Source organism: Mytilus edulis, chromosome 1 (assembly GCF_963676685.1).
Source record: "Mytilus edulis chromosome 1, xbMytEdul2.2, whole genome shotgun sequence".
In the NCBI taxonomy this organism is placed as follows: Eukaryota; Metazoa; Mollusca; class Bivalvia; order Mytilida; family Mytilidae; genus Mytilus; species Mytilus edulis.
The window spans coordinates 65,406,686-65,531,771 of NC_092344.1; the positions used below are offsets into that span (position 1 = coordinate 65,406,686).

Sequence of the window (125,086 nt, forward strand, 5' to 3'; positions counted from 1 at the left end):
TTTGAAGATGTCAAGATCAGATCTTTTAAATCAACAAATTAAACCTCTTGAAGTCTTTTGTTTCTAAGGCACTTTGTTTTCAATCGATCACTTCCTCCATCTTGAAAAGTAAAGATTAAACTATCCGAACAATAATTATTATAGATGTGGCTACCTTTCACGGTTAGCCTCTGTAGTGGCAAGCATATTTTGAACCTGCTTCCCAAATTATCGGTGATGTGTAGTATCATAGTGATTTACTTGTTCAAATTAATGGGAATCCTTAGTATTTGCACTGCATATACTAGGTTTATTTTAGTTGTGTTTTAGTTTTACAGCGTATGATGTTTATTGGTAAAGGGCAAGTAAGTGAATACCTAATGCTGATTTAATATCTTGTGCCTGTACTAAACCATGCCTAATAAACTGGACTACATGTTTTTGTTATTGTTTATCTTTGATTGGACATTGGTGGTTAATTTGGTTTGTTGTGGTGACCTCAGTGTCCAGTCAGTGTATTTTTGTGCATTCATATTTTTCTCTTAATGTATCAAATTATAAAAAAGTGAGCAACAAACAATCCATAAGCCGCAAGTTAAGCCGGTCCAGACCGTCTTGTTATTTCTTTTATTTTCTATTAGTTTTACCGACCTATTTTCATATTTTCAACCTTGAAAATGTGATCAAATGTGACCTATTTCAGCGGCACGTCCTATCTACAGGGCGGGCAAGGGGGAGGGTCAGTCACATTCACTTGACTCAGACCCCCCCCCCCCTATATAACTTAATATTAAGGTAATAGGAAAAAAATTGAACGTCTTCGGCCATTTTTATTCTCGTTTTCCCGTGTTTGGTTCGACGTACGTGCCTCGTGTTCTCCTTTATTTATTTTCCGTGTTTCGAGTCGGTACTCTTAATTTCTCGTGCTTGTCCAACATTTGAATTAAACATAGACCGTTTATGAAGGCATAAAACTTTGCTCAGTGCTCGGAGCACAAAAATCATGCTCGGCGAAACATGAAATCCAGCAGTTTGATTGGTTGATTTTCGAGTCTGAGTACAAAAATCATGCTCGAAAGTTTTATGACCGTGAGGCCCGGGACTAAATTCCACAAAGTTAGTCCGGAGATTGTTTAAATTATGACTGACTTTTTTTGTGTTTAAAATTGCTATCAAATTAATTATTATGAATAATATTTTTCTTTCAAATCAGTTGCAACTAGCGGACGCTAAAAGTCGACTGTAGGGTCATGTGTCCATTATATAATGACTACATGATCTCCAAGAACGGCTGATTAATAACTTATATAAAACCCACCTATATACCTTTATATAACCCAAGGTACCTAACTCTATGTTTTTGAGAGAAAGTACACTCGATCGCATATATTTTACTTTGTACATTAATATTTACGATTTTATTTCTCGTGCTTCGTTTTTTTCTGATTTTTATTTTCCGTGCAACGTTTTCGCGATTTTTATTTCACGTGTTTCCGTGTTCAGGGCCCCCCTTTACCACCCTCATATATGAATGTGGATCCCCCGATGTCGTTCCAAGGCACGATGGGGCTTCAAGTTGAATTCATTTTTTTTAATTCAAAATGGTTACTTGAGACAAATTAAAGAAATTAAAACATTCCTTCCTAGACACCCCAAAAAAAGGAAATGGTCAGTCTCTAAACTTATCAAATATCAATTTTGTAAAAAAAGAAATCGCAAAAATTGTGATTCATATTATTCCCGCCAGAAAAGATTTCCAGATTTGCCACGTGGTATGTGTGATATTTTTAGTAGTTTATCACGTGATTAGAGAATGCCAAAATGTCGGAGGACATGGAAAACGGAGGAAGAAGTGATTCTGCGGGTATTCTGGCAGTAAAGCCAAACCCTGGATTAAAATTTGAGAAAAAATTATCGGAGACTGAAAGATCTACAAGGGTATTTACATTTAAAAACATTTGTTCTTTTTTTAAACCATTTAAAGTGGGAATCCCCTAAAAACTGCAGCTGAATGTCAAAAATCAAAGTGCATGTGCAAATTCAGTCAAAGTGCAATATGAATTAGGCAAAACAGTCGCAGGTATTATTTCTCAGTGCAATGTATGCACATTATTTATACAAGAGTCATTTAATCGAGTTATTCACCTGTCAACTTATCAAAATATCTCTGAACATAGGGATTTTTTTGCACTTGTATTAAGTTGCAAGGGCAAGGGTACTAACTATTTATAATTGTGTCTGTAACAGTAGTAACATATGTCATACATGTAAGTGTCTATAATCTAATTTACCTTAAATGAGAACATCATGTTCTTAAATATTATTAAACTTTTAGCATGCCTGTTTTAGTTATTTAGTTCATATCATTTTCATGGGATATTTTGAGATTTGGATCAATGCCTTTCAAGAGCTTATTATGGGCCAGCACTAAGCCAGTCCTTTATATGATATGAGTTTGAGATTTCAAATGATTATCTGCAGATCTATATTACTTTATGTATATATATATGCATGATATACATCACTGTCTGTACATGTATGCAAAATTAAAGATTTAGGTAATCATGGTAATTGAAATAAAATTATTTATAAATACATTTTTATTATAAACTTTATTGCAAAAAGTGAAACCCTGACGGGTTAATATGCAAACACAGTATACACAAGTGACAAGAAACTTAATTCATGATAATTTGATCATAAATATTTATAACAAGTAAAGTTGATATTAATAATATATATATAGAGAGAAGCTGAAGGACGCCTCTGGGTGCAGGAATTTCTTGCTGCATTGAAGACCTACATGTACATGTACATGTATAGGTGACCTTCTGCTGTTGTCTGTTCTGTGGTCGGGTTATTGTCTCTTTGACACATTCCCCATTTCCATTCTCAATTTTAGATCATGTATATCATGTATATATTATAAGTATATAATTGACCAATATGGACCTTATTTTATAAGTCTTTATAAAAAAAGATGCCAAAAATGCCTAAATATATTTATAACAATGAATGTTCATTGTTTTTTTATGCACAACTCATATTTTCATAAAATTCCCAAATTGGGTTATTTTAAGAAATGTAAACAAGGTACCAATTGTTCTTACAATATCCCGTCGTTGGAAACAACGAAATGATTTATACAATGTACATGTAGTTTGTGGTTTTTTTTTTTAAATAGTTATTTTAAATTCTATTAGGACTATTATAATATACAGTCTTCATCACTAGGAAAAACAAGCATATTAAAGATATCTTTACTTTCAACGTAATAAATAGTAGTTCACATGTACAGGTTTGAAATTCTGGTTCTTTTTATTTCTATCTGCGAGGGGAGATTTTGCATTTTTTTTTTTAAACATATGTCTTTGAAAAAAAATACCATCTTTCATCATGTTCAAGTTGATGATCAGAAATATGTATATTATAAACTATTTTTATAGAGGTAACGGGTACATTGTTTTGTATGGTGTAAAAATGAAGATGCCAGAAAGGAGTTTTTTATTTCATTTTGTTTACAAGTTCTAGATCTTTAGGAATTTACCTTTTTCATGCTACATGAATAAAAAACAGTATATTAGAACATATTTTTCTTCTCTTTTAATTGAATAATATGTATGTAGCATTTTGTCCCAAGTAAAAATGTAAGGAACTTCTGGCCTTTGTTAGTCTTGTATGATTTTTAATTAAAGTTTCTTGTGTAAAATTTGGAGTTTGGTATGATGTCCATTATCACTGAACTTGTAACATACATGTATTTGTTTAGGGGCCAGCTGAAGGACTCCTCCTGCTGCGGGAGTTTCTCTCTGCATTGAAGACCCATTGATGGCCTTCGGCTGTTGTCATCTCTATGGTTGGGTTGTTGTCTCTTTGACATATTCCCCATTTCCATTCTCAATTTTAGTATTGTTTATGTACAATGCACAAGTTTCATGAACTTTGTTAATATGATATTTTGTTAACCATGTTTACTAAAAAAAAACCAGTTTTTTTCATGCATGCACATGTAAACAAGTCATGAACATTGTGTATTTTGAAGGTTGATTGTACTATATGTATGAGGAAGATGTTCTGTTTACTAAAAAGAATGTGCTTTATTCGAATTTTTAAAACAAATTAAAGGCAGTTTACATTTACAACTACATTTACAATATTCAGTCATGATATATATGTATGATTTTTAATTAAAGTTTCTTGTGTAAAATTTGGAGTTTGGTATGATGTCCATTATCACTGAACTTGTAACATACATGTATTTGTTTAGGGGCCAGCTGAAGGACTCCTCCTGCTGCGGGAGTTTCTCTCTGCATTGAAGACCCATTGATGGCCTTCGGCTGTTGTCATCTCTATGGTTGGGTTGTTGTCTCTTTGACATATTCCCCATTTCCATTCTCAATTTTAGTATTGTTTATGTACAATGCACAAGTTTCATGAACTTTGTTAATATGATATTTTGTTAACCATGTTTACTAAAAAAAAACCCAGTTTTTTTCATGCATGCACATGTAAACAAGTCATGAACATTGTGTATTTTGAAGGTTGATTGTACTATATGTATGAGGAAGAGGTTCTGTTTACTAAAAAGAATGTGCTTTATTCGAATTTTTAAAACAAATTAAAGGCAGTTTACATTTACAACTACATTTACAATATTCAGTCATGACAAAATAATGGTATGAAGCATACTTTTTTTACATGTATGTTTTTAAAACCTGACTGGTAGAGTCAAAAATGATTATGAACAAATCATACATTTTTATGTAAAATTTACACAAGAGGAAATGTGCTGGAAATATCAACAATGAAAGTTTTGACATGTTTATTATTGTCATTATTGATTTGTAAAAGTAGAAGTATAAAATAAAGAAGTGTAATAAAGATATTTAAACTAATTTATTAAGAAGCATGTATAGTCTCAATATAAGTTAACAATTATATAGGGACATGTATTTACATGTATACATGTACATTGATCTGAATTACAAGAATCCCAACTGTTTAAGTATTTTTAGAATATATTATTTTTGTGTACAAGAATTAAATTGAGAATGGAAATGGGGAATATGTCAGAGACAACAAAGACCATACATATACGTCATGTAGCACCTACCTGTTATTTGTACATTACCAAAGAGTCTAAAAATAGCCAAAAATTGGTTCAAATTAGCTGTGCATGGAATGTATCCACTTTAGTTTTTAGGTGCCATACATATATGATGATGTGGAGCAGGATTTGCTTACTCTTTCAGAGCACCTGTGACCTGAGATCCCCCTTGGTTTTTGGTCTTAGTGTTTTATCAAACAATTTAGCATGGGGTGATGTCATGCCCTTTTCAAGACCATCTTTAGGTTTCTATGTTGTGTTTTGTGTTACATGTACTGTTGTTGTCTTTTGTTCTTTATCTGCCTTGACATTTTCAGTTTATTTTCAACTTAGGAGTTTGAATTTAGCTTTGGTATCTTTGGCCTCTCTTTTGACAGAATCAGTACTACTATTTACTTTATCTGTTACGTCTTATTTTATTATTGATATGGTTGATATTTAAAGCAGATGCAGACCCACTGCTTATTTGCCCTATTATCATGATTATACATGGACATTACATGTACAAAAAAATGTACCTCCATTTTAACAAAGTTCTTGCATTCATGATTGGAAGCATTTTATTATCTTAGAGTTGTATCTTTCTGCGAATTGAAAGGCTAATTATGACCAGAGTTCTTGAAATCTTTTTATATCTGGTGGTCCCTGATAAAAAACTGCTCATCCTCACCACTATTTCTATTACAAAATTCTAAAATTTTGGTGGTCAAATCCCTCAAACCACCACTTTTGTTTCGTAACTCCATATCAATAAAAGGATAGGGTAGCAAAATGACAATTTCAGATTGGGGAAAATGGGGAAGGATTCAAAGATACATGTCAGAAGTAAAGAAGATTTAATAAGCACAGTGTATCTTAGTCCTATCAGGTTGAAATGACTGAGGAAAGTAGCATGTCACATATTTTTGTTAAAAAGATTTTGTTTGTGTGTTGTATCTTTTTTTAATTCACATTGAAAAAGTTCTTGTCAAAAAAAATGTTTTTTTGGAGCGAGTGTCCAAGATTTCAGAGACAAATAAAAAAAAAACTGAGGGTCTTTAACAAAGTTTTTCAAGATTGGTTTAAGTTTTGGTCTATTTTAATTTAATTATTCACTCAAATTTTGTACATACATAGTAGATGTCCTGTCTGTAAAAATGTGTCACTTGTCATTTTAACACCTTAAGTACAATTAATATCTGTTGTTTTACTTCAGGTAATCCTTTCATCTAATTACCATTTCCGCCATCTTTTCTTGTTCATTGACTTTACCTGATGTAAACGGCACAATTTTGTCCGTTCTTCAAGGTTTTAAGCTCACATTATACGACATCCTCTCTTTCTTAGTGAGGGATTTTGATTTTCTGTCACCATGACAACATCTCAGCCTTTGTTGAGTAGAACTAGGCGTCCGTCTGCTGCTGTTACTGAATTAGAAAATGAGCTCAAGGTCAGTCAAGAGTTTTTTAGAGTTGGTTGTTTTTTTTTAGGAAAAGCATCGAAAACACTTCTTAGTCAGTTTATTCTGTAAATCTTTTTAAATTACACTTTTTTTCAATATCTTAAATTCAGTGGTCAATATCTTAAGTATTTCTTTTATGACAGGATGTTTTTGTAAGTTTAACTTGATTTTGTGAGAAAAAAAATTCAAGATGCCAGTAGCATTTCAGGACTTAAAGTTTGTGTGAGATAAAATACCATATATATATTATTTTGATTATGGTCATTTTAACAATGATTCAATATCACTTTTCCTGTCAGCTTGATCTTTTTTAATTTGAATGTTCTGTTCAAGATGTGAACTTTTATACAGGTATCCAACTTCTTTGCTACATGTATCATCATTTACATGGCTATTCATACTATTGGGATGAAGCTTACCCAAACATGGGAGATGCATATTTAATTTCTAAAACTTATTCGGCCATGCAAATAGATAGTTGGTTTCCCTTAACCTTGGCAGGTCTTCTTTTACCCTTTAGGACATTTATTTTTAACAAATCCTAAAATAGTATAAAAAATTTTAAGACTATTATCATGCAATGATCACTACAAAGACCAAAATATAATGTTAAATTTTTTTTTCTGGTAGAATTACCTGTCAATGGTTAAATTCCCTGTAGAGAGGAACTGCTTGTGGCTCGTTTGATTTTTTGCCAAAAAGAATATATTATAGAAACAATAAATCTTGAATTAGGGGAAACCAACATTCATTTTTCAATGGCCTTAATGATTTGATATACAAGGACCTGTACATGTTGTATTGCAATTATAAAGATTATTATTAGATAATGATTTTTGTTTCAGCTATGTACAATATTAAATTGTTCAAAATATACATGCACACATCTGCAGGTCTACACCAAGTTGCATGTCAGATTTTATTGGAAATGTGAAAAAAAACAGCTGATTTTTTTTTACTACAATTGATTAGATGCCATTTATACTAGACTTTTATATGTTTAAGTAAAGCATTAGTTTTACTTAGATTATCTGTTTTTGCTCAATCTGACAGTGTTTTCTCTAGAGATGGTATGTTAAAGTTATAAAATGATAGCAAGATGTGGTATGATTGCTGCACTCTTCACAAGACACCAAATGACAGAAGTTATCAACTATAGGTCATCATATGGCCTTCAACAATGAACAAAACCTATGTTCACCTGTGCAATAATTTGTTCCCTGTCCTTAAACATTCAACCCTCTACTTATTTTCTAGACAAATTCCAACAAAATTCATGAAACCATTCTTTAGAACGTTTTTTTAACCACCTCTGCCCTATAAAAAATTTCTTTCCCTAGTGATCTTTCAAAGAATTTCTGGGAAAACTCAGTTAAATTCTAATTTAAAGCTGAATTTCCATTAATTTCATCTTGAAGCACCTGACTGCATGTCAAATCCATACTGAGTTTCAATTTATAACATTGATTAATTGTCTAATTCTACTAATATCTCATGATAAATCTTTATATACATTCTTAATAAATCACACGACTTATTAATGGATTGGAGACCTCAGATTATTGTAAAGATGACATTTCCAAGACACGTTTATTTGCCCTCCCTACAGACATTTCAAAACAATTTTACATACATTTATTTATATATATATATGAAATTTATGAATATTTTAATTATGTTAATAAATCATACAACTCATTAATGGATTGGAGACCTCAGATTATCGTAAAGATGACATTTTCAAGATATTTTTATTCACCTTCCCTACAGACATTTCAAAAACATTCTACTACATACATTTATATATGAAATTGATATTTTGAAAATGATATTAATGTGGGTTGATAAAACAATGGTAAACAGAAGAATTTATAAGGAATGATGACCTCAGATTATAGTAAAGATGACATTTCCAAGACATTTTAATTCACCTTCCCTATATATAGCTACACATAGTATTCTACTACGTGTACGTATATTTACATATAAATTTAATATTTTGAAAATTATATTTATGTGGTAGATATACAATGTTAAACAGAAGATGATTGACTTTGAAAATAGCGTAATGTCCTCTACATATCATTGTACAGATATGTTAAGGTCGATGTTGTCATAAAATAATTCATTTTATTGCCACAAGGTAAATAATGTCATAGTGCATGCATGACATCTGTATATAAATCTATGTATTGTAAAACTGAATGGTATTTTTGAATAATGATAGTATCATAATTAATTGGAGGGATGACCGAGAAAATAGAAATGAAGAGTTTAGGGTGTATGTACATGTATGTCAATGAAGTAGAATAGATATATAAGAAAAAGACAGAGAAATGAAAATTAAATATCAAGGTCAACTTTGTGACCTTTCTCATATATATTCAAATTTTTATCATTAAATTCCATACCTTTGGTACCTGTTGACATAGCCTGTGGGATTGAATTTCTGGGTCATTTATTTTTGGTAATTTAGTACCCATTTGGTCAAGTTTTGGGTGAAACATGAGTTTTCAACTATGTAAATTTTAAAGGAATGAATACATTATTTTGTTGATTTACAATTGATTTCAAACAATATGATTCTGCAAAAATAAGAGATATTGTATGAAGAAAAGGGATACATTGTATTTTGGAGGCAACAACCATCTAAATGTAAAAATAATGAGATGTGGTATGATTGCCAATGAGAGAAGTTACTTACCATCCACCAGAAATCGAAGGAAAAGGATATAAACAAGTAAAATTCACTGTTCAGCCTTCAACAGTCAAAATAAAAGCCATACTGTATATTTGTTATAAGCTGACAATATGAAACAATTCAAAAAGCCTGATTTTTGCTAAAAACAGTGAATCAATTTGAATAAGGAACCACAGCATAATATATAAATATCTTTGCCTTAAAACATAAGAAGATGTGGTATGGGTGCCAATGGGCACCTCTCCATCCATGTCTATAAAAACTTTTTAAAGCACCTCCAAAATACCAATCTAAAGCTTAAACCATTTCAATCAATGAACTACAATACATGATGTCAATCAGGTCAATGGACAAAATTTAATTAGAAGTAATTATAAATTGCCACAGGATGACATGTCCTATGTTAGGATATTTATAAGTAATTGGCAAGATCCAAAATTCACAGTGATTAAATCAGATAACTTTTCTTGGAACTTGACTTATGTGAGGTTTAAGGAATGCTTGCCATAGTTTTTAACCGGATTTTTGTGACAAAAATGTCGGTTATTGATTTGGGGATGTACGGCGGGCGGTCGGGCGGGCGGGCGGCAATCAAATGTTGTCCGTGCATTAACTCATGAACCGTTCAACCAAAGCTTTTAAAATTTTAATATGTTATTACTGACAACTATACGAAGGTCAAGTTCAATAATGGCGATTTTGACTTTTACCGTTCAGGAGTTATGGTTCTTGAAAGATTGAAAAAGGGAGTTTCCAGTCATGTTCGTGCATTTACGCATGAAGTGTTCTACCAAAGCTTCCCAAATTTTAATATGTTGTTACTGATGACAGAATGGAGGTCAAGTTTAGTAATGACGATTTTGAATTTTACCGTTCAGGAGTTATGGTTCTTGAAAGATTGAAAAATGGAGTTTCCAGTGGTGTCCGTGCATTTATGCATGAACTGTTTTACCAAAGCTTCCGAAATTTTAATATGCTGTTACTGATGACAAAATGGAGGTCAAGTTCAATAATGAGGATTTTGACTTTTACCGTTCAGGAGTTATGGTTCTTGAAAGATTAAAAAATGGTGTTTCCAGTCGTGTCCGTGCAAATTCTCATGAACCATTCAACCAAAGCTTTGAAAATTTAATATGTTGTTACTGATGACAAAATAGAGGTCAAGTTCAATAATGACGATTTTGACTTTTACCGTTCAGGAGTTATGGTTCTTGAAAGATCGTAAAATGGCGTTTCCATTCACGTTGTTGCATTTACTCATGAACCATTCAATCTAAGCTTTTCAAATTTTAATATGTTGATACTGATGACAAAATGGAGGACAAATTTGATATTGACGATTTTCACTTTCACCATTCATCAGTAATGGTTCTTGTGATATTGCCAGGACACAAATAAATGTTAATAAATCCGGTTTGCTGTCGTTGTGACAGCCTCTTGTTTTGTAGTTGAAATGGTTAATCTATTTTAAGCAAGGTTTGAAATTGACAATCCTTCTTCAGATCTAAATATCAGACACACAACTTGTTATCTAGAAATGTTTACCAAAAATACACTGCATTATGGATTTTACTTTCTGTCTACTCATAAATCAATCAGTCATTTTTTTTCCAATCATTTTCTATTGCTTTAAACTCAAAATTAACAAATGTTTTGTTTGCTTTATAAACATGTTTTCTGTGGCTGATTCAAACATTTCTTTCAGGGGGAGGGGGCATTGACTGCAGAAATAAAGGGGCCCCACTCCAATCATGCTTCAGTAATTTCCTATTTAATCAACCAAATTTTTCCCTTAAAAAAAGGGGGGGGGAAGTTTCCTCCCCTGGATCCACCTATGTTTATCCATATTTCTATATAAAGGTATAGACTGTATTTGAACCTTATTATGGTAAAAGGCAAAATAAACATTAATTTATTCAAGTCCATTATGTAGGCAGGTTGGGACAAGCTAGCCTACAGTGTACAACCTATACCTATCCTTTACCTGTCCCTCTCATATAAAATGGATTAAAAAGCAAAATCTACCATAGTTTTACTGTATAAACAATGTTTTTCCATTTCAATAGCAAAATTATGTCAAATTTAAAACTCAAAGAATAAAATTGTTTCTTCTTTAAGATTCCTTCTGGTAATTATATAAAGGGCCTTGTTTTTATTTCAACTTCAGAGAAAATAGAAAATTTAGAGTATTTTAATGATATCATCTCCTGTTTAGTTGATTTATGTAGGCGACTGCATATATCAATTAATGTTTTTGTTGTATTGATCAATTTAAGATTTCTGCTTTTGCCTTAACATTTGTTAGAACTGCACTTAAAAAGCAAAGATCAAATCTGTTTGTGTTGTCTGTTAAAAGTTGACTGCTGTCTTATATACTGGGGTGTGACAAGGGACTTATTTGGGTTATTTTTTTCACTCAAATTTGAAGATTCTATTAAAAGATTGCCATTTGTTACTTTTGTATCTCAAAAATCACAGTGATATTAAAAAAACATATATATCGATCAGGTTTGTGGGGGGGGGGGGGGGGGGGGGATGCAAAAGAATGAGCAGAGAAAGAAAACATTTATAGCTGATAGACAAAATGTTACCCGAGACTGGTATTTTCCTCAAAAATCCCTCTTGATCTTGATATCTGTTTAATTACACCAACATGACCAAAGATCAATAGAGCTGGTTAAGTTTTACATTCAAAATTGAAATCAATTAATCATTTACTCTTTAGACATTAGATATAACAGAGTGACACATTTGATAAAGTATACAAGTTATCTCCCCTGAAAGAGGGGCATAAAAGTTTAAACAGATAACTGGTCAGAGAGACTAAAAAAAATACTTACCCTGGAGGTGATGAAACATAAGTTAAAATCTTAAAATAAACATGAGAAATTTGTACCAGGTATCAGCCAATCAAAATCAAGGATGCTTATACACTGTAGTATACAGAATCAACAGAATTTTCTAGAAGTTACTGGTTGAAAATAGAACAGGTTAACATGATATCATGTACATTTTTGCATAAATTGATGAGTATCAGTGTATCATTGAACTGTTATATACATGTAGCACCCCTTCATTTATTCAAATATTGTATTTAATATAATTTTATTGCATGAATATGAATAGGAATACAACATTATATTAGATCCCGTGTAGAATATCAACTTGTACAAACTTTTATTGTATGGCAAAGTACATGTACTTTAGAAAAATAATAATATGATGTTCATTCTAGATGTATATTGTATTGAGGATCTGCATTATCCGTGGCAAAATTAGGCGCTAATACTAATTAAATAGACTTATTTTCACTTTGGGTATTTAGATAAAATTGTCTATGAATTTACCCTAGAAATTGCTCTGAATAACCATGATAACCTTCTAATGTCATTCAACAAATCTTTTTTATTTCAATGCATGGTGTCAGTTTTCTTAATTTGGGATGCAAAATTTGAATAATGGCACACGTTTAGTGTAAAAACATCTTGTCATGTTCTTTTAGTCAAGTATGAAAAAAAGAAAATGATATTGCCATACAATAAGCTCCCAATGTAGACGGTTTGTTATTGTTTCTGTAGCATGTGATTTTTTTTTATTTTTAGGATATCAAACTTATAAACGTTGGCAAGAAAAAGAAGGTACTGTTGTAGGCTAGAAAATACTTCCATGTGGATTCATTTATGCATGAACTATAAATGTATATCAGTTTTTGTCTCTCTTTGAGTGTTTTGATCCACTGTTTCAACACACTACTTATTTCTGTGCAATTATCTTGAAAATGCTTTTGGTTTTGTTGTCAGAGCGCATTTTCTTCCTGATGTTGTACTTCCTGTCGTTTTTATGGCTCGCTGGCGCTGCTAAGCTTACTGTGCGCTTTGATCGCTGTCTTTAAGAAGCTAGTGTGTTGGTATATATATACTGTAAATTCAGAAACTATTATGAGGCTTTTATTATTGTGTATAATAGGAATGGATAAGAATCACAATTAGATAAGAACTTGCATTCTGATATCTGACAGATATATCTGTAGCATTTTGCAACAATCAAAATGATAATATAAAAAAGAAGATGTGGTATGATTGCCAATGAGACAACTGTCCACAAGAGACCAAAATGACACAGACATTAACAAATATAGGTCACCGTACGACCTTCAACAATGAGCAAAGCCCATACTGCATAGTCAGCTATAAAAGGCCCCAATAAGACAATGTAAAATAATTCAAACAAGAAAACTAACGGCCTTATTTATATAAAAAAATGAACGAAAAACTAATATGAACACATAAACAAATGACAACCACTGAATTACAGGCTCCTGACTTGAGACAGGCACATGCTTAAATAATGTGGCTGGGTTAAACATGTTAGCAGGATCCCAACCCTCCCCCTAACCTGGGACAGTGGTATAACAGTACAACATAAGAACATAAGTATCGCACACAATTAATAATTTCTGAATTTACAGTACATTGTACATGTAATAATTAATAAAATTTATGAAAAACTGATATGTATCCACCAATGAAATGAATCCTCATCATATATATATATAGTATTACTTGTATTATGCAATCATAAATCATATGTCAGCTGGCTAGTTAGCTGTTAGTCCCACCTTCATCATGACATTGTTACCCTTTTACAAATATCAACAATTTTTTATTAAGAGAAAACTAGTTCCAATCATATATATGATAATACATGTATATGCATTTTATACAGTTTCTTCTTCCTTAAGGACAAAAAGACATAATATCATTGCAAAATTTCAAGTAGAAAAAATTCAGACATGTATCAACTATCAAGCACAAATATTGTGTCCATTTTTGCCTCAACTGTACCAGGTTGGACCTTTGTGATCGTATGGAGCTGCCCTTGGCGAAGCAATTGATTAAAATTTGTTATAAAGATGAAAACTTGTCGGGGTCTCATTTGAGGTTCCGATCACGGATCCTGCTTACTGTTTTGTCCAATTCCCATATCCTGCTTACACTATGTACGTAAGCAATTCTCATTTTTTATCATTTCCCGTTTTCCCGACACAATAATTTGACTTTCACGTGTCATGCTTACAAAAAATCGGCAATCCTGTGTCACGCTTAGACCCCAATGAGACCCACTTAATCATATTAAGAATACATGTATTATACTTCTTGTCATTAGCTTTGGTCAAATTTTGCTTCAACATCCAGCTGATGTAATAAACAATTTTTTTTATGAAAATAATTTTGTTGTAATCATTTTGTTGCGAAGGAGTAGAAATAAAAAGAAACGGTGTTTGGAGAGATAACTCTTTTGTAGAAAAGTATTTTTTTTAAACGGTGTCAGTTTCAAAACCATATCAACTGTTCTAATCATATACCAATTTCTGACAAATAAAATGTTGAGGATTATAATGAGAGATATATATTAAAGCAGAAATTACCAGAATTCAACTGTTTCAATTACTACATGCATGCTGTACACATGTTTGAATTTTACTTGATTTTGCTTGTTACAGAACACAAAACTGAGGCCATTAAATTTTATTCATGTCGATGATTGCATTTTAATGAATTCTGATAGTTGTGGAGGATTATCTCTTAAAATATTAGAATGTAAAATACTGTTGATTCATTTATTTTCCTTGGTACCAATTTTCGTGGATTTAGGAAAACTTACATGTTCATAGATATTTAATTTCGTCGTTTTGCTGACGTATGAATAAAAGCCTATAGAAAATTTGTTAGTCATTGAACATTTAATTTTATCCAACGAATAATAGTGAATCCACAGTTTATGATAGAAAAAGGATATATGTTATATGATTGGCAATGAGACAACTGTTCACAAAAGACTGTTTAGCCTGAAATATAAAAAACTTCAGGTCACAGCTACTTGAGTAAATAAAGTGCAGCCTTCAACAATGAACAAAAGACATAAAGTATAAAAAGTATATGCTTATTACAAAACTGAGGTATAAAGAAATATCTAAAAAGAAAACCACTGGCCTGATTGAAGCTTATACATCAAACAAAACACAATCATGGAAGACAGCAAAAAACAACGTACCACAGAGCCATGATGGACAGACAGACATTAACAGACAGTACTGCGCTTGTGGGAACTAGTTTTTACAATGTCAAGGTCATCTATGTTAACAATGCATTTTAAGAGAGTTTCATAGTACATGTACATCTAATTAAGTTTCAGGATTTAAAATCTGATATACAGCTGTATATCAGATTTTAAATATATCAGATTTTAAATCCTGAAACTTAATACTTAAAAGCTGGCATTTAAATCGAAGTTATTAAAAAACATAGTTATTTAAAACAATGCTTCTACCAAAACTATACTGTGACAGATCAAAAACACTTGCATAAGAGTTTATAAGGTCAACTTGTGTTTAATATCCATATGACTATTTAAAAAAAGTTTTAAAATAGCTATATATGTATTTGAGTTTTACTCCTATCATTCAATCACCTTGTACCACAGTGATTTAAATGAACACTCAAATTTTATTATATTTACTTATTTGTACATTAGAACTTTTAGTGCATGATATTTTATATATACTTTTTTTAAAATAGCATATATTGTCCGACCATCATATTATTATATCATCTGTATGATCAGAACATTTTTTTCGGGTTTATATTTGCTCTTATAGCTAGGTTTCTTATACTACTGCTTTTAATTAGTTTATACTTTTTATATCGAAAAAAAGCATATTTATTAGAATGGGAAATGGAACTAGGTGTATTTTTTATGCCCCATTTTACTTGATTTTGCTTGTTACAGAACACAAAACTGAGGCCATTAAATTTTATTCATGTCGATGATTGCATTTTAATGAATTCTGATAGTTGTGGAGGATTATCTCTTAAAATATTAGAATGTAAAATACTGTTGATTCATTTATTTTCCTTGGTACCAATTTTCGTGGATTTAGGAAAACTTACATGTTCATAGATATTTAATTTCGTCGTTTTGCTGACGTATGAATAAAAGCCTATAGAAAATTTGTTAGTCATTGAACATTTAATTTTATCCAACGAATAATAGTGAATCCACAGTTTATGATAGAAAAAGGATATATGTTATATGATTGGCAATGAGACAACTGTTCACAAAAGACTGTTTAGCCTGAAATATAAAAAACTTCAGGTCACAGCTACTTGAGTAAATAAAGTGCAGCCTTCAACAATGAACAAAAGACATAAAGTATAAAAAGTATATGCTTATTACAAAACTGAGGTATAAAGAAATATCTAAAAAGAAAACCACTGGCCTGATTGAAGCTTATACATCAAACAAAACACAATCATGGAAGACAGCAAAAAACAACGTACCACAGAGCCATGATGGACAGACAGACATTAACAGACAGTACTGCGCTTGTGGGAACTAGTTTTTACAATGTCAAGGTCATCTATGTTAACAATGCATTTTAAGAGAGTTTCATAGTACATGTACATCTAATTAAGTTTCAGGATTTAAAATCTGATATACAGCTGTATATCAGATTTTAAATATATCAGATTTTAAATCCTGAAACTTAATACTTAAAAGCTGGCATTTAAATCGAAGTTATTAAAAAACATAGTTATTTAAAACAATGCTTCTACCAAAACTATACTGTGACAGATCAAAAACACTTGCATAAGAGTTTATAAGGTCAACTTGTGTTTAATATCCATATGACTATTTAAAAAAAGTTTTAAAATAGCTATATATGTATTTGAGTTTTACTCCTATCATTCAATCACCTTGTACCACAGTGATTTAAATGAACACTCAAATTTTATTATATTTACTTATTTGTACATTAGAACTTTTAGTGCATGATATTTTATATATACTTTTTTTAAAATAGCATATATTGTCCGACCATCATATTATTATATCATCTGTATGATCAGAACATTTTTTTCGGGTTTATATTTGCTCTTATAGCTAGGTTTCTTATACTACTGCTTTTAATTAGTTTATACTTTTTATATCGAAAAAAAGCATATTTATTAGAATGGGAAATGGAACTAGGTGTATTTTTTATGCCCCATTTATGGTCATTATGTTTTCTGGTCTGTGCAGATTTATACATTGTATATCTTGTTCTGTGCAATTGATATTTCTTTAATGATAGGTTTCCATAATGACCATAGTGATAAAAAGTAAAGAAACCAGTTCCAACATTCTGGTTAAGCAGGGTAATATTATTGTATGTACAACTTACATTTTACAATAGGTCTGTGTATAAACTCGTTATTTGTCTTATCTGAAAAATAAAAGAGAAATAAAATAACCCAGTTGATGAATATTTTATATAATCATTGGGAAACTTTCACATCAGTGCCATTGCTTGATTTACAGTATATATACTTTTAATTGAAAACAAGCTATTATCAGGGTAATGGGGGATTAAAGAAATCAGAAGATGTCCTTCAGAGATTCAGATAATTTGTTTGTGAATCTTCATTTTTTTATATTTTATGCTCCAACTCATGGATAAGGTTGAAGTATATACAGGTTTACTGAAACGACCTTGTTCATCCTTCTCTTTCACTCACTCAGTTTATAAATGTATGACTATCCATACATTGATTTTTTTTTTTTTTCCAAACATATTTCTAACATATTGTACTATATGTATTATCTTCCTAGATTTTAAAAAAGCATTTGATCTGGTAGATCACGTTATCCTTCTTCAAAAACTGCAGTGCTACAAAATTTCAAATTTATCATGTAACTGGTTTAAATCATATCTATCTCATAGATTCCAACAAGTGGAAAATGGGACAATTAAGTCAAGGGCACTAGAAATAAAAACTGGAGTACCTCAGGGCTCCATATTAGGACCCCTTTTATTTTTATTGTTCATTAATGATTACTTTAATGGTTATATTCTCCCTATTTTGGATTACTGTTGTACAATTTGGGGAAACACCAGTGACCAAAATACAAATAGATTAGATAAACTTCAAAAACGAGCAGCTAGAATTATTCTTGAACTTCCTTATGATACCCCATCTAATACAATGTTTAAAAAGTTATCATGGCTTCGATTTACTGATCGTGTGATTTACCACAAGGCCTTATATGTTCATAGATGTTTATATGGATCTGTTCCAGAATATTTGTCTAACAAAATCTCCTATGTTTCAAATAAAAATGGAATGCAACTTAGATCAAATACTACCCAATTACTTAATATACCAAAGGCAAGAACAAACACATTTAGAAGATCTTTTTCATATTCTGGCCCAACTTTATGGAATAAACTACCAGAAGCACTAAGACACATGTCAAACATAAATACTTTTAAAACAAACTGCTTTAAGTTTTTACTTGAAAATCCAGGAAATATTTAAATGACTATGTATCAACTTTGATTTATGTTTTCTAATGTTTTTCTTTGTTATGAAGAAATTGTGTGAATTGCATTGTGAGTGGAGTGTGAGGGCCTCAAGGGAGAATAGTGTTTGTACTAATTGAGCATACCCTCTTGAAATAAAGATTATTATTATTATTATTATTATTATATATATAAGGAGAATTTTAATATTTTGGTCTGGATCTTTCATAATAATGGGTAATGTTCAGTTGTAAGGTTATCATATATCTTTTAAGATCTGCTGTGCAATCAATATGGCTGCATTATGATTCCTGTTCTATGATACATTGTACTTTGATTTTATATTATACCCTTGAGCCAAGAACTTTTAATCAATGTCAAACAACCAGTGGGGTATATTTTGTGCATCATTGTCTGCATCTTCATGCTGATTTTGCTATTGTGGTACAACGAATCAATAAAAAAAAGTGATCATTATAATTTTCTTGATGAGATTTTACAAAAAGAACAATTTTTTAGATCATTGGTAGAGAACATTAATCAAGCCTACACTTTGTCTTTAAATCATTAAATGCAAAAAAAAAAGACCTGGATGATCAGTATTATAGGAAAACACATGAATGATGTCATTTTCTTTCATTCTCAATCAAAGGGAAGAAAATTTTCAAACATCTTTCTAATCCAAATGAAATCTTGATCTTATTTAAAGGGGCACTAGCTGTCAAATTCATTGTAACCGATTTGACTCAAATTCTCATATTTGGTTTATAACAATGTAAAACATTTATCCAAACTATCAAAAGTCTAAAATAAAAAGTTTACAGAGCATGGGGTAGATAATATATAGGTTCGTTTCGTGTGTATTTTAGTCCAGACGCCATCTAATTAACTATCGATTTGACCTCAGATGACCATATAAGCGATGTAAACAAAAATAAAGATAAGAATAGATTAAACCAACACGTGCAATTGCATTTTTATAGGTCTGTTTGATTTTATTTTATAGATTAAAAATAGATGTTTCTCATTGTTTTTAACCATATAAGAATGATTTTATGTGCATCGAATTAGTAATCAAATGATTAACCGTAGTTTCACTTTCATTGTTGACATTCTTTTTCTTTAAATAACCAGTACACGTACAATGCATGCGTTGTCAATCTCTAGCTAGGGGTTAACTTGAAGTTCACATGAATACCGGTTAGAATGATGATGACGTTTTCACTTGCAAGTGAATCAGTCAAAAATTATGTTTAATCGCTTATTTCAACAAAATTAAAGGAAATTGATTGCTAAAAGCAAATTATTATTTCATTATTCCAATTTGATTAATGATTGATCTAAAAAAAATCATACTTTATTTTTTTATAAATATCGTAGCTAGTGCCTCTTTAAACTAATGATAAAATTTAATCATTTACCAAAAAAATGGGAATTTTGGATAAATAAGCCTTCTCACTATAAAGAGTCTCTTTTAAATTAAAAAAAAAAGGAACCATTCAACTTTGACCTCATCATAATATTTCTGCTTTTATTACAGGACGTGAAGTTTGTTTTGACTCCGACCAAGAAGCGACTTTTGAGTCGGTCAATTTCAGCTTCGTCATCGACAGATAGCTTTGATTCAAGTAAGTAGTGATTCATTTTGACTCATTTGACTGATTCATTATGATTTCAGGATATCAAGTATAATTTAACCCATGGTAGAAATAAGCTACGCAGTAGGTCCATTTCTCAATCCTCAACTGATAGTTACAGTTCAAGTAAGTCACTTCCTGTCATGTCATGTGATCACCATAGCTAACCGTGTGCATGATTCGGGGCCATTAGTATTCTGATGTACAGGAAGTACTTGGTGGGAAAAAACTTTGACTTGCCTTGCATGAATATGTATATAAACAGAAATTTGTTTTGTAATTTGCATTGATGAATACATGTATTAACATAATCTGCTGCTTAATTAGAACTAATGCACTAAAATCTGTTATCTATTCTTAAAAAAGATTGAGTGATATTTATCTGCAAATAGCTTTTTTTTCTAGTGTAACATGATCTATACCACTGTCTTTTCTTTTCTGCTTAAATCATCAAAGCATTTTCAGTTTTTGTATTAATTTCTTTAAAATCTACTCACAAGTTAAATGTACAATTTTGCTTTTTTTAGTCTAATTATTAATACATGTAACTAATTTGTATCTCTATTTTATTAATCAAAACTGAATCAATTTTTCAATGCATCTACTTGAAAATTAATTTTTATTTCGTCCATTTTTAAACTTCAATTAATGAGACTTATTTATACACATTGTTTAACACGCACACATTTACTATATACTTAATAATGTTATGCATGGAATTCAGCAATGCATTATTCATAATAACACATTTCATTTTAACATGGTAGCTGGTATGATTACTCCTGTTGGGCCATCAGAACCTAATTGTCACATGTCATGGCTTAAGCTTTTCTAATTTGGCATAGAGTTATCTCCCTTAGTTTTTGTATCAAATATTTTTTAGATTTGAACCTTGTAGTAATCATGTACATTTTTCTGTTCTTGTGTAGTGATCAGTTTGGTTTGATTTTTTGTCATTTGTGTGTGTTTTGATTGTATAAATTTTATGTTGATTTCTTTTTAGTAGATTCTATCAATACACCTAATATTTTTTTTAGTATGGAAGATGTACTTATTTTTTTGTGTACATTATGTGTGTTTACAGGTATGCAAAGACAAATTAGATACTTGCATGTATTTGAAAAAACACTCTTTCTAAAAAGTTAAAATAGACAGAAGTTGATACCTCATATTTATTTTAATCATTTTGTATTGCCTGATTTTTTTGGGTAGTCAACTTTCTTTTTAGCGATTCATATTTGTTTTTGTTTTTAAATGCCATGCTTTTAAAATAGTCTTGATCTTTTTCTGAGGACAACTCACTAATATGCATATCACACAGTGCAGTAAAGCACATTCCTCCCATATGGTGATTAAAAAATATTAAAGCAAACTGTATGTATATAGAAAGGTAGACAACTCAAATTATCTTATTGTATAGTTCACATAGTCAAAAAGAGTTGTCTATCTTTGTTCATTTCCTGTTTATATACAACATGTTGAAGAAAGATAGAAAGGAAACAATTGCACATAGTATTTGCTCCTTGACATACCCTTGTTTACTGTTGTTTAAATGTCATGACCCTTTGCCACTACCAAACATTTTGTTTGTTTCTGGAAATGAAATTAGTAATAGTTATGAAAATGGATGAATGAAAGAAATTTTAAAAAAGTAACCAAATAAAAAAAAAAATCTTATAAAGGTTAAAGCTTAATATTCTCTTTAATTTTTTTAGACCTCAATATTCTCTATAAAAAAATATTTTTGAGAAATGATTGTGTTGGAAGGAAGTCTTTTTATATTCTGCACTCTTGTCAAATTGATGGCAACAAATTAGTTCAGGAATGAATTATGAAGTAAATGTTCACATATTTACTGGAGTGATATTACTTTTAATTTGATCGTGTAAAATATAGAATTTAAAAAAAGAAAAAAATATAATCATATATATATATATATACAATGAACATACAAATGTAGCATCAAATCAAGGTATTAACAAGGCACATAAATCTATTTAAACTTCCACATTTGTTTTGAAATGACATATCCATATATAAGATGTAGATTCAATGGTGGGAAAAATCTGACCAACTTATACAAATATCATATTAGGCTGCTAGGTTTTTGTTTGAATTGTTTCACATTTTCAGGTTGGGCCATTTTATTATTGTCTTGGTTTTTTATTGTTGAAGGTTGTATAGTGACTGGGACATAATTGCCTATATCGTCATGAAACTCTTAAAATAAAGAACAAAGGAGTAAGATCGGTAAGTGCCATATTTGGCCCCAATTATAAAGTTCATGGTTACAAGACAATAAATGTTTTAAGTTGCCTTAAAGACATGTGAAAAAGTTAAACAGAGCTGTTTTTGTCAAAGTTTAATTCTAACACAACGATTTTTACATTCCAAAACGGTCAAGAGGTTAAGGGATTTTGGTGAAATTTGACAAAATCAGCGGGATTTCAACCAAATAAAGGACCAGGAAACATACAGCGCAGGCGTCGACAAGCTTAATATTCAAATAAGACCTGTTAAATGTCTTCACAAACATTATTTTAAAAGATCTTTGTTGTCGACGTATGCGCTCTATGTTTCCTGTCAAATAATCTTTGGAAATTTACCCATTTTCATTGATTTTTTCGTGAAAAATCAATATGAGTACAACTTGTGACGTCATAATGAAACGCAGAAACGTAAAATTTAAAACAAAATGGTTTATATCCTATTTAGTCAATGTATTAGCTATAATTTATCGTGATATTGGTCAATAAATCCGAATTTGAAATTTACGCTCAAAAAGTGGGCCATTTTAGGACCTTATCGAACATACTCCTTTAATGTGACTTTATTTAATCAAATAATATTCAATTCTAAAGGTAAAAATACTTATTAGTATGGCGTTCATTATCACTGGACTAGTATATAATTGTTTAGGGGCCAGCTGAGGGACGCCTCTGGGTGCGGGAATTTCTCGCTAAATTGAAGACCTGTTGGTGACCCTCTGCTGTTGTTTTTTATTTGGTCGGGTTGTTGTCTCTTTGACACATTCTCCATTTCCATTCTCAATTTTATTAGATTTGTAATCCTGTTATTTTGGTTTAAAGAGTTGTCATGGGGATTAAAACTCTTAAATCAAATTATATATAGGTCATTGAGGAAGATTTGTTTATAAGTAAAACTTACTTCAGTATCATTATTTTCACCATAATTGGCAAAATTTCTGATTTAAAGAGTCTCATGTTACTAATCAAAATCTTCTTTTCTGAAAAAAAAATCTAGATTAAAGTGACACATGTTCATTAAATATGTTTTTAGTACCAAAGATGAAGACAATATGCCATAAATAGATGTTTCAATACAAATATTATATATATATAGCAGGGTTTGTTTTTTTGCTCATCTTGATTCTTAGAGATTAGGGATGTCATTTTCAATGTTTATTTCGTTAGTTTTGTTTTTTCTTGCTTCCTGAAAGGAGTTCAGGTATAAAGTTTAATCATGATCTGCCACAGATAGTTGTTCATGGATGATAATTTTAGTGCTGAATCAGTGGATACTTTGAGCCTAGGTATGGACATTTAATTTGCCTTAAGCATGTTAAGGGTTTCAAAAATGCATGAATAGATTTTTACAATGCTGAATTATTGTTCATAAAAAACATACCATAGTTGGATATGTATAATCTCATTTTACATCCAAAATATATAGTTCGTACAGGGTATGCGTATCATACACAAATGAAGACAGTTTTCGATTTTTATTTTAATAAAAATTGTGCACTGTAAGGTCCCCCCAGGATGATAATTTTCCAGAAACTGAATACTGTGGATTCATTAATTTTTGTTGATTGAGGAAATTTGGCTTTTTGTGGATATTTTATTTCATTGATGTGCCAAAGGCTATTCATAAAAAACTGTGCTTTTAGGAATATTTAAAATAATGGGTTTCTTATTCCATGAATAATAATAAATCTACAATACATGGATCATGTATGAACTTGTAATCCTGTAAGAAGTTCAACACAATTATGTATTTATTCATGAATATTGCTACTGATATTGTTCATGTATATATATATTATACAATGTAAGTTTTTGCCAATGTGAGGTCAATGACAAGGATTTAAATATAATGATGTGATATGAATTTCATCATGATGAGCTATACAGCTTTCACGATTTGATTATAATTAGATGAAATCAATATTTATTAAGCACTGTGTGGGCATTTGGAAGTTTGTGTAGAACTGTAGAATCTTGGAGGTGTTAAAATGTCTCCAGTACATGATGGTTGACAGCTTCGTAATTGTGATAACAGACCTACAATTGACATATATATATACAGTTAAATGGATCTTTTCAGAATCTTTGTATGTTCTCTGAAACTTAAGATAATGTTCAGAGATGATGCCTCTTGAATTTGAATGATGGCTTCCCCTTTTGTTCTTTTAAAGTTCTTTGTAATGAATGAGCACTTAAATGCTCATGGAATCTTTGCAAATTTTCTAGGTCACATGATACCAATTTTGTTACCAATATTGAATGAAACATACATTTACCAACCTTTTTATACGACCGCAAAAATTGAAAAATGTTTGGTCGTATATTGGTATGACGTTGGCGTCGTTGTAGTTGTCATCGTCAGAAGACATTTGGTTTTCGCACTCTAACTTTAGTATAAGTGAATTGAAATCTATGAAATTTAAACACAAGGTTTATGACCATAAAAGGAAGGTTGGGATTGTTTTTTGGAGTTTTGGTCCCAACAGTTTAGGAATTACTCAATTAGGGGCCAAAAAAGGGCCCAAATAAGCATTTTTCTTGGTTTTCGCACAATAACTTAAGTATAAGTAAACAGAAATCTATGAAATTTTAAAAAAGGTTTATGACCACTAAAGGAAGGCTGGTATTGATTTTTAGAGTTTTGGTCCCAACAGTTTAGGAATTAGGGGCCAAAAAAGGTCCCAAATAAGCATTTTTCTTGGTTTTTGCACAATAACTTAAGTATAAGTAAACAGAAATCTATGAAATTTTAAAAAAGGTTTATGACCACTAAAGGAAGGCTGGTATTGATTTTTAGAGTTTTGGTCCCAACAGTTTAGGAATTAGGGGCCAAAAAAGGTCCCAAATGAGCATTTTTCTTGGTTTTTGCACAATAACTTTAGTATAAGTAAATAGAAATCTGTAAAATTTTAACACAAGGTTTAGGACCACAAAAAGAAGGTTTGGATTGATTTTGGGAGTTTTGGTCCCAACAGTTAAGGAATAAGGGGCCATTAAACGGGTCCAAAATTAAACTTTCTTTGATTTCATTAAAAATGAATTATTGGGGTTCTTTGATATGCCAAATCTAACCGTGTATTCAGATTCTTAATTTTTATGCCCCACCTATGATAGTAGAGGGGCATTATGTTTTCTGGTCTGTGGCTCCGTTTGTTCGTCGTCCGTCTGTCTGTGCGTCCGTCCCACTTCAGGTTAAAGTTTTTGGTCAAGGTAGTTTTTGATGAAGCTGAAGTCCAATCAACTTGAAACTTAGTACACATGTGCCTTATGATATGATCTTTCTAATTTTAAACTTTAAATTAAACTTTTGACCCCAATTTCACGGTCCACTGAACATAGAAGATGAAAGTGCGAGTTTCAGGTTAAAGTTTTTGGTCAAGGTAGTTTTTGATGAAATTGAAGTCCAATCAACTTGAAACTTAGTACACATGTTCCCTATAGTATAATCTTTCTAATTTTTAATGCTAAATTACATTTTTACCCAATTTTAGGTCCATGGAACATGAAAATGATAGTGCGAGTGGGGCATCCATGTACTTTGGACACATTCTTGTTGGTCCTGTTTTCAATAGGTCTACATTAAGGTCCAAAGGGTCCAAAATTAAACTTAGCTTGATTTTAACAAAAATTGAATGCTTGGGGTTCTTTCATATGCTGAATCTAAACATGTACTTAGATTTTTGATTATGGGCCCAGTTTTCAAGTTGGTCCAAATTGGGGTCCTAAATTATTATTTTAAGTATAGTGCAATTAGCAAGAAATTTTCAATCGCACAGTATTGCGCAATAGAAAGGAATCTTCAATTGCACAGTATTGTGCAATAGCAAGAAATTTTCAATTGCACAGTATTGCGCAATAGCAAGAAATCTTCAATTGCACAGTATTTTGCAATAGCAAGAAATCTTCAAGTGCACAGTATTGCGCAATAGCAAGAAATACCTAATTGCACAATATTGCACAATAGCAAGAAATTTTCAATTGCACAGTTTTGCGCAATAGCAAAAAATATTCAATTGCACAGTATTGTCTCATTTTCAAATTTGTCTACATTAAGGTCCAAAGGGTCAAAAATTAAACTTTGTTTGATTTCAACAAAAAATGAATATATGGGGTTCTTCAATATGCTGAATCTAACCATGTATTAAGATTTTTAATATTTGGGCCCGGTTATCAAATTGGTCCACATTGAGGTCTAATGGGTCTAAAATTGAACATTATTTGATTTCATCAAAAATTGAATTCTTAGGGTTCTATGATACATGTATGCTGAATGTAGCCATTATTTAGATTTTGGATATTGGACCATAGTAGGTAAATGTCCAATTTAAAATTTTGAAGTTTTTAAGTTTAAGTCCTAGACCACATTCATTCTGTGTCAGAAACCTATGTTGTTTCAACTATTTAATCACAATCCAAATTCAGTGCTGTATCAAGCTTAAATGTTGTGTCCATACTTGCCCCAACTGTTCAGGGTTCGACCTCTGCGGTCGTATAAAGCTGCACCCTGCGGAGCATCTGGTTCTTTATTATTTTGCTTTTGATTGTAGGCAGTTGCATTATACTCATTTTTCACCCTTTTGTGACCTGCTTGTGGTGCTAATTGTTGTTTAATACATGTATTATATGTTGTGATGTTGAGGTAACATAAAATGGATTTTTCATCAGGTAATTTCTGTGTTGTTTTGAACTTTAGTATTTTCATGAAATATTTTTACAGTTTTTAGGTTCTTTTGGTGCAGATCTAGATTTTTAAAAGGTAGGGGAAGACATTTCTAAAAATTAAATTGGTACTAAGAATTTTTGGCCAAGGATGTGATAAAAATAATTCTGCAAATTGGTTACAAACTATTTAATTCACTTTCAAACTGTATGACCAAACAAAAAGTATGTGAGTTTACTGTTCCATGCATATATGCTGAAAAATAGGGTACTTGTTCATGTTGGTAGGAGTGGAATTATAATTATTTTTAATAGACAAAAATTACATGCATTGAGTCTAGCTATGAAAGCAACATTTTAACTTGATCAGTGCTTTAATAAAAATTTAAAAAAAAAACTTTAGGGGTACAGTACACTTTCAGACTTTTTTGTTAGGTAAATAAAAAATATTTTTTAATGATACAATTTACATATTTACATGTATACAGCTACCAAAGTCTTGTCTAAACAGGTTTTAATATCAATTTCAAGAGTTTAAAGGTTAAAATAGAAGCAAAGTTCAAAACTATTAGAATCCAAGGAATCTTGAGCACATCTGCTTGAAACAGATAATTTTCATTATGAAACAGAACTGTATTACTGAGTATAAATGATCTCAATTAAACTTAAGCTGATATATCTGATGGATGTTTTAGTAAAGGATTTATTATTTCAATTAGCTCTCAAGGCTTTCAGGGGTGGATCCAGGATTTTGGAAAGGGGGGGGGGGGGCGAAGTTTTTTAATTTGCCGAAATTTTTGGGACCTTTTTTTGGCTAAAAAACATGAAATAAGTGTAATATGCACTTTTAAAACGATTCCTGGTGTGGTGCATGTATATTTTGTAGTTCCTGAAAGGTGTGAGGGTTGGACATTTTTGATGCTGTATTCTCCCTATTAATTGTCTATCATAAAATGATAGTACGGATTTCAAGCTATTTACTGATAAATTTGATGTGGGACTTTTCAGTAAAAAAAGACATGGAAAATTCTCGCTGGTTTGCTGTAAGTTAAGTTATCATAACCTCACAGATTTCTCGTTGTAAACAAGATATAAGTCGGGCTATTCAATAAAATTTACAATACGACGGACACAACTGAGTTAAAAAAGACAAACAAGCAATATTTATCCAAATGTTTGGTTGATATGTTTCGCCCAACTAAATTAACGGATGTGAGGGATTCCAAATCAACCAAAAGCTACGAATGAGTCTGAAATCATCAAACAACGAATATATGAATGACTGTAAAAAAATGTAGACATTAAGGCTACTTCCAGCAGCAGGTTATAGTATGGTCTTGAAAAAAAGTATTAAATATATATTAGTTCGGCGAAACAGACACTTCAGTCAGACATGCAAACCCAGGCCAAAAAAAATACGCCCCTTTTTATCTATGATGTTCATTTAATGCTTAATAATACTGTTGGATATTCTTTTCTAATAGCAAAAAAAATAATGGACAAGATTATTGTTTACAATCCAGATACGGCCAGAATTTTTGTTTCAGAATGCAAAAATTAGAGTCATTTTTTTATCTTTCAAATATCTCCGACTGCCTCCTCAAATCAAATGGTTCGTACCTTAGAATTCAAATCTATCTAGAGCTTATACTGACTGGGGATCATTATTCAGCTGTTATTTTAAAATAGGATGCCGATCATGGGGTGTTACGAGTTCAACATGTTTTTGTAGGTAGATATAATTGATGAGGAACTTTTTTTCATGAGAGTGTACTAATATAACTAGTATTACTGTTTTGTGGACTAATGAAATAGAAGTCAATATGTTCTTGCTCAATCCTGTGTCACCTTGAAGATTGTCATGCTCAGCCTAAGCAATTTGTGACAGTAATTTAAATTTCGAAATGACTGCATGAGTGACGTTTTTTCGACGCACTGGTCAACTCCACCATAGTGAATCACATGACTACGCCCCCCTCTGGATCCACCACTGGCTTTAAGAAAATTATTTATTGACAAAGATCAGTTCTGTTTGACATTGATCTTCTGATTCTTATGAATGTTTTGGCTCTTATCATACAGTGAGTTTACTGATTGCATAACATAGTTCTAGATTCTATAATATAACTGAATAATGATTGCATTATTTTAGACAGTAGCTTTGACTAATCAAAATATTTTGCATCTGTCATATCTGTGACTGACTAACATATCCCAATGTCTCCTTTGCTAAACAAAACAGTTGCAATTGGCTTAAGTAGTCTTTAACAAACCTTTCTCCATTTTTCTGTCTATAAATTTATAAGTTATAAAGAAACTAAAGTAAAGTTGACAGTGGATGTTACAATTTTGCTATTATTTTAATGTCCATTTTGGTTATATAGTTCTTCAACTGTTTAAGTTCTTCAACAGCCTTGCTTTAAAATATTTGTATTGGTGGCACCTGATAAATCTAGGAAAGTGCTTGGATGCAAGTAGTTTTTTTAAAGAGTTAAATTGTTTTCATTTTTTGACTGCCTCTTGGAAAGATAAAAAAAATCTATTCTGTAGCCTCCCAGGCCAAGGACAAAACTGATTCCATTCAGGTATAGAAAATTTCCCTTTACTTGAAAAAAAACCTACAAATACTTGTATGTGTGTCTAACTTGTTTTTCAATTTGATAGACATATATGTTGTGAACTACTCATCCTATGTTAACACACTTCCATTGGGATCTATCCATGCACCATACACAATTATGAAATCCTGTAGCTCCAAGGCAGTTGAAATTGAATAAAAAAAATATTTTTGGTGGGAATTATAAGGATAAAACACTTTTGTTTTAAGGATGATTGATGTGTAAAGTGGGCAACTTTCTAACACACTTAACTTCAAAGACTTTAGTACATCTTATTTGACTCTAAAACTTTACATGAAAGTTTTGAGTCAACCCTATAGATTCACAAACTTTGCATAAAAGTCCCAAGTATATTCTATTAGACTCGTAAACTTTACACAAAAGTCCTAAGTACACCCCATTTGACACAAACGATACGAGAAAGTCGTTAGTACATTCTATCTGACTGATCTAGACTCACCTTGGTAATAAAAGGAAATCTATGCCCTGTAGAAACAAATCTTTGTAACTGGTCTGAATTATGTCTACATCTGTTTATAGTTTAAAGTTTCTTGGACTGATCATTTAAGTCTGATACTCTCTTTTTCTTTGCAGTGGGAAAGCCTCTGTAAAAAAGTATTATGGTTTTGTAGAAAACAAACACAGTACAATGTAAAGCTGTTCTTATAATTCAAGATCTTGACATTTCTATTATGTAATCTTAACTAAAATATGATATTGTTCAAAACTGGTTGGAGATCTGAATGCAATGCCAGCATTCTGTCTAAAATTGCAGACAGCTAGCTGCCTTGTATTGCTACACAGTGCCATTAAGTGTAGTGTATCTATTGTGACTGTTCTCTTGTCAGTTCTTTGCAGGAACCTATTGTTGACAAATTGAATGTTAATTGGTATTTCATAGCTTTATATCCTGTAGTCATCAGTGAATATTGATTCCTTTTTATTAGTAAATTGTGTTCTATTAATGTCATATCATGTTATTCAGTTTATTCACTAGTGGTATCAAAAGATAATTGTGTTAGGTTTTGTCAGTTATGTTTGTGGTATAGACAGTGTTTCTATATAGAGTTGTAATCACTTTGTTTTTGTATTTAAAGATGAATACACTTTGTTATATAGTCGAGAAAGTTTGAATAGTACTGAATAAAATGCATTTAATCATATATATCATCATGAAAAGGCGACTTAATGGCAAAATTTATAAATTTGACTAAACAATTTCTGGTTTTCTTCATTTAGTTGATGAATTAGGAAATTATTAAGAAACTGTAAGGTTCCAAATCCCCTAGTAAACTTGGCTAGACCTATGTGACCTCTATCTAAGTTGTTAATTTCTGTGTCATTTGGTCTCTTGTGAAGAGTAATAAGTCTCATTGGCAATCACATCATTTTTTGTCAAGCCTGCGACTTTTGTTGCAGAAAGCTGGACTTAGAGATCGTGATCCGGCTGCTGCCGGCTAACTTCTTAAAAACTTTATATTTTAGAAGGTGGAAGACCTGGATGCTCCATACTTTGTATATGGATGCCTCATGATGCGAAGTTTCCGTCAGTCACATGTCCAATGTCCTTGATTACTTGATAAAAAAGTTAAGATTGTTTGTATGTCCTTGATTACTTGATAAAAAAGTTAAGATTGTTTGTAAGGTTAAATTCTCTCTTATTATAAGTAATAGGATAACTATATTTGGTATGTGCATACCTTGCAAGGTCCTCATGCCCTTCAGACAGTTTTCACTTGACCTCGACCTCATTTCATCGATCAGTGAACAAGGTTAAGTTTTGGTGGTCAAGTCCATATCTCAGATTCTATAAGCAATAGGTCTATATAAAAAAGATGTATTTGGTGTATGGAAGGACTGTAAGGTATACATGTCTAACTGGCAGGTGTCATGGTTCAGTGGTTCTAGTTAAGTTTTTGTGTTTTGGTCTGTTTTTCTTATACTGTTTGCAAAAGGTCTGCTATATTTGGTGTATGGAATGGTTGTAAGGTGTACATGTCTAGCTGGCAGGTGTCATCTGACCTTGTCCTCATTTTCATGGTTCACTGGTCAAAGTTATTAAGTTTTTGAGTTTTGGTCTTTTTTTCTTAAACTTTAGGCAATAGGTCAACTATAGGTCAACTATATCTGTTGTATGAAAGAATTGTTAGCTGTACATGCCTGCCTGGCATTATTCATCTGACCTTGACCTCATTTTCATGGTTCATTGGTCATGCAATGTTTAGTTTTCATGGTTAATGTGAATTTTATGTGACAGTTGTACAGTACAAAGCTTTATATTTAGGACTATCAACATAATATCAATGATTAGTAAAGAAGGGGAGACCTTTCACAGCGTGTGCACTCTTGTTTTTATATATTAGTTGAATATTTCTGTACTTTTCAAGGCATCATTGGGCCTTAACAGCTCTTCATGTTTTCTCTGGATACATTTTTCATCAAGTGATAGAAAACATAACTTTTGTAAATAATTGAATTTCCTGGTAAATTTTTTAAAAGTTTGCATATGTGCCAATACATTTTTTTTTACATTTGAAGGACAGGTTACGTTAAGGCCTGTTTTTGCCCCCCCCCCCCCCCCCCCCCCCTATTTTCTCATTTTTCAAATTCTGTTTTTGAAAACTACTTTTTGTGTTAAAATATTCCCCTAGGTTTGAAGTCTGTTTGGATGAACTTAAAAACCATTAAAAATTATAAAAAAACATGGCATAAATGAATTTTGTATTTACCAAGACTAGAATAATTATGTAATGAGTAGATGATTATGTAAAAGAATCATAGAACAGCTGGCTTTTAATGCTCTATTCATAATAAATGTTGATATTCCTATTGTGTCAACACACTGTATATTTTTCTCTGTTTCAAGTGTTTATGATCTAATGACCAAAAGCATGGTATGCAGATAATCATTTTGGGGTTATATGATGAAAATTATTACACAGACAAAAAATTACTATTTTAACAGTACATCAGGGCAGGTTCAAATTTGAAAGGTTCTAAGGTCCAGTTTTTATCTTGTTTTTTTAGAGAAATGAGAAAAGACAAGGTTCTCAAATTCTTTACACATTGCAGATACAGAACTTTTGATTTTAGGGGGGGGGGGGTGTTGCTGCTACAGTCATGCTTCACTGATTCCCTATATTGTCAACCAAATGTTATAAAAGTTGAAATCTTTAGAGGATCTACCACTTTTTTCCACAATTTCTTGCTGTCCTAATGCCACAGGTTAATATTGTGTGATTTGTGATCCTGGGGAACTAATAATTTATAAATATTTAAATTTTGCATTCAGTCAGGATGAAAAATTAAACAATCCTCCGGATTCTTATGCCAAATTTCCCCCATTTTTTTTTCACAAAAAAATATTGAGGCCATTTCTTTCATTTTGCTAGATATCTTACCTCATGAAAACTAATTCTGTCACCCTAAGCACTAGTTTAAAAGATAAATATTTATCTGGGAATATTTTATTAATAAGCCTCGCCACGATATAGCCTTTTTGTGCTAATGCGGCATAAAGCAACCAACAATCAATCAATCATTAATACATTTGAAAATCATTACCACAAAAAGTTGATGAAATTTGATTTGGTTATTTTTCATTTTATAAACTTTCTTTATCAACAAACCTGCTTAAATTGGAAATGTTAGTGCATTAACTTCAATATTTATTTGTGATTTGTAGAAGACATTTGTCTGGGACATTATTGAAATGTTCAGCTTGAATCAATAAAGATCATAGATATATATAGTGTTAGTAATAATGAAAGTACAATTGTATAATTGCATTGTATTTATTTTGTTTAGTATTCAGCACTGATAGTATTAAGATATTTAAAATGCAATTACTGGTACTAATGAATATGTGAATACATTTTTTGCTGTTAAAGATAGTTTAAATGTGTTCCAAGTCCATAAAATTAGTCTTTATTCATGGTGTAATGTATAACTAATTTAATTTTGAAAAGATTATTTTGAAATCTAAGGATCAATAAATATGTGGAAAACATGAATAAAATATTCAACTTACGTAATTTGGCTAAAGAAAAAGACTTTTCTTTCATGTTCATTTAATGTCAAGAACATTAGCGGTAAATTAAAAGCACAGATAAAAGAATTGCAAAAGATCTCTACTACAAGGTGTGCAAGAAATTTGATTTTGAAGTATTTATGCCTGTTCAATCAGTTTTAAAATGCTTTGAAAACATTTTTTCGACCTGAAGATGAAGAAATTATGCAGTAAAGATATAAGCATTTTGCAATATTTGGTGTCAGTATAAATACTTGTGATTAACTATAAAAGGAATCTTTGAAAATCTTCTATTAAAGCAGAAACGGTGATTATTTTCTGCATATTTGAATTTTTCTTGGGATACATTGTGGGATAAATCTGTAAGATTGCGATCATTAGATCTAGTTTCATTTTTCTCTAAACAACAGTAAGACATTTTTCATTTGCATGTTATTCTGCAGTTTCAAAGACATAAAAAAAAATGTGCTTAATTTTCTGAAACAAGGCTAATTAGGATTTTCTTTGAATGGTTGACAGAACTTTCAATCAGAGAATAGTTAAAGAAAAAAATAAATTTTGTCACTTTGTTTTTGCAGATGCAAAAATATTCAGTTATCTACTAGAATTCCTGAAAATGTTCAAGAGAACTTTTCTTAAAAATTATGTTTCAAAACATTTAAATAAGTTCTTGTTTAACCTTGAAATGAAATTTGAAATCAGCGTTTTTTAAAGTCTCAATTGAAAATAAAGATCCATATTTTCCCATTGAATTCTATATCAGGGCGTTATTCTGATGTAATTTTACAACAACAAATACAGCTTTTTTCAGACTATTCTTGTGGGAAGAGTTGTTAACTTATCATCCTTTATAACAAAATTTCAACACTTGATGAAATACCTGTTTTCTTTGATCTTTTGCATTGATTGGAAATCTTTAAAATTTACAAGTATTACGAAAGTGGACTTACCTTGTTTGAAAAATGAAATTGATCTCTTTCTTGATATATATTTCTTTCCATCAATCACACAGTAATTAATAGATTTCATCATTGGAGCTTTTATCACAGCGTTAGATGTATGTACGGATTTCTGTCACCGTTGGACTATATCAATAGCGGATACAGCCTCACAAACGTTCAACTTTTTTTCCATTAATTGCACTGCTAGTTACAATATTAGGTGGAGAGCTATGCGTATTGGTAATGAATTTCATAGGAAAGATCTCTGTTTTGATATCAAAGTATTCTATTAAGATGTAGTCCTGCCAAGACACAAATGAACAAGACATCAGTGGCTGTAGTGTTGTTGTTATTCTAAAAATAGTGCAGGCAAATTTCCAAAAAAGTGAAACCTCTGCTTATTATTATACATAGGAAGTTATCTAAGTAGATTTACACATACTTACATCAATACAAATTGTATACCTTGTTCTATTTTATTGTTTTGGATTTGTGGTATGTGATTTCTTGAATAAGATATATATATATATATCTGTGTCTACTTATAGATATATACATACAGTGGAGTTATTGTACTTTTAAAGAATTAAATTTATTAGGACATTTAAATTAAAAGATTGGGAAGAATGATCCTGTTTACAATGGTGCATTGAACTATAGAAATATAAATGAAAGATATTGCAAAATTATAGTTTGTTTTATGACCTGTCATTTTACATGCTGTGAGATATATGATTGTTTACTTTTGATGGCATTCTACTGATATATTGTGGTACATTTGTTTGGGCATAGTACGAATTACTTGTAATGTAAACATTCTGCAGAACTGATCAAGGAGCTTAAAGTACGGTGGTGCTTTTTCGATAAGGAGAATATATTGTATTTGTGACTATAAGGTATAAAATCATGAAGAAAATTGGAAGGAATCCGACAGATGCAAATATTCAGAATGAATTTGATATGTCGGAAAAACTAAGGAATTTGGAAGGGGACAATGCATACAAGTCTCGAGCTGGCCGTAAAAGACATAGCATACAGTACGACAGACGTTTGTCGCTTCAGCCGCTCAGTGATCGCAGATCAAGTAATGCTTCATCTACAGGAGAAAGTGTTGATTCACTGTGTAAGTTGAAGGTGACCCCCTGTAACAGTATGTATAGAAAGTTTAAACAATACATTGTTGATTGTAAGGTTTTAAAGGTCACACTTTCTGTATAAAAGGTCAAGTTTTTCAAGGTCACCTTTATGTTACCTACATATATTGTAAATTGATAGATTTTTCTGCATTTTAGGAATTATCAGGGTCTTAAAAATTGGGATATGGGATTTTTAATCTAATCTTTTTGAGAAGTTGCCTAAAATTGTTTCAGAAATTTGTTACTGTAACAAGTGATACAAAATGAGTTAATATCATTTATGTTGATTTTATCATCCAAGCTTTGATCTAAAAGACAAACTATTCCTGACAATTCTTAAAGATTTTTTTTTTTTTATCTTAGCCAATTTTCAAATAAATTGTGTATTCAACTCTTATGATAAAAGAAGCGTAACAATCATGAGTTGATAAGTTGTTTAATCTATAGGGTGGGCTCAAAGTGGCCCATCAAGGGTTATGACAACTTTGTGGCCCGAGTCTCCCTTAGTAATAATATCGTAGATTGGGACAATTACATGTAGCTTAATAGACAATGCAAGAAAAGTTAACCTAAGAATGTCTAATTTAGCTTGTGCTATAATAATTAAACTTATGCTTGTTTGTTACATTGTGCTTTGATCTGGTGAGAAAATTGGGTCATTAAAGTCTATATTTAGATAGTTCATATTTTGACTGTATAAGTGAAATTCTTGCAGGCCCTATGAGTTGGTTTCTTTTGCATTTTTTGTGTGTATTTTTTAAAAGCCTCTGCATCTTGTATGTTGTTAACATTCTTAACTGTGAAAAGTGAAGAAAAGTATAAAAACTTGGCCAAGGACTTAATTAATTTCATATGATATTGAAAGTCAATGTACCTGAGTATCATAATCGCAGTGTAAAACTTTTACCACTTCCTAAATAGAAATCTTAAGATGTAGTCTAGCTAAACAAAAAAGCAACTATAAACTGACTGTAAATATGTAGAAATTCATGGGATATTGGTTTTACTGTATAATGCATATTAGAAAATAAATGAATATTGGGTAACTTTTGAAATATTTAATTACGAATTAATGTAATTTATATTGGCAAAATAATGCATTGTCACTAATTGTAAATTTAAACAGCACATTACTTGAATGTATGATTACATTTAAATTGTAATAATTGTATATCATATATGATAATCTGGGTGACTGACATAATATAAAGTTGTTATTTCCATGCTTCATTTGATTGGTTTAAAGGCAGCTAGTTGTATTTAGAAAAATCACTTCCATATAAAAAAGTTATTTAAAATCAATTACAATTAATTTACAGAGAAAATTCAATTCAATTCAACTGTAGCAGGAAATTGTGTTATGATTTTGCAATTTTTTTTAAATTGATAAATCTGTTCTTTAATTAATTTTTCGGCTTATTATATATAATTGCTATGTTCGTGATATTCTACCAATTCTGTGTTCCACAAGTTATCTCTTGTGAAGCTGATTTTCATGAAAATTTCTTTAGTAAAAAGTGCCACAAGCAAACTGCAGTACTATTACTATATTAATTAAACTTGTTTAATAACATGTAAATAAGGAGATCCCAGATCTAATTAGCATAAGAATATCAGCATTCATTTTCAGATACTGTCAATCGTTATTTTATTTATTCAATGAATATATTATTATCAGTTTAAATGTTCTACAAAGTACTAACTTTCTATGTTTTTAAAAATGCTTGAATGCAGACAAATCATCAATATCAAATACCCATTTTCCTCAATCTATGAAATTTGGTATCTACGAAGATGAATAAATCCTCAGTATCAGCCCTGTAATAGTTTTGCAGAAATATTGCTTGAAATATGTATTTGTCAGCACAACCCATCAATTAATCCATCTATTCAGTTAAGCTAATGCTTTGGTATATATTTAAAGCATGACTCAAATGATTGCTATTTTACCGTAAATTTATAGTTGCAATTGCGTTAATGCTACAGTTACAACTTTTTTTTTGAATATTAAAGTACACCAATGAAAATGATCATCACTTAAAAGTTTTGATTATTGATTTTATATCGTTATATAAGTTAACTTACTTACACAAGCTTTTCATGCTTTTAGCATGGTGAGTTGTATAACAAGACATTAAGAGGCTCTGAAAAGTTTTATTTAAAATCAGACTAAAGTTAATACTACATCAGTTATTTATTAATGTGCAAAATGCACATCTTGGAAGCAAACAATTTAGGAAAATAAAAAATATGCTTTATAGTTGATAAATCCTGTCATAACTCATGTCCACTAACATAACATATGAAGGTAAACAGTATTAACAATATTCATTTTCCTATCGTTTGCCTATAAAGTACTGTTTTACTAGTTTATACTATATTTCTAATACTTTTTTAAACAGAAAATGTACAGAATCCTATCATATATAGAACAATTATTACAATCACATGACATGAAATCTAATTTTGTTGGTTGGTCAGTAAAGGTCATCTTAATATTTTTAAAAATTTAAAGCCACATGGTGCAAATAAACAAACATTAAAAGCACATGTATGTTGTTTTTGTTTTGGTTGGAAGGCCGTTACACTACTTGTATACTTACTCCATCAGGTAATCAACACTTCAAAAAATAAAATTATCATAGAGACCTAATGGAAAACTTTTTTAATTATTGAACAAAACTTATGAAATTGATAGTGAGAGTCTATCATATTATTAACATACATCGAGGAAAAAATATTAATCTATAAAAATGAATTTTTACGAATTTTTTCCTGCAAATATATAGAAGTCAAATGGACATTTATTATAAGATCAAAACTAAAGCAGATCATTTGCTTACCATGCTTACTATTTATATATAATTCTGAATCAATAAGATATATAATCTGCTTTGATTGTACTTAAGAAAAAAATACTCAAATGAACAAATTATAAACATTTTAGCTTTTTATCTATTATCTGCCAATATATTTATTTCATCAGTTATGGTATTTTTACTGAGGCTTAACTGTCATTCTCCCCTGCTTCATTATATAACATTGGTGATCATGCAGTATGATAAAACAGTCTGGGATTGTTGTGAAAAAAACAAATGAGAGATGAGATGAAAGCTGTTAAAATGTTAGGAATGATTGATAAGCCTTCAACAATGATTTCAATCTGAAACAGTTTATAAAAATATTAATAGTTTGTGGTTGTTCCAGCTCATTACAAAAGCAGCAAATGTAGCAATTTCGAATGATTAGTGTGGAGTTGCATTGATGATTAAATTTTTGGAAAATGAAAGCACATGGAAACTGATAAACAATTGTCATGATTGTTAAAAGATGCCATCATGCACAAACATAAAAATATGTACTCACTAACTTTCAGAAACCATGTTTTCTTAGATCAGATCTGATAAGCATGATAAGTCTTAATTGACTATTGAGTTTCACTGTTTGTTCAAAAGTGCTGTTTTACTATTGCATTTAGTAAAGGAAGAAAGGGGGTTTTCATGAGCCCTTAACATGTTTCATCCAACTGCAACATCTTTGATGTGTTTGTCCCTAACAAGAAGCATGTAGTTGAGAGGAGATAAATCCTTTACTTATTATTGATGACAGACGATGGTGAATTTCATTCGTAAAAGGTGATGTTTGTTTCTTAAGCACAGATCTGCAAGAAAGCAAAATATGTTTTATAAGGTCAATCATGTTTCATAACAGAAAATAAAGATCTAATTAAGTTCAGATTCTAGAGTTTATGGCCATTGCTCCTGGGCTTCTTCTTATAGTCTAATATTATTGGTACGTTTATTACCAATTAAGACTTTTATAAGTTGATTTTATTTCTAATTAAGGAAGCTAATTCATACCATCCTGGAGCTTTATTGCTGTTAATTTGATTGATGGGGAGAAAGTCTCATTATATAACTTTGATTGACAGTTCATACAATAAATGATCAAAATATGTGCAATTGTTAATCTTCTATTCATGGAATTGATTACATTGATTCAGTTTGATTATTATTTGTTTACTGCAAGAAATGTTTACCTGGTATTATGAAAGTGAATGAATATGTTACAAATCAACTTATGTATCAACTTCAAATGTGAATAATAGGAAACCACTTTACATCTGGTGGCAGTCCTTATTCAGACAGGGTGTACAAGGAAAAAAACTTAACAACTGGTGGCAGTCCTTATTCAGACAGGGTGTACAAGCTTAAGGACAAAAACTTTACAACTGGTGGCAGTCCTGGGTGTACAAGGAAACCACTTTACATCTGGTGGCAGCCCTGGGTGTACAAGGAAAAACACTTTACATCTGGTGGCAGTCCTGGGTGTACAAGGAAAAACTTTACATCTGGTGGCAGTCCTGGGTGTACAAGGAAAAAACTTTACATCTGGTGGCAGTCCTGGTTGTACAAGGAAAAAACTTTATAACTGGTGGCAGTCCTGGGTGTACAAGGAAACCACTTTACATCTGGTGGCAGTCCTGGGTGTACAAGGAAAAAACTTACAACTGGTGGCAGTCCTGGGTGTACAAGGAAACCACTTTACATCTGGTGGCAGCCCTGGGTGTACAAGGAAAAACACTTTACATCTGGTGGCAGTCCTGGGTGTACAAGGAAAAACTTTACATCTGGTGGCAGTCCTGGGTGTAAAAGGAAAAAAAACTTAACATCTGGTGGCAGTCCTGGGTGTACAAGGAAACCACTTTACATCTGGTGGCAGTCCTGGGTTTACAAGGAAAAACTTTACATCTGGTGGCAGCCCTGGGTGTAAAAGGAAAAAAAACTTTACATCTGGTGGCAGTCCTGGGTGTACAAGGAAACCACTTTACATCTGGTTGCAGTCCTGGGTTTACAAGGAAAAACTTTACATCTGGTGGCAGTCCTGGGTGTACAAGGAAAAAACTTTACATCTGGTGGCAGTCCTGGTTGTACAAGGAAAAAACTTTACAACTGGTGGCAGTCCTGGGTGTACAAGGAAACCACTTTACATCTGGTGGCAGTCCTGGGTGTACAAGGAAAAAACTTTACAACTGGTGGCAGTCCTGGGTGTACAAGGAAAAACTTTACATCTGATGGCAGTCCTGGGTGTACAAGGAAAAAATTTGCATTCCTGGGTGTACAAGGAAAAAACTCTACATCTGGTGGCAGTCCTCGGGGGGTTCCTTCTGATTTAGGTTATTTCAGAAACATGTGTTGTGAAATTAGAAAATATCAAATGTTTTTCTACTATTGCTTGGCTGCTGCAGATGCTGGCTAAGATAACCAGTCTTGTGATTGTACAACATTCTGCCTAGTTAAATCAACAAGTGCTTTGTACTGGCGTGATTAAAAAATAATTCATTCTGTAAATTTGCTAAATTTTGAAATAGACTGGTCTGAGCTGCAGATTTGGTCTGCCTTAAAATAAAGGTAGAATTTTTAATTAATCATCATTATGGAATAACTACTTTCAATTTTGGGTGATTGCTAAATAGATTTCTTTTAGAACTTACTCATTGAAAGGTTAAAAATTAAAAAAAAAAATGGTTTATACAAAATTAGTTGCAAGCTGTAAGCAAATTTTTGTGGTCTAGGAAGTACTTGTCAAATATTTGTGGTAACCAATGGTGTATATACATACATGTACCTAGATTACTATTTTACTTCCATACTCTGTAAAATAAATACCAAATTATAAGTATTCATGTATGTTTGACATATGGATTTCAATTGTTAAGTTAAACAATAAGTGCAAAAATTCAGATACATTATACAAAACTAGATTAAAATTTCTATCTCACACATATTGTGTTAGAGAATATGGTTTTAATTACAAATTTTCATTCTTTTTATGAACAACAAAACAGATGCACCAGTGAATTTTAAATGTATAAGCGAAAAAATTTTAACTGTCTTTTCTTATAATACTGGTCTTAAATGATTTAAGGTTTATAATTGCCCACATAATTTATATATATATCATCAAATTTTACTTCAAACATTTTCAAGTATGTTTTTGTGCTAAGATTCAACTCTTACTTTTGAAGTATGAATTTGCTGATATAAATCACTTAAATAGACAAATTATTGATTGGTTAACACAGTTTTTATATTTGATAAATAGAAATTTAGCATGCCATGTCATTTTAACAACTTTGATTGATGCATTATTCCTTATTCAATAGTGCATTAGATAAACACAATTTCTTTTTGAGGTTATTAAGATTTTTTTGTAACTTACAGCAAAGACTATTAAAATGATTGATTTTATGACAAGATGAGGTCTATTGTATTGTATTTCTCAGCCAAACTTTTTTGTTGTTGCTAAAATCAAAATTTCTGAAGTAAAAGATTTCTTTTCTTCTTATTTTCTAAATTTGTTATTGTAGCTTCATACACTGGAAGTTCTTCAGACGAAGATGATGTCAATCCTAGAGAAAAAGTACAGGTAATGTCTATTACTAGTTTAACAATACATTTCTGTAGACCAGAACATATCATTCAGTATGAAGATGATGAACAGCAAAACAAGTGTTGCTCTTTACATATATACATGTATTCATTAGGGCCCCGCCTTAAGGCGGGTCGCCCTATAGTGATCAGACTGTCTGTCCGTAACACTTTAACTTTGTGTCCGCTCCATATCTAGAGAACCATTATGATTTCATACTTTATACTTTACATGTTTATTAACCACCACCAGAGGGCGTGTCATGATGTATGTACAACTTCCTAGGTCAAAGGTCAAGGTAAAAAAAACTTTGGTTTCAGTTGACAACCCTGTGTCCTGTGGTGAAGATTGTGTCCGCTCTATATCTTGAGAACTGTTATGATTTCAAAGTTTATACTTGACATGTATATGAACCAACACCAGAGGGTGTGTCATAACTTATGAATGACTGCCTAGGGCAAAGTTCAAGGTCAAAAACTTTGGTTTCAGTTGACATTCCCATGTCCTATGGTAAAGATTGTGTCCACTCTATATCTTGAGAACCTTTATCATTTTAAAGTTTATACCTGAAATGTATATAAACCAATATCAGAGGGTATGTCATAATTTATGTACAACTTCCTAGGTCAAAGGTCAAGGTCAAAAACTTTGGTTTCAGTTGACAACCCCATGTCCTATGGTAAAGATCGTGTCCACTCTATATCTTGAGAACCGTTTTCATTTCAAAGTTTATACTTAACATGTATATAAACCAACACCAAAGGATGTGTCATAATTTATGTGCAACTTCCTAGGTCAAAGGTCAAGGTCAAAAACTTCGGTTTCAGTTGACAACCCCATGTCCTATGGTAAAGATCGTGTCCACTCTATATCTTGAGAACCTTTATCATTTCAAAGTTTATACTTGACATGTTTATAAACCAACACTAAAGGGTGTGTCATAATTTATTTACAACTTCCTAGGTCAAAGGTCAAGGTCAAAAACTTTGATTTCAGTTGACAAACCCATGTCCTATGGTAAAGATACAATTTTTGCATGCACATTATTCACAGTGAGGCCCACAGAGATGGCTCCAATCTCAATGATATCAAGTTAACATGGTTGTTTCTCAACATTGTTATGAGATTGTGACATGACATCCCTTTTTTATCCTTATCAATTTTTCTATCATGGATAACTCATAATTATAACTTATGCCCTAGAAGTTCAAATATTAATGGTTATAATTGGCCACTATTAAACATGATCCACTTCTGTATACTGTTGTGACCTTTTGAATGTAATGGAAGCCTCCAATTAATTTTTGTCTTTTAAGATTTGATACTGCCTATTTTTTTTAATCAAATCAAATTTGAATCTCCCAAGGCAAAGAAAATATGAATTTAATTCAATATAACAGGTTTAAAACTTCAGTTGACATTTCAAAGTCGATCATCAGGTTTAAAGCATTAACACTGTTCCCGGTTTTTATTTGACATTTTAACTCCTTGGAGAACAATCTGAAGCAATTTTAAATCATAACATTAAGAAAAAAAACCACTCAAATTCGATTAGAAATGAAATATACCTTGGTATAAGACATTTTCATTTGTTTTTGACAAACTTGCTATTTTAGTGGCTCTCTTGGGAACACCATTATATGAGCCCACACTTAAAAATATTTTGGTTTGCCCAAACCCTACCCAAAGGTTGAGACAGTGGGTAGGTAGGTAGGCATTTTCTTTTTTTTTTCAAAAAAAGAAATTGAAGTATCAGATGTTTATTAGTCTTCATACCTATTTGATTAAAAAAAACCTTCTTCAAATCAGGACAATAAAAGAATTTGAGTAGGCAGCTTTTTTCTGGGTAGGTAGTGTTTGGGCAAACAAACCTATTATTTTATTACGGCCTGAGAACTGAATTTTTTGTTGAAAATTCTCTATATGTATTTGTTCCATGGGGGATTGTTTTTATTTTTATCAGGAAAGTTTTGTAATGGTTCAAGTTTTAAAATGTCTCCAATGTAAATGATTATCACCAGTAAATCAAGACAATACTGTTTGAATGGTACTTGTAACACTTTTATCTTTTGCTATAAATTAAAGCATGATAAATATTTGAATTCAGGCTTTGTTGACACAGGAACATATATATATACTGTTCCCAGGTTGACAATATTCAGATTTATATGAAAAAATGCATACTCAGGCCTTTCTGTCTCCTCTAAGTTTATTTCTACAGATAAGAACAGAAGAATTATTTTTAAAATTTCAAAATCACTTAGAAATTAAGGTCTTAAGCAATGATTTTCTTAAAATTTCGATTTGGTATAGGGTACTCAAAATTTGTCTGACCCTTTTGAAATATGGACCAAGATAACCTGCTCCTAATTAAGCAAAACATTAAACCACCAGAGTCCAAGGGAGAGAACTTTAGCCCAAATACTTTGTAACAGAAATTCAGGTTTCAAAACCATTGACTGCTCTCTGCACATTTAACTGAATAAAAGCTCAAAGTATTACATAGATATGATGTAATACACTATCATTATTAGGCACTTTTAAACAAGTTGATTCTACAGTCAAATATCTGAAAATACATTGATAATTATCCATAAGAAAAACATCGGTGACCTTTTGGGAGAATATTTTCATTCTATGAGTTGAATCATAAGGAAGACAGTCTTATACAAGAAAATGTCAACAGTAGTTTCAATTAGCAAGCTGAGTAGCTAACAATGCTTGGTATTTCTATCAGTAATGTGTTCTATATGCAGGACTTCAAATCTGGAGTGCACTCAACTTAATTTTTAGTGAATCCCGCCCACTCAGGTGTTGTAGAATAATTGTTTTATTTCATCTCTCCAAAGGTGAGGAGAGAATAATAGGTTAAGAAACATGAGTTTTTTTCTAGTAGTGATTTTGTTCTTTTGCCAGAAATAAACATAAGATGATGCTTAAAACATGAAACAAACATACTATCCAGAATTTGAACAGTGATTAGAAATCCAGCACTTAATAGCCTGTATTTGATTACTATCTGTTTTGTTTTAATTTTTATTTTATTACCTGCAGATCACGGCAGTAGTTAATTGTAGTATTACATCTGCTTTGGCATTTCTGTATCTTAATAAAATATAATTACCAATGAGGCTAAATTACGTAGAAGTTAGCAACTATAGGTACTGTATGGCCTTAAACAGTGAGCAAAACCCATGTTAAAGATATAACCAACACTACACTTAAAAATGTAAAATAATTCAAACAGAAAACTTAAATGGCCTGAAATATGTACAAAATAATAAACAAAAACCAAATATGAAATACAGCAACAAACAACAACCACTGATTTATAGGCTCCTATAACTTGGGACAGACACATACAGAATAAACTGAAGCCTGTCACTAGTTGTCTTTCCAATCATTTATATGATGTATCTGAGGTAGGGTGACCAGTGTTCAGATGTTTAAGTGTAGATTTTATTGACCAAATAATTTTTCACATCTCCGCAGAGTAAACAATTCGATTTCAACCAACAATAACAGAAAGTTAGTTTAATGCAAACACAAAAAAATAGTGTATGTCTATTAGTTTAACCAAGCTACTCTAATAACATGTAAAAAGGAGAAAAGTGCATGGTGACCTTCTGCTGTTATCTGCTCTTTGGTCGGCTAGTAATCTCTATGACATATTCCCCATTTCCATTCTCAATTTTATTTACAAAATTTAGAGTTGGTCTATTTAATTTTAAGCTCCGGATAGCGCAAAATTAAACTGAATAAAGAGTCATCTGTTATATATTTTTATTCTTATTTAGTATTGAATAGCAGTTCTATGATAAGACTGTATTAATCTTTCCATTTTTTTATGAGTATTCCCAGGAGACCATTGCATGTAGCTCTTCTGTTATTGTTAAGTCTGACCACACATTATCTGCTGATTTTTATACGACCCAAAAAAAAATTTGGGATTGTATAATGGTATGATGTCGTCGTCTGTGTCGTCGTTGTCAGAAGACACATTGGTTTCCGGATAATAACTTTAGTTTTAGTGAATAGATCTTCATGAAATTTTTTCAGAAGGTTCAATACTACAAAAGGAAAGTTGGGATTGATTTTGGGGATGATGGTCCCAACCGATTAGGAATAAGGGGCCCAAAACAAGATTTTTCTAGTTTCAGGATAATAACTTATGTAGAAGTATTTCAATTGCTTTGAAATCATACTGCAATGTTTAAAACCACAAGTAGAAGGTTTGGATTCATTTTAGGGGTTATGGAGCCAAAGTTTAGGAATTAAGGGCCAAAATGGGGTCAAAACAAGCTTTTTTCTAGTTTCTAGACAATAACTTATGTGTAATTGTATGGATCTCTCTGAAATTATACCACAATGTACCATATAACAAAGGGGAGGCTGTTATTAAGTTTTGGGTTAATTGCCCAAAATATGTAGGAATTAGGGGCTAAAAAAGGGCCAAAAAGACACAAGCATGTTTCTAGTTTCCAAACAATCATGACAATTAAAACTTGTGTTTAAGTGTATGGATCTCTCTGAAATTGTACTACAAGGTTCAATACTGCAATGGAAAGCATGGGATTGAGTTTAGGGTTATTGCTCCGAGGGTGGTTCACAAAGTTTGGGGGGGGGGGGGATTTTTTGTTTACCATTTTTTGAAGGGCTTCCTGTTTTTCAAAGAAGTTCCAAGAAGAAATCTCAATTGCACAGTATTGTGCAATAGATTTGTTAGATCTTTGACCACATTAATTTTGTGACAAAAACCTATATTATGTCAAAAATTTGATCACAATCCAAATTCAGACAGAATCAAGCTTGAATATTGTGACCAAATTTGACCCAACTATTCAGGGTTCAACCACTGGGGTCGTATAAAGCTGCGCCCTACAGAGCACCTGGTTTCTGTTGTTGCAAGTTTTTTTAGCTCTGATTTTGTCTCTCAATTCCTTCTATAAGTTTTTCGCTGTGTTCTAATTTTCCTTATCTAGTACCAATTTGTGTCATTTTGTTTGATCGGAAAAAGTAGGCCTTATCATATTTACCAACCTTTTATGAAGTTTGTGGTTATCTAAGAAGATGCAAATTGTAGGAACATGAAACAATCAAGAGATACAGCTGGATAGAATAGATTACATCAGAGATGTCAGTGCCTGATTTGTCATATACTTCAAACTAACAAATTAATCATTGATTTTCTTACTGTATATTTATTATGCTATAGAAAATAAGTCAATTGTAGATGATATACATTTTGTGTGTATGTATCTTGTCTTTCAAGGCTACTAGAGCTGCAATATTATCTGAGTATTTATTTGACATAGGACTTTAAGTATAAGTGGACTATTTTTGTTTGAAATATCATGTTCATACAGGAAGGGCATAATTTTTAAGAGAAGGTTAAATTTCCTCAGAGCTCAGACACCAGGATTTTAGCCTTTTAAAGCTTATTAAACAGTTACAGTTTTGCTCTTTTTTAAAACAGTGACCTGTTATAACATAATTGTCTCTTTGTTTTAGTGGAAAGATGTCTCATTGGCGATCATACTAAACCGTCTTTAGTTTAATTTCATCTATGAAATAATTTTCACCTGTTCATTTTCATGTTTTCTGATATGACATTGAAAAGTTATTGAACTTTATTCTTTGAAAACGTGATGGGCCTATCAAGTGCTTAAGGTGGAGCTGTTATTATAATTAGATTTTAAGGTGTTCTCCGGAGACCATATATAATGCAACCTCTTTGTTTTCATTCAGTCTTTCCAGTCTTTACTTTTGTTGCACGTCTTCATATTCTTTCTGTTTTTTGACAGTTTTCTTTGTGTTCTGATTTTCTACAGCTGATCCCACTTTTCTTTTTTTAAGTTTTCTTTTTGTCATGATTTTTCTGATATGATACCAAGCCCATTACAAGATAAATCTATGACATTTTGTTTGGACAGAAACAAAAGCCTTATCATTTACCAACCATTCAAGATGTGTTATTTAAGCGGATGTAGCTTGTAGAAACATGACACAATGGAGAGATACAGCTGAAATCATAAAATAAGATAGCAGTGTCTAAATAAAGGTTTTGGTATGGAATAGATTACATCACAGATGTCAGTACTTGATTTATCTTCAAACTAACAAATAAATTATTGATTTTCCTACTATATATAAATATGATATAAGAGACATATAGTCATTTACTTTTCTACATTGGCTAGAGGTATAGGGGGAGGGTTGAGATCTCACAAACATGTTTAACCCCACCACATTTTTGCACCTGTCCCAAGTCAGGAGCCTCCGGTCTTTGTTAGTCTTGTGTTATTTTAATTTTAGTTTCTTGTGTATAATTTGTACTTGGAGAGAACCACCGGGCTGCTCGGCGGGAACAGACAAACCGAAGAGATATCAGCAGATTGATCTCCAGGTCAAAGTCGGGAGCAACTTTAACCAACTGAGGCCCCGATAGTACCCATTCTAGTTTAAACTCCGGTCTGGGTACCAGATATGTGTGTGAGAGGGTGAAAATCACCCTTCTGACGTACTGATATTTTTTAGAACCCTGAGTGAGGATCGAACTCGGGACCTTCAGCACTGTAGCCATCGGTCTTTACCACTAGATTACATGTGAGTTCTGAGTTCATATATTGGTCAGTATATTCCATTTAAGTTGATGTTTTTTGATAATAGTTAAAACATCATATTATACCCAAATTCAGGCAATTTTGAAATTGCAATAAAGATTTCTCTTTTTTCCAGTTATTCTGTTGTTATTATTGTATTATTGTCATTTTGTTTATTTTCTTTGGTTACATCTTCTGACATCAGACTCGGACTTCTCTTGAATTGAATTTTAAACGTGCATATTGTTATGCATTTACTTTTTTACATTGGCTAGAGGTATAGGGGAGGGTTGAGATCTAATAAACATGTTTAACCCCGCCGCATTTTTGCGCCTGCCCCAAGTCAGGAGCCTCTAGCCTTTGTTAGTCTTGTATTATTTTAATTTTAGTTTCTTGTGTACAATTTGGAAATTAGTATGGCGTTTATTATCACTGAATTAGTATATATATTTGTTTAGGGGCCAGCTGAAGGACGCCTCCAGGTGCGGGAATTTCTCCCTACATTGAAGACTTGTTGGTGACCTTCTGCTGTTGTTTTTTTCTATATGGTCGGGTTGTTGTCTCTTTGGCACATTCCCCATTTCCATTCTCAATTTTAATCATGATATATACTTTTGTCTCTATACAATAACAAATATATATGGTCTTTCAGTAGATCTGTAATATTTAACTCGGCATGCAACTGGGCATGTATTGGACAGAAAATTTAAGCAAACTATAGTTTTGAACAGATGTATTGTGTTCAAGAGGGATATTTTAGAAAAATACTTTCAAGAGAAGATAAAATTTCACCCCCTGCTAGATTTTAATCCTCTTATAATGCTTACTAATCAGTTTTCTCATTGTTATCAGTATGAGTTTTGTTATGTTATCAGTTACACTGAGTTTTGCTCATTGTTATCAGCATAGGTTTTGCTTATTGTTATCAGCATAGGTTTTGCTCATTGTCATCAGTATGGGTTTGCTCATTGTAATCGGTATGTTTTTTGCTCGTTGTTTTCTCTATGGGTTGTTGTTATCAAAATGAGTTTTTCATATTGATCATATTGATATCAGTATGAGTTTTTGCTCATTGATAATTGGATGACATACATTCACTTCCAGTTATTTACATCTTTTTCTTTCAAGACAAAATAGATGCTTGTCTCATTGGAAATCACACCAATTGTTATTATACGACAAGTTTTTGGTCGTATATTGGTATCACGTTGGCGTCGTCGGCGTCCGAAGACTTTTGGTTTTCGCACTACAACTTTAGTATAAAGGAATAGAAATCTATGAAATTTAAACACAAGGTTTATGACCATAAAAGGAAGGTTGGAATTGTTTTTGGAAGTTTTGGTCCCAACAGTTTGGGAATTAGGGGCCAAAAAAGGCCCAAATAAGCATTTTCTTGGTTTTCGCACTATAACTTTAGTTTAAGTAAATAGAAATCTATGAAATTTTGACACAAGGTTTATGACCACTAATGGAAGGTTGGGATTGATTTTGGGAATTTTGGTCCCAACAGTTTAGGAATTAGGGGCCAAAAAAGGGCCCAAATAAGCATTATTTTTGGTTTTCACACAATAACTTTAGTATAAATAAATAGAAATCAATGAAATTTAAACACAAGGTTTATGAACACAAAAGGAAGGTTGGGATTGATTTTGGGAGTTGAGGTCCCAAAGGGTCCAAAATTAAACTTTGTTTGAATTCATCAAAAATTGAATAATTTGGGTTCTTTGATATGCCGAATCTAACTGTGTATGTAGATTCTTAATTTTTGGTCACATTTTCAAATTGGTCTACATTAAGGTCCAAAGGGTCCAAAATTAAACTAAGTTTGATTTTAACAAAGATTGAATTCTTGATATGCTGAATCTAAACATGTACTTAGATTTTTTATTATGGGCCCAGTTTTCAAGTTAGTCCAAATCGTGGTCCAAAATAAAACTTTGTTTGATTTCAACAAAAATTAAATCCTTGGGGTTCTTTGATATGCTGAATCTAAACCTGTATTTAGATTTTTGATTATAGGCCAAGTTTTCAAGTTGGTCCAAATTGAAGTCCAAAATTAAACTTTGTTTGATTTCAACAAAAATTGAATATATGGGGTTCTTTGGTATATGCTTAATCTAACCATGTACTGTGGATTCATTATTATTCATTGGATACTAATTTTCGTGGATTTCATGGGTACAGAGGAACCAGGAATTTAAATATTCAACAAATTACAAATTTGGAAAAGAAATGTTCACAGACTTTGCCATAACAACGAAATTCAATATCCATGAAAATGCAAGTTTGCATCAATCAACGAAAGTTGGTACCCACGAAAATAAATGAATCCACAGTATTTAGATTTTTGATGTTTGGGCCCGGTTATCAGATTGGTCCACATTGAGGTCTAAAGGGTTCAAAATTGAACTTTATTTGATTTCATCAAAAGTTGAATTCTTGGGGTTCTTTGATATGCTGAATCTAACCATGTATTTAGAGTTTGGATATTGGACCATAATAGGTAATGTCCAATTTAAAATTTAAAGTTTTTAAGTTTTAGAGCTTAGACAACATTCATTATGTGTCAGATACCTGTGTTGTGTCAACTATTTAATCACAGTCCAAATTCAGAGCTGTATCAAGCTTGAATGTTGTGTCCATACTTGCCCCAATGTTCAGGGTTCGAACTCTGCCGTCGTATAAAGCTGCGTCCTGCGGAGCATCTGGTTTTTATATAAAATGGTTTTGTATGATATGACAATTTTTCCCAAGAGTTTATTGTGTTCTCAGGAGACCATATAAGAACTTTCTTTGTTAGGATTTAGTCTGATCATGAGTGTCTTTATTGCTAAATCCCATTTGCTAATTCTTTCTATTCTTTGTAAGTTTTCTCTGTGCTCTATTATTTCTTATCTAATACCTAGCCTAGCTGTAATGGAATAAATCTCTGACATTTTGTTTGATCAGAATCAGAGTCCTTATCATTTGATACCAACCTTTTAAGAAGTCTGTGAAGTTTAAACAGATGTAACTTGAAGAAACATGAAACAATCTAGAGATATGGCAACATGTAATATCATAAAATATGTAACATCGCTGAGATAGCAGTGTTTAGATATAGGTTTGGTTTAGAATAGATTGCATCACAGATGTCAGTGCTTGATGTATTATAAACTTTAAACACACAAATAAATCATTGATTTCTTTTACTAGATTCATATTATGCAAGAGACATTCAGTTACGTGTCTATGTATATGCAAATAGCTTTTTGTGCACCTCTATTTTCTAGATTTATTTTCATCAGAAAAAAATCAAACCAGTAACCTAAGCAATTAAAGGTGGCCTTTAACACACAAACAAACAAACAAACAAAATAATATGAAGACAAAGCAAACCTATGTCTAGTCACAATTCACACTCAGGCAAAACATTTCTATTAATAAATTTTGTACAATTTATGAAAAAAGTATCTGATATCCCAATTGTTTGCCTTTATTCAATGCTTATCTTTTTTTATGTACATTTAATCTAAATTCTCCGATCTTTCGTGATGGAAATACCTTTGACACTTAAGATGCTTTTTTCCAATTCTTAATTCAAATTATATCGAAATTGGAAAGGCAGTTAAAACAAATTATACTCAATTCATAGTTGCTCTAAAAATATATACAAGCCTTCAGCATTGCATTAATAAACGTTAGCATCTGAATGAAGAAAATTTAACTTTGCAATAAACAACATGTGCTGGATGTTTATTTTAAATGCCTTTTTTTTCTTATTCTTAACTGGAAATGTTTTAAAATGATCAAAAGAAATAGAAATGATTTTCATGGCATTTCTCACGGAAGAATTTACAATAAAGCAAGAATATTGTTCAAGCTATTTTATAGATTTATAAAAGCCTTATTCAGGAAGTTGGGGTTTATATTACCAGTAGGATTTCTTCATTTTTAATTGCAATCTCTTGTTTTTTGTTTTATTGTCTTACTTAATAGTCTATAAATAAAAGTTTTATATTCCTTACATTTGAAGAATGCTAATAGTCTTATCAATTTGAACTTAAAACTTGAGGAAGTCTCCTACTGATAATTGTTGAATTAACATTAGGACAAAACCGTTCCTGATTGCTGGCTATTTGTTTTTCATTGATGGCTATGTACATAAAATCAAAATATGGTTTTCTGGTTTGATATGTCTTACATTAGTTAACATTTTTTACTAGTTGTGGCCTTTTTATGCTCTTCAACTTTGTACTTGTTTGGCTTTATAAATATTTTGATATGAGCCTCACTGATGAGTCTTGTGTAGGCGTACTAAATTATAATCCTGGTACCTTTGATAACTATATAGAGTATTGGTTTTGCTCATTGTTGAAGACAAAACATCAAGTAATAGTTACTAACATCTATGTCAGTTGGTCTCTTAGAGGTGACGGTTGTCTCACTGACAATTAGTGTTAATCATTTCTTAATGGTAAAATTTTCATAGTAATTTTTCTTTGTACCACTCATATTTAGAGCAGTTTATCTGAGGTTGTGAGGGGCCGTGGTGGCCAAGTGGTCTCTTTAGTTCTACTGTTGTAATCACTAGCCTGAGTCAACATTAAGGTTATGAGTTTGAACCCCAGTAGTGCTGGTGCACTCAACTCCAATCTAAGTTGACTAGAATTGCCAGTATTCCTATTGAAGGTTGTAGTTTTTTCCCTTGCACTTCAGCTTCCTCCACCAATAAAAAAAGTGGCCACTACAAATGGTCCAAAAGTGGCTTTAAAAAACCAACAATCACTCAATCAATCTTAGGTTGTATTACACAATATTATGACCATCTGTAAAGCATTTTGATTCATATCACTAGAGTTCTCTTGCAGTTGACCATCTGTCCAATAAATAAACAAACTTGCATTTGATATGTATTTCACTTATTCTTCGCTTTGTCTGAAATAGAGAGACCTAATAAGGCTGTTTCATGAAATTGCTTCCGTAACAATAAACATGATGTAATAGTCTTGGAAGTTATAAAAGACATTTGATATTGAAAGGCTTGTAATATTACAGCATATATATGATTGATTTTATACCTTGTAATGTCTTTTTGTAGTGTGTAATTAGCTTTATTCTGTTACCAGTGTGTCATCAAGTTATGAGATGGAGGAAATTTATAGCCTTTGATTTATCTTTTCAGACATGTTTTTTTTGTTATGATTCCAATTGTTTCTTTTATTGTAATAATTATGGTATTCTGTGAATGTGTTTATTTCATGTCATCAAACTTTCACAATTGTCAAGGTCTGTCTGTCCTTAGCTGTCCTTCATCCTTCTTGATTTGCCAATTTCTGTGAGTGGTAATTACTTTGCATGTAATATAAGTATTCTCGCTACAGTACTGTACAGTATTTCAGGATATTATTCTTTGTCAGAAAGAAATCCCATACATTGCATTATTGGCTGGGGCTTTATTGAAGTTGGATCATTTTTGTGGATAGAAACAATCTACAAAATTAAATACCCAAACTAAATTTTATCAAAAAGGATAATTATGTATCATTTACTGCAAAGAAACAAAGTTAAAGAATCTCAACAAAATCAGTTTTTGAGAGAAGACCAACCTCATGAAAATTTATGTTTCTACAGCCATGACAGCAGTCTAAATAGAGATAAAATTTCAGACATCTTGGCATATTTTATTCTGTATCTATAAATAACTTTTTATAACTTTCTTTCAATTTGAATTGTTTGAGTTGGATAGCGGAATCATATTTAATGATGTTTTGTCATGAGATGACTAATTTTCTTTATAAAGATAGCATTTCTAGACAGATTGGAGATATGTTTTTGTAGAGGGAAAAGTAATTGATATCTTACATTGTTGAAAGGACAATCTTTCCTTACAGATCTTAGTGTGCTTTGATTATCCAGTTTTGTCATTAATTGGCAAACAGGAAATTACCTCCCTTTATCAAAAGACTTATGTAATAGATAAGGATGAAATATTAAGGAAGTTTCATTTAAAGATTAATTTTCTTTTATAACTTTCTCTGATGATGAGATATTTTTTTTAAGTGAGTGAGTCATTTTATGTTTCTGAAAGAATTCCAATATCTCTAAGGGAATTGTTAAATATTTGTGCTGTTATTTTGGTAACTCGGAAACCTGAATGTATCAATCCCCATATTTTACTTAAACCTGTAATTTAAAAGCAGTTATAAAGATATTTTGAATCTGTATGCCGTAATGTTTGTCAGAACTTAGATAAGAGATTGACTTATTTAGTTTTATTGGTAATGAAGGAAAAAACTATGTCAAGATTATGTAAGCATCTTGCAATAAAACATAGCCAAGTAATTGATGTCAGTTTTTTCAAATGATAAAGTTTTATTTGCAAATGTTTGATGTAAATGATTCTTGAATAGATAGAGATTGATTTACACTTATGGCATTGGTTTATAGGGTACGATTTCTATTGGATTTTTTCACCTTTAATGAATATTTTAATTGTTTCCACAAAAATCACACTATATGAATCCTAAAAAAAAATCAGATGTTGTTAATGTTTTGTTAATCATATGGAAAATCATTACATTTTAACATAACACTGTACCATTTATCTTGGCAATGGTATCAAATCAGATTGAATATTTGATGAAAAATCATACTATCAGTGTCTGTGCATATTAAAGCACTCACTGGGACAACTGGTATAACATATGTTAAATTTAGATACTGGTCCACTGTGCATTTCCTTTCATTGTTGCATATAGGTTTGAATATTTAAGGGGAGCAAACTCCTAGAAAGAGTACTCAAAAGCTCTCTGACCCATTTCATCAAGTGAAATTGTAACTTACAATTTGATAAAAACCTTATATAAATGACAATAACTTTTTCAAAGTTAAAAATGTGACATGATCTTGTCCTCATTTTCCTGCTTATAATCCAAGGACATAATATAAGAATCTAGGTCGCTTTGACTTATGGTTTATGAGAAAAGAATAAACAAACATAATGTAGCAGGGCTGTTTAAGATGGTCCCCTATGGTTAATTCGTTTTAATAAATGTATAATTACCATTAAAAATAAGTTTATGCTAAATATGTGTATTCAAAGGACTTATAAGTTTATATCTATCCTAACTTAATTAAGGAGTTCTATAAACAACATCAATGAAGCTTGTCATATTGTACAGACACTAGCCCATTGTTTAAGACCTTATTTTGACTTTTAGACAACTTATTTTATTCATATTAATAATTTTATCTTTTACAGAAAAATTCTAAAGGAAGTGCAGATTTCTGTGTCAAGAATATTGACCATGCTGCATTTGGAAGAAGAGAGATTGAAATTGCTGAGCAAGGTATGATAAAATAAACTAAATAACAAGCCCTGAGTCTCTAGTAACAATGAAAGTAGTATGCACTAGTACATGTAGTAGTAGTTTTAATAAAAAAAAATGTTCTTGCGTTGAAGTTTTCACTATTCTTGCTAGCTGACCTTAATTTTGAAAAGCATAATGGCAATTTCTTAGTTATAGATCGTACATTAATCAATTATATATCCTTTGAAGAAATGCAACATTGTGAGATCACAACTTAAATTACTTTTTCAAACCAAAATTGATTTTTATTTGCTCCATTGCTCATCCCTTAAAACATTTCAGTGAATGTTACCTGAACCATATGCAAGGCTAATCATATTCAGTTGGGTGAATGGCAAAGGGCTTACGATGGTTGACATATGCCCCAAAAAATATGATAAGTAATTAATAGAAAAATACTCCTGCACCATCTGTGCTGACCTATTTAAATAGTTGCTAACTTGCTCTTCTATCTATATTTTTTTTTCAGAAATGCCTGGAGTGATAGCATTAAGAAGAAGAGCAGAAGCTGACAAGCCTCTTTCTGGTGCAAAAATTATTGGTTGTACTCACATCACAGCTCAGACTGCTGTAAGTAGTAAATGGTTATGTAATAAGGTTTATGCTAATTATCATTTATCAAACAGATAAAGACACCAATAAGAGCTTTGTCCTGACAGTTTTACTGCGATTTTATTACAATGTCTCACATTCTTATTTGCAGACAAAAGTACCCCAACTTAATTTATTGGATAAATCAAGATGGTTCTGCTTTTGAGTCTACCATTTTGATTCGCTACTTATTTACATATACCTACTTTATTGCTTCAACTTATGCAACTGAAGACAGATAAAAATTTGCTCTTGGCCTAAAAACCATCACAAACTTAAAAATCATACTATTTTCAGTTTGAACTAAATCTATTTCCATTTGGTTTATTAAGGAATCAAACCACTTTAGACCTTTTACTATCATAATAAAAACTGAACAATAGCAATTCTGAAAGAGATTAGGTTTGGAATGGTTTGTTTCTCAATTCAATGAGTATGTTGCTGAATTCGCAATGAGCATTTGAAATGGGAATGTTCTGTTTTCTCCTTCTATGAATATATTACTGAACTTGACATTAATAACTCAGCTTTCCATAATTGTTGTCAATTTTATAGATCAAACTAAAATTCAGGGCCTTTTCTGTAAATAATTGTAAAAACGGTATGATTTATTCTTTGTCCACGGTTATAAAGATTCATTAGATTGAATCAGATGGATGTTTTTACAGTTTACAGAGCATCAGCATGCTGGTTTAAACCAATCTAAAACAGTAGCAAATATCTCCTGGGGAACTATTTTATGGTTGTTATTTGACTGCATAGTATAAGGTTGTCTGTGAAAGTATTGAAAAAAACATCTTAGGGAGCTACCTTTTGATTTTTATTGGGGGGCTTACTAAGGATGAAATTTGAAGAAAAAAAAAAGGCAGGACAGGATTTTGAGTTAAAAAAAAAGGCAGGACCAAATAGACTGAAAAATAAAAAAAGCAGGACAGAGATTACAACTATAAAAAAAAGGCAGGACACAATTTTTCATCCTAGCCCCCCCCCCTCTCTCCCCCCCCCCCCCCTAAAAATCAAATGGTAGCTCCCTTAGCATGTGAAAATAGGAAAATTATGTCAGGATAGGTTGATTAAACAGCCGGAAAACTTTGGCGCAACTGAATTAAATGAAACACGCTTCTATTTTTGAGATTGTTATTGATTTTTACATTCTTTAATATTGCTTTGGGTGAGAAAAATTCTGCTTGAAAATAATTAGTGTACTATGTCATTATCGCTCTTTGGTACTGACTTATTATTATTAAAAAAGGAGAGCTAATCATATGTTTGTCAGATAAAAAGTCAAGAAAATTGCGTAATGATATAGTGGAAATATCTAACACAAAGCAAAATGCATCTTACGCAAAATATGCAATTACATGCTTCATTCTTTCCTGTCACTTGTTATACAAATACAACCCATCACAGTAAATATATTAGGATACAACGATTCTGTAATAGTACAGAACATTGAACACAAGTCTAGAGAGTTCATGTATTATATATAAGCTTAAGTCAAATAATTTAGTTTAAACAATATTTACTTAGATAAATAAACATTTAACATTGTTAAACGATATAGTACAAATGAAATAAATATAAAGGATTCAGAAACAAACAATTTTGCTTTTACAAATCTGTCTCCTTAATTTGGAACAAGGTAATTCTCTGTTTGTTATGTTTTGCTGCATATCTTTGTTGTTTTTCTTTTGATGTTTTATACAAAAATCAGGCTATTCAGGTTTTCTCTTTGGAATTGTATTAGATTTGTCATTTTTGGGTCTTTTATAGCTTACTGTGTAGTATGACTTTTGCTCATTGTTAAAGGACATATGTACAGTGACCTATATATTAGTATCTACCTCCTTGTTTCTAGTTAATAGGTGTCTCAATGGCAATCATACCACTTCTCCTTATTATATATGCCTATAAAAATCTGAAAATTGTTTGTTTTGTCCACAAAATTTGAATAAAAGGACGTTTAGGGTTCATTTTAACTGATACATCAACCTTACAACTATACAATCAAAAATAGGTTTTGAACTCATGATAGAGTTAAAAAGATATTTTCGCTGAATGACAAGAATGTACACAATATGTTAAGTTCTATATCTCCTTGAGTCTAGATAAGATGTGATAATACCAAAGATCTGTCATTGATGCCAATATGTATAAAAAAAAAAGGACATGTGGTATAATTGCCAATGAGACAAGTATGAAAGAATATCCTGAAACATTGTGAAAGTAGGTATAGAAACTGCTGGCCTCCTTCCATCATTCTGTCTATATTTCCTTCCATACAAAAGACCTTTGACAAAAAATCTTGCAGTAAAATTTTCATGACTTTATAATTTAATACTTGGTCTGAAGCTCGAAAATGTTGAGTTGAAGTTGGTGAGAAATTATTTACATCTGTCCTTCTGCACATGCCACTATTGGTTTTGTTTAGATTCTAAATGCAGTAACTGTTACTTAAATAATTGCTTCTTATTATAGCATTGTTCTAGGTTCAACTGTCCTTTGTCCTTTTGACTTGTTGTCTTGACGTCATTTTTGTTGTTACTCAACTTCATAAAATCTCGTAATTTGATCAATTTTTCAGGAAGCACATTTTGTGGTTCTCTGATAAGCTTACAGAATTATATATATATAAAATAACTTTTGTAATTACTAGTTAATGTAAGAGAAAATGTAATTATAAATGAAGCCTCATGAATTGATCTTTCAAATTAATATCTTGTCTATGACTGATCGTCAATAAGTTGTGATGATTATGATTAAGATAATGATCTGTAATGTTTATAAGTAGGTAGTTGCTTATGTAAGGGAAGAGAAAATGCATAGAATGACAAATATTGAAACAAATTTACTGAGTGGGAGTCAGTACTTGTACCTATCAGTGTCAGTGCATATCCAGAAATATTCATAAGGGGGTCCCTGTCTGACTGCCTAAGAGGGGGCCACTCCAATCATGCCACAGTGATTCCCTATAAAATCAACCGAACTTTTTATACAAAAGTCCTCTTGTGAATTGAAGATGGCTAATTCAAGTTGACAGAAAATACTTCAGCTAGATCACTTTGACCTACATTTTGTCTTACAGTGATTTGATTTAAAAGATACTAGATCTGATTTCAATAAAAATGTTAGCAGGGGATCGAATAAGCCGTTGTTTTTGGTGGGCTTACTCTCATTTGTTTACTGATTATAAACATTATTGTGAGAATGATATTAGTCCTTGACCATGTTGACTAACTTTTGATTTGGTTTATTAGTGAAAAAGATTCCATAACTGGAATGTTTATTCTGTAAATAATTTATGAATTGAAATGTATCATTTGTTTTGCAGGTTCTTATAGAGACATTGGCAGCACTAGGAGCATCTGTAAGATGGGCAGCATGTAACATCTACTCTACACAGGTTTGTAAAAGGAAAAGCACTTCTTAAGCTAAAAATAGTACCGGGTATTTGGAATGTTTTTTGTTTTTGTTGTTTGGCTTTTTTTTAAGGGGGGTTGGAGGGGGAGAGGTAGTTCAATCCTGCAGCAACTTAAGATATACCGGTAATAAAAACGTCTCAAAAGTTTCTGAGGACTAGATGGTTAAATATATTCTCAAATTTAAGTAATAATCTTTGGTTGTCTGTTTTCTCATATGCACTCATACCACATCCCCATATTCTTAAAGTACAAATGCATAGTAAAATTTGAACAATGATTCATTAAGGCATATTTACTACAAACAGTGGTGATGTATGGCATATAAATATGAATGCTCCTTATAAGTTTATTGTGTAATGACATGGAAAGTCATTATTTGTAACCGTTTAAGAGACGGAGAAAGATTTACAGTACATAATCAAATATACTGTATCTTTACGGAGAGATTCATCCGCTTCTATTTGTATTGTTGTCAGAAGCTTTATATAATTGGAATTTGTATAGAGAAATCCATTCAATACTAATCAACCTTGATTCTCTAGTGGGTTTACGTATGAATACGGAATAGCGAAAGTATCGGTCTTGGTTTGGTATCATTAAGATACTTCAAGATTGATACTTAAAATGGAAGGATAATAAATGTTTAAAGAAAATTAGAGGAGTAGGGGGGTCTTGAGATATTTTCAGTTCAAAGATTATTGGAAGCTGATTTTTTTCCCCCAAAAATCTACCACAAGACTAAGAGAAAACTGTTATATTTGAATATTTTCAAAAATGTATACCAAAATGGTACAGTTGGCTATCAAAGTCCCAAACAACAGAACTTCAACCAATGCCATGACATATAGTAACTTCAGTTTTTAGGGTACCAAGAATTAAATTACCCATAGTCCTTTAAATTCTTAAACTGTGTCAGAAAAGACTCAGAATTCTGAGAAATGTTCTTGAAATATTCAGTTTTTCATGGGTCCACTCATCCCCTATTTTATATGTTTTAGAGGAGAACTTCTGAAGTTATTTCTTAATAAAACAAGGACTTTTCCATATTTTTTCAACTTTTGTTTTACTATTTTTTTGTTATAGAAAGTGATGATAGATGTTATATAAATATTGAATGCTCCTTATCAGTTCAGTGAGAAGTCATTATTGTAGCCCTATAAGTCAGAAGAGATTTCCCAGGTATAATCTAATATATTATATAGTAAAGGTGAGATTCCTCAGCTATTATCGGCAATTGTTGTCAGAAGCTTTATATAATTGCTGAGTGTAGACCAATTCATTCTGCAGTAATCAGCCATGATACACCAGGGGATTTACTCATAAATGCCACTTTGGTAAATCATTAGTCTTGATTTAGTATTGTAAAATATCGTCCAACAAATGAAGTGTTAGCCGACCACAATTTCAGAATAACTGATCATTTAGTAAGTGAGAGCTGACTTAGTATAGGAATTTCTATGTATGATGTTGTGAAATCAGTATTGTAAAAAAAAAGAGTTCTGAATATGTGCAATTTTCACACAATATATTTTTTCTGGTTGAATCTATTTAAAATTAAAATTAAAAAATTTAGCTGGCTGTGGTGAGCTTTACTTGGTATAAAGATAAACTTTAAGATTAATTTGTCTGCTCATCATAATATTAAAGAAACAGAAGGTATAAAAGCCATGCTATTTAAACTCTATATCAAATTGTTTTCTGTTACCTTGCTCAAATTTTGAGCAGACCTGAAATTGACAAAATTCACAGCTGATTTTTGTTGTTCTCTTCTATTAGTCCTCATTTAAACATTGCCAGTCTTTTCTCTTTTTTGAAAAAAATGAGCTTCATTTTTTTTTTTAATGTTCTTATAAAAGCTTCTACCGATTTATATAATGTTCTATATCAAAATAGTTTCCTTTGATTGATGAATATAAAGATTTTGTCCTTGAGCACCTAAGCCCAAGTTTGATCTCTTGTAGATTGTTTTTAAACCATTCAATGTCTGTATTTTCCATTTATTTTCCAATTTACAATTGATGTACCGGTAATGATGATTGTTAACCTTTTATTCTTCAATATTAATCCAAACAGGTTTTTTTTTTGGAAAACTTCTATTTTATTTCAATGTAACAATTCTCATTTTAAGCCAGTTTAAAATCAATCTGTCTTATTTCGCTGCTACTGTCAAGTTAGTGACACGCAAATAGTCAACACGACACTAAATGATTAGTGTAGAGCTGAAACATGAATTGGATTGAAGCTAACTAAATCTCTTTTTATTTTTATATGTTGCAAAGAAATTGGATTTTTTCGTAAGTCATATGAAAGAAAATTGGATTTTGTATTAGTAAGATGCTGAGTTTTACGATGAAAGCAAAGTAAATATAGAAGATTTAAAAGGTGGTATGTCATGTTTATATAAAAGCAAAAAATGAAGGATTAGTAGTTTTACTTTGTATTAGATTTGAATATGTTCAAAGATGGAGTAAAAGCATTGAGATTTGATAATGAGAAATTCAATCAATAACACTTATAATGATATAAATGCTACTCCTGGTAATCAATTACCCATCTCTATAGCCACTTATTGAAGAAAAATTAATTTAGATATTTTTCAAACAAATTGGATATTACATGTAACAAGTTATCAAAATAATTTTCTATGCAATTTCTCATTTAGTTTTGTTTCCAGATTAAAGTCTTGTGATGTATTTTTCAAAATACCATTCAGGCGCTTTTGTTTTTGATATACAACTGCAATCTGTTGTTGCTTGAATTATAAACCTGTGATAAAAATTTGATATTTGTTATTGAAACTTATATAGAACTTTCCATAAATTGACTCTTTTAAGAACTAGTGTAACATTTATAGGGGTGATACATGTTTGGAGATATCTACACTTAAAGTCTATCATAAAATTAAATTTCCTTGAATATTTTATAAACTATATGAAGATGATGAGAGAAAAAAACTTTTTTTGCTGGGTCAGCTTTTTACATATTTTAATTTTTTAATTGTTTTGTTCGTTGTTGAATCTATTTTTGAAGTCTTCTGTTGTATTTTATTGCTGTAGCAAGTCATAGCACTAATTCCTAGTTACCTGATATTCTCTTAATATTTAGATATCCATGTATACCCTTAATATATTGGTCAGTATATTCCATCTGAATTGATGTTTTTTAATAATAGTTTAAACATCATATTATACCCAAATTCAGGCAATTACGAAATTTCAATAAAGATTTTTCTTTTTTCAGTTATTTGCCAAAATTTTGAAATTCTCTTAGTATATATTTATGTTAGTTTTAGGTATCACTGTCTGAGACATAGAAAAGTTTGATTTTTACCACAAGTTTATAATAAAATACTCAGTTTAGGACAAAAACACATTACCATATATTCCATGTCTGTTCTCATGGAAATTGATAGGAAGATTATGTAAATGATGGGACTCTCTGTGGACAAACTTAATTGTTTTGAAATTTTGCCGAGCAAGTAGAACTATTACGATAAAAAAATGTATATTACATTAAAAATATATCTCAATTTGTTTCCCTTGAGCAATGATGTGTATAGATTTTTGACATAGCTGTTAACTTGCAACACCAAACAGGAAATTCATTTTCTGGTTTTTCGCTCAAGGTTATAACTCTTTATATGATTGGGTTAGAGCTGATCTGTCAGATATAATCAATGGACTAATATTTTCATTAGTGACCTGTCTTTATGATTAGATAAAGATCACGGCTGTGATCCAAGGTCAATATTTCTTTCATCAACTTTTTTCAGCTTTTCAGTAGCAACTTGTTTGTAGGAATATGATATGTTGGATTGAATGAAAATGGAAGATTGAAAAGGATTATATTTTAAAATGTATATATATGAATGTCACAGTTCTGATGGACAAATATTGATGAAAATGTTTTGACAAATCAAAATTGAGTGAAATATTATTCTGACTGCAGGTTAATCATAAGGTGGACAACTTCCCCATGTTTGACACGGTGGCTTCAGGCACCCATACCTGTTTTAGTAATTACTCTATGTTTTAGATTTGTCAATAAGATTTCTTTATTATCTGCCTTACTTTCACTTAGTTTTAAGGTGTTCTTATTAAAACCAATATAGTTTTACTTTAAAAACAGTTGCACCACATATAAACTGTTTTGCAATCTAGAATGTGTAAGTTAAGGATAAAAAATAGTGAAAACAGTTATTGTACTTTGAACAAATATTACCCCAAAAAGCCCAGAATAAAGATATAGAACGGGGAAAATCAAATGTTGCTTTACAAAGAACAAAGATGGATATAACTGTGTTCAATATAAAACCTATTTAAATTTAAATTTACAGTAACTTGATTGGATGTTATAGAATTTAATGTCTATTTTTAGAATGAAGTAGCTGCAGCCCTTGCAGAAGCAGGATATTCCATCTTTGCTTGGAAAGGTGAATCAGAAGAAGATTTCTGGTGGTGTATAGATAAGTGTATCAACTGTGAAGGATGGCAGCCTAACATGGTAAAAATATAAAATTAGTGTTAACAAAAAAAATTTGAGAGAAACTAAATCAGTGATACAACAGATTTTATTTATTACAATATGATGATAAGTCTAGTTAAAGTCGATCATATAAATCTTTTAAAGAGAAGGTGAATGTATCAAGGCAAACTAAAATCACAAATTATATGAAATGCATACAATATCATGACAAAATGATTAAAGGACAGTCCACAGAGTGCTGCACAAATAAATCGGTTGTGCAACATGCTCAAAGCCAAAAAAAAAGTCAGGGTTAAACTGAGTAAAATCTAAAATTTTCATTACAAAGTGCTAGTAAGAAATTCTGGATTGCTGTTAAAAGTTGTTTCCATAATAACAATTTGAATACATTTACTAAAATACAGAATTTTTAGAGAGAAATTGATATGCTTAAAGTTAGTAGATCTTTTCTGTTATCTTATGCATTGTTCAAGTCTTTATAGTTTCAAGAAATATACATAATTTAGATGGTTCCGGCATATCATTTGAATAACTTTGTGGCTCCTTAGATAACATATAAAGATCATCAAACTTTAACCTTCACATTTTTGGAACCATATTTACATCATAGTATATTTGATATTTTGTAGATTTTGGATGATGGAGGAGATGCCACACATTTGATGTTGAAACGTTATCCAGCCATGTTTAACATGATTAAAGGAATCGTGGAGGAAAGTGTTACAGGAGTTCATAGGTTATATCAGCTTTCAAAAGGAGGAAAATTAACTGTTCCAGCCATGAATGTCAATGATTCTGTTACAAAGGTAAGGGGAGATAACTTTGGTTGTGTTTGCTCTATAAAGAATGAGTTTTGACAAATCCATTATTGGTTAAAGAAACTCATAGGCAGACTTCAAATAATGGTAGAAACAATACATATGAAGGATACTATCACATATAGTTAAGGATAAATTACTTTTGATTCATCCATTCTCACAATTGGACTAGAAATAAGTGTTGGACATATCTGACAATGAAGTAAGGGGAGGTAATAAGAGATTTAAATGACAACAACAACTAGTGGTTTAACTTGCATATATTTAATAAATGCAGAATGCAAGTTATTTAGGCTTTTATTGAATTTATGAAGTTTAAAGACAAACGTGATGTGAAAATAAATGCTTGTAACGTCGAGCTGGGTTGTGTTATCATCATGGCAATCTTGTGTACATTGGTAACAAAAAGTAGTTCCGCAACTTCATCTATCAAAAATAAATAACTTCAAGAGCAACTACCTAAGCCCTCTGGACCAATCCAATAAATTAATCTATAATATGCAAATCATATAAGAATAACAATATATAGTATTGCTATGAAAGATTATATTTCCTCACATTTTTATTTCAGACAAAGTTTGATAACCTGTACAGTTGTAGAGAGTCAGTTTTAGATGCGTAAGTAGAATATGAAAATATTAGATGGTACAAAAAACTTGTAAACTTGCAGATCAAATGGTGCTAAACACACAAAGATGTCATATAGATTTCATTACAGATAATCACATTCTCATCATTTCTATAAACTATTTGTCCAAGTTAACAACCCTTCTGGATCACATTAGAACACCCCTGATAATTGTTGGGGTTCTATGTAGTGGTTTGAGGAATTTCAGGCTTCAGAGTGGAATATAGTTTCTAACTACTTTGTCATTTGGTAGTGAGTGTCTGATATTCTCGATTCTAATGGTCAATTTTCAAACTTGATAGGAATAATTTTTTGGAGACCCTCTAAAAAATTCTTTTCATTTCGTGTAAATCAGGTAGCAAAAATGGTGATAACGAAGCCAAATAAATTCCCATTGAATGTTGAATATGAAATGATGGATACATGTATTGAGTTCATTCTATTAAAATATGAATGTATTCTTGTGATTTCTTATGTTTGCAAATTACTATTAAACATGAAATCTGTTTGGTATTATTTTCATTTACATAGATCTTTTTTTTATTACAGATTAAAGAGAACTACTGATGTTATGTTTGGTGGGAAACAGATCCTTATATGTGGATATGGTGAGGTAAGATTTAGAAAAGAAGCATCCATGAAAAGCAAGAAACAGCATCATTGAGAGAAATAATCTTGTTAACTGACTAAAAATAATTGTCAACATCTTCTGGCCTTTTATAGAGCTGTAAATTATAAGAAATATGAAAAATATCTTGAACATTATAATTCCCTGATGATTTTATTGGAATCATTGTTATGTTTATATTTTTCTCTATTTATTAGGTAGGAAAAGGTTGTTCTGCAGCATTGAAAGGTTTAGGATGTAGTGTAATGGTTACAGAAATTGATCCTATATGTGCTCTACAAGCTTGGTAAGTACTGTATATAGTTATTTTCAGAAAATAACATAAACAATAATAAATGAAATGATTTGAAATACCTGTGTTTTCAAACAAACTTATAGAAAGATGTTTCTAATTTTAAGACAAAATATACAAAGGGTAGTTTTACCCTTGTCGTTCTGTTTGTCTGTACATCCCAAAATTTGTTAATGTTCTCTAACTTTAGTTTGCCTCAACCAAACTTATACACAATGCTTATTCCCACAAAATACAGATCAAATTGGAATTTTTGTGATGTCATGCTTACTATTCTAGAGTTGTGCCACTTCACAAATGGAAAAATAAACTTCATTGTTTTTCTTCTGTTCTCTAACTAAAGTTTGCCTTCACTAAAGGTTATGAAACTTATAAACAATGCTTATTACTACAAAACTCAGATCAAGTACAAATTTGGGTAGCCCCACTTTTACAGTTCTTGAGTTACGTCCCTTTGTAATGTTTTATTCAAGCTGGGGCATCATCTGTGACACATTCCCTATTTATTTTTTATAATCATCTATAACATTTTCTTTATTCAACATCTGGATTGGTTCATGTTTCAGTATTTAATTATGAACCTGGTGTCTAACAAAAACTAATGCCGCGTATTATTTTCAATTACTTTAAAGATATTTAAAAAAAAAAGAATCCTTACCTTGTATAATGGTGAACACAATTTTACAGTTTTGAAAGAGATTCTTCATAAGAAAGTTGTGTTTTTGTGTACTCATGCATTGAGATATCTATATATTGTAATTTTTGTCTTATTTTTTTTATAGCATGGATGGTTTTAGAGTTGTCCGACTTGAGGAGGCCATAAAGAGTATAGATATTTTAATAACATGTTCAGGTAAATATGTGCTTGATTGTTAAATTGGCTTGTTTATATATTGTTTTATTTATCAGCAATGATATCAGAGTTACTCAAACAGTTAGAGCAAACAATTGTTACAACATCTTCAACTTGTTGACTTAAATGTTAAAGTAAAAGTTCTTAATTTTAGATGAACATTGTGCATTTCAGATTTTATTCTTTATAAATGGAACTCAAGATACATATATAAACATGAAGTTCTACATAACCAAAAGTTAGTTGAAAAAGAGTAGCTTAAACAATCATATACAAATATTTGGGATATTTTGTACCCTTTCATTGCAAAAAGGGATGATTGTATTTTTTCAGGTAATAAGAATGTAGTGACCAGATCCCATATGGACAGACTGAAGACTGGTTGTATTGTATGCAATATGGGGCACTCCAACACAGAAATAGATGTTGTAAGTATAGGGATATGTTGGACATTTGTTCTACCCACATAGTTAACAAATAGGGGTGCTTTGATTGTTTAATATGTAATTTGGGATTCTACTCCAAAACACATTCTTGAGTAAGTTTTATACTACGTATGGAAAAGAAAATTGAATGATGGTATTGTAGTTTTTGGGTGGAGACTTATCAGAAATGTATTTTGTCTTGGCTTGAATATTTAACTATTGATTGCAGCATACAACATACATATAATGGACCCTGTAGAGTAGTTTTTTTATTGACTAATGTAACACAAACAGACTTGCACATTTTCTTTTTGTAGATATCATATTGATTATTTAGATGATTATGAATCTTATATCTCATACTTGGAAAAGGTACTGCATATTATAGAATTTATGAATCTCAAACTTCTTACTGAACAAATAAAATTCCTTTCCTAAAATTGATTGTTTATTCATCAAAGTTCCAGACAATAACTCTCACATGATTATGTTTCAGGGTAGTTTACGGACCCCAGATCTCACATGGGAACAAGTTAGATCTCAAGTTCACCATATCATTTGGCCAGACGGCAAACGTATTATATTATTAGCAGAGGTAAAAAAAATTGTTTATACAAAAGCACTGTGTATCTGACATCCTACAGTCTTTTCTCAACCAATATTTATTATATGTTTATGATTGAAAATTGAGTTAAATACATTTAATTTATTGTCATGTGCAGGATATCATAGTACAACAATTGCAATATGCTTTAACATCCATTTTATACTATAAAATAGAATAGAGAATGGAAATTGTGGGAATTAGTCAAAGACACAATAACCGAACCAAAGAGCAGAAAACAATCAATACTGTTTGTCATTTATAAATTGTTAAGAGTTAAGTTTTATGATCATGATTAATTCCCCCCAAAAAAACCTGTAGCTAATCAACTTTAAAAATCATGCTTTAAAAGTAGAGAATATAAATACAATTTGAGAAATATTTATTGTAGCAAATGCCTCTATTATTTACTATCTAAATATTTCAGGGTCGTCTAGTAAATTTGAGTTGTTCCAGTGTACCTTCATTTGTTGTCTCCATCACAGCTGCTACTCAGGTAAATATTGAAAATTGGTTTTACCACTGTATATATATATAATAAAATCTATAACACAAATTCCCATACGTTTCGGCCTTTACGGCCTTCTTCATTGGAATAAATTACAACATTGAAACAACAATTACATTGCTTGGATACATTACGTTATAATAACTTTTATGACGTTCATTTGCCGCGTTTTTCGCTTTTTTAATATAAATATTTTTATTATCTTATCGTTCATACATTGTGTTGAGTCCTTCAGGTTCTAAAGTTTTTAATTTTTTTATCCAAAAGGCTTCTTTAGTTTTTCTGTAAGTTTCTGTCCCAAATACTCTTTCTATGGCGGTAACTTTTAAATTTGTCATTGAATGATTCTTCTGAATGAAATGGTTGGCTACTGGATCTTCTGTTTTCTTTGTTCGTATTTTTGAAAAGTTCAATAGCATTTGTTGATATAGTGTATCACCCGTTTGTCCTACATATATAACTTTTTCACATTTTGTACAATTAATTTCATATACCACGCCTACGGATTTACAATTTATTTGTCCCTGAATGGTATATTCTTTGCCGGTGTTGTCACAAAATACCTTGGTTTCATTTATATGTGAGCATAATGCACAATGTTTACCACATGGTCCACATCCATTAGTTTGTTTATAAAATAGTAAATTATGCTTTTTGTGCACTAACAACAGGGTACCCTTAGTTATTACTTTTTCCAAAGCGCTTCCAAATGTACATTCAATTCTTAGAAAAAATCTTAAAATTCTCCATCAATCCGAAAGACTGAAGAAAATATTCCCCGATCCGCCTATCGTGGCATTTAAACGTGATAACAACTTAAAAGACATCTTAGTGCACAAAAAGCATAATTTACTATTTTATAAACAAACTAATGGATGTGGACCATGTGGTAAACATTGTGCATTATGCTCACATATAAATGAAACCAAGGTATTTTGTGACAACACCGGCAAAGAATATACCATTCAAGGACAAATAAATTGTAAAACCATAGGTGTGGTATATGCAATTAATTGTACAAAATGTGAAAAAGTTATATATGTAGGACAAACGGGTGATACACTATATCAACGAATACTATTGAACTTTTCAAAAATACGAACAAAGAAAAAGAAGATCCAGTAGCCAACCATTTCATTCAGAAGAATCATTCAATGACAAATTTAAAAGTTACCGCCATAGAAAGAGTATTTGGGACAGAAACTTACAGAAAAACTAAAGAAGCCTTTTGGATAAAAAAATTAAAAACTTAAGAACCTGAAGGACTCAACACAATGTATGAACGATAAGATAATAAAAATATTTATATTAAAAAAGCGAAAAACGCGGCAAATGAACGTCATAAAAGTTATTATAACGTAATGTATCAAAGCAATGTAATTGTTGTTTCAATGTTGTAATTTCTTCCAATGAAGAAGACCGTAATGGCCGAAACGTATGGGAATTTGTGTTATAGTTTTTATTATACAATCATTCAGAGACTTTATATATATATATATATATATACATTTGAACGCTAATGATTAGCCACTAAGATTTATACATTTCGTACTTCACTAATATTGCCTGAATTGAATGGTTTAAAAAGTAACATTATAGAACATAAAAAAGAAGGATGATACATATTTCTGTTATTCAATTTTTATGTAAGTTCTTTGTTTTTTTAGGATAACTTATTTGATTATTTTAACAATTTTGCATACAAACTGATGAAAAATTGAATTTTGCTGAACATTTCACTTCAACCAATGAATCCCCACAAATGAGTACATTACAAGTAAAGATGAATGATAATGATTGTAATTAGTACTAGATTTTTGGCAAGTTATATTATATATGTTTTTATCATTTTAGGCATTAGCATTGATAGAACTATACAATGCACCTCCAGGCAGATATAAACAAGATGTCTACCTCTTACCAAAGAAAATGGGTATGTAAGGCACAACTTTGTTTTGTAAAAGTACCAATATATCTAACATTTGTGCTTTTTGATTGGATGCAGCCAGTTACAACTGCAACCTATAGAAATCTTTATAATGTGTCTCTGAAATTCTATGTGAATCCGCTAAGGGTGGAGAGGAGGTAAGTGGAACATAATCCTTGGCTAGCAAAGTTGTATACCGCTGTCCAAATTATAAATTAATTAAGAAAAAACAAATCCAGGTTACAAACTAAAACCGAGAGAAACTCATCAACTATAAGAGGAAAATATGGAACAATAGTACAGAAACACCTAACTGCAACAAAAACAAAAGCCAACATGCATATATATAAAAACATTTCTTAATTGTGAAAGGCAAATTTGATTTCATTATCAATTTAATACTTAAGAAATGGAATATCTGATGATTCCAATATGTTGCCTAATATGTAACATACAAGAATTCAAATTATTGAAAGTCAACTACAGACTACAATAGCAGGTACTTGGAAACCCCCGTTGTTACACTCATTACTGAATTAGCCATAACAGAAAATAACTAATTGCATACAAGGGGAGATAAATTGATTTTCATCTTACATGATGATTGTCCTAACGGTATATTTTATATGTTTTTCAGATGAATATGTAGCCAGTTTACATTTACCAAACTTTGATGCACATTTGACAGAACTATCAGATGAACAAGCTAAATACTTAGGATTAAATAAAACAGGACCCTTCAAGCCAAATTATTATAGGTAAGTGAATAAATGTGTTATTGAAAGGGAATATAGGATTGTTCACTGAATTCATATTAGCATGAATAATAACCTTGTTTTTGTATTATTTTTGCCTGATGTAGATCTTTTCCCCAAAAAAGTTGTGTTTTTTTTCTTTTTTCTTTTACTTTCAAGATGTTAGAAATGATATATTTTAGAAATGATATATTTTGCTGATAAGTTATTGCCAATCTTATACAATTCCCCTGAACTAGATAAAATTACCGAAGTTTAAGAGTATTAGCTAAAAGGATCTCCAATTTAAGCTTATACAATTATTTAGGATAAATGGATCCATTTGTTTGTTAATTGGATAAACAAAAATTAAAAATAAATATGAAAAAGAATGTGCCTAATCTCATTTGGAAAATAATCCTCTGAGGGAAATCTGCCACTTTGTAGGTTTGTAAAGTGAACATTTATGAAATAGGGATATCTGTATGTTTTGGTCAATCTTTGTTTTTACCATATTTCAAAATTTGGTAAAATGCAAAATTTATATCTAAAAGCCTAATGTTATTTTAGGCAAAGAGAGTATTAAAATACTGTAAATTCAGAAATTATTGTTGCCATTTATTATTACTATGTCGACATTACAGACTAAAATGTGTGAAAAATTATTGCAATTGCACGAAAAGCTGCATACTAGTGTGGGATTTCAGACTTGAAGTACATAGTAATAAAAACCTTGAAATAGTTTTTGAATTTACAGTATTCACATAAACAATCACACAAAACGTTTCATGATTCATCCTGAAGTAAACTAATATCTTAATTGGTTTGAGATATGTTGGCATTTAGTTAACTTTAAAACCACTGATTGATTTTAAAACATTTCAGTTATCTCTCTCATAATGCAATGAAAAGTCTGATTCAAATATTTTTTTTCCTTTACGTCCAAATGTTAGAAAGATATTTACATATTTATTTTATTCTACTCATAAATGTGCCTGACTTGTACAGTTTATAACCTATTGAAACCTTAGGTGCAGTCCTACTCTTTTTCTTTTAATTATTTTTTTTATTTGAGAAAGCAGTTTTTGTTAAAAAAAAAAAAAAATTAGGCCATTCATCTTTCTTCAAAGTTTGAGTAATTACAATAAAACTGATATCCAAGTTCTCCACAAAGTATGATTGTTTATTTTAATTTGACAGAACGATTTCGTGTCCAGAATGCAATGACCATCAGCATTTATGTAACTGTAAATCCAAAGGTTCGGCCAGCTAGTTTATGTGATTAACATGTGGCATTGTCTAAACTCATGACATCACAATGTTAATAAACCTAATTTATATAAACTTTTGTTACAATAATAAATCAATCAGTGGTTTTTTCCATCATATATATATATTTGTGTGTATTTTTTGGTTTTATTTATTAAAAAATGCTGTGTGTGGTGTTGTTGATAACCCTTCCATCCATATATGCATTGTGTGTAAAGTAATACAAAGAAATAAGTATTGGTAGATAAAGAAACTTCATAAACAAAAGTCTTAAGAGATGGACCTGAAATGTTTGATATGTTTTATCTTTTGACAAATTAGCAGTGTAAGGAAATAGTTTGAATAAAAAGTCTGAAAACTTGGCCATATGTAAAATTTTACGGGAATAATTTACTATTCTTGACTGTCTCATGAACTTATTGGATGCAATATGTAACCATAGTGAGTCTAATGATCGAGTATTTTTTCTACAGCGCCTTAAACTATAAAATCATACATCAAGTACAACCAAAAAATTGCCAAACTTTTATATTGCATTTCAGGTATTTTAATTATTATTCATATTTAATAAACAGTATTTGACGAGTTTCATATTTTTTATTTTCAGATATTAAGGAGAACAGAATCGTTGGAGATTACCCACCATTCCACAACATGCCACGACATTAAACATATCATGTGATTTGATCATGTGACAGTTTTCTTTTTCCTGCATTTTTTCTTTGAATTGAACAGAACATGATTTGATTAATGACAAAGCATATTTTTTTTTCAATATAAAGTTGGGGTTTTTTTTTCGGTAAGGAAGCTCGTTTGTTTTTTAATTTTTTTGCATGTAGTTACCTTTGTATATTCCATTTCATTTCACAAAAGAAATACAAACAACTTTTAGCAAGCTTAAATTAACAAAATTAACAAAAATATGTATTGCAAAAACAATCACAAAGACCCATTTTTGTTTTATAATAGTTTTGATTGGTGTGCTACATGCATATTGATTTAAATATGGAAAAAAAAAGAAAAAGTAGAGTTTCAATTATCCTGAAAGTATCACATAGGGTAGAATATTCAGTTGTCCTATTTTGAATTCCCAACTAAACAATTAAGTAAGAAATGCAAATGATGTCATATTTTGGACTATTTCTTATGTGCCTGCATGTTTTTAAATTATATTCTGAAAGAAACTGTGATAGTATGTTTAAACAGTGATTAATAAAAGTATAAAAGTATATTGTTCATATACTATCAAGATATATAGACAAACTTATAATCTGTCAGATGTTACTGTCTTTTTATAACAATTAAGCAACTAAATGATAGTTTTTGTTTTTCATATTTTCATATAAAGATAGTTTGAAAATCTGGTAACAATGCACATAGGATTTCATTATTACAGTTTGAAGAATTGAGTTCATATAACTTACTGAAATCATTTGAAGTATACCAAAGATTTATAGGTTATGGTTTATGTGTGCAATAATGAAATCCTGATACAAATAACAAAATATGTATGAAATAACTTATTTTTTTAAAACATGAGCCTATAAAATCTGGAAACTTCATTCTGATATTGTTGAATTAAAATTCATAATGGCCAGTTTCAACTCTACTTAAGCTTTTCTAAACAAAAGTCTTGTGTGTCACTTCCAATGTAACAGTGATTCTTGTTTATTGGATTATTGAATCAAACACTTACATTCTTCTTGCATCAATTCATTTCAAAGAGGTAAATAATAAAAAAAAAAAAAAAAAAGAATTGGAAGGAAAAAAAATCCTGATATCATTTATAGAACTATCCTTGTAGTTATTTCAACTTTGAATAAACAAAAAATCTAGAGTTGAATTTCGTGTGAATTGTTTGTGAATAGTCACTGTATGAAATTTTGTTTCCATTCCTTTCACTTCTTTTTTAATATGTATATAATGTAGTTTACACTTTTGTTCATTCTTTTGAATCTCAGATTTTTTTCAAACTGACTGGAGATGTAACTAATAACATCTCCTGATTGTTCTTTTATTGAAAAATAAGATGCATTTGATTAAGAATAAGTCACAAATGTATGTATAAATTTCCTTTTTTTTTATTTTAATTTTCATAATTTTCTGTGATTTATTTAGTTACATATCTGTATATACTCAAATGTAATGTATAAACAGAAGGAATATATTTTAGTTTTATTTGATTTTAATTGATTTTGATTTTAATTGAATAACACTTCATATAACAAAAGGTAAAGAAAAAAAATCAGATCTAGACATACTTAGCCTTTGCATTAGTTTGTATATAAAATATTAATTATTGTTTGATGATATTTCCTTTTAAAAGAGAAATGCAATTATGAGGTTAAAAAAAATGTTTTTGAGGATTTTTTCCATTTGAATAAACCCCGCAAAACAACTGTTTTAAGAAGGCATTAGAAAATTTACAGTAGGTATCAATCACACTAAAAAGCACTTTCTAAGATGACATGTGCATTGTTCAAAATGCAAAATATAAACATATTTCGGATGAATATGAAAATATAATAATAATAAACTAGAGCTACTTTTTTACCTTGAATAAATAATTTTCAGGTCATTATTCCTGTGTCACTTTATGCACATAAATATCTGTGGTAAATCAAAAGTATTCATGAACCAGATGAAATATTTATAAGTAAACATAAATTAGTAAAATTTTTAAGGGTGGTGAAAAAGGAATAATGGCCAAAAACAAGGGAATCGTGTGTAATGTACTCGTAATAAATTATATGAAGTATCTTCATTTAAAAAAAGACTAAATTGAAAGAAAAAAATTTGGAAAAAGAAATTTGATTTAGAAAAATATGTGACAAAACAGAAAGTAATGCTACAGGTCCATTGCAAGACGAACAATAATTTATTGGTATGAATTTCCATATTGCCAATATGTTTTGTGAAATTACAAAATTGTGTTCAAGAAATAGTCTTAAATGATGATAAAAAAATGTGTAATCAAGTGGAGTCAGGAAGTTAACAAAATGGATGGACAAACTTAAAACATTAATAGCCAAGAGTTAATTAATTTCCGTCTTGCATGCAATTGTAGCTGAATTTTCTGTATTGTCTAAGGATATCAATATGGTGGTGTGTAACTGGTTTTGGTAATATAAAGGTCATAATGGAAAGAAGATAATAGATTTATAATGTATGATAAAATGTAATTCAGTTTCTGTGATATGCGTTTTAAATATTGTATTGCACATTTAATTTTACACATTTCCTTAGAAAGGAGTTTTAAGTAACAGTTTTGGGCTTTTTCATAGGATACCCTCTTGAAAGCTTCTCTAAGTTCATAAGCTTAATGTTTTAATATTCAGTGGTAATATAAATATTGATTTTCATACAAATATATATGAAAATCTGGATAAAAAATTCTAGTCTTAAATTATTTTGCTAAATTTTCAAAATTGTTCATTATCAAATACCATAAGTTACTATGCAGTGGTTTTCATATAGTCTTAGCATTCAGGGACAGTTGTAAATAGTATTATCTCCCCCTTAATTACTCCATTTAAACTGCACTGCATTATGGTTACATTCCAGTGCCAAAAAAGTTTTATTTATTTCTTAGTTAGAAAAGAGCGGTGAATAATACATACATTTGCATATTTATTAGTCAAATTTAGTGATTCATGTTTTTCGAGACCCCTTTTAAATTCAGCAGACATCAAAACTTTCTTTATTAAATTTGAGAGTAAACATTTCTATAATTCTGTACACTATACTTTTTTAGCAGTGCAGTTTCTATGTTGCCACAACTTTTATGATAAGATAAAAGCTATTTAAAAAAAGCAAAAAAATTAATTAAAATTTGTTATTTGTTGAACTACATATGGATATGAAATTACACATAGTCACATTACAACAGTCAATGTTTATATTACATGTCACTTTATATAGAATAAATGTATTATTATATAAAGACAAATTCATGAAAGGTCAGTGTTTAATTGATTGTTAGTTAGAATAAGAGATTTCAAATGATTTAGTGTAATTACCATGGTAACAAAGCTGTTACTCTAGAGTCCATTATGTTATAAGTCAGAAATTGTTAGAAATAAAAGCAGTTTATTAATGATTGGAGTGATTTGTTTGTGTCATTGCACTTAACTCATAAAGAATATTGTATAAAACTAGATGTGTCAAAATAACACGAATGTTAAAAGAGGTCCAAATCCTGTTATATCTGCAAAATTCAGTGGTGTTGATACAAACGTAAACTTGATCTGAAATGCATTACTATGAAATCGGCCCGCCCCGAATTTTTTTTATATTTCAAAAAATTTACGATTTCCGAATTTTTGTTCATTTCCGTTACCGGTAACCGTTAAAATTTCGTTTCATTCCAAGTTTCCTGTTTCAAATTTCGGTTTTGTACCTCGAGTAAATCTAACCAAAATAATTAAGTCGACATATTCTGCTGCTCTATGATGACAACATCATCTTCCGAGAGTAAAGATTGATTACGAGAATGACATGAAATATTTGTGTTACGAGAAACACTCTGTTTCCAAGACCGCAAATCACGGTATGTCACAAATTTCTGTGATTAGAAAACTGCGGATTTTTTTATTTATGCAATGGCTTTGTGTCAGGAAATTTAATAAACCGTGAATGATATCCAAAGCGCAAGATTTGTAGAAACCATTGATACAGAAAACATGACTGGATTAAAGATATTGAAACACAAGCACAAACTTGTTAGATTTATGACCGTATTTTGAATTTAAAAAGTCGACTAACATATGCATTTTATTTTTATGTTGAAAAACAGCAAATGTCCCAATACACATAAAAGAGCCATTAAACAACAACTTTTTTTTTATTATTAAGTTCAAGTTTTACATGGTAATTATATTTTCATCTTGCATAAGTACCAACCCAATTATTTCAACACTGTTCGAGTTTTCATTTTATTCTGTACTCATAATAAATGTGTTGCATACCAATGCATTTGCTTCATTTTAATGGAATACAAACCATCGTTTTGAAACCCTAATACATTTAGTGAAGGTAGTCCAACTGAAGACAGCATTTCTCACACGTTTTTGTTGTTTAGTTTTTAAAGCCGCAATTAGATAGTATTTACTTAAGGATTTGAAAAATTATGTAAGATTCCTTATACTTGTGTATACAGGATATCAGCTTATCATTACACTTGCATATATGAAGAACTCGTCACAAAAGGGTTTCATATGAAATAAATTTAAAAAATAAAATCCTCCCACCCACCCCATTTTTTTCAAAAATTTGGATGAAAATCTACTAATTAATTTTAGTTGGCCTTATAATAGTCTCACATACTAAAATTCAGATCAATATGTGAAGGCACTTAATAAAAAAAAGTCAGTATAACTGTTCACTGGAATGATGGACAAGGGTAACGCTATATAGTCGTGACCTAAATTTATGGGGCCATGAAAACTTCACCAATGGAGAAATGTTTTATGATAGCACATAGTACTTTTAAGCCCCCACTCATGGTATACCTATATCACTCTATCTTTATCATATTTCAGTAATTTTTTTAATTCAATACACTTATACATGAACAACACAATGTGTCTTACATTTGCGCCGGATCCGCTAACCTTCTGGAGCATCTGAGATCTACTCCCCCAGTTTTGTAGGGGTTTGTATTCTTTATTTTTCTAAGTTGTGTTTTGTGTACTAATGTTTGTCTGTTGGTCTACTCCGTTTTTAGTCATTGAGTTTCAGTTTATTTTTTCGATTTATACTTTTGAATATCCCTCTGGTATCTTTTGCTCTCTTTTATAGCTCCCTTCACAGCTTCTCTGAAAAATGCTAATAACACAACACATGGTTAAATGAGATTTTTCAATTTATGGTGATTCTATCTTGAATGGTTTCAAGTTTGATTATTTAGGCATATTTGCATCTGATTTATATAAGTTAAATTCAGAGGAATTGATTTTATCTAGCAACCCAAGAATATCAATATCATGAAAACATTAACTGGTATAACAGAAAAAATAATTATGCATCTTTAGTTCCACCAGTGTATACAGTCAACATTGTTCTCAAAATTGATCGAATTGACATATATAGTTAGAGCTAATTTAAGTAACCGTAAAATAAATATACCTTCACTTTGGCATAACAGGAATTTTGAAACATAAGTGTTGTAGATAAACAGGACCAACTTTATTTTGATCTACCTTATATGCTTACAATTCTTCAGTGGTCCTCAGATACAATGCATAGTCGGTTTAATCCTTGAGCAGCTCTAGAAGAGACATTTCAACTGAAATTTGCCTTAAATTCTGCCACGTACGGAACCTCTAGGAGAACAAGCAAAAACAGATTTACCAAACATCAGAAAAAATTATCTGGGTGTGACATCTTTTGAAAATGAATGATTTGGCCTGAAATGCCTAGGTCACACATTCACGGATTTGGCGACAGATTAGCTACGGATACGATCCGGCATCATTCGTGGCAATCTGTATTAGTCCGTAGATTTCCGTATTGTAGCCGTAGTCATACGTAACAGTACTTGTATATCCTTGACAATTTTTTAGCATGCGCAGACCCCGAATCAAACAACCGCAGTAAACCTTACTAAACCGTATAAGGACGTACAAATCCGTTTAGTCCCTATCAAAACCGTATTAACCCGTACTTAGTCGTAGGCCCGAATGATTACTATGGTTAGTTCTGGAGAACTACGTACTAGTACGGTTACACCACGTATTTTTAAGAATACAATACGATTTGTTACGAGTTTGCCACGGAATGGCACGATTTCATTACGATGCAATGCGGATAGCTAGAGATCAGCCAGGGTTCTGACAGTCTGTTACTGTATACTACGTTACAACACGACAAGATCGGAATATTACGGTTCACGACAAACTGACATAAGGAATCTGTATAAATACTCCCTAATTATAGGGTCCAAGGTATTCTGTGTCTTGCCGTTGAGGTATACATAACATTATCCAACATGAATGATCAACAACTGCTTCTTGTAATTAGTTGGCTGGAATAGGATATTGATATAGCAAAAAATGATAGGACAGTGGTTGAGCTACTTGATGGCAGACGTAGAGGTGACCAGAGACAGAGTAGAAAGATACCTATCCATGACCAGTAGGAGCTCCTCATGACTGAATTTTGTGCGGAAAATCCAGTTACATTCAAGGACTTTGTAATATTAGTCTCAAATAATTAAGAATTGCTACATGTCGTTGGTCCGAGGATTACGAAGAACAACACATGGTACAGACAAACAGATAAATAATGTATTTATAACAAAACAAAACAAAAATCTACGATTCACTGCCATAAAGTAATGATAAATCCCAAGCTTTAAGTAAAGAAAAGATTAACAGCTTTTAGAAAATGTGGCGGTTCGTACTATTCCGTTTCAGACCTTTCTCATTCGTACTAACCCTTATTAACCCTTACTTATACCGCAGCAAACCGCTGTTTTTCCCCAGTACATACGCCCCGACACGTGTCGTTGCGTACTAAACCGTGTCTCACCGTAAGAACCCGTATCACTCATGTCGCCAAATGACCCTTGTCCGTGGTAGTAACGTCAACACCCGTAGTCAAACTGTTGCGCATCCGTATCGGACTACGGAAACTGCATTTCCGCGGGATCATCCGTGAGATTTGATCCGTAGTGGATCCGGCGAGGTGATCCGTGAATATGTGACCTAGGCATAAAAAACTGAAAATAAATAAATAGGCATTATTTTATCCAAAGGTAAACAAGTATACCTAACACAACAATGAGATAGACCTCCCCTATTATAGGTATTAACCAACCTTCCAGATTGACTGAACGGACTATTACCACTGGATAACAAAACAATATAGATTTCCAACTTTGATGTAACTACATAATAAAAACTGCGAAGGACATCTCGCTTCTAGTTTCGACATGTCCCTAACAGTGAGTAAAGATATTCTCCTGTCTTTGTCTGACTGTACTGGAGTCATTCTGTTGACAACAAAAACAGCAGAGCTGAAAACTGTCCAGTCTGTGTCAACACTGTATCCAACTGACTCACTTGTCACTAAAACAACGATATTATACGGGGTGTCATGGAGGAGACTAACTGACAAAAGTTAAAGACAAATTATCATCTTTGGGATTGATGGGAAACAAAAACAGTCTAATTATGATTGGCGGAGAGGGAAAGGTTAAATGGACCTATTATTCACATGCCAATTCATCAAGAACACACTATTACAGACATATCATTTACATTGTATTTACAGTGTGTCATAGATCAAACTTATTCGTTCAGTATATGTTCACTTGTGTTAATATGTCTTTTGATTGAGTCCAGCCATTTCAATTGGTATTTTATAGTGTGTCTTTCTATGTTTTGATGTTGTTTCAGGTAAGGGTGAAGGTTGGTACCTATTAAAACGTTTAAACCCCCTACATTTGTTTGCACCTGTCCTAAGTCAGGAACCTGATGTTCAGTAGTTCGTTTGTTGATGCGGTACATAAGTGTTTCTCGTTTCTCGTTTTTTTTATATAGATTAGACCGTTGGTTTTCCAGTTTGAATGTTTTTACACTAGTAATTTTTGGGGCCCTTTATAGCTTGCTGTTCGGTGTGAACCAAGGCTCCGTACTATGACCTATGATGGTTTACTTTTACAAATTGTGACTTCGATGGAGAGTTGTCTCATTGACACTCATACCACATCTACCAATATCTATATAGTAACCACATCAGTAGGAGATATTCTAGTTTGTGATCCAAACAGACTTGCCTCTCGTGTTCTATAAGAGCGAGATGTACTGAGGTGTAGGGTAATGGAGGATCAGGATATTATTATCCAACCTCCCTCAATATTGGTACAAGGGAACAATTATGGGTGGGTTGTTTTTTCTGGAGATGATGATAAATTTGATGCTGATGTGACAGCGATATTTTCCGCTTTGATTATTTCGTGGACATTCAAACTTTATCTAAAAGCAAGAAACTATTGTTCTCAAAATTGTCAGCTTATAATTTAAGAAGATAATCCATTTTAATCCTAGCATTGTCTATTTCTTGTTATCGTATATATGTTTTTAATTGTATTATTCGTTTACAGCATTACGTGACAAATTTCATTAGCACATGTAGTTATGATTAAGTAAGATTACGCAATTCATTTTATATTATTTCTATGTAAATGGTCAGTTGGATACCAGCGGTCAAGCTGTACGGACGCCGTGCATTTACAGTGACATTCATTGTGTTTAGTATAGAACATTTATTTGTTGTATCTTTCCGGAATATTTACCGTTGAACTTTTATTGTAATTAATGTTTTGCACTATTGAAGAAGTTATATATAAACCATCGTAAAGCTTAACTTAGTTTTGTTGACTTTATCCAGTGACTTTCAAAGCTATGAACGATCGAGGTCAGATGAACCCTATTTGACGGACATGTAGACCATGCAAGTATCCCATGTACCAAATATATTTGACCTATTACTGATTAAAAGTGTATTTTTCACTTGACAAACATACTATACATTTGTGCAAGCAGTCGCTGAACCATGAAAATGAGGTCAAGGAGAATGGACCTATTTCAGACAAAAAATTTGTAACATAAGTCATATGAATACAAGGGATGAAGCATTCTACCTTCTGAAATATAAAGCCTTATGCAAATAGTGTAATCCGCTGCTGCCATCGGAAAGTAATCCCTATGTCTCGCATACTGCCAGCGAAACAAAAAGTAACTAGTTATTGCAAATACACATTAAATGAATCTTTTCATTTGGAACAAACAACATACTTATGAATTACGTTTACTTCATCATTGGATTGTTCACAAAATCAACATAGACTTATGTTATCTTTTCCGCTTTGGTGTTTACCTATCAGTAAATGTTAAACAGTTTTAATTCTGTCACTTGTGGAATAATATATAGGTTTGAAATTTATAACCAATAGATAAGGGTATACCTGAATGCTTTAAAAAAAACGATAATACGTAATACATGTATAATTAATTAAAATAATGGGTTAAGCCATGTTTAAAAAATGAATACTTTGAAGAGAATTTAATATTTAAGCTACAAAATTTTTATAAATGGTTACTTATTTGAATAAAAATATTTAACATCAATTTTACAAAGGAATTAATAAACATCACTTCATAACATCATCATTTAATTATTGATAATCAAATTTAACATACCCTTCCTCCCCTCATAATACTCCACTAATCTTCATATGTTATACCTTAGCTACAGTTGTGATAAATTTTATTTCTGAAATGATGACTGCATATCAGAGGCCATATCCAGGCAGTTAACATTCAAACATAACTTAAAAGTTTGCCAGACTATGGTATAGGATTACTTTGATGCTGTAGACTTTGACCGTTGTTTAATATGGCCTATGCACTGCGTCCACTATCAGTCAGAAAAGCTCAAGTACAGAAAAAATGTGAACTTTGTGAGACTGACACAAAAATTCAATACAGATGCGTACAGTGTCAAAAATACATGTGTGAGAAATGTAATAAAATTCATCTAAATGTGCAAACCTCTGACAAACACGAGATTATAAATTTACGGTCTTACCAGGATGCTCAGGACACCCAAACTTTTATGGTAACACAAAACATTCCTTGTGACACACATAAAAAGAAGGTATGTGTAAAGTGCTGCCTTGATTGTTTTGAACTTGTTTGTGAAGATTGTATTGATAAGACTCACAGAGAGCATCAACTAGAGGAAATAAATGAAGGCTGTGATGATGTTATCATGATGACTCAAGCTAGACTTTCCAAAGATTTGAGGTTCTGTGAAAGTGAGTCAAAACAATTACAAAGACTTAGTCAAATGTGTAGCTTATCCTATGACAACGCAAAAAAGAAAATAGAAGTAAGAGAAAAAGAGATAAATGAAGCAATTAAAAAATATGTGAATCATTTACGTGCTCAATTAGAAACCAATAAATGCAATGTCGAGAAACAGAGAAAAACATCTGAAAAGAAAATTAAAGAAATCAAAGAAATTTTAAGAGACAAAAAATCAGAATTAAAAAAATCAAAGGAGAATAACAGAGCAGACAAAATTATAACAACCATAAGAGATATTAATAATAACCTTCCTTGTTTAGAGTTCAATCAATTTCCACATCAGGCTATTGATTTCATTCAAGGGGACATAACTCCGTCAGTCTTATTTGGATCACTTCAGTCCCAACCAATTAAAAAGGACCAATCCAAAATTGACTTGAAAGTCGTCAAGAGTTATAATACAGAATTTAAAAGCGTAGATAGACTGTTAACACTGGATCACAAAACAGCATGGATCTCTAATTTTCAAGAAAATACTCTAAGTAAGATAAACATTGATGACAACATAAGAACTGTGAAGAACATTTCAGCTCGGGCTTTTGACATTTCACTTATAGCAAGTAAAGATATTCTCCTGTCTTCTATAGACAGCACTGATGTCAACTTGTTAACAACAGATACAGGGGAAATCAAACCGTTCCTGTCTGTATCACCACTGATACCAATTGGTATACATGTCACTAAATGTAATGAGATCATACTCAGTGTTAAGGAGGTTGGTGTGAGTTTCAAGCTAACAGACAAAAGTTGTAGGAAACTTATAATCTTTGGGATGGATGGTAAAAAAAAACAATCATACGAATATAATAAACATAAACGGAGACTATTTACGTTTCCTGAGAGGATTACATCTAACGAAAACAATGACATACTGGTTATAGATAGTAAATCTAGTCATGAAGGGAGAGTGGTGGTTTTGGACAAAGTGGGACATATAAAGTGGATATATCAGGGAAATCTTCAAATTAATTCAGGAGAGAAACTATTCAACCCTTTGGATATAGTGTCAACGTCAGTTGGACATGTAATAGTGTGTGATGTTTTCATACATGCACTACATGTTCTGTCAGGACAGGGAGATCTACTGACATGTACGTTTATGGAAGATCAGGGGATAATATACCCATGGTCACTGGACATTGATACCAGCGGACAATTATGGGTGGGGTGTGAATCTGGAGATATTAAAACATGTGATGCTAACCTTCACATTGTGAAGTTTTCGACGTAGTTCTTAATGTACATTTAAAGATTATCTGTCTCTGATTTTATATTTTTGAAATAAAGTCCTTTCAATCACATGTGTGGAGTAATCAAATCACTTGCCATAACTATTGATAGATAATTATAAAAAAAAAATCAAACCATGCATATTGGCGAAAGAAACAATATGATTTTTATCAAAATTCAAGATTTAAGAAAAACTGGATGTTTTACCGAATGTATTGTGCATGTTGTGGAAAGCTACCATTATCTTAAAAAAAAACTTATTAAAACCGAAATTATCAGTATACCGGCATTAAAATTTCGTACGCCAGACGCGTGTTTCGTCTATAAAAGACTCATCGGTGACTGGAAGAGCATTGAAGACTCAAACGTCCGATAGGATGTGCCAAATACTGCTAAGGTAATCTATTCCTTATGCAGACAATCATGAGTATTTCGAAAAATTCAAAGCTTTATAAACAGTTAATTCATAATTATGAATATATCAATGATAAGTCATGTCAACACAAAAGTGACGGCCCTCAAATCGTATTAAAAGGTGTGTTGGGGAAGTAAAGTGAGAGGTAGCTAAAGTGCTGATAATCATATTTTCTGAAGCCTTAAATATCTGTCTATAGAATTTATCTCATTATTGAAGACCGAGCAGAGTAAGCTGTCTCTATTGATGGTCCCATTTGTCTTCAAGATATGATTTTCAAATCAGTAGAAAAAAACCCAACTATCATGATTTATAGGACGATCTAATATGCTTCTATATTTTTGACCAAATGGTCTCCACATACATTCTCCGATGTCTTCAAAACATGTTTTCAAATCGATAAAATAACACAGCATCATGGCCTCATGTCTTATTTAACAGAGTATAAATACAAGAACATAAAATTGAGAATGGAAATGGGGAATGTGCCAAAGAGACAACAACCAGACCATAGAAAAAACAACATATTTGTAGTGTATCTGACCTATCGCATTTTAATGACGACGATAAAGGACGGTCCAAGTTGTCTCTATAAATGATCCCAGTAGTCTCCATAATTGCACGAAATGGTCTTTCTGAATACTTTTCTTGTACTAGAGCATGATTGGTTTCCAAGTTGGGGAAAGTGTAAGTAGGTGTAATAGTTACTTTATATTGTTCAAGAATAGCCTCTTAATTTATCGGAAAACGATGTTATATATTATTCCATGTACAACGAAAATAGCATCGTTAAGAAAAACTGAAAAGAGGTTTTGGACACACACAATAAGAGTAGAACCTGTATCCATCGATTATAGCATATAAAACATTGGCAATTATCCAACCCTTTCAAATCCTTTTAAATCTTTTCATTTTTTTTAATTCCTAGATAATGAGAAAACTCACTACACATGAATAAATTGATAGGACGTAAAATCAAAGTTATTTTCATATCTAAAAGAAGATATGCTATGATTGCAACCGAGACAACTCTCCACCAGATATCAAATGACGTATAAGTTGACAACTACCGTACGGCCTTCAACAATGAGCAAAAATCCATGACCTTTTATATTTGTTTACAGATGAAGATACCATACATTAATTTTCCTTCAGTAATGAATGTAACTTGGAAACATTGAAACCATCAATCATGTTTGTTCACACCACGAAGATTAACTTGGTTACGTCACTTCCTTTTAATATTAGAGAACTGTAACTTTTTTATATAAAGAAGAGTGCACTTGCTGAAATGTTTCGTCTGCTTTTCTAACCATCGATTTTATATTGCAAGTCTTAAAGATAAAGGTTTTACTAAAAGCTGAACAGAAACTTAACATTTCTAAAGGTCTGACAATGAAGTCAGACAGACATATACACCTAACAAGTTTTTACATACAAATTATAGTTGACTTTTGTGTTTGCTATAATTGGAAAATGGGCAAAAACACAAAATCTTAACATTGACAAGAAACCATATAAATGAGGTAAGATTATACCTTCAAGACAGACTTGTAAACTTTACAATCATTCCATTCACCAAACGTATTTGACCTATTGACCATAGTCTTTGAAAAACAGACCAACCGTCAAAAATATAACATTGACCAATGAACCATGAAAATGTGGTCAATGTCAGATGAAACCTGCTAGATTGACATGAAACCATTCCAATCATTTAATATACTAATTAGAAATATAGTTGAACTACTGCTTATAGTATTTGAGAAACAGACCTAATCATGTAACTTTAACCTTGATCACTGATCCATGAAATAAGGTCGAGGTCAGGTGATCTCTGTATGAAGGACATGAAGACGTTGCAAGGAACTAATATACCAAATATAGTAATCTTATTACTCGTATTGCGTGAGAATTTTAAGTAGTTGCTGAACCATACAAAAAATGAGATCAAAACAAAGGACATATGATTCACGAGAATTTCGTAGCATAATGGCAAAATCAATAGCTCATACCACATCAAATGAATGGAAACAGCTGTCATATTCTTGACTTGGTACAGGCATTTTCTTATGCAAAAAAGGGTGGATCAAAACTGGTTTCATAGCTTGCTAAACCTCCCATGTTTATGACAGTCCCATAAAATTCCCTTATATTGACAACAACAAAATAAACAGACATAATAGGTAAAATTGTCAAAAAAGGGTACATCAGTCAACACTGTGTTATAATTTTACTCATTATAAAAACAAAGACATATGTCAACAAAGACAAACAAAAGATGTATAGACAAAGCACATGCGCAAAAATGAAAGAAAAGATTACAAACATATGTTATAGCACAATCCCACAATGACGGAACGTATAAGTACTGAGTTACGCTAAAAGTATATTACAAAAAAAAAAACTAAATCGTAAAGGTAAATATATACAAAATCAAATAAAAGAGCACTATCACACGTAATTAAGATGTATGTTAACAAACGTCAGTACCTAGGATCTATAATTCAAGACCGTCATGTATAATTTGTGAAATTGATACTGAATAATTATAAAACACGTTCATTTTATCTTCCGGTGAACTTCTTTTTAAGAACATGAAGAACGAGACGTTCTTTGACATAACCCTGGTTCATCAACTATAATTGCTCAGACACTGCTTACATTTTATAAAGTCTGATGAGTAGCAGCTACCAGCTCTTGAATGTAAAAATAGCTGGGAAATGCAAGGAGAAAATTAGCACAGTTTGTTAAAAAAAAAAAGCTACCTCCAAAATGAAAAAATATGTTGTCAATAAGTAACCCCAGGATACTGGAACTCTTATTCCTCTTTGTAGCATTTTTCACTATACACAAAATTTGACGTATGGTATGCCAAAGCAATACATTTATAGCGTATGCTACAATCTTTCTATTGAAAAGAATTGTGAATTATTTCTTTTATTTGATTTTTCGATTTTACATCCGAAATGGGGGTATACAGGGTTGAAAAATCATAAAGTTTTGATAGATCGAATTTCAGAGAAAGAGCGAGATTTCAAATTATCCAGTAGTTTTTTAATTTTTTTTTAGAATCCATAAAACCACTACGCAAGTAAACAGTTTCACAGTATTTATGAAGACCTCTTTCACTGCAGACAGAATGTGTGTCAATCTAATGAACAATTGAAGAGAAGTTACCTTAGAACATGCAGATGAGCTGGCAATGCACCGTTGTTTGTATTGAATTTGGTGAAGCTTAGGTAAATGGAAAACAAGGTAGGTCCACTGATTTGCCATTCTATGTAATGTTCATTGAAGCAATGAAGGACTTAATAATTTATCATCCTTGTAAAAAGATGTTTTGGTATATAGGATTACCTCATTTATTTCTAATTCTTTTACAAAAAAAGTAAAATCACAAAAATACTGAACTTCGATAAAAAAAAAAGTTCCTAATCAAATAACAAAATACAAAGCTCAAACACATCAACTGAATGGATAACAAATGTAATATTCTTGATTTGGTACAGACATTTTCTTATGTAGAAAATGCTGGTTTAAACCTGGGTTTATAGCTACCTGTTTCTGTGTGTGTTACATTTTGATGTTGAGTCGTTGTTCTTCTCTTATATAAAATGCGTTTCCCTTAGTTTTAGTTTGTAACCCGGATTTGTTTTTTTCTATCGATTTATGAGTTTCGAACAGCGGTATACTACTGTTGCCTTTATTTAACCTGTCACTTATATGACAGTCGCATAAAAAAAAAATTATATTGACACAGCACTTGTAGTAGTACGATTCACATACAAACACACTATTTCAAAAATTTGAAGCTTTGTCTCATGAACAACCACATATTTTTCTTGAGGAGATGGAAGACATTTCACAGCTTCTTTGTCTCTAAAAACAGACTTTAGTAGATCATTATCAGTTTTTCAACTTATGATTTCGAAGTTTATTCACAGACCTCATTGTTTTGACCAATTTTGACAAAGTGTCCTGTTCAAATTCTTCTCGTTTAGCCCATTTTCTGGCGTAGTTCTCAGTGGAATCTATAATTATTTTAAACTTATGGTTCCATTCGATGATGTGTTGGGTTTCTCTAAACTTTGGACCTTGAGAAATCACCTTTTTGAGATTTTCCATGTTGAATTATGTTTAGATCCCAAGTAATAACATGGCCAGAGGGATTACAAATATAAGACGAGTGGGTACAGTCACATGTCAGATTTTTTTTTATGAACAGTTCTAAATTAAGATCTTCTGCCCTCTGAAAAAGAAGCTTTATACTAACAGTTTACGCAGCTATAGTAATCACTATGTTTCGCATAATGTGCCTTTTTTCGCAGGCGAAACAATAAAAATCATAGAACAATAGTTGCATTTACAGATTTAAACCTTGAATGTGTATCATTGAGTAATTTATTGGTGCATATATTACTGTATTGAAAATGTTTAAGGATTTGGTGATTTCTTGAAATTATGAATAAAAGATTTGCTATCATATCAACTATGCGATTCATTAAATTACAATTTTTTATTTGAAAAACTGCAAAACAAACAATTAATAAAATATACAAAATGTTAACATTGATAAAATATTTTAAATAAATGTTTTTCCAAAATGGGAGTCTTTTCCAAATAAATTTGAATTTTTTTTTTTTTTTTGCTTGAGAAGTTTTATTATGTTACATATTAATGATTTAAAGTCAATTTGAGGCAAACAAATTGTATTTTTCATTTGATTTCGAAATTGATAATGATTTATTATTTAAATAAAGTGTTCTAATATCAAATACCAATAACCTTAGTTCCTTTTTTAATAAAAACATATAAAGTTCATTACTTTCATAAACATAAATAGTATGATTTAGTAGGCTGAATAGAGACCATAAATACATTTAAATTATATTTATTAACAATTTTAATGTAAGATTAAATAGCATTTTCCTTGTATCATATCAATGCATATCGCATATAAATTACTAGTATAATACAATAAGGGCCTATCAAAAAGTGTTGTGTTTCCAGATATTTGTTTATACCAATCTCTTTATTATGATCTTTTTCTGACAGAAAGTTGTACCATGTATACTACATAAATCTTTGGGACCGTCAAGAAACGATACTGATATTCAATATAAGCTACCATTTCTGTACCTTCTATAATACAAAAAAGCATAATAAAAAAACTGTATTTTGTACTCTCAATTTTAAAGTTCAACATATATATTCAAAATTTAAATCTTAACATAAAATTAAAAGTACATCCGTTCTTAGGTTTGGTTTTGATGATTTGCAAAATCCACATGAAATTCCTTTTAAGTTTATGAGTGGTTTATTAAAGAGTTTACACATTATGAATTTAACCCTTTGGATTTTACTACATGCAAAGGATACCATTGAAGGATATATTTGGGAAGTCATTATGAAAGATTTGTACATAACTATACTGAGGCAAAAAAGTTTTGCAACAAAAATATAAAATTTTAATAATAATCAAATGTTATGACATGTAAGAAGCAACATGCATGTTTATCACTCACAATCACTAGGGATTTCTTGGTATGGAGTACAATAGGGTCAAAATTCGGAAATGAGTAAAGTGTTATTCAAAATCAATTTATTGTGCGTACTCCACGTACATAAATGAAGGATTGGCAATTTTAAAGCACCCCAGTAGCTTCCCTTAGTCTATGCACTACTCTTGTGGCCGAAATAAACTTGTCACGTGTTCACGTTAAGCGAAGGAAGTGCTCCTCCCTCGGTGTTAGTTTTTTGGGTCTGCCAGATTTCGGTCTATCCTGTGCAGTTGCAATTTGTCGATATCTGTTTGTTAGTCTCTAAACTGTTGACTTATACACATTAAATCGAGACTACGTCGGCATCAACCATTCCAAGAGCTGTCTAACGGTCATTTTCGGGGAGGCCTGGTTGACGCCCCATGCAATTTTTTCTAAAGTTTATGTGTTTTTCTTACCAATGGTGTGTCTCTGAACGTTAGTAAAAAACAAATTTCAAATTTCGTTTTAAAAGTACAGGTACAGAAGGTAAAACATCAATTACAAGTGCAAAGCTGAAAAGGCGCGAAATCAATCACCCGGAAAAAAGTACGACTGTTTAAAATTTCAGGTAGACCTTAGTATTATATCAATGATGTTTATTATTTTTTTTTGGCAGAAACAACAACAAAAATGAAAAAAAAAGTGTTGCTAAACTTTTTTGCTCAGTATATGTTAAAACTATTCAATAAACACAATTTTGTACTAAATGTAGAGAAAGGAAAATGGCTTTTTGTATTAAAGCTTGGCAAATTTTCAATTTTAAATTGAATTAATATTCTACGTCAACTTAAATGAAATTTCATCTACAAAAATTATGTATAGGAGAGTTAATGATGGGTTATGCCATGTTTAAAAAAAGAGTTGATAAATTTTTTTTTCTTTTTAAGCTATTTAAGTGAGAAGATATTTAAGTATAAAAAAAACATTTGACCTAATTCTTACAAAGAGAAAAGCATAGCATAAACTTCAATTATTAGATTTAGTTCAGAAAATATCAATCATTACATGCTTTTTCTTCCCGAAAAAAAAAATTGACTACCCTTATAATGTTTTTTGGACATTTTTATCGCTAAGCTATCCTTGTTATATAAACTAAAATGACTACTTGCAATGCTATTCAATCTCCTCTGTGAGATACTAAAACAAAATTTGAATTAGTCGTTATAAATTATTTATGATGTTTATATTTTGGAACTAGACCACTGAACAATATGGCCTATGCACCACGTCCACAATCTGCAAGACGAGCTCAAGTACAAAAGAGATGTGACCTTTGTGAGACTGACACTAACATTCAGTATAGATGAGTGCAATGTCAAAAATACATGTGCGAAAAGTGCAATAGAAATCATTTAAATGTGCAGACTACTGTTAGACATGAGATTATAAGTATTCGGTCAACTCAGGATTATCCGGGTACTCCAACTCATATTGTAACAGAACACATTCCTTGTGACAGGCATAAAAAGAAGGATTATATAAAGTACTGCCTTGAGTGTTGTGAACTTATCTGTGAAGATTGTATAAACAAGATTCATAGAGAGCATGAACTAGAAGAAATTAAGGATGGCTGTGATTTTATTATAGTGAACACTCAAGCACGACTTTCAAAGGATTTATGGTTCTGTGAAAACGAGTCAAAACAATTAAAAACATCATCTGGTATGTGTAACTCATCATATAACAATGCGAGGAAGAAAATAGATGTTAGAGAAAAAGAGATGAAAGAAGATATGTCATTGGCAGCAAGTAAAGATATTCTCCTGTCTTTGTATAACAGTACTGTTGTCAGTTTGTTAACAACAAAGACAGGAGAAATCAAACCTTTCCTGTCTCTGTCACCACTGTGTCCACGTTGCATACATGTCACTTAAAACAAAGAGATTATACTAGGTGTCATGGAAAAGGGTGGCTTTTATAACCTGACAGACAAAAGTTATAGGAAAGTTATAATCTTTGGAATGGATGGGAAACAAAAACATTCATACGAGTATGATAAAGATAAACAGAGGCTTTATACTATTCCTTGTAGAATTACATCTAATGTTCACAGTGATATACTGGTTATAGATAGTAAATCTGATTACGATGGGAGGGTGGTGGTCCTGGACAGGAAGGGACAGGTTAAATGGAACTATCAGGGATATCCTCAGGTTAATTCAGGTTACAACCTATTCTGCCCTTCGGATATAGTGACAACATCAGTAGGACATGTTATAGTCAGTGATACACATCGACAAGTCTTACATGTTCTCTCCGAGCAGGGAGCTCTACTGACATGTAAAGTTATAGCGGATCAGGGTATTATATATCCAATGTCATTGGATATTGATATAACGGGACAATAATGGGTGGGATGTAGTTCCAAAGAAGGTGAATCATGTGATGCTAAACTTCACATTGTAAAGTTTTCTTTATAATTCTATATGTACATTATTTAAAACATCTTTCGGTGATTCTATGTATCTGATTTGATATCTAAAAAAACAAAGTCATTTGGTTCATTTAATAGCTACATGTATGTGATACATTTAAAATCTCTGCTGATGGATGGTGTGATTTTGAAAAAAAAACTAAAAAAATGAACATTTGTAACAGAAACAAACTGATCTTTTAACAAAATCAAATTATCTAAGAAAACTGTGTATTTTTCCTAAATGTATATAAATGAATGTCAGTGTTTATATTAACATAATAAAATCCAAGTTATCACTATGGTAGATCAGTCAATTATTCACATTATAAACAGAATATGTCGGGTAAAAGTCAAAAGAAGAGCAATTAAAGCATTAAAATTAATCTAATTAGACATCTCAAAATTACCAACTTGGTGTTTAAAAATGGGAAAAAATGTCCACACCCTATGAGCAGCCCTAAAATTGAACAGTCTACAAAAATTAATAAAAAAAAGACTAAAACATGGTTATCTGATAAAAAATAAAAGAAGTCTGCTCACAATATTCATGTGTTGGGATAGGCACATGAACGTGCTGTTGGGGTTGGATTTTTCGCAGTGTTGTGAAATAAAGGATAATTCATGATTAAAAACTGTTTTATCTTATGTTGCTGATATTTTTTTTTCTGTTTAAGAAGTTTATCTCTATCTACTTTATAGTTTTTTTTCAAATCGCAAAAAATGGGTTAAGAACTCGTCATATAAATTTAGCAATGTCCTCCTACAAGGGGAAAACTGACACTTCTATTCAAACTATATTCTCTAACGTTTATTATAAAACAGAGACAATCGAAAGATCTTAAAAAACCGCTACTTTGTATAATCAGAGACATATAATACAATATTGTATTATATGTCTCTGGTATAATGAACAAAAATAAGATATAACTTTAGAAAGGGTACGTTCCAGACTTAGTGTTAATTTAATAGGTTTATCCAGCATCATAAGACGAGATTACAGAATTATTGGCGTATTTTTAGGTCATTGATGACTTTCAAAGGTTAAGACTATGTTCAGTTCATCCATGGCAACGGACACATGTGATTTATTCAATAATATACACAACTCTGAGACTTTTTCTTGTCAAATTGTATTACATTCTAACTGTTCTAATGAGTACAATTAGTCTTAAAATATCTCCTTCTAAATGGCATTTATCTACCTCCGACTCTATTAGTTTTAAAACGTGTGCTCGTTGAAATAACGCTGATCTCAAGTTTTTGTACTCAATAGAATTAGATGGTAATGATATATTATTGTTATATTAAGGTATATAGGGGGGGAAAATTCTGAGACAAGTGCCTGTGTTGCATGTGCAAAAAGACAAGATGAACAATTCACAGATTTTCTTTACTTTAACACAATGAGAGTGTTGACAGTAAGAGAAATAGGTTTCGAAACTTATGAGAATTGGATATCGCTTGACATCAACTCTCGTTATTTAATTTAGAAAGTAATAATAAAGGCTAATTTTGATAATGTGCTTTGTCTATATTCCTTTGTATGTTTATTTGATATGTATGACCTGTTAATGTGCTATGGTGATTTTTTGTATTCCAGTCTTCAATTTTTTATAAAGTGCTTCGTCTATATGCCTTTTTGTTTAAGAGGGATTAAGATTATAACACGGTGTTGACTGTTGTACCACAGACACTCGTCTCAGAATTTATTTCCCCATTTACCTTTATGTTATATTAAGGTATATATGGAAAAAAAAATTCTGAGACAAGTGCCTGTGTGTTGTACATCTATTTTTTACATTTTTACCTGTCATGTCGGTTTATTTTGTTCACACATCGTTGACTTGCCAATATAATGGAATTTGATGCGACTGTCATACAAGTGAGTAGTGAAGCTCGCTATAAAACCAGGTCTAATTCCCCATTTTCTACAAAAGAAAATGCCTGTACCAAGTCAGGAATATGACATTTTGTATCCATTTGTTTGATGTGTTTGAGCTTTTAATTTTGCCATTTGAAAAGGGACTTTCTTTTTTGAATTTACCTAGGAGTTCAGTCTTGTTGTGATTTTACTTTTTACTATCATATCGAAATTAAAATTACTCAAGTTGACATCAAGTGTATCCAATTCCCACTCGTTATGAAACATTTAAGTTTCATTTAAGTTCAATTGTTCACTTCCTTACTTTTTTTTAAAATATTGCCAATCTATTGTGTGTTTTGGTGGATTAATATTGGTCCATCTCTGCATTGATCTGTTCCTCTCAGTCCACTGTTCTTGTAAAAACGTATTGATGAAGGTACAGACAATCCATCGTGCACCCATGAAGTTTATGTTAAACAAAATACATAATCATAATAAAAAACAAACAAACACCATATCATTGTTATACACGTACTTTAAAATTCAAATCTAAGTTACCAAAAAGAACCTTCTACGGGTATTATAATTGGATTTTCACTCTGAACTAACAGTCTGTGATCATTTTATACTTTTACTAATTAATATACATTGAAAAATTATCTTATTTTTTTCAGTTATTCACCAAATCATAAGCGTTGATTAAGAAATAAATTTCAGCCCTGATAATTTGTTTCTCGGTCTATACCTTGTCATGAAAATATTCACGGATTTGTGCAACCTCATTTTTTGTTGTTGCTGACACACTAATTCCTCCGAGAAATGCATACACTTCATCAAAAACAAGTAAGATAAAAAGAAACACTTAAATATGTACAACAGCAATGGGGAATTAATCAATCTACATCAAGGAACACTATAACTATTAGGCTTAGAAAATCTTCAGAGATTAAATATGGAGAAGATATAGATCTCAAAAGCATAATTTAACCATATGGGCATATCCCAAGCCATGAAAACTGCTTGTGGCCATCTAGGGTTTTCCATTGAGTTAATGTTTAATTGAAGTATAACCATATATCGGGTCTACAATCTTTCTTGGTTTAGATTGTTGCTTGTGATGATTAATAATGATTTAATGTTTAAATACGGAGAGGTTTAATAAACATAAATATATTAATGTGTGGAATGCTAAGAATCACTCCTTATTATATACCTATACTGTTCATAGCTTTCATTTACATCAATTTATAACTGATTGTACATGCCTAAATGTTAATTCATGCACATTTCTAGCTTATTTGTATTTCTTTCAGTTGTTAGCACAATCTTAAGTAGTTTCCAACAAGAAGGTTAAATTCAAAATACCCATATAGTGATCTGGCTTGTTAAACAGAGAACATAAATACATTTAAATAATATTTATTTACAACTTTTTATATAAAATTAATAGTATTTCCATTAAAAATTGTGACATTGTATTATAGCAATTCATATCAAACATAAATAACCAGTATAATACAATTAAGGCAAAGAAAAAAGTGCTGTGCTTCAAGTTAGATTTTTATAGAAAGCTCTGGTCATTTGATTTGATTTTTTTGGTCAAAAATAATATTTCAATTTGTGTCCATAAAATATGTTAAAAAAATATGGGCTTTCTTCACACAAATTTTCAGTTCAAGGTATAAATCTAAAGCTTTAATTTTATAATTAAATCAATACCACATTTTTAAAGGTAAAAAACTAAATATTTTTTGGCAAATTTCACCATTAAAACTTTGTAAACTAGAGGCTCTAAAGAGCCGGTGTCGCTCACCTTGGTCTATGTGAATAGTAAACAAAGGACGCAGATGGATTCATGACAAAATTGTGATTTGGTGATGGTGATGTGTTTGTACATCTTACTTTACTGAACATTTTTGCTGCTTACAATTATCTCTATCTATAATGAACTTGGCCCAGTAGTTTCAGTGGAAAATGTTAGTAAAAATTTACAAATTTTATGAAGTTGTTAAAAATTGACTATTAAGGACAATAACTTCTTAGGGTTTTTTTGGTCATATTGACTTATTTTAAGGTCTTACTTTGCTGTACATTATAGCTGTTTTCAGTTTATCTCTATCTATAGTAATATTCATAATAACAAAAAACAGCAAAATTTCTTTAAAATTACCAATTCAGGGGCAGCAACTTAACAACGGGTTGTCTAATCAATCTGAAAATTTCAGGGCAGATAAATCTTGACCTGATAAACAATTTTACCCCATGTCAGATTTGCTCTAAATGCTTTGGTTTTTGAGTTATAAGCCAAACACTGCATTTTACCCCTATGTTCTATTTTTAGCTGTGGCTGCCATCTTGGTTGGATGGTCGGGTCATCAGACACATTTTTTCAAATTAGATACCCCAAAGATGATTGTGGCCAAATTTTGATTAATTTGGCCCAGTAGTTTCAGAGTAGAAGATTTTTGTAAAAGATTACTAAGATTTACGAAAAATGGTTAAAAATTGACTATAAAGGGCAATAACTCCTAAAAGGGGTCAACTGACCATTTCGGTCATGTTGACTTATTTGTAAATCTTATTTTGCTGAACATTATTGCTGTTTACAGTTTATCTCTATCTATAATAATATTCAAGATAATAACCAAAAACAGCAAAATTTCCTTAAAATTACCAGTTCAGGGGCAGCAACTCAACAACAGGTTGTCTGATCCATCTGAAAATTTCAGGGCAGATAAATCTTGACCTGAGAAACAATTTTACCCATGTCCAATTTGCTCTAAATGCTTTGGTTTTTGAGTTATAAGCCAAAAACTGCATTTTACCCCTATGTTCTATTTTTATCCGTGGCGGCCATCTTGGTTGGTTGGCCGGGTCACGCAACACATTTTTTAAACTAGATACCCTAATAATGATTATGGCCAAGTTTGGTTAAATTTGGCCCAGTAGTTTCAGAAGAGAAGATTAGAGAAGAAAAGTTAAGGACGCCGGAAGACAAGTGATGAGAAAAGCTCACCTGGCCCTTTGGCCAGGTGAGCTAAAAATACTAAGCAGTTTTCATACACCATGAAGATGAGGAAAACTGAACAATATCTTTCAAACAGAAAAATAGTGAAAATAAAAGAACTCATAAATCTATACTCAGATAATGCTTCCTTTGATTGAGTTTTTTTTAATGACTTCCATATATTTACTGTCTTTCATCACCTAAAAATAAATCTAACAAAGTAAAAATAAAAGTTGTCCAACTGGGAACACAGCATTTTTTGTCAAAGCCAAAAACGACAATTTAAAAACATAAAGTTTATAATTATGCACCAAAACAACAAGATTCACTATGGCTGATCAACAGTCATGACTTCAACAGCCTGAGTGGCATCAGGTACTGATGATGTTTGTGGTTTAATGTCCATAGGAGAGGTTTCACTAGGTGCCGAGACCATGGTTATCTGACCAAGGTGTTGGGCAAGATGAGGCTGCAGCTGTTGTTGTATATGTTGTATTTGTTGTTGTGTGAGTTGTGGCGTTGAATGAGACAGCTGTGAGGGATCGATGGCTGTTAACGTTCCTGTCATTGACTGGTACATGGATACAGGGATAGTTACTATTCCTGAAAAGAATAAAGCAGAAGGTTGGGTTATGCATTTAATATTGAACAATTATAAAAAAAACAAGAGGCTGTCACAACGACAGCAAACCGGATTTATTAACATTTATTTGTGTCCTGGCAATATCACAAGAACCATTACTCCTGAACGGTAAAAGTCAAAATCGTCATTATTGAACTTGACCTCTATTTTGTCATCAGTAACAACATATAAAAATTTCAAAAGCTTTGGTTGAATGGTTCATGAGAAAATGCATGGACACGACTGGAAACACCATTTTTCAATCTTTCAAGAACCATAACTCCTAATCGGTAAAAGTCAAAATCGTCATTATTGAACTTGACCTCTATTTTGTCATCAGTAACAACATATTAAAATTTGGGAAGCTTTGGTAGAACAGTTCATGCGTAAATGCACGGACACGACTGGAAACTCCATTTTTCAATCTTTCAAGAACCATAACTCCTGAACGGTAAAAGTCAAAATCGTCATTATTGAACTTGACCTCCATTTTGTCATCCGTAACAACATATTAAAATTTGGGAAGCTTTAGTAGAATAGTTCATGCGTAAATGCACGGACACGACTGGAAACTCCATTTTTCAATCTTTCAAGAACCATAACTCCTGAACGGTAAAAGTTAAAATCGCCATTATTGATCTTGACCTTCATTTAGTTGTCAGTAACAACATATTAAAATTTAAAAGCTTTGGTTGAACGGTTCATGAGTTAATGCAGGGACAACATTTGATTGCCGCCTGCCCGCCCGGCGTACATCCCCAAATCAATAACCGACATTTTTGTCACAAAAATCCGGTTAAAAATTGTCAAGAAATTAATTAAGTTTTCTTACATTATAATTTATTCAATGTGATGTTATAAATTGAAAATTACTTTTTTAGGTAAATCAAGGTCTTAATTTGATAATAATGCTAAGATCTGTCATGAATAAAATGATAATAAAACACGAATTTGTCCTCAGTACATGGATGCCCTATCTACACTTTCATTTTATGTTTAATGGACTGTGAAAATTGGGGAAAATCTCTAATTTGGCATTAAAAGTAAAAAGATCATATCATAGGGAACATGTATAATAAGTTTCAAGCTGATTGGACTTAGACTTCGTCAAAAACTACCTCGACCAAAAACTTTAACCTGAAGCGTGACGAACGAACGAACAAACGAATGGACACACAGACCAGAAAACATAATACCCATATATGGGGCATAAAAAATTAAAAACAAATTTTGTAAAAAGTTTTCTATTCATGCCCAATTATATTATGAGATATATTTTTTAACCTTTACCAAGCATGTGTAGGATTCAAATTATAGCATTACAAAGTCAATTATCATTCTTGTCACAAAAAAGTATCAGGTACTGGATATTTTTATACAAATTTTATACACAAAAACAATTTCTGACATAAATTTTGTGAAGTCAGTTAATAATATTAAATATTAATTTGTTTTTATATACCTCCTATCTGTCCATCATTGGTAAATACGATTTGACCATTCTGGTTTATTGGAAGAGCTGCCATTTGTGAAGGATTATCACCTCCCATATCTAGACTTACAGTACCAATCTGACTGTTAAATGACTGGGACATATCTGTATTTTGATTGGATGATGATTCAGCCAATGTCTGTACTGCTTGTGTTGCTTCATGCTGAGGTGTATTTATCTATTCAAAATGACATAAATATATATTAAAGTTATTTTCTATAACTATATATAAATTGCATTTATAAATATTTTAATGCTTTTTTTCTTTTAATATGTCATCTCAATTATATTCTTTTCTAAAATAAATTGTATCTGTGTGAACTTCATTGTCTTCCTCTAAGGTTGCAAACTTCAGTTGTAAATCATTTTCTATCAATAATTTGAAAGACTTTAATGGTTTACTTTTACAAATTGTGACTTGGACGGAGATTTGTCTCATTGGCACTCATACCACATCTTCTTATATCTATGCATTTATAATACAATATTTCATTAACAATGATTAACAAAGTATATATACTACATTTCCCTTTTAGTAATTGTTAACAAGCCATTAATCATAAGAAACAATAAAGCCAGAATGCTCAATAGATACTTTTGTTACAATCTAATAATAGTTATTTCCCCTGCTTCAGTAACTGTTTAACATGTTAAAACCTATTCTCAACTAGTTAATAAAATCCAATGGAAATCTTGTAAAAGGTATAGGTGAAATATTCAGGCAATAATAAAAATTTTGTTACAAATATGGTAACCGACAGAGCAAAACCAGCATAACCCCAACTTTTTCCTTAAAACATGTTAAATGGGATACTGTGGATTCATTTTTATTCGTGGTATACCAATTTTCGTGGGTTTCGTGGGTCACAGCGAACCACGAATTTAAGAATTCAACGAAGAATAATCCTGAGAAATGTGTATGGAGTCCGATGTTTATTTCCGGTTATGTTATGCAGTTCTAGTATAGTGTTGACTAGCGGTAAACATTTTAACATAACACAAGTTTTTATTGAAAGAAGATACAAGTATTTTGATTAAATCTATAATAAATATATCGAATATCAGTGATAATTTACTTTTTAAAATTGATTAAAACTGTTCATGGAAAATAACTGCAAGTTGTTGATTACAGTGTCATAGTTTGGTTTACCAGTGATTAAAAATCAATAGGATTAAGTACGGGGATATTGCCCATAGGTAATATGTTATTTTCACACCTTATACTTATATCACTGTTTATTATATCGTGATTAGGGAAATGAGCTTTCAATCATAAAGTTTTTAATGCCTTATAGAATTCAGACAAGAATTTATAAATTGTAAAACAAACAAATAATTAGTTGTCTCTGTCCATTATTGTAATCGAAGTTATCAATGAACAATTTAACCTAGAATGACCAAGCAAGGATTTTGACAATTCAAAACTTTTTCAATGAATTCCTTCTTTTTTGTTTTGTTTTATTATTGATCAAACCAAGGAGGTTATATGATCTCCTCAATCAAAAAGAAATCCACGAATTACGTATCTAATTTTTTGTTGTTGTATTCGGCGATCCACGAATTTACGTATACCACGAAACGTCTTTTTTTCTCTATCCACGAAAATTGATACCCACGAAAATAAATGAATCCACAGTATATTGAATAAATTATCATCGATTTGTTCATAAATATGTGATATTTGATTCTCCTACAAGAGAAACAAAAATCTGATTCCCCTGACTAAATAAGTTGAAAATTTCAATTGTCCAAAGATTTGATATGCATATAAGTATATAACTTCATTCAAATTTGAAGGGAGTCAATAAAGATAGAAAATGTTATCAAATATAGAAACTGCTAGTGGTCTGTTGTTATTTATGTATTATTGTCATTTTGTTTATTTTCTTTGGTTACATCTTCTGACATCAGACTCGGACTTCTCTTGAACTGAATTTTAATGTGCGTATTGTTATGCGTTTACTTTTCTACATTGGCTAGAGGTATAGGGGGAGGGTTGAGATCTCACAAACATGTTTAACCCCGCCGCATTTTTGCGCCTGTCCCAAGTCAGGAGCCTCTGGCCTTTGTTAGTCTTGTATTATTTTAATTTTAGTTTCTTGTGTACAATTTGGAAATTAGTATGGCGTTCATTATCACTGGACTAGTATATATTTGTTTAGGGGCCAGCTGAAGGATGCCTCCGGGTGCGGGAATTTCTCGCTACATTGAAGACCTGTTGGTGACCCTCTGCTGTTGTTTTTTATTTGGTCGGGTTGTTGCCTCTTTGACACATTCCCCATTTCCATTCTCAATTTTATCAAATTGTAGTGATGATAGACAGAACAATGTACAGACAAATATGTACTGTGCAACTCTATTATCTGGAGACAATAACTACTTACACATTGTACAACAGTGGCTTGTGTGCCATCAGGTAAAGTGACAATTGACTGTGGTGCTGCATCTATCTGTATTATTGACACTGTACCATCAGGATTGTTAATGGTCTGTACCATTGTTCCACCAAAGTTCTGTGGTTGATGGTGAACATGGTGCGTCTGGTTAGCACTACTCTGATTATCGTCTTGAAACACATGTAAAAGATCGTCTCGTCCATGATGTTTATAACAGTTCTTAACAATTGTTCTTAAAGCTTCAGTCCATGATACCTGTAAATAAATACAATATCATCATTATTAGTTATTATTACTGTAAAGAAGCTTTTTCAATGTAATAAAAGCCAAACAAATCGTACATCTAGTTAAAAATTTTGAACATGTCAAGAACTAAAGTAAAAAACAGCATTATACAAATGTAGATGTTGTAAATACTGTTTCTGTATTAATGCTTTTTTGGGGGGTTTGAGAGGGGAGAATTTTGTTATCAACTGATCACAATTTGAATGGAGAGGGAGGGTTGAGATCTAACACAACTAGTTTAAAAAAACAGGACAAAAGATACCAGAGGGACAGTCAAACTCATAAATCAAAAATAAACTGACAAACAATAGAACACATGACACAACATAGAAAACTAAAGAATAAGCAACACGAACCCCACCAAAAAATAGGGGTGATCTCAGGTGCTCCGAAAGGGTAAGCATTTATTGCTCAACATGTGGCACCTGTTGTGTTACTGATGTTATAATGTTTAGTGTTATCCCTGACAACTGTTTATGTGCCTGTGCTGAGTCAATAAGGTTATGTCTTTTGATGTATCTCAACAGTATTTGTCATTTGGAGAATCACTACAGCTGGGGAATTCAGAAGATATCTATTATTGCTTGAAGTGTTTTTAAATATTTTCAGAATCATTGAATATTAAATAAATTTGGAAGATATCCATCTTTCTTAGGCCTTGGTGATCTCCTGATTTCTTCATAGTTTAAACAATATAATTTATATAGATGAATTGAGAACTGATAGAAATCCTAGATATAAATGATAAAATAGTAAATGAAGAGCTTCTCCATGAGCACATGATACTTTTCAACTTATTAAGTTCCATAACTTTGCTACATGTATGTCATATCAGAAATTTATAAAACAAACAGCTGGGCCATGAACGATTGATACACCCTTCAATTTTTCAAAGAATAAAGTTCAGTTACTTTTCAATGTCCTATCAGAAACTCATGAAAAACTAAAGGAAGGTTATTTCAATAGATATAAAGGTCACCAAAGTTTCATGAAAATTGCAGAAAGCATTTTCGAGTTATTGGAAAATCCCCCTTTTTATAATGAATAAAACCCCATCACTTTGAAATGTAAAATCTAAAATTTATAAAACTTAAAAGGAAGCTCATGTCAAAAGATATAAACAATTCACCAACAACAAAATCGGAAACTTAAAATCTAAAATTATAAATAAGGAAAAGAGAGCTTATGTCAATAGATATGAACAACTCAACAAAGTTTCAAGCCAATTGGTTAAACAATAAATTACAACATGTTAGCAGGATCCCAACCCTCTTGTTCTAATGTTGAACTATTAAACCACTGTCCCAGGTTAGTGGGAGGGTTGGGATCCCACTAACATGTCTAACCATCCACATTACGTATGCATGTGCCTGTCCCAAGTCATGAGCCTGAATTCAGTGGTTGTTGTTCGTTTATGTGTTACATATTTGTTTTTTCATTCATTTTTTGTACATTAATATGCCATTAGTTTTCTCGTTTGAATTGTTTTACATTGTTAATTCAGGGCCTTTTATAGCTGACTATGCAGTATAGGCTTTGCTCATTGTTGAAGGCCGTACGGTGACCTGTAGTTGTTAGTTTCTGTGTCATTTTGGACTCCTGTGGAGAATTGTCTCATTAGCAATCATACCACATCTTTATTTTTGTATTCACAGTAATTTCTGAAAGAGGTGAAGTGATATCAAAGTTAAAATTGTTCATCGAGTCAAATATTCTGTGAGTGTAATCATTTACCCGTTTTTTATCCTCGTCTGTGCGTGCATCACTTCTGACATTGGCCCAGGGCAAATCAGAAGGCCACCAAGGTGGTCTGCATTCTTCTTTTCCCCAGCCTGGCTTACTGCGACCAGTTGAGTATTTTAACATTTCTGGGATGAAATTTCTCAGCTGGGCCTTAAATACAAAACATTAAAAAGTCGTAACAAATCATAAAATAGTTAAATTCATTTCATATTCAGGACTGATGTTGAAATTCTACTTAAATTTATTGTCTTGAAATCATTTTTAAGCATGTGCTACAAAAATAAAAAAATAGTATTTTTAATCTTGAATTAATGATTTTTGGTTTTTTATCAAAAATTCTGTACATTCATTTTTTTGCTGTTTATATTTTTACATCAACATTTGATAAAAACAATGAAAAATTTAAAATCAAAAAACTGTTATGATTTATTTAAATGACAATTGGCAGCTTGAAAATTAATAATCGACAATTCATGATTTTAGCAATGAAACATGAAGAAACCTAACAAAATTAGTTTATCAAAAAATCTACAATGTATTTACTGTAAATTAGAATAAACCGATACAGATTGCTTTCATTTTACATGTTGAACTACAAATCAAATATTGGACTGTCATGACTTTGTCTATCAAAATAACATTCTTTGGCAATATTATGAATTGGGTTATTTCCCTTTGTTCATCAAATTGAAAGTATAACGAATAAATTTATACCATGAACATAATATCTTTTTTTTAATGAAATTGTTATCTTTTAAATCATGGTTTTAATCACAAATTCTTATATACATGTAAATAGGACACTAGAGGATAAATAATCAACAAATTGCTTGATAAAATCCAAATAATACATGCCTCATTTCATTTTGTTGTTCCTATTCACATGTAGAAAATAGTTTGCACTAGTCATTTGTAACAAATCCCAATACAAATACTCTTGTTAATAATCTAAAGATTCTGAGGTTGTTTGAAGACACCTGACCTATTTTCATAATCTTACTTGAGTCATTTTATCTACTGGTGTAGGAATACCATCAATCACCAGGGGAGGTAATTCATGCAAACCAGAATTATCTGCTTGACTTGGTGGAGCTTGTTCTGCTAAAGATGTCTCCAAGTCCTGAAGGATCATTGGTTTGTTGTTTCTAATCTGCAAAACAATAAAACAATACTGCTCATCATTTGTCCAAACTAAGCTAGCTTCAAGGCAAACACAAAAAGGTGCTCAAAATTTGGAATAATGGCTCATTGCCATATTTCTAAAATTTATTTTGTAAAATGGAATGTTTAAGTTTTGAGAAGGAAACACATCGACAAATAATAGACAGCCCTATAAAGAAATAGAAGAATAAAACCAATACATGAATATAAGTAAACTACAGGAATAGAGTTTACATTGTTGTTCTTTGTCTGAAAAGTTAAGATTTTTTTCAAAATTCATCTATTTACAACCGAACACTCTCAGTCTGGCAAAGTTCAATGATTTTTTAGTAAATAAAGCTGTGAATACCAAACACCTGCATTATAAGAACAAATTAGTTTTGAAATGTTTTCTATATCTGCTGCAATATCTGTGTGATATTATGACCACAACCCTGTTGTTTCAGTAAATTTTTCATAGATCATTTACATTTGGTCAAATCTGTCAAAAATATGACATTTTTAGTTTAAGTATAGACAAATTTGTATTGTTGACAACTGTATGCTGCCCACTAAATTTCATTTTATTAGTCTCTCATTGAAGCATACCCAATATCTCCTTTCATATGTACATTTAGAACCTACCACACTCTCAAGAGGTTGTGATCCAAATACTTTATATGCATGAACAGATTGTGACATTTTACCAGGAGTACAGCATAACACAATGGCCTGTTGTCCAACTCTGGTTGTATATTCTTCTATTGTTGCTTTCAACTTCCTAAAATAAGCATATATGTATAAGAAAACAATATGTATATATTAATTATTCAATCTACAAAATGCAGCTGACAAAATGTATCTAAAAATACCCCCATAAAGACAGGAGGGAGATTCTGCTCCAAGTTGAAGGCCTCACTTTGAAATGAACTACATGTATTAAAGTGTTGCCTCTTTGAATTTAGGGTTTTTCCTGTGGGTGTTTAGTGATATTTTCATGAATAGTGATACACCATTATTTTTGACAAGTTAAAAATGGATGTTACATACTTAATAATTGTAAATGAAGATGTTTTTTTTCTTGTTTTTTTTTTTTTCATTAAGCCTAGGCTAAATTACTGACATCACTTGAAATACTATCCAAGAGTTCATTCATTTTTTTTCATGTAATCCTTTTTCATGACTTTGAAGAGTGTTTTGTTGATTTTTTGTACACTAAATGCTATCAAACTATTCTAGAATGAAATTGTCTCAAACTATTCAAGATTTTTTTTTCTAAACTACAAATGTACCGTGGATTCATTATAATGCCCGCGATATGATTATTTATAGGTAAAAGTTAGCCATGAAATCCTATTCCCCCCAAACAAATATTTGTTCATGACTTTACAAGGATTCCAGAAGATGTATAAATTTAAATAGATCGTCTATATGTTTTATGAACAGCAATAGCTGGGAAATACCATTTAAACCAACCTCAGAAGTCTGGTCTGTTGTCGTTTACGTTTTGATGGATTTGTCTCAAAGTGATGTGGATGTTTTCTCTTCCTGGCTGAGGCAATGGCAGCAGCTGCTGCTACACCAATAGGTCCTGTGTAAAATAAAATGTAAATCTAAGTTATTACCACAGGAGACATTACACATTTTAAAATAACTCAGGTTTCAAATAACCTGAATAATGTCAGTCATTATATTCGGCCGATCTCTGATTGATAGGCTATATGCCGCTAAAGGGCGCAGAATTATTTGAGTTACGTTTCAAACAGAGTTTATAAAGAAGACTGAATAAACTTCTGAAACCTTTTATATATTTTGATAATTTCAGTCAAAAATACATGTCCTCTAAAAACTTGAGGCCGTTAGTTTTCTCGTTTGAATTGTTTTACATTGTCTTATCGGGGCCTTTTATAGCTGACTATGCAGTATGGGCTTTGCTCATTGTTGAAGGCCGTACGTTGACCTATAGTTGTTAATGTCTGTGTCATTTTGGTCTTTTGTGGATAATTGTCTCATTGGCAATCATACCACATCTTCCTTTTTATATTTGAAAATATCTCATAACAATGATGGCTATACTTAATGTATTACAAAATTCATATATATGGTAAACCTTTTGTTTCAGTTTTTAAAAAGGGTAATTGCAAGTCAACTTTACTGATGCAAACAAGTTCATCACCTTTATCTATGAAGTGAAATGATCACTGGCTCCTTGATAATTCCTGGTACATGTCTGGTAAACCTACACACTCATGACAGACGTTGTCCAGTCAGAAACTTAAAAATACATTTTGCTAAGAACAATATATCATCAAAAACATAAAAATAAAAATGTGAGTGTTCAATCATGTTTGTCAAAATTTTAGTTTTTAGTTTTCAATTTATAAATACTGTCCTTTCTGCATTATCCAATCAATTTTGTTAAAGATGCCATTTAATCTATTTTTATGACAAAAAGCTATTGTCCAAAAACATAAATCTAGATGTTTAGAAGGCATCTAATTTTTTCATGTTTTTTACTCTACTTCACAACATGGAATAAAAGTTACCTGCTGCAGCCAACTGTGCAGTTACATCATCATTAACTGCATTACTGTACAAGTCGTTGGCATCAAATGAACTCTCTGGAGAACTGGGTTCACTGATATCGTCACTCATCATACCTGAAGTATAGGCATTGTTATTACTGTTAGTCAGGTGACCAATCTGAATTCCTTCTGAAGTTGTCACCTGTATGGTATTCATTTTGAACTCCATGTTGAAATCTTTGCTTCTGTGATTTAGCTCTGCGAGCCTTTTTATCCTTTTTTTGTTCAATCATTCTACAAAAAGATGGAAATATTGCAATGAATGTACCTAAATTTGATCTTTTAAGCAATAGGAATAGATACTAGAATTTCTACAGCAAGCGATAGTAAATGTAACCCTCCTTAATTGGCAAATGCCAATATCAAAGCAGTAGTCATTTCAAAAATTTAAAACAGTGAATACATGTACATTACCTTTGTTTTTTTTTGTTTGATATTTTCCTGAAAGAGCCTTTTAAAGTACCGGTAAACTATAAAATGGCAGGTAACAGGTAATACATTGTTGCAACTGGCACTCGACATGCTGAATCATCATTGTTAGTGTACTACACAAATATTGTTGTTGCCAAGTTTAATTTATCCATTGGAACTTATAAGCTTTTAGAAACATTTGTAAGCCTTCTACATGTACATAAACCTATTTACACTTTTTAGCTGTATTTTGCCTCCGAATGACCTTAGATCTACCCCGAATCATCTTTTGACATATCAAGCAACTTTTTAATTGTGACGTCAAATGCTTTTAATGATGTCAAAGTTTACGGGAACCTGTGTGATTTTACATAATGGGGGACAAATTTCCATACAAGTGTAAAAATGTCTATTTTATACAGCAATTGCAAGTTGTGTTTGATGAACGAGTTGTAAACACCAGTTGCAGATGGCATAAAAGATGTCATTGAAAAATCCCTTCTTACTGTCAAGGAATATCATAAGTAGGACTATAATGAAAGAAAAATTTTATGAGAAAATGCGCAAATTTGAAAGTATTAGATCTATATTAACAAGTTTAGATTTGTGTTCATTATTTTGTGGACTTGCTTTTTGCCCTTTTTTAGCAATTTTTCTGGAGTAGTTTCTCATAAAATTTATCATCAGTAATGATTTTCAATATTTGAGCTAAATTCCCGTGTGATATCTATTTATAAGTGTCTGTCAGTGTCACCAACTTCAACTGCAGTTTGTAGTGTAAAAAATGTAAATATCATTGGTAAGGGAGTTAATTCAAATTTTTAAATGGTCGCCATTTTATGTTTATTTTATGCACCTTGTGAAAAAAGCCAAAAGCTTTGATGATCTAGTCATAATACAACGACTCAATTTATGAAAACACTTCCACGTGTTTCTTGCTTTCTATTTATCTGTCAAAAATCGTCAACATGCGCAAAACAAATTGGATTCAGATGACATGCGTCCGGCTTTGGACTTGCGCGTCCGAGGAATTGGTCACCGTAGGAAATCGCTCAGAACTTTTAAATGGGATTGCAAAAGACTATTTCAGTAACAAGAAGTCATACTGTAATTAGTTGTTGAACTGCTTTCTTTATTTTATGGTCATAATATCTCGTTTAGTTGATTATTTTATCGTTCTTCTGGGAGGTGCGCGAGTGGCAACTGCAATGGGGACATGCGCACAGTAGAAAATAAACTTACTTTCTGATGTTATGAGGACATTTCCTTGAGTTTAGGTCAAATTATTTGTAGAAAAGTTTATATCAGAAAAGAAAACAACAGGTGTGGTGTTTGTTTTCACAATTTTTGGCCCTTAGATCAAAAACTCACCATTTTAACAAAGCAAAATTAATAATTCGATGCAGGAATATTCATCCGCTTTCGATGACTAACTACACAGATTAAATTATCCATCCGATACATAAAGTAACACGATTTAACATACATCAGAAAAAGTCAAAATTCGAAAACAAATTTTAAAATATAAATCTACGAACAATAACTACACGCAGATTTTAAGGTATTCAAAGTTAATGTGCGTTCCGATTAGTTTTATCCTTAATTATCCCGAAATGAAATAAAAACAAACTTCAAATAGTTTTTCGAATATTACATAAGACACATAACAAGCGATTTGTAAATATATTTATTTAAGGAAATCCTTGATATAAAAAAAATAATCTGTTTAGTTGTATTATGGGAAAAAATCCTCAACGGCTTGTCATAATGATATTTTAAGCAGAGACATTTTGTTTTATATATATCAGCCTCTATTTTTAATTAGCTATATTTTGTTTTTGTTTTTGTTTTCACTAAATATATATTTCCTTCATATTCAAGGCCCATTTTATAGATTTTATTCTGCTCTGCTGTTCCCTTGCGATTGTACAATCCAATAGTACTTTATATTGCACGTACCAGCCCTCTATTCTTGAAAAATAAGAAGACTGACGGGTGCGGGCATAGTCGACAATTGGCGCCAGAAAAAAAACCCTAACCAAATAATTATTGAAAATGAAAAATTTAAATGAAAGTCTTTTAGCTCATAGAAGACATATTTAAATTTAAAGTTACATCTCCCTCATGCAGTGCTCTAATTCCGCTTTGTTCGGATTTTCCTGTAATTCATAAAACTTTGAGACTGAATGGAAATAGCTAGGTAATGTGACGATCAAAGAGACAACAACCCGACATCTATTAAAAGCGGGAAAAAAACACCAGAAGAACACCTGAATTGGTTTTCAATACGGCGAGGAATTTCCGCACGTGGAGGCGTTCTTCAGCTGGCCCACATGTCCTTTTTAAATTGACGGACCATCTCGATCTTCAACATATGTAGGCCCCTATTAGGTTTTAATTCTTAACTATTTTACTTATTTGTTCTCAAGCAGCTATTAAATGATAAAGTATCAAGTCATTCATAATTAAAAAAAAAGGTTAGTTTGATTACTACCCTTGAGTCAATACTCTACTGTTGGACTAATAATAATAGTCAATTCAGTATCATGAGTCACCGAGGAGTGTCACCAGGACACTCCCAGTGACTGAAGCCTGCAGAACTGGCGTGAAATTGTGGATATTTTATTTCAAACTGCATGACAAATTATTGAAATGAGAAGAAAGCTATTTCTCTCATGTAAAGGGTTTACAGAATAAAGAAAAATGGATAAAAGGTGCAGAATAAAGGGAAAAACAAATGAAGAATAGAGAAAAATAGGCAGAACTATTGTATGCTTAAATATGAAAAATAAAGAATAAAGAGCAAAATAAATAAATAATGGGGAAAAACGGTTTAGATATCAATTGAAAATAAAAGAAAAGGAACTGAAAGAAGGACCCGGTCCCCATCTAGCTCCTCAAATATAGGTCACCGCACAGCATTCATGCAAAAATGGGCCAATTCGAAATCTGTAACTTATAGGAAACTATAAATCATGCCCGATAAACGAGACTTTGAAATCAACGACCTGTTAAACGTTAGTATGTTTAAACCAAGAATTGAATATCAAATACGGCAGACGGCAGGTTCAACAAGTTTCCGTACACTCAAACCCTTCCCCTTTTCATATATATATATAGAGACGACAGTTGAGTGAATGTAGGTCGGTGTACGTGGTAATTAAACTTTGAAACTTTTGAAACTTTTTATTTCACTAAAGGCCTCACATGAGGCATAATAGTACAATAAATTTAACAAACAATAGTAATGCATGAACTAACATATATACATATGAAGCAGGTATATGCAGATGAAAGAGTGATATCCATATATTATCATTTAAATACAGACATAACAATTTTGCAAAATTTTGCCAACCCAACAAGTACATACTTATCTTAACTATTCATTTATTTGGTGAAATAAAGGACACAGTTTAAATTGGATTATCTCCCTTTGACCAGATAAAATCTTCACTAAAACATTACTCAAGAGGTTATATTTTTCTTCCATCGCACACTCCAATGCATCTTATATCATATGTCCGGTACTACGAAGCGTAAGTAATATATATTTTTTTTATGTCAAATTATTATATGTCAAAAGTAGGGATGCATCTAATAAATTAAATATGCGACCAAGTACATTTTTAAAATATAACGATATTTCTATACTGATCTATGGTTGAAAGTAATCGTTATGTAATGTAACTGTGAATGATTTATTCAGGGCTGCATTATAGTTATTTTAGAATGACTGATTGATTGATGATTGCTTAACGTTCAGTGGCAAATATTCCAGGCATGTTCCGGACAACAACACATTAAACAATAAATACGATAGGTAGGGCATGTTGTAGAGACCGTCCAAGATGAAGGTCGGAGAGATATTTGTACAGCCTCTGAAAAATCGGGGCATTTAGATTTAGGGCGTAAATTTTGCAATGTTGGAGGCTAACTACAGAACCGCCAAAGAGTAGTTGCAAGAGTTCTTAACTTGAAGAGAGTATGGCACACACTCCTTTGGGTTATATATATCGTACATACACTTTCTAAATATTGCTTGATGCTATGATCGACACGGTGGTGTGTGACCAAGTTAAACGTGTTATAAATTAGTTGAAATTGAAATACATAAAAAGCAACAAAAACACAGATTTTTCGGATTTTTTTGTAAAGGAAAATTAATGCTAAATTATTTCATAACCGTTATTACGTATACGCTCCATTTATTCAACGAAGGACATTGAGAAGTAATAAAAAGAAGTTAGGCAGTCATTCTATATGTTTACTGAACAGTTCAGGGCTTGCCTTTTTTTTTTAAATTTTAATGCATTCGAGTAATAAGTTTTTATTTTATATAATTACACACTATACTATACTAGAATGAAATTCAAAACAGTGTGGCTGTGGCCATTGATTGACACATTAAATTCATCCATTGACTGGGACAATTTAGGTGAACGTTTGTATGTAACGACCACTGCTCACTATGTACTTTTTAAAGACACTTAAACTATGGTGTCACCAAAGGTTCTCAACACCTTAATAAAGTAATTCGAAAAATTAATCAGAAATAACACGATGTTTTGATTTATATCAATTATATAAATCAAAACATAAAGGTTATTCCTGATTAATTTTTCGAATTATTTTATAATTAAAGGCGTTAAGAAACCTTTGGTGACCCCACAGTTTAAATGTCTATCGTAGGTACGTCGTAAACAGTGGTCGTTACAGACAAACGTTCACGTAAATTGTCCAAGTCAATGGATGAATTTAATGTGTCAATCAATGGCCACAGCCACACTGTTTTGAATCTCATTCTATATAGTAATAAATGACAATATATAGTTTAAATCATATTTTTTTTCATATTTGACTTTCTAACCCTTAACGCTCTGGTAAGTAAATGAATTATTGATTCTAAAATTAAGGACGCTATTGATATATAATTTCTTAAAGAACAAAACCCCCTTTTTATCATTAGTTTTAATAACATTTCCATGTCATGACTTAATGTTTCTACCCTGCTAATACAAATCAAAACAAAGGCCGAAATTGAAAGTAACATAATTTTATAAAAAATCTTTCGACTATATGTATGGGGCTTACAGAATTGAGAATCATGGACGAAAGTGCGTAATATGGTCAAAAAGTATATAGAAATCGCCCGGCAAGAATAGAGAAGATAGAGAGACAATATTGAGCATAGAATATAAAGAGAAGAGAAAAATGCCCCCCCCCCCAAAAAAAAAAAGAAGATAAAGAATATATTATGAAGAACTCTCATCCAAATATTTTCACGTTTTCACATTAGTGCTTTATCACACCAAAAGGATGCGTTTTTCATGAAACATACAGAATAGAGAATATCAAGCATAAAAACAAAGAGAATACAAAGCATGGCAGAAATTTTGTATTCATCTGTTGATCATGGTGGTACTTCAAGTTTGGTACTCCTATACATATGTATGTATTTAGTTTGACGGTGTTTGTTTATATAGTTCGATATGTCTTGTTTGGGGGTTTTCTGTTTCTCTGTTGTTCAAATATTATTTGTTTTTCATTAAATATCCGGCTCTACATGTTTTAACGTGTAAGCAGTAAGTCAGTTGCGTCAATACTTATAACTGAAGTACTAAGTATTATTTACGTTTGTGTTTAATGTCCGACTGATTTAACACGTTTGTCACGTAGTATATTTGTCTTCGTTGGTCCATATTTTATTTGAACTTGAATCATGATTTAGATCATTCGAAGTGTAGGTTTAAATTTAAGGATAACCATCATATATTCCCTTTTGATTTTTAGGATATATTTATTTATGTATAATCTATGTACATGTATATGCAATTACGAATGCATTCATTTGTACATATTTATGTATTGAACTTTAAATTTTCATTCACAACCTTATTACAAATTCTTTATGCGCAATGATTTTAAATATGTCTAAACTAAAGTCCTTCGGTTTAATTTTGATTTATTGCAGTTCTCATGCGGAACACAAAAATACTACCGTTCTAAAATAGATTTTCATATACAATTTGTACCAAAAGCTTTACTTTCTTCGTGTTTATGTAAAGAAATGTTGTGTTGAAAAAATTTACTTTGTAAAGAGTTTTCTTCCTCTTTTAAGGAGGCACACAAAGCAACAACTGAGGGTGTGGATTGGGGATATATCCTTCATTTTTAAAGATAAAGTAGATACAGAACTGTTGATCAAAACATCTAACGGTTCTCTTATACAAAAAAATATAAATAAGGTATATATAAAGCCGATAACAGCCCAATCTGTGAAATATTGGACAGGTCTGAGGACGTAGGATGGACGGTTTGAGGCTTATATCTTACTTAAAACATTGTTGAACATGTTAAAGAAATATTGATATTCTGCCAAAGAACGACATAATATGAGATAGAAACTCGACTCCACAATAAAACAAAAAACGCATCCGGAAGTTTGGGTCGACTAGCTGAATTGCATAGAAGTTGTCGTTTATTATTTGTGAGGGTATGGATGAGGGTTTACAGAGTAGATTATAATGGGCCAAAATTTCAAGAATAGAGAAAAATGGACCAAAAAATAAAGAATTGACAACAGTAAGGTGCTAAAATATACAAAATAGAGAATAATTGACAAAAAGTATAAAGAAAACATAAAAATGGCTTAAAAATAAATAATACGGACAAACAGATATTGAGCGGGGCCCCCTCCACCCCAAAGTATTTAACGTTGAACAATTCACTGTATACTTCCTTGTTTGTAAAAGTGTAAATCAGAAAACAATTCTCAGAATCACAGAATTTGAAAATTGCCAGTTATACTATGAATGGCAAGGTTTACGTTCATTAGTTCGGAACAATAACGCATGTAAAAAAAAATTCCCCGACGTTTTCCGTTTATTACCGAGTTTGTAATCAATAATTGGTTAGATTCATGGTATTTAAATCTCCATCTTCGATTGTACAATCATAGAACACAATCGGTCTAGTTCTTTGCCAAAAGCAATTTATTAATCAGACTGTTTATCTATATATACGTTACGCACGATAATGCGTTCGGATTAAAATTACGCTATTATATGATTTTAGAACAGCAACCATTTGCCTATAAAAAAATAAAATTACCAACATCCATATATCTACAGAAAGGCCCGGACATTTTTTTCTTATTTTAAGTTAATTCTATTAATTTTTGCACCATACATTTATTTTATTGAAGTCACAAATCTTACTTTTGCGTTAAAAATTGCATGTCCGGCGTAACATTTTAGATTAACTTAAATGCATTTCTCTATGTTTCGTTGTAATTTTGCACATAAATTCTGCGAAATGTAGTATATCAGCTTCCTACTGGATTTATATTATAACATCATACCCGTTTTTTGGTATTGGCTGAACTTTGAAGCAAGCCTTCAACGAAATATGCAGGAGAGGAACCTGTCTTAATGAGTTTTGAGGAAAGTTTATCAAAATTTCAGTTGTATTATTATCCCTATAAAATAATCAAATCATATCAAAACTATACTCAATAGAAAGTTCAGAAAAAGATAAACATTTTCAAAGTTTCAAATGTAAAAAAAAACTTTTTCTTGAAGCAAATTTTTTAAAAATCGAATGTCTAGCCACTATGTCCAAACGTTATTTTTGTCCATTTCTGAGTTGAAACTTGTTGTATAAATACTAAATGTGCATTTATAATACAAAACTAACATATTTATAAGATACAAACTATAAGTTCATATAAATGGTTAAATGAGTCGGGTGTTTTCACTAACATTATGACCTTACATTTTTTTTCGGAACGTATTCCCTATGTCTAGCCATTATGTCCGAGGGTGTCATTTTGACGTTTCTGCACAGTGGCGTCTTTTATACAAATACACAATATTTTACGAACTGTTTAGGAAGTTAAAATGATGCCGGGAAATGTTCATTCCAAAATGGTCTGCTGAATCAAAATAACACTCAGATTAGAAAAACATACATACATAAGAAATAAACCTCTTATAGACACAGGGAAAAGGGGGGATGGGCCGAGGGATAATTTGTTATGGACAAAAGTTTTCACGCAAATCTAAAACACCTTTATAGATAAGAAACCGATTAGAATCCGAGTTACAAAGGTCTTATAAATTTTAAACAACTATATATTATATATAATACGTATTTGTAAAATTAAACCATCAGTGCTAAAAAGATCGAGAAATACAATGTAGTCTGAAAACTCGCACAGATATTGGACAAAATTGAGTTCAATCTTAAAAAAAAATCATTTCAACTAAAATCATTATAAAAAGAAATATTGCTGAATTATTATATGACCGATTTTTATGAAATAAATACCATTAAATATTTATGTTCAATTTGTCAAAAAAAGATGTTCAGGCTAAAATTCATCTTCTCATGTGACCCTCCGGAAGCAAGATTTTTTTAAAGGTTGCTATGCATTCTATCCAAAATAGAATTGGAAAAAATTGCATTTGTTTTCATCTAATCACAGATCAGAAAATAAAAACTATCCTTACGTAATTGATTGCCTTATACATGATAAATTTTGAAACATTTCTTCAGTTTTAATATGGTATTTATTTGATAAAAGTCGATCGAGTAGGTACTCCGCTCTTGATAACAAAATGTCAAAGTTAGTATGGCGTCAAATTTGTCAATTATACATGTTACGTCTTGCGACGCAATACCGTGCATAACGTCATAAGGAAAACTGAGTGATTCATTGCATAAAAGAAAATATTAAAAAATAACAAATGTTTGTGTTTCTAGAATCAATTTTTCAAATTATTCATTTAAGGGGACATAACTCTTTTAGTACATTTAAAAAAAATCTAATAGCAAGAAAACAAGTTTGGGGACACTATCTTTTCATATTTTATTTCTAAATTATATCTCATTTTATACACAAAAAAAGTGTTTTGTCATGTACAATTTAAGCAATTTTTTGGCAATTTTGAACGACTCGTAGCTTGAAAAATGGCACGGTGACTCCTACTTTTTTATATTTAGATCTTCATTTTGACAATGTATAAGAAAATTCTATCTGAGGAAATATATACTGAGGATCTACCTTAACCTCTTCTCGAAATTCTTCACACAATTTCAACTATTTTCAGGAGGGTTTTTCTTTTTTTTGTCTTTTGTTTGTTCGTTATTTTGCAAATTAATCATCGAAGTTTCTGTTAATTTATTCACATATATATATATATGTTGTGTACAAGATGTAAGTTTGTACAAATTATAATTTGTACAGGGTTTTTGTACAAGTTATAAGTTTTTTGACACCTACCCTCTTGCAACAGGTGGTACAGGTTTAACTTATGAAATGTACCAGTGTAATGTTTTAAATTCAAATAAATATAGGTCAACCTAACATTTAGTGCTATTCTCCTTGCCTTCAAACTGGAAATGAGGATACCTGAATGGTTTAAATTCTAATTTTCTTTTTTTCCTTATACCATATTCATATCTATACAAAATCTTTGTGAGGTCTTATAATGTTTTTGTATCAATGCTAAGTATTAGACTGTATCATGAAGTTGTAAAAAATTGACAGACATATGCGGAGCAAAAGACTGTGTGCTTGCATCATCCATTTTTGTTCAGCAGGTTATAAAACACTGATAACTTGTACAAAAATTCTGTACAAATTATAATTTGTACAACATTACAACTTGTACACAACATATATATAAACTTTGAACAATTTAGAGCTTGGCACCTGCCTATTGTGGACAACTGGATGTTGCCCTGCTGTTATCATTTGTTTTTTTTAGATCTTGAATTGTTGTCTTATTGATATATCCTTGTATTCACAAATTTAAGAATGAGAAAAAAATATCAATTTGATTGATTGGTTATTAATAATTCGACGAATAATCGGCAGTATTACTAGCATCGCCATGAGCATAATCGGCAGTATTACTAGCATCGCCATGAGCATAATTGGCAGTATTACTAACGTTGCCAAGATTTATTAGTTTTCTATGTTGTGTTTTGTGTATATACTATTATTTGTCTCGTTGTTTTTTTAAGCCATGCCGTTGTCAGTTTATTTTTGACTTATGAGTTTGAATTTCTCTCTGGTATTTTTCGCCCCTCTTTTTCTTTATCATTAATTATTTTTCATGTTCACATGGAAACAAGGTATGATTGAACATGATTTGACATCCGATGACAAATAAAATTATACAATGTATTAGAGTAATTCGTGTTTATGGTACTTGATTCAATGGAATGAAGATGTACAATGGGTTAAAGTTCCCGGTAGTAGATATAAGTAAAGAAAAGAAGATTGTCATTTAAAAGTCATGTAACTTTTAAAACATGCACACTACTTATAAATACATATATGTAAATATATAAAGAAAAGTCTTTTTCATGATACAGTGACTTAATTGTACCACTGAGATGCGATCTTTTGTCTTTTTTCGAGGAATCGTTTAAAAACATATTAATGAGAATTATCCATTTAAGGCAATACATGTGATCGAAAATAGACTCGGTTATTTAAAAACAATTATATTTTCGTGATTTAAACTCTCAGACTTCTTTATACATATTCAATGTACAAACTAACATAGTGATCTCAATTCTTAAAACTTTGAAAGGAAATTTTTACGGATTACGGTGCATAAGTTCAAGTGTATATGATATTAAATATAAAAAAGAAAAAATCTTTGGTATATATTAAAAATCTCTGGTAAAGATGTCATTTATCGTATTTTAAGGCAACCCAGTTATTGTTTAGCTTACACTATACGAGATAACTGGCAATTTGTTTTATGGAAAATTAAATGTATTTATGTATGGGAAAATGTGTTGTGAAAAAGTTGTAAGTTATTTGATTGCTGAGTATACCAGTTTAACTTTTTCCATGCTGTCCAAAATCAAGAACTTCGGCAGTAGCTGTTTTTGTTAGTTGATGAATTTTGTGTTAAACTTTTCACAACTTCTATAGAGAATGTATTTGACAGTCAGTTACTATATATATATATATATACTTTGTTATAGATACTGTAGTTAAAGAAATGAATTTATTTCCTCATGTTCCTGTCGAGAACTATTATTTTCTAAAGATTGCTCTATTAAAACATTCCTTATTGTGTATGGTTATTTAGTCAATTTTACGCCTGAGAAAAACTGTTCATCCTTTTCTGGGAATACAATTTGTTTTGTAACCACTACATCAATATAGTTTATCACGATATCACTGGAAAACTCAAACTCGGTACCGAAACTGATAGCTGACTTTTTTTTATTATCTTCCTGTATCATTAGTCTTTCCTAAAAAAATGTTTTTGTTTGTAAAACCTAATACAGTAATAAAATTAGATTCATTGTTTACACCAGACATACAATATGTGTAAGAGGATGATGATGTGCATAAATCATAAAAATGACAATGACACATCAAGAGGACAATACTAACCAATGTAGCATAAAAACAAACTGTTTCGCCAAATTATGAACACGACATACGACAAAAAAAGTAAACACCCTGCCCCGCCCCCACCCATAAAAGAAATAATTCGAAATAATTATAACAGATGTAGTAACTTAATTGGAACATGGAATGTTAAAGACACGACTATATAATACCAATATAATTTAGAATATTTTTCTCGGACGAATACCGCCGTCCAACTGCAAAATTGCCAAACATTTCATATAATCAATCCAGTCAGAAACAATAAACAGCTGCGCCATGAGCTTATGATACGCCCGTCATTTTTTCAATAAAGTTCAATAACTTTTCAATGTTATATCAGAAATTTATTAAAAAAAACAAAACTAAAGGGAGGTTAATATCTTAATAAACATAAATCAGTCATCTTAATAAACATAAATCAGTCATCTTAATAAACATAAATCAGTCATCAAAGTTTAATGAAAACTGCTCTAAGCACTTTAAGGATGTTGTCCTAAAACTTGAAAATCACCTCTTTTTTATGAATAAAATCTTATAATTCGGAAACATAAAATCTAAAATTTATAAAATCAAAAGGGAGCTTACAACAATAGATATAAACAATTTACCAAAGTTTCATAAAAAAATGCTGAAATTGTTTATGAGTTATTGTCCGAAAACAGGAAAATCCCCCCTTTTTTAATGAATAAAACCCCAAAACTCGGAAACGGTAAATCCTAAAAATATATATAGAAAAATGAAGCTCACGCGTGTCAATACATATAAACAATTCACCAAAGTTTCATGCAAATTGGTTAAAGCGTTTTTGATTTAATGTCCGACATGTTGACACGCGTGAGCTTCATTTTTTTGCCTATATTTATACGAGGTGATAGGACGTGCCGCTGGAATAGGTCACCTTTTCAAGCTTGAAAATACGTGATTAGGTCGGGAAGACTATCAGAAATATATTACAAGGTCAATAAAGTTCCTATAACTTCGTCTTTCATCTTTCTTGGTGTTTCCGGCTGTGTTTTATATACCAATGTTCTCTCTTTTGGCACTTTGATATTCCAGTTATATTACACAGCAAACAAAACCCAAACAATATTGGAAAAGGTAACATTTTTACCTACGCAATATATGAAAGGGTATACATTTTTTAAATCTAAATTTAATATAATATGAAAAGGTAGGGGTAACAGAAACCCAGCGGCACCTCCTATCAATTAAGTATTGAAGTGTCCCCCCCCCCCCCCCCCCCCCCGACTTAAAAAGTACGATACAATTATTGCTGATATATGTCGTTAACAAATATCTTACACTCATAAATTTATAACAAACATGCTATTAAAACACGATGAGGGTTTTCTCCAGAACTGGGTGGATACATGAAAGAACTTTTTATTGTCATACTGAGCATGTGTTTCATCAAACACCATTGGATTCTATCCTTGCCATAATCAACACAGAATCTGGGTCATTTTGAGCGCAGGAACTGCATTCCCTTCAGAAACAATGGAGTTCGCCCCTGATTTTTGAAGGAGTTTGTATCGTCCCTTTTCTGGTTTTGCGGATAAGTGTTTATACCTTTTTCTTGTTTTATCAAAAACAAAAACAGATATTAGAAGTATTCAAATACCATCCGTATCATCATTTAATTTCATTGTATTCAAAAATTTCACATGACGGGTATGCGGCAGTGAGACAAAGATAAACATAAACAAATGACACCTAGAAGAGAACGTCATACGAATTTAGAATCATGATTGATTAATTGATTGAACTTAGGAGCAAAATGATTTGTTCCAAATTTTAAACAGGATCTGTTTACACATCTGCAGCACATGGTATCTGCTCAGTTTTTTTTGTGGGTTCGTGTTTTTCTGTCATGAATTTTCAATGAAGACTTGTTAATGTCTTTTTTCAAGTTTTTTGCCATTGTATTTTTTCTTCGACAAATGGTTTATTGTCCTTTTTGGTACCTTTTACTTCATTTAAGCAGTCTTCAATGATAGACAGCTAGTTGTCTTTATAATTTTGTCTAGCTCTAAATCTTCCCGACTCTATGAAAGTTGTTTTAAATAAATTCATAGATTGTTCGTCCTCATCTAATGTTCCATATAACGAAACACATAATAAATAAGACGTGCAAATGTTATACAGATTATCTAGAAACTTAGCAGCGCAAACATTTTAAATGCGTACGTGCCGTTCAACCATATTTTGCCTTTAAAGCCGACTAAGCTGTTCAAATGTTTAAACCGGATTACTCAATTTAATTTCATTTTAAAATGTGACTGCAACTTTACGAAATCGGTAATCCCTTTTGATGTGTTAGCACAACGTTTGAGATAGTGTTCACAGATGCAAAGGCATCTTGGGGTCCACTTGAAGCGAAACTAAATGAATCACGAGTAAAACAAACGAGCCCTTTTCGTTAAACAGGACTACTCCCTCTGTCTATGACTCAGTGATTTGAGGTGTTAAAGAGAGGTAGAATATACGAAAGGGGCATTTAAAGTTGAAAACAAACCGACGACACCACGCCCAAAAAATAAAAAGATACCCGACAGTATGTACACCTGAGGTGTTATAGTAGGTGTTGTGTAACCCAATTTTAAGTTTCCTGTTGCTTGTTTGTGTTTATAACTTGCGTCTCAGTTTCATCAAAATATTTTTCGTTGGGTTGCTTTCTCATTGGCTTTTAAACATCATCTCCCTTCGTATTTAAGACAAATAATTTTTGAGGAGGGACACGGATGCAAAATAAGATATTTGATACCAAAATACTAAATGGTTGTTAATAAATATTATAAAGAGAATAAGGGATTCTATGTTGATCTACATTAAAATACACACATACACACTGCTGGTTTGTTTGTCAAAAAAAATAACGCATTAAGTAGGTTTAAAATATATGATTTGATAAACATCATCTTACATGAGATTGTCTAAATTAAATAACAAATAAAATTCATTACCATTAATCTTTATAAAATCATTCATATCCCATACATGATACATCATTCTCATGTAAAATATTTGTAAATGCCTTTGTTAAAACTAATACTATTTATGCACATGTTTTCCTATTTTTTATAGATTGCACAAACTTAATTAAGCATTTAAAATAAACATATGGAAGCCAATTGGTGTTATTATTAGAAGAAAAAAATTGCAACCGATGGCTTCCCATACAATTTTGGTGATTGTCTTCGACAAAAGACACATCTATTAGATGTTTAAACGGGAATTGACAACTCTGTTACTCTGAAAACCAAGGCATGTACGACATATATGGATCTAAAGGGGGGAGGTGGCCCAATCAGGATGGAAGTCTTCGATGTGTTCTTTGAAATATTTTACATTATGACCAGTACAAACATCTAACATGGTAATTGAACTACTGCATACTTGTCATAGAATGAAATTCAAAACAGTGTGGCTGTGGCCATTGATTGACACATTAAATTCATCCATTGACTGGGACAATTTAGGTGAACGTTTGTATGTAACGACCATTGCTCACTGTGTACTTTTTAAAGACACTTAAACTATGGGGTCACCAAAGGTTGTCAACACCTTAATTAAGTAATTCGAAAAAATTAATCAGAAATAACACAATGTTTTGATTTATATCAATTATATAAATCAAAACATAAAGGTTATTCCTGATTAATTTTTCGAATTATTTTATAATTAAAGGCGTTAAGAACCTTTGGTGACCCCACAGTTTAAATGTCTATCGTAGGTACGTCGTGAACAGTGGTCGTTACAGACAAACGTTCACGTAAATTGTCCCAGTCAATGGATGAATTTAATCTGTCAATCAATGGCCACAGCCACACTGTTTTGAATTTCATTCTATTGTTTTCTATTTTAAACTACTGCGCATGCATGTATACTTGTCATTTTTTTGTTCTATATCTGCAACCCTATTTGAAAATTATACCATACGTATTTTTTATGTGTTTATTCTTTTATCAACATTTTCTGTTTTTCTGTTTTGGGAAATTTGTTTTTCCTACATGTAACTGTCATCCTACCACAAAGACAAAGTATGTTTATATATATAATATATATATTTAGACTCGTTTATATATGTATATATATATAATACAGTCATATGTTGATCACAATTAACAATATCAATGTTATCTTTTGATCTTATCAGAATTTTGATCAATTATCAATTATCACATTAACTTCTACCCGCTTCTG

The 125,086-nt window shown here is 31.3% G+C and overlaps 3 protein-coding genes and 1 long non-coding RNA gene across 16 annotated transcripts; 2 read left to right on the plus strand and 2 right to left on the minus strand.

Annotated features, from left to right (window-relative positions):
• The first annotated feature begins 1,768 nt into the window (after positions 1–1,768).
• Positions 1,769–77,528, plus strand: LOC139487022 (adenosylhomocysteinase-like 1). 10 transcript variants are annotated; one of them, XM_071272046.1, is made up of 19 exons: positions 1,771–1,917; positions 12,831–12,866; positions 20,112–20,199; positions 42,230–42,288; positions 56,137–56,224; positions 56,715–56,815; positions 60,168–60,239; positions 64,636–64,761; positions 65,373–65,549; positions 66,133–66,179; positions 66,739–66,802; positions 67,015–67,103; positions 67,892–67,962; positions 68,296–68,390; positions 68,884–68,982; positions 69,419–69,487; positions 71,354–71,432; positions 72,064–72,184; positions 74,037–77,528. In XM_071272046.1, the coding sequence occupies exons 1-19, from the start codon at positions 1,801–1,803 to the stop codon at positions 74,041–74,043; spliced, it is 1,605 nt and encodes a 534-aa protein (XP_071128147.1). In that variant the 5' UTR covers positions 1,771–1,800; the 3' UTR covers positions 74,044–77,528. The 10 variants fall into 10 exon arrangements, with proteins under 10 accessions (XP_071128166.1, XP_071128147.1, XP_071128152.1 ...); XM_071272051.1 differs by lacking the exon at positions 20,112–20,199 and adding an exon at positions 20,250–20,334; XM_071272069.1 differs by lacking the exon at positions 1,771–1,917 and adding an exon at positions 6,399–6,515.
• Positions 6,147–34,872, minus strand: LOC139487102 (uncharacterized). Its single transcript, XR_011655750.1, has 5 exons — positions 34,733–34,872; positions 30,213–30,357; positions 23,377–23,455; positions 17,453–17,494; positions 6,147–6,492 (listed from the first exon to the last, which is right to left on the minus strand). It is a non-coding gene; the product is annotated as an uncharacterized lncRNA (long non-coding RNA).
• Positions 77,529–81,856: 4,328 nt separating the features above from the next.
• LOC139527947 (uncharacterized) lies at positions 81,857–93,986 on the plus strand. The gene is made up of 3 exons (XM_071323694.1): positions 81,857–85,530; positions 92,954–93,243; positions 93,376–93,986. The coding sequence occupies exons 1-3, from the start codon at positions 83,831–83,833 to the stop codon at positions 93,840–93,842; spliced, it is 2,457 nt and encodes an 818-aa protein (XP_071179795.1). The 5' UTR covers positions 81,857–83,830; the 3' UTR covers positions 93,843–93,986.
• A 3,191-nt stretch (positions 93,987–97,177) lies between these two features.
• On the minus strand, positions 97,178–110,891 carry LOC139487111 (DNA-binding protein P3A2-like). Of its 4 annotated transcripts, XR_011655759.1 has the most exons (10): positions 110,827–110,891; positions 109,006–109,278; positions 107,936–108,050; positions 107,105–107,240; positions 106,320–106,469; positions 105,311–105,469; positions 103,280–103,546; positions 100,866–101,073; positions 98,822–99,384; positions 97,178–97,556 (listed from the first exon to the last, which is right to left on the minus strand). XR_011655759.1 is itself a non-coding variant. In XM_071272109.1 (9 exons), exons 2-9 carry the CDS (start codon positions 109,211–109,213, stop codon positions 99,110–99,112), a joined length of 1,518 nt encoding a protein of 505 aa, XP_071128210.1. In that variant the 5' UTR covers positions 109,214–109,278; positions 110,827–110,891; the 3' UTR covers positions 97,178–99,109. The 4 variants fall into 4 exon arrangements, 3 of the variants coding, with proteins under 3 accessions (XP_071128210.1, XP_071128216.1, XP_071128222.1); XM_071272109.1 differs by having other exon boundaries at positions 97,178–99,384; XM_071272115.1 differs by lacking the exon at positions 110,827–110,891 and adding an exon at positions 110,312–110,660 and having other exon boundaries at positions 97,178–99,384.
• Positions 110,892–125,086: the final 14,195 nt, after the last annotated feature.

What these genes read in the sequence shown, in the direction of transcription:
- LOC139487022 (XM_071272046.1), top strand. Translation starts at nt 1,801, where the DNA reads ATGTCGGAGGACATGGAAAACGGAGGAAGAAGTGATTCTGCGGGTATT. An exon ending in AGACTGAAAGATCTACAAGG is followed by an intron (nt 1,918 to 12,830) that starts GTATTTACATTT and finishes TTTTATTTTTAG; the next exon opens with GATATCAAACTTATAAACGT. An exon ending in TCAATGATTCTGTTACAAAG is followed by an intron (nt 65,550 to 66,132) that starts GTAAGGGGAGAT and finishes TTTTTATTTCAG; the next exon opens with ACAAAGTTTGATAACCTGTA.
- LOC139487111 (XM_071272109.1), bottom strand. Translation starts at nt 109,213, where the DNA reads ATGGAGTTCAAAATGAATACCATACAGGTGACAACTTCAGAAGGAATT. An exon ending in CAGACGAGGATAAAAAACGG is followed by an intron (nt 103,547 to 105,310) that starts GTAAATGATTAC and finishes ATTTATTTACAG; the next exon opens with GTATCATGGACTGAAGCTTT. An exon ending in AAGCCACTGTTGTACAATGT is followed by an intron (nt 101,074 to 103,279) that starts GTAAGTAGTTAT and finishes CATTTTGAATAG; the next exon opens with ATAAATACACCTCAGCATGA.
- LOC139527947 (XM_071323694.1), top strand. Translation starts at nt 83,831, where the DNA reads ATGGCCTATGCACTGCGTCCACTATCAGTCAGAAAAGCTCAAGTACAG. An exon ending in CACATTGTGAAGTTTTCGAC is followed by an intron (nt 85,531 to 92,953) that starts GTAGTTCTTAAT and finishes TCCTTGTGACAG; the next exon opens with GCATAAAAAGAAGGATTATA. An exon ending in AGATATGTCATTGGCAGCAA is followed by an intron (nt 93,244 to 93,375) that starts GTAAAGATATTC and finishes CTTAAAACAAAG; the next exon opens with AGATTATACTAGGTGTCATG.